The 144,179-nt window shown below is 45.0% G+C and overlaps 1 protein-coding gene across 1 annotated transcript; it reads left to right on the plus strand.

Moving 5' to 3' along the window:
• Positions 1-52,391: 52,391 nt before the first annotated feature.
• LOC120916588 (GTPase HRas-like) lies at positions 52,392-118,681 on the plus strand. The gene is made up of 5 exons (XM_040327641.1): positions 52,392-52,563; positions 64,724-64,854; positions 75,070-75,248; positions 87,155-87,314; positions 118,045-118,681. The coding sequence occupies exons 2-5, from the start codon at positions 64,744-64,746 to the stop codon at positions 118,153-118,155; spliced, it is 561 nt and encodes a 186-aa protein (XP_040183575.1). The 5' UTR covers positions 52,392-52,563; positions 64,724-64,743; the 3' UTR covers positions 118,156-118,681.
• The last annotated feature ends 25,498 nt before the right edge of the window (positions 118,682-144,179 follow it).

Genomic DNA, 144,179 nt, shown 5'->3' on the forward strand with positions numbered 1-144,179 from the left:
CTGTACCATAAAATTGTCTTGTAATAGGTTTATACATTTTTGCAAAGAGCTGAGGGCCAGATTCACAAAAGGGATACGCAGGCGTATCTGCTGATACGCCGTTGTATCCCTGTTTCTATCTATGCAGCTGATTCATAGAATCAGTTACGCATAGATATCCCTAAGATCCGACAGGTGTAATTGTTTTACACTGTCGGATCTTAGGATGCAATACCGCGGCCGCCGCTGGGGGGAGTTCTCGTCGTAAACCAGCGTCGGGTATGAAAATTAGCACTTATGGCGATCCACAAAACTTTTTCCCGTCGGAAAGTCGCCGCAAGTGTTAGTTTGCCGTCGCAAAGATAGGGCTGCTTTTACAAAGTGTAAAATTAGTACACCATGTAAAAGTATACCCGTCTTTCCCGCGTCGCTTTCAAATTTTTTAAAAACATATTTTTTTCCCGGCGCAACTCTTTTTTACCCGTCGCGATTCACAAAACCTTGGCGCATCGTAACTTCGCGCAAAGCACGTCTGGAAATTTGCGTCGGGAGCATGTGCAGTACGTCCGGCGCAGGAGCACGCCTAATTTAAATGGGACTCGCCCCATTTGAATTGGCCCGCCTTGCGCCGGACGGATTTAGGATACACCACCGCAAATTTCCAGGTAAGTGCTTTGTGGATCGGGCACTAACTTGGAAAATTTGCGGCAGTGTAACTTAAATCGTTTAAGTTACGTTACACCCGGGCTACGTGAATCTGGCCCTGAGTCTCCACCTCCTCATAAACACTGGGCGGCCTATAGAAAACTACAATGCCTATTTACTGCCTGTTATATGCTCTCTGCAGAGCATTTTGAATGCTGATCACTCTTTGGAGACCAAAGTGTGAGCAAACGCCCAATTTTTTATTTTTTAAATATTTTTTATAAAAAAAAAATATTTTTTACATTTTTAACAGCTCTGTTGGGGGCTTTGGTGAAAAATCAGGGGTTTAAACAGATCACTGATGTCTCACTTTTGAGACAGAGAATGGGACTGAGACGGTTGCACTGGACAGTGAATGAACGGGAAGCACTCTTTGCTGAGTGGCTTCCTGTTCATTCACATACTGAAACATAGTAAACACAGTTTACTGCGTTACTGTGAAGTATGCTTCAGTTATGAATAAACACAGGGGTGATCTGTAGTATTTTCTCTCACTGTATTCACTCAGGGAATAAAGGGGCTGGTAAATATAACACATGTACAATTCCCCATCCTGTGACCTGCAGTAGCTGAAGTTAGAGGTAGGGAGATAAAGAGCCAGCAGTGCTCTGGGGAAGGGAACTTTAGGGGGATTAGAGCAGGGCACATGGGGGGGTTAGAGTGGTGGAGGGGTAGACGCTGGGTGCCGACACTGTATATTTCCCTGCAGTGCAGCCAGCAGAAGGAAGAGGAGGCTGCATGCAGAGGAAACAGAGCTAACCTGGAGCAAGGGAATTAGTGGATACCAGCACTGGGCCGCAGGATTTAGTCTGCATCTGTGGGATGCCAGGGTTTCAATGAAATCTTGAGATGGTTCTTCCTATCCTGGGTGGGATAGTTGAGAGTTATGTACACTTTGGGCAGAATGTTATATATCTGCAAAAAGCCTAAGGCCCCTTCCACACAGGGACGGATCCGCTTTCAGCGGTCCGCCAGCTCAGCGGGAGATCTCTCCGCTGAGCTGGCGGATGATAGGTCCCTCTCTGCTCACTGAGCGGGGAGGGGCTTGTCTAGCACCGCTGTCTCCTATGGAGAGATCGGACAAAAACGGGCAGCATGTCCGTTTTCATCAGATCTCACCCGATCCGCCATGGACGGATGGCCACGTATTGCCATCCGTCTGATTTTAGCGGATGGGATCTGGTCGGATGTTAGCAGACATGTCTCCAACGCTCCATAGAGATGTATGGAGCGGCCGTTCAGGTCCGCCGACAAAACTGACAGGTGGACCTGAACAGTCCGACCGTGTGAAAGGGGCCTAAAAAGTAGGACAAAGCCAAACAACATATAATGATCCTTGTATTTAGCAAATACATTACTATGTCTGCTGTTAACAAATCCTCTAAAATGTAACATCAAGAAAGGGCACAGAAGTGTGACCAATAATGGCACAGATTAGCCTGCTGATTTCTCATCTCCAACCATCATTTTTCTGTTTTCCTAATGTTCTTCTGTTGAAGGAATCCACTTGACAGTATGATAGTAATGCATAGAATTAATTAATTGGAAGATGTTTCTCAATTAGGAACTTTTATCCTAATGATGTTGCTTCAGCAAGAGGCCACTCTGTTGAATTAAAAGCCTTCTTGAATTCTAAGAAAAGCAGCAAACACAGGTTAAGGACATAATTAGCATTCTCATTTATATACTGCCATTAATAAATATGTGGAAAGTAGAGAAGTGGATTCACAATCAGACAAGGCCAACCAACACATCTTAGATTAACCCTTTTATCTTTTATCTCAGTTGAATCGTATCCTATTGCATGACCAGTGGTCTTACTAATATATAGAGTTTATTCTGCAGTAGATAAATATGAAAAAAAAGAATGACTGAGTGCATAGATCTTGCAGCACCCTGGAAAATTCCTGTAAAATATTCTGTGTCGATTGTACACTACTCAGTTACTGCTAGTCATTTGGTGGTAATTATCACAACCATGCTTTGCCCCAAGCCACTGTAATTATGTGGCTCCATGACCACAAACCTACACTGATCAGCCATAAAATTATAATGACCCACCTAATATTGAGTAGTCCCCCTTTTGTCACCAAAACAGTCCTGACTAGAGTTGCCAACTCATCCCTTTAAAACAGAACACATATTAATTACACAGGTTCTAAGGCTAATTTAATGCAAATAAGGCACCAAGTGAGTTTAATTACCTCCTTAATCAGCCACAGAACCTGTGTAATTAATATGTGTTCTGTTTTAAAGGGATGAGTTGGCAACCCTAGTCCTGACCCATCATGGCATGAACGCCCCTAGACCTCTGAAGGTGTGCTATCTGACACCAAATCATCAGTAGCAGATCCTTTAGGTCCTGTAAGTTGCAAGGTAGGGCCCCCATGAATTGGACTTGTTTTTCCCACACAGATGCTAAATTAATTAAAAATATTGCCCAAAGCATCACATTGCCTCTGCCTGGTTGCCTTTTTCCCATACTGCATCCTGGTGCCATCTTTTCCCCAGGTAAGCGACGCCGATGCACCTGATCATCTGCATGACGTTAAAAAAAAACTATTTTTTTTTTATCAGATTAAGCCACCTTCTTTAATCGCTCCATCATCCAGTTTTGATGCTCATGTGCCCACTGCAGGTGCTTTGGGCATAAACCTGGGGCTGTGAAGCCCCATACAAAATAAACTACAATGTCCATTTTTACTGCTTTTAACACATAAACTAACTTCATGGACAACATGTTTACTTGCTGTCTAATATATCTATATATATCTATATATAATAGACACTGATATGGTGCACTGATGGACATTGATTGGCACTGATAATCAGGTCACTATTGACCAGCACCCTAATTATCAGTGTAAATGTCTCTTGTCACAGGAAATCCGGTTATCGGCTTGCCTTTCCTCAGACAGTGACAGCGCCGATTGGACCCAGCTGATCACATGGTAAAGAGCCAACGTCATTGGCGCTTTACCCTAATCGGTAAAGCACTGTGTCCGAGGGACACAGCTCACCACCAATTGCCATGTTATGCACCCCCGGAGGTACACATGTGCGGCAAGACTACCAGAACACATACAATCTAATCACAGGAAAGAAGAATTCCCCCAGGGTGGGGCTTTAATGGTAACAATTAATTTAGGAAGCGTGTGATTTCAGTAAAATTTATTATATAATTTAATACAAAAGATATGAAAAAACTATTTGTTTAAGAACAAAGTGCATATATGCGTGATGGACTCATCCACAGGGATAAATTCAGGCCCTACGCGTTTCGGAATAAAGTCCCTTTTTCAGGGACCAAAATCCGTGTGGGGTTGTACTGTATACAATAGAAAATACAATAAAGCATATTACAAAAAAGTGTTCATGGTACATAACAGGAAGAACCTGAAATAAAATCTACACAATACATATAACGTACCCATCACCACGTGTATGAACCATGAAAGACCGGAGGACACCAAAGCGGTGGCGTCAAATTCCTGAGATGGAAAAACAGGAGCACCAAAGGGCACAGATGGGGTCTCACTCTCCTTATTTTTTTGATTTTGTATATTCTTTATATATATATATATATATATACTTACTGACTTCCTTATATACACTGGGGTAGATTCAGGTAGATGGGCGCATCCTTATTCCGGCGTAGCGTATCTCATATGCGCTACGCCGGCGTAATTTTGTGAGGTTAGTATAGTATTCACCAAGCACTTGCGCGTAACGTTGCGCTGGCGTACCGTAAATTTGAAGGCGCAAGCCGGTGTAAGTGTAAGTGGGTGTTCCCTTATGCAAATGATGGGCTGAACGTTGAGCAGTGGATTACGCCCGGCGTATCATAGACGGAGCAAGCGCAGTCACATGGACGTATGATCGCTTCCCTGTGCGCATGCTCAAAACTACGCCGGTCCTACTTCCTGGGATACGCCGGCCCACCGGCTTACGCCGAGCGCATAAATACGCCCAGACATGCGCCAGGGTGGCGCAAAATTACATCCTGCTTAGTTCCCCCCCTGAGCAAGGTAATTTTGTTTGATCTTGAGATGACACCTCCTCAAGTGGAGAAGGAGAAAAAGAGGAAGCATAACTTCAACCCAGCGGAGATGGAGGTTACGTTGGCGGCACTGACCAAGTACGACGCCGCCCTGCATGGTGCCCAACGCAAAAATACCACCAAGGCACAGAGGAGGGAAATTTTTGAAAAGATCGCCCTGGATATTAATGCCATTGGCAACGAGACCCGGAGTTGGGATGACATTCAGAAGAAGCTGAATGACATGCGTCGTCGGGTCAGGGACAAGTTGGTCCTGATTAAAAATCATGCCAGTGGCACGGGAGGAGGACCAGCCTGTACAGTGCGATTAACACCTGAGGATGAGATCATTGCCAGGTGTCTGTCGCAGGAGCAGGTGGAGGGTGTTCCAGGATATGACTCCACTGATCGGAACTTGGGGACAGGTGAGTGTGTTTTATCTCCTATACGGTGTGTAGCATGGGAGGGGGTGGAAGGGAACATGTGACAAGTGTGTGGGTCCACCAACATGTTTTTTTTGTGTCATCCGCAGATGTGCAGGATGAAGCTGGGCCGTCGTCGGCTGTTGTGCGACCCACACCCTCCCCGGAACATCGTGTGGCCCAGTCGGCCCCCCTGGGAATCCTGGGTATGTTGGTGGATGATGTTGGTTGGTGCCCATAGGTCAGCTCTCAAGGTTGTTGTGGAGGAGTCCATTGACCTCCACCAGGAGGACTCCAGCAATCACAGATCCCAGCAGGAAAATGTCATTAATCGGGACATTAAGTGAGTTTGATGGAGAACAAACATCCTGGAGTTCCTGGGTTGAGAGACTGGAACAGTATTTCAGTGCAAATGCCATCCCAGACAACAGGCAAGTAGCAGTGTTTCTGACAGTGGTTGGGGCCAAAACATATGACACTCTTAGAGATCTGCTTTCCCCTGTAAAACCAGCAGCTAAGACATTGGCAGAGCTGCTGACACTGCTAGAGGATCACTTCCAGCCTAAACCACTAGAAATTGCAGAAAGATTTCGCTTCTATCAGAGGCAGCAGCAGACAGGGGAAGAGATTAAAGTTTATGTGCTCGCCCTTCGCAGACTAGCCTACCTGTTCTTTTGGGGACTACCTACCTACTGCACTGAGAGATAAGTTTGTTATGGGACTGAATTGTGAGTCAACACAAAAGAGACTGTTAACAGAGAAAGACCTTACCCTTACAAAGGCAATTGAGATAGCTTCAGTGATGGAAATGGCTGTGAAAGATACAGAGGAATTGAACCCCCAGAGCAGAAGGGAAGAGGTGAAGCAGGAAGTTTTCAGAACAGCAGTCAAGCCAACTGCTGCAAACTGGAAATACAGACCCCCACCAAGCCGGGAGTCAGCTTGCTACCGTTGTGGGAATACAGACCATGATTACAAAGTCTGCCGGTTTAAGGACCAGACCTGTCATAATTGCGGTAGGACCGGCCATCTGAAACGAGTTTGCCATAGCAAGAAGGTGCGAGATAAACAACTTCTGAACCCCAAGACAAAGTCATATATGGTGGGAAGATATACATCATCATCTGAGTCAGAGGATGAGGCTGTGCTCCACAGGTTAGACATACATCATATGCATTCAGCACCCTCCGCAATGACTGTAGATGTAACCGTTGAGGGAAAGAAACTCAGGATGGATGTAGACACAGGAGCAGCAGTTTCAGTTATCACCCAGAAACAATGGAGACAACTTCAGACCCGAAAAACTGTCCGCCCAACACCAATCAAACTGCAGACATACTCAAAGCAGATACTCCACCCACTGGGTTACGCAAAAGTAAAGGTTTTGTACAAGGGTCAGACAAAGAGACTGCCATTATATATCCTAGAAAATGGGGGACCCCCTCTATTTGGGAGAGACTGGATTGCTCACTTTGGTATGCCAGACATCGCCATAAGTCCCTGTAACACCGTTACCATTCCATTAGGAGATAATGAGGGATGGGTGGTGTCCCTGAAGCAGCGGTTCCCAAAGATTTTTGATGACCAGTTGGGAAAAATAAAGCATGACTGTGTGAGACTCAAGCTGAAACCCAACACTCAGCCTAAGTTCTTCAAAGCTCGGACAGTACCTTTCGCACTTCGAGCAGGTGTGGAAGCAGAACTAAGTCGGCTGGAGGAACAAGGTGTCATCTCAAAGGTAGAGCACAGTGAGTGGGCATCACCAGTTGTACCGGTATAGAAATCGAATGGGGACTTGCGCATTTGTGGCGATTTCCGCATGGCACTGAACTCTCAACTGGAAATAGACCAGTATCCCCTACCCAGAGTAGATGACATTTTTGCCTCTCTTGCAGGAGGTCAAAAGTTCACCAAGCTTGATCTCAAACAAGCATATTTACAGTTTGAGGTCCATCCTTCTTCCCGCAAGTTTCTGACCATCAACACCCACAAGGGACTGTATCAATATAATCGGATGGTGTTTGGGGTAGCCTCTGCCCCAGCCATTTGGCAACGAAAAATGGACGAGATTTTGGCGGACATTCCTTTCACTCAGTGCCTGCTAGATTACATGCTCATTACAGGACGGACCGACCAGGAACACAAGCAGAATGTGGAGCTTGTGTTGGCGAGACTCCAAGAACAGGGTCTGAAAGTGAACTTAGCAAAATGCCAATTCATGGTGCCTAAATTGGAGTTTTGTGGGCCACCTTGTGGATGCAGAAGGTATACACACCACGGAAGCCAAGGTTGATGCTTTAGTCAAAGCTCCAGCCCCAACCAACGTCCAGCAGCTGCGATCATACCTTGGTTTGCTGAACTATTACCACAAATTCCTGCCAGATCTGGCACACACCTTGTTTCCGTTGAACAAGCTTTTGGAGAAACACTCCAGATGGGACTGGTCGGCTGCATGCCAACATGCTTTTGAAGTTTCTAAGCGGAAGCTGTTGGCGTCACGCATGCTCGTGCACTATGACCTCCAGAAGCCTCTCACCTTGGCTTGTGATGCCTCACCCTATGGTCTGGGGGCGGTACTATCTCACATCTTACCAGATGGGTCAGAAAAACCAGTGGCATTTGCCTCCAGGTCTTTGACAAAAGCAGAAAGCAATTACTCACACATTGACAAAGAGGCTCTTGCGCTGATATGGGCAATTAAGAAGTTTCATCTTTACCTGTATGGTAGGGAATTCACCATACTGACGGACCATAAACCACTCCTTCAGATCTTTAGCCCTGACAAAGGCATCTCCCAGACTACTGCGGCCCGCCTCCAACGCTATGCCCTATTCTTGGGGGCATACAGCTACAAAATTCAGTATCGTGGTCATGATGCCAATGCTAATGCGGACGCTATGTCCCGACTGACAGGGAGGTCCATCGACTCTTCTCCACCGGTCAAGAGTTGTCGTTACACCAGCCTGTCCTTCTTGTCTTCTGGGGAGATAGCAGCCCATACAACCAAGGATACCTTTCTGAAAACCATACTCTCCTGGGTACGTTCCGGTTGGCCTGCAACTGTCACACAGGAGTATGAACCTTATTTCCGTAGGCGTATGGAATTAACTGTGGCTGGCAACTGTGTTTTATGGGGAGACCGAGTGATCATTCCACAGACCCTCCGGAGACACATTCTGGACTTGCTACATACTGGTCATCCCGGGAGCACACGTATGAAACAAAAGGCCAGAGGCTATGTGTGGTGGCCAAACCTAGACTCAGATATCACAACATATGTGAATGCTTGTGCTGGATGTGCACAAACGGCAAGAGACCCTCCTCGAGGGTGCGTCCAGCCCTGGACTTGGCCCACGGTTCCTTGGTTTCGCCTACACTTGGACTTTGCAGGCCCGATCAGAGGACACACCTTTTTGATCATAGTGGACGCCCATTCAAAGTGGCCTGAGGTCATTCCTGTTACTCAGCCAACGACTAAGGCAACGGTTTCCATACTGTTACATCTCGCTGCTACGTTTGGATACCCCAGAGAAATCGTCACAGACAACGGTGCACAATTCACCAGTCAGGAGTTTCAGCATTTCCTGACTGCCCACAACATCAAGCACAAGTTGACCGCACCTTACCACCCGGCTACAAATGGTCAAGCAGAGCGGTTTGTGCAGACTTTTAAACGCTATTTCAAAGCTACAGTGGCTGCAAGTAAACAACAGTCCCTGTCACCCCAGCAGCTGGACTCCTTCCTTTCTGCTTACAGAAACACACCACATGCAACCACTGGGAAAACTCCAGCAGAACTCCTTCTGGGGCGGCAGCCATGGACTGTTTTGGATATGCTCCGCCCTCAAACAGTCCAGGAACATGTACTACAGTCCCAAGACAAGATGGTCCAACACAATGAGCTCCCCCGATTCACAGCCCAACAAAAGGTATGGGCCCGATCTTATGGGGCTTCCAACACCCGTTGGCTTCCTGCTGTCATTGCAGAGACTTTGGGACCCAAGATGTACAAGGTCCACCTGGAAGATGGTTCCATTTGCAGACGTCATGCGGACCAACTGCGTCCTCGTTCTCAACTGCCCGAATCCCTGATGCCGGCTGAACCACCAGTGTCTCAAGGATCTGCTCCCAGCGAATCAGGATGCACAGAGACTGATGATTGTGGGGACTCTGAACTTTTGAACCCGTCTCCAACAGAGCCCTCCAGCTCTGGTCCGGAGGTCTGTTTACCCTCTGAGCTGGGGGATCCCTTCTTGGCCCCGCCGGTACCCATTCCGGCCAGCCCTGTATCCTCCGGTCCCGAATCGCTGGATGCCCGGCCTCAACGACACTGTCACCCTCCTGACCGGTTTCAGTTGCAAGAGCGGTTACGAGACTTTCGACGGGCTGAAGGAAGTGATCCGATGACATATTAACCCTGCAACGGTTCCTGGAAGCTTGAAGTCCCATAATTCTCCTGTGTTTGGAGGACTGTTATTGGACAGCTATCAGTTAATATTTTGTTCCTGTTATTGTTTTGTTGTGTTTTTTTTTTGTTTTTTTTTTTGTTTTTTAGGGATGGATGGAAGGTGTTATACCTGAAGGGTTTCACATGTACTGGCACTTTAAGGCTGGCTCCACCCAGCAGTGATGACAAGGGTCAAGGGGTATAGTAGCCATCTTAGAGAGACCACATGTAAGAAGCAGATAACCTGTAATGTCCTGAGATGCATTTTGCAGTGTACAGCCTGTACTGAATAAACATCCATTGTTCCAGACCAGAGTCTTGTGTCCCTCTCAACACAGAGGATATAACACCATCTACTTAGAGAAGGTTTCCAGTATCCCTGGACTCCCCACCACCTCCCCGACCATCAGGTCAACCCCATCCAGGGTATCCCCATCCAGGGGAACCCCATCCAGGGTATCCCCATCCAGGGTAACCCCATCCCCGTCTTCCCCATCGGGACGGGCCCAAGCCTCTCCTTCCCCCAGGAAGGCTTTAAGGAAAATGAGGGGTGTACCCGGAGCCCTCCGAGAAGGGCTGCAGGAGGAGCAGGGCCGGCAGACCCGCCATATCGGGGCTATGGTGGGTGACCTGCGACATGTGGCGGACAGCCTGGCCTTCTTGTCCAAGTCCCAGGCTGCATGCGCAGCCACATTGCAGCAGACCCTCAGCCTGCATGCTGATCAGGGCAGCAAAATGTCTGAGAGCCTGCAGGAAGTGAGCTGTAACAGTGTGGCGATGATCACATGTATGGTGGAGCAGCAGGCTGCAACAGCAGTCCTCACGGAGGAGGTGAGGAGGTTGGCGGGGGCTGTAGAGGCCAACACTTCTGCTGTACATGCGGAGGGGAGGCAGACCCGGCGGCACCAGCACCACAACACGACCCGCCAGCTGAGGATGCTGGCACAGACCAACTCCGTGCTCACCCGCCTTGCCATCGCTATGGAGGGCAGGCAGTTACCACCTGCCAGGAGTGACCAAGCAGGGGATGATGCTACTCCCCCCCTCCCCCCCACCCACTGCTCCCTCCCGCCAACTGTGGAGCTGGAGCCGTGGCACCCGTGGCAACAGCCTGGGCAAACGGAAGAGCAAATTAATGCTCAATTTTTGGGTAACTTCTGCTCCGATATTATTTTTTTTTATTTATTATGCTCAAAGTATGAGCTGGATTTTTTTTTTGATTATGCTCAAAGTATGAGCTGGATTTTCTTATTTGATTATGCTCAAAGTATGAGCTGGATTATTAGTTTTGATTATGCTCAAAGTATGAGTTTTATTGTTTAAGTTGTAGTTCCTACACACGGTGAGGAGTGTAAACTACAGTGTGACTGGTGTGTGAATGTGGGGGGGGGTGTCACTCCTGCCGGCAAAGGGGTGTCACCCTCTGCCGTGTGAATGGTGTATGAATGTACAGTAACATAATTGGAGCCTTGGCGTGGCGTTGCTGCTCCCAAGTCCTGTGCGGTGGACCTGGGCTAATCCAATGTGATGTGGATGTGGGGTGTGTGCTAGGGACCACAGTGGTGTGCATCCTTGTGCCATGATGAATGTGTGTGTTTAACGTGCAAAGATACGTTCTACGAGACAACTTCTGACGGCTCTTCACTCAGTAGACCGGGTAGCATTGGTTAGGGGGGGATTGTGTGGTTGGGGGGTCAGGTCATCACGTATGTCAATCTCCAGGCCCTTTCTCATGGCGTAGTTGTGTAGAATGCAACATGCACTGATGATCTGGCACACAAAGTTTGGGGAATACAACAGGGTCCGCCCAGACTTATCCAGGCATCGGAAATGGGACTTCAGGAGGCCAAATGTGCGTTCCACCACTCCACGGGTACGTATGTGTGCATCATTGTATCTTTGCTCTCCTGTGGTTTGGGGATTGCGGAATGGAGTCATGAGATGGGGTCCAAGTGCATATGCCGCGTCACCTGGAAGGGAAAAGACAGGAGGATGTTAGTCGTGCATGTGCCCCTCGTGATGTCTGCATCATGGGGGCGGACAGTCATGCCTGACACCCATGTCACTCACTAACCAGCCAGCTGTCCCCATACACGTTCTGTTCAAATTCTGTGGAGATGTGACTTTGACGGTAAATGTAGCTGTCGTGGCTGGCCCCTGGGTGTTTGGCACGGTCGTGCCATATGAGGCATTGGGCATCGGCTATCACCTGTGCGTTGATGGAATGCCAATGCTTCCGATTGCAGTATATGTGCTCTGTGTCACGGGGGGGCCGTAGTGCCACATGTGTGCAATCAATGGCCCCCACGGTGCGTGGGAATCCTGCAATTTGATAGAAATCCGCCATTGCCTTCACCCGCAGATGCTACTGGGTGGGTTTGATGATGTGGTGGGACATGCGTCTGAGGATTGCGGGGACAACCTGGTGCACACATCTGCTCATGGTGGATTGTGACATTCCAGCCACGACTCCACTTGTACGCTGAAAAGATCCACTGGCAAGGAAATGCAGTGTTGCCAGTACCTTGACCAGTGGCTGTACTGCATGTGCACGATGTGTCTTGCTGGTGATGTCATCCTGCAGGGTCCTGGCTAATTCCTGGATGGCTTCAGGCTGAATCTGGAAATGCGATACACCTCCGAATCACCCATGCCAAAGATGTTCATGCGTGTGCGAGTCGGTTCACACAGTAGTATTGCTAGGACCATGGCTGCCCCTGGCCTGTTGGCATACAGATGTGTTGTCCAGCAAGTGTGGGTGCTCAGCTTGCTCAGCTCGTCCGTAACGCTGAGCAAGCTGCTCTCCAGCTGACCTGTGGACGTCTGTTGCTAAGTTGCCCCTGCTTTTATGAGGAGCAAGTTTGCGCAGGACTACGCCTGACACGCGCATCTTTGTAAATTGGCGTATCTCCCTCATTTGCATATTTGCATAGTAAAACAATGGGAGCGCAAGATGCGCCCAGCATAAAAATGCACATAAAATACGCCGGCGGAGAAAAGTTACGTTGGTCAGAAGAAGCCTAATTTCACTGTCTTTTGCTCACGCAGGGGCTTTGTATATACATTTTGACACCCCAGATTGTTCGCCCCGGTTTGCCCTAAGGAGAGTGAGACCCCATCTGTGCCCTTTGGTGCTCCTGTTTTTCCATCTCAGGAATTTGGTTTGAAAAACTAAGGTGGAATCTGTTCTAATTTTATCCAGCCATCTTGGCAGGGTTGGTTCCAGACCAGATTTTGAGGTCCACTGGTGCCCGCCAACAGGTGATATAAATTAAGCAGGACTAAAGCAAAAGATTCCTTTTGGCCTGGGACTCAGGAAGCCAGAGTGCTGCTTATGTGAAGTTTGCTTTGTGAGAGAAAGAAAAGGCTTGCGTTATCTTTGATTTGTGGGTGACTGGAAGAAGCCCTTCACCCCTGAGCTAGGAACCTGCAATGTTTAATTAGTGCCTGGATGGCAAGGATTTATTTTCTCTTTTGTTTTTTTAAAGTGGATGTAAACCCAAATGTATTTATTTTTTGTTGTTGTCACAATGTAGAGTAAAAGATTTCATATCATCTGTGCCCAGTCTTGCCACACAGAGTTAATCCAGGTCTGAGCAATCTTCTTTTATTGTTCAGTGAGATAAAACGGACTAACAGAGGAAAACCTTGGTCCGTTCCACCCCCTTGCTGTGAGTGACAGGTTATTTACATATCTCATGCACTAGCCTGATGACAACCAGCCTGGATCCCCTTTTTTAAAACATTTTATTTATTTTTATTTGTCCTATTATATCCGAGCCTCGGATATCTTTTGTTATTTGTATTTCTACATATATATTTTTTGCTGGCACAGCCATTAAATTCTAGCCCAAGTGCTATTTCATACGTACTACACTATGGGAGTCCCTGTCCTTTTTATTTCCGGAGGTGTATAAGGAAAGCAGCCTACTCTACTGTTTGCCCCGCTGTGGAATTTAAAGAAAACGTTGGGATAATCGAGTGCCTGGAGATCTGAGCTGAGGAGCGCCTGGTGGAAAGTTTTACCCACGCTTGTTACCCCTGCAGGGGTGTTCAACTCTGGTGAGTGGGGACACATAAGGGGGAGCACCGGAGCCACAGCGACTGCACTCTAAAGTATTTGTCTGTTCACCCAGCAAGTCACCATGATGACACCCACCGAATGAACTTTATACCTGCTGCCGATTATTTTATTTCTATATATATATTTTTTATTAATTCACAGCTGCAAGTTGGAAGGACTATTTTTCTTATTCTTATTTGACTTTATGTCAGATTATGCACATTTGATTGGTTATCAATTTATCACACGCTTGCATCCAGTGTGGATGATAGAAGCATTTTCACTATGTTTAACATATCTTTACCCCACTGAATGGTTTATGTATACACTTAACACACCACTGTTTACGGCTTGTCACTAGCCAACTGGTTACACTTTGAGTGTTTTTGCACTTATATATATATTTTATTACTTTTGGTATTATTTAGGTATTTATAATACCACCATCTAGTGGACAGAGAGTACTACTACACCACTAAATAATTAGTTTGGTCATTCACTCAGTCTATTTTGCTGACCCTCGCTATCTAGCGTAGGACTGTTCACAGGTTCACACCCTGGTCACACGGGGACTATAACAGACAGCGCCACCACCCCCACCTTTTGTATTTATATCCTTTATGTTTTCCTCGGACAACATGTTTTAGGGGGGGCAGCAGTCTGCTATTCACTTTTTCCTTCCTTATACCTACTTTACATACGCGCAGGCAACACCCTTTTTTTCTTTTTTTCTTTTCTAGCCTGATGACAGGCATTCTTTTTTAATTCCCACCGCCACTCCTTTTCTGAAGTCATGTGGTTACTTTTCTGGATTTTGACTGGATGTTAGTGATCATAGCAGAATTTAGTGCAAGAAATACACAAGAGAAAATGCATGTTGACATCACGACTCCACCCACCGAGCTCCAGACAACAGATCCACCCACAGAATCTGCAGTTTTTCAGTTCTTATAACAGACAGAGGAAAGACATTAGACATGTGCACAGAATTTTTTTTCGTTTTTTTTTTGTTCTGTTTCGTATCGTTCCGTAGGTTCGTTTCCGTTCGTAAGACGCCCGTTTTCCTGTTCGTTCCCGTTCGTTTTTCGTACGACGAGATTTTTTCGTATTCCGATCGTTTCGTATTTTCGTTACCGTTTTATTTTCGTACATGCGGGATGGTTCGTTATTCTGTTTAATTCATGTTCGTTACTTGTTAGACAATAATTTTCGTGAATTTTCGTCAATGATTTGCATTCTGTGTTTTGGATTCCTTTTTCTGTTTGTGTTTTCGGTCGTGTGTTCGTGTGACATCTATGACAATTTGTTGTAGATGTCATATGAACATGCGACTGAAGATACAAACAGAAAAAGGATTTTCGTCATTTTGTACTTTCGTAAATATATTGCGGGATTCGCGGCACTTTCAACAAGCGGCTCATCCATATTAACGATTGTTAAGCCCCATACACTTGGTCAGACTTTTTTAACAACAAACATAAAAACGATCGTTTTCCGTTCGTTCTCAGAAAATTTGTTTGTTTTTAAACTCCATCAGAAAACCATTTTTGGGTTCAAAAGTCTGGCCAACTGATCTCCCTTCAGATGAAAATCCACAGAAAAGTTTATTTGGCTTTACTGTACTTCTCAGCACAAAAGAGAAGGTGCTTCACTAACTACACTCACTGCCCATTCAAAAAAAACGAAAATTACATCTGTGGCAAGGCATTCTGTGTTTTGGGTCCTTTTTCTTTTGGTGTTTTCGGTCGTGTGACATCTGTGGCAAAAGATTTGCATTCTGTTGAATCCAAAATACGAACAGAAAAAAGGAATTCAAAATACAGGGTGCGGGTCTTTTGTTGTGGATGTCGTGTGAGCATACGACTGAGGGTGCGAACAGAGAAAAGATTCAAGAGAGGGGATTCAAACAGGATACAGAATGCAAATCTTTTGTTATAGATGTCATTTTCGTTCTTTTGCCGTTTTTGTCGTATTTTCGTCAGATCGTTCGTTCGGATTTGCAGTTGTTCGTTATGCGGCTCATTCGTAATCCCGTCGTTTTCGTATTTTGGTGCTTTAATTTTTTCGTATGTACACATTATTCTGCGGGTACGAAAATGAACATTTTCGTACGAAAATATCATTCGTACGAACAGGAATGCACATATCTAAAAGACATTTGACAGGTAAGGATACATGCAGGAGGCATCTATACCCTTATAGATCAGCACTATGTCAGTAGTTTAGAAAGGATGAGAGTGGGTTTACATCCACTTTAATGTTCTTTTAACGTTGTTAAATATAACTGGCTACAATCAGATTTTTAAGATAACCTGCCGTTTGGACTACCTTTTTTCCCAGGGAAGGTGATCCATCTTGAGCTAACCCCTGACAAAATGTTATTTGGGAGTTAAGCTGTCTTATTCAGGCAACTGTAGTGCCTGCTTACTTTGAAGTACCGGTGCTATTTAAATTTAAAGGGAGATCAGAGTGTAGTTAAACTCTGATCCAAATTGTTATGTTTAAAACAGGGTCTCTGTCTCAGCTTGGCTGTGCTGTGGGCTCATTCTGTTGTACTGGGGTGTTCTTCCCACCCCTGTGCAGTAGATGACAGCAGTGGAGTCAAGGTTTGGGTGCTCTTACCCAGCAGCCAATCAGGAGGGTGTAGCCTTGCTGTGCATGCTGCTGGGGGAGGGTATTTATGGGTCAGATGTCATTAGTTCTGGGTCTTCTTCGCCCAGTGTGGCACCCACCTTTAGGGTGGCCACATCACGGCCCACCAGCGTTATGGCCTACCTGGCCGGGGCGTGCATGCCACGCGGTGTTCCTGGTTCCGGGATTATGTTGGTCCGGAACATTTGAGCAGCGACGGGACCCAGTGATCGACTGGGTTCCCACCTTTGAGGATCCCAAGCGGTATTGCTGTTCGGTGGGGAGTCCATCTGAGGAACGCCAATGAGAGGCTGGCGAGCCAAAAGGATCTCGACAAACCTCCGGGGATCAAGGTAGCCAGACACTGAAGGATTGATCACCTGTCAGTCGGTACCTGGGCGACATTAAGAAGGAGATCCAGGCGTAATTCACCTAAGGAGGATTGACTCCGTAACTACAATCAGAGATTGCCTCTGGCAGTGGTGTCTCCCTGACCTTCATCAAGGAGGGTCTGTGGAAGAGACTTTATCCTACAAAGGTTCGAGTGATACTCCGGCTGCCAGGTCAGTGAGAGAGGCCTGTGTACGCTAAGCCCACTCAGGCAGGAGTGGTGTGGAAAGTGTTACATATGGGAGCAGGACTGTTCCAAATACTACGCCTGAATCTGCTGTTATCCTTCTTCTTACAAACTCTATCCCTTTCATCACCAGTTCATTGTTTTTACCTGGCTGGGTAATAAAGAGCACAGCAAAGACACTTGTTGCGGACATTCCTTTATTATTGCTATATGCACCATTTACCCCTAGGAATTCGGAAGAGCCACAAGGTAAATGTGCCAACCAGCAGCTCCTTCCGGGGGTAGTGCTACACGTGGTGGCTCATTCGGGATAGGCTGTTACCTCGAATACCCGAATTCAGAACTTTAATCCGCCATTAATACAAGGAATTGTTGTGAGTTAAACTGTGTCAGAAAGGAAGGAGTTAACGTCGCCATTGAAGTTGGGCGCGCGTGTGGCGAAGCTACGTGTGCCTGCAACGTGCGGGAAAGAGAACTTAGATGGGAGGAGTTACCCACCCCTGCGCGAGACGTAGGACGAGTTTGGCGCCAAAGGACAGAGTGATTGCCCACCCACGAGAGAGAGACGTGCAAGCATGTCTGTGCCATCTATGCCATTTGAAAGTCTGCGACCCCCGATGTCTGTGTCGGGAGTCAATGCGATGTCTGCTATTGCTGGATACCCCCTGACAGATACCGGAATCTGAATGCAGACCCAGGGGAAGTTCGTCCTGTTTTCCAGCGGTATCGTGGAGGTCCTCGGGCTGTCCTGCCCCCGCTGTTCGGAGCTGCACTTTGCTCGGTGCCAGGACTATTTGTTCCAAGTGGAGCCACCGACTGAATCTCCCAGGGAGTACAAGGTGGATTGGATCACTAGGACATTGACCGCGGAAGAAGAGGCCCCATGGCTGGAACCCTCTTCAACTACTGCGATCGCTGATCCGGAGATAATGACTGTCTCATCAACGCTGACTTTGCCATCGGCTGCTACCCAGATCGTGTCACCGGAGGTAAGCGATGCTGAAGATAAGGAGTGTGTGCCTGTTGTAGTAGTGGATGCTGCAACGGAGACAGCACTTATCAATGTGGTCTCTGTTTGGCACGCTATTGGAAAGATGGGCCCCGCTCAGGTCTCCCACGGCTGTGGTAGAGGCCTGCCCTTTTGCAAACATGACAAGATCAGTACCTTTGCTGGAGAGCGAGTGTGTTTGCCTGCTGAGGAGTATGACACTTCTGACCTGGACTTAATATCTGATGCTGGGGATGATAAATGGTTCAAGCCGGAGTTTCCTGAGTCACAGCGGGGTAAAAACTCCCAGGCTGCCAAACAGCGCAAACACAAAAGACACTCCCGGGAAGCCACACCACATGAGTCCCACAGCTGACATGGGGAGTTGAGGTGCCAAGCATCAGTGTTATAGAGTTTAACCTCATGCCTGCCTGCTCTTTTGCCTGTGTTAAAAAGATTGCCTGACGCTTGTCCTGCAGGGACTTGGACACCCCTGTACCTTGCCGAAACTGGCCCGCCTGCAACGCATCCTAATGAGAAAGGTGGCCATGGACTACGGGTGGGAATATCTCTATGTGCCTCCATTTCTCATGCCCCAAATTGGGAAGATGAGAGAGGAATTGTACAAGGACGCCATTTGGGAATACTTGGGAGTAGAGTTGAGCGGACACCTGGATGTTCGGGTTCGGCCGAACTTCGGAAAAAAGTCCGGGTTCGGGACCCGAACTTGACTCGAACCCGAACCCTATTGAAATAAACTTAGAACTGTCCCTGCACAAAATGTCATTTCTGAAAGGAAAAAAAGTCATTTAAAACCGGCTTTGCGGCTATAATGAATTGTCGGCTTTGCGGCTATAATGAATTGTCGGCTTCGGCAATTCAGAGAGAATTCATTCATAAAAAAAAAAAAAATAGTGTGGGGGTCCCCCCAAATTTAATTACCAGGCCCTTCAGGTCTGGCATGGATATTAAGGGGAACCCCGCCGTCAATTTAAAAAAAATGACGTGGGGTTCCCCCCAAATATCCATTCCAGACCCTTCAGGTCTGGTGTGGATTTTAAGGGGAACTCCACCCAAAATTTAAAAAAAATGTGTGGAGTTCCCCCCAAAATCCACACCAGACCCTTATCTGAGCACGTTAACCTGGCCGGCCGCAGAAAAGAGGGGGGGACAGAGTGCGGCCCCCCTCTCCTGAACCATAACAGGCCACATGCCCTCAACATGGGGAGAATGTCCCCATGTTGATGGGGACAAGGGCCTCATCCCCACAACCCTTGCCCGGTGGATGTGGGGGTCTGCGGGTGGGGGGCTTATCAGAATCTGGAAGACCCCTTTAACAAAGGGGACCCCCAGATCCTGGCCCCCCCCTATGTGAATTGGTAATGGGGTACACTGTACCCCTACCATTTCACGGAGGAAGTGTAAAAACACACAGACACCGTAGAAAAAAGTCCTTTATTAATAAAAATAAATTTAAAAAATCCACTCTCGATCCGGCTCCCCGGTCCAACGTTGTCTGTATCCAGCAACGGGTGATCTTTCCGGTCCAGCGATGAGAAATCCATCCATCCAGAGCAGCATCGCCGACCTTCTCTCTCCGCTGGAAACATCCCAGCCGAATGATGCGGCCGGAGTTTTGACATTTCTTATATAGGGGAGGCGGGGTCACCCGTCACGTGACCCCGTCCCCCTCTGACACACACTCTGCTACGTCACTGGGAAAGCCCAGACATTCCCCTTGCATCAGAGGGGGCGGGGTCACGTGACGGGTAGCCCGCCTTCCCCTACAGCCCAGCCGAATGATGCGGCGCGGGGCACCCGTCACGTGACCCCGCCCCCTCTGACGCAAGGGGAATGTCTGGGCTTTCCCAGTGAGTGAGAAACTTTTTGTCATGGATCTTGAGATATTAAAGTGTTTCTACTTGACATCTGTTACACAGGAGAGGGACATTCAATGCAAGGCTTTTGAAATGCTAAGTGGAACCAGCTTGTGAAATACCTTTTATTGTGTTCTGCAGGTTAAGAGCGGGTGGCTAGAATTGGGGATTGAAGGTTAATTGAATCTATTATGTATGTTTGAAGATGTATGTGTTTACGCTAAGGGACTTTGTATTGTTCTAAAGGTCAGAAGCCTGTCAGCTGTATTGAATTAGCATTCTATTGTCTAAAAGGAATGTAACCTCTCAGAGGTAGTAATTAAGTAGACCGGGTTATTGTGTACATTGATTACCCCCTGGGGCTTCTGTCTCAATACACAAGTCTTTCTATCCAAGCTATTGGACCAATCCCTGTTGACTATTTCAAGTCCTCATTTGCATGGTCAAGGAGGACCTGAGTGAAGACTGCATACTTTACAATTGACCAATAGGAAAGCGGTTGTTGGGAGTGGGATGTTCCAAAATTCTGTATAAAAGTGTGCTGTGTACTTGAAAATAAAGAGTCCTGTTTGAACTTACATACAGCCTGCCTGGTGTTTGTTCTTAATGGGTCTGAACAGCACATAGCTGTAGTTCGAACCCCGGAACCTTGGATGACTGGACCATCAGACGTTGCAATTGGCAAGCTGACTCACTGGTAGCAGAGGAGTGTCGGGAGAGCAGGACCTGGGCGAGCCAGGGTCTCGTCACATTGGTTGGCAGCAGTGGGATTTGCTCTCCAGTTACTGGGACAACTCCAAACCACCACCATGAATGACCAGCTATGCAGCCTGCAGGAGAACCATGCTAAAAGACTTGCTTGAGAGCCGTGGAGGGACCGGTGGGAAGAACAAGGCCACCCTGATCATTGCGCTAGCCGAGATGGATCAGAGGGATGGTGATGCAGGACCCCGGTCAGTTGAAGACTTGTTCCAGCAACGAGTTCGACAACGGTTGGCATTATATGGTACTAACCCGTCAGAGACCGTCATACAGGAGGCCATTAGAGACATCCAGCAACAGGATAAGCGGCAACAGAGAGAACGAGAGCGGCAAGAGGAGCTGGAGACCGCCTACAGACAGCTGCTAGATTCTGCTCAGCAGCAGGGTGGGGCTCCCGTTGCCTGGGACTGTCTGGGAGAAATAGCAGACAGTCAAAAAGATGAGGAGCAAATGGGGCCAGGGGTGACCCTACGTTTTCCCGTCCTAACCGCACTGGAAGAAGCAGCGATGATACAGAGGGCACTGCGAGCGCTAGAATGCCGGAACGCACCGGAGGTCCCCCAGGCAGCGAGACAAGCTAATAGCATGAAGGTCTCAGAAAGGGGAGTTGAGACAGCCACTGGAAGGCTGGGAAATGATGCTCAGCAGCAAGTCCAGAGTATCTCATCGGGTGCCCCAGCAGAAGCGCTGGCTACAGGGCAGAGTGCCTCTGGCATCTGCCCAGCATCAGAAAAAGAGGTGGATCCGGAGAGTCTGAGAGAGGATCTGCGTGAGCTGTTGCCCCAACAGCAGATATCCCCACCGGGAGTAGAGGAAGCAATTCTCCCTCCCCAGCAATTGGACACTACCCCAATGTTCATCCCCCCAGCAGAAGTGCTGGCAACAGGGCAGAGTGCTAGCAATCTCTGCCCAGCACCGGAACCAACTGTGGAGTTCCAGGGAGCCAGGGCAGTTGGCCCCCCTCCCCAGCAACAAGCTGAGGTAGTAAAGCTGTTACTCCCAGCTGAATCACTGGCAGCAGGGCAGGATGCTACTGGCTGCTGCACACGACTACAGCTTGAGCGGATATCGGTGGATGGCACTGTGGTCTCCACTCACAGCAGCCCAGCGGAAGAGCTGGCAACAGAGCAGAGTGCCCCGGGCCTCTGCTCTCAACTAACAGAAGAGGGGGTTCCTGTGGTAGTGGATGGGACTCCGATCTCCACTGACACAACCCCAGAAAATTGTGCGGCACTGAGACAGGAGGATGTCGGCTTTGTTTTGCAAGCACTGGGGGATTTTCACCTAGCATCAGTGGATGGGACTTCAGTCTCCACTGGTATACCCCAGGAATGGTGGCCAGTTGGCCCAGATCCCCAACGGCATGATGAACAGAGCCCAGCCACCCTGTCTTCTCTCCAGCGGCTGAAAGGTCTCCAGGGAGAAGGGCCAGTCCAGGCTTCTCCCCAGCGGCAGGCGTGTTCTCTGAGAGAGGCAGAGATTGGCTGGGTGAGTAATGCTCTGTTTGAGACAAGTTATCTGGGGTACTGGGTGGGTTCCCGGAATTGAGGTCTCTCCCAGTGTTAGTCTCCTGCCAAAGGGGGAGATGTGTGACAGACCTAGCCGGGACAGGGGCTTTTGGAGAGGACTGAATGCGAGCCTCTTGCCGTCCGATTATGGGCCAGGACCTCAAAACAGGAAGGCAGATGGGTCATCCCAGCAGACAGTCCTGGAACCTTAAGACTACTTTTCCAACATCCTCGAGTTGACCCGTTTGGGTCCCACTGCGGCTGTTGGACTGTTTCCCAGGGGAAGTAATGTCATGGATCTTGAGATATTAAAGTGTTTCTACTTGACATCTGTTACACAGGAGAGGGACATTCAATGCAAGGACACCGGCTTTTGAAATGCTAAGCGGAACCAGCTTGTGAAATACCTTTTATTGTGTTCTGCAGGTTAAGAGCGGGTGTCGGAGACAGTCCGTCTGGCTAGAATTGGGGATTGAAGGTTAATTGAATATATTATGTATGTTTGAAGATGTATGTGTTTACGCTAAGGGACTTTGTATTGTTCTAAAGGTCAGAAGCCTGTCAGCTGTATTGAATTAGCATTCTATTGTCTAAAAGGAATGTAACCTCTCAGATGTAGTAATTAAGTAGACCGGGTTATTGTGTACATTGATTACCCCCTGGGGCTTCTGTCTCAATACACATAAGCCTTTCTATCCAAGCTATTGGGCCAATCCCTGTTGACTATTTCAAGTCCTCATTTGCATGGTCAAGGAGGACCTGAGTGAGAACTGTATATACTTTACAATTGACCAATAGGAAAGCGGTTGTTGGGAATGGGATGTTCCAAATTCTGTATAAAAGTGTGCTGTGTACTTGAAAAGTCCTGTTTGAACTTACATACAGCCTGCCTGGTGTTTGTTCTTAATGGGTCTGAACGGCACATAGCTGTAGTTCGGACCCCGGAACCTTGGATGACTGGACCATCAGATGTTGCCATCTGCAAGCTGACTCAATAGTAGCAGAGGAGTGTCGGGACAGCAGAACCAGGCGAGAAAGGATCTCGTCACACAGGGCTTAAGAGTAGCATGACTCCCCTGACTGCACCCCCCTTCCTCCAGTAAATGGCACCGCCCAGGCCTCCCGTCCCTTCTGCCCACCCCTTGTACTGGCCCTGAGGCTGAATGTACCAAGTTGATCAATCGATTAACTTGGGTACAACCAGCCCACCAGATTTGCTTGCAATTATCGCAAGCGGCTGCTATAGCCGCTAGTGATAATCACTGTCTCCCTCCCATCCCTGCTGGGAGAAGACAATTGCTGCGCAGGAGGGATTCCCCTGTCAACCCTGTCTGTGTTGAAGGGAGAATTGTGCAAATTTATTTTCTGCAACCCGCGGTTGCAGGATAGAAATTCTTACCATCTATGGTCTGCCTTGGAGGTGGTGGGGGACAGATGCAGCATTGGACTGATACTGCACCCACCTAGGTAAATATGATAGTTTTTTTAGTTGGGTTGTAGATGCAGATCTGTCATTTCATAGATGATGTGAATCTATATTGTTTTGCGTGCTGTCCGAAAAATAAATACAGTAACTAAATAAAGTTCAGAGTGCACTGATGGCCACTCGGCTTCTGCAATAATATCCATGGCACTTACAGTTCAGGGTAATTTGATTCAAGATTCTGAGTTATTTAAGGGGCTTTAGACGCAACTTCATAATTTTAAAATTACTCTAAAGAATAGCCCACATTTCCAGTAATTTCCATCAAGCTGCAGTTCTACAATTTAGCAATTCTCAAGTTTAAGAGCTCTTATGTATTAAGAGGACAGTGTTAATTCCATCTCCACTTATTCAATTAATTTTATTGAAGAACATTATATCTCTTTACCCATGAAATAAAATAATGAAAGCAATTAGCAATGTAAAGAAGGACCATATGAAAAAGATATAACCCTGTAAAGAGTACAGAGATGAGAAATGGAAGGATAATGGGTACAAGGAAACCAATTGACAACCAAAAATGTAAACCAATTTACAGCTTTAATAGGCATTAGGTTACCATTATTCTAACAATACAAACAAATGGTCACAGCCCTCACCTACAGGGCCGCTGACAGGGGAGGGCTGGAAGCCGTAGGCCTAGGGGGGCAAGTCCAGTCAAGTGGCCCATAGAGCGTGGAAAAGTGATGGATCGAGGAAAACAGTCTAAGATTTTTTATGATCACAAGAGTCCGCACAGAGGCCCCCCTTACATCAGAGTCCGCACAGAGGCCCCCCTTACATCAGAGTCCGCACAGAGGCCCCCCTTACATCAGAGTCCGCACAGAGGCCCCCCTTACATCAGAGTCCGCACAGAGGCCCCCCTTACATCAGAGTCCGCACAGAGCCTCCCCTTACATCAGAGTCCGCACAGAGCCTCCCCTTACATCAGAGTCCGCACAGAGCACATATACATCAGATCTGATGTAAGGGGTGTTCTGGGAAACTTGATTCAAGGGTGCATGCTGTGGACTATTGTGTAAAGAGGGTCTCTGTTCACCAAAGCCTGCCCCCTCCCCTTTAACAAAGTCCACAGAGCACCCCTTTTTATACACTGGGAGGCAGGAGAGACTAGAGAGGGTGAGCTTACCAGGATGGAGGCTGAGGCGCAGGCAGGCTGTCCGATGCTTTTTTGGGTTCAAACTTCCTGTCCAGTGCCCACACATGCCCGGGGAGTGTGGGCAGGGCAGACTCAGAAGGAGGAGGAGCAGATGAGCTCTATCTCTCCTCATGTCTGTGCAGAGAGAGAAGGGGATGTCAGCGCTGGTGTTCGTTGAGGCTGAGCTATGTGTGAGATGAGACATAGCTCAGCTCTGCAGCCATCTACCTCGGAGCTGACACAGGCACGGCTGCACAGTGGGAGGTGAGCAGCGGCCGTGACCTGTGTTAACAGAGCTTCAGCAGGTATATTCCTGCTCTGCAAAAACAGCATTTGGTAGTGGCGGCCGGTGGCTGTGCATAGTGTCACCAGCCCAGGGAGAGATTTGCACCCTGCCCCCCCTCCCCTGGACGCTGATAAGCCAGTACAACCAGCCCTGTTGTACCGTACCCAGCCAGCAGTGGGGAAGACCGTGCAACTTCACAGAAAGTTCAGTAGAGAAAATAAAAATATATTTCTGATTTACACCCCCATTTAAAAGGCTGCTGATAAGGGGGTAGCACTGGTCCTCCTGTAGGGGGCCCGGGCCGTATCACTGCTACACGGTCCTGGGCAGCTGACAAGCATCTCTCTCCTCTGTTCTGCCTTTCTGCTACATTTGCAGTTCAACTGTACTTCGTTCCACAGCCTCCTGTCTGGCTCAGTGCACAGAATGTTAGCTGAGCTCCTTCAGTCTGATTCGGATTGATCACATTCCTTTTCAGTTACCTTAAATTTTTACTTTGTTTCTCATCCCCTCCTCCTTCTTCCAGATTATTGCCCTACTCACTCTCATATGTCACCCTCCCCTCATTTTTTTGAAAGCAAAAAAATTCAGACCCCAAAGATTTCCACATTTCAGACGCAAAATGCGGCTAAGCGCGGTACCGGCGTTTAGCCATGTTTTTGTTTATAGACGTTTTTAAAGGTGACCAATTTTTTACATTAGAAATCTCCAAAATTATGCAAATGATAAAAAAATAAACTAATTGCTTGCATTATATTGTGGACAATCCACAACATGTGGCAGGGACATGGCAAGTGGACAATCCACAACTTGTGGCAAGTGGGCAATCCACAACTTGGCCAGGTGACGTGGCAGGTGATGTGGCCAGATGACGTGGCAAGTGGACAATCTACAACTTGTGGCAGGTGACGTGGCCAGGTGACAATCCACATCTTGTGGCAGATGACATGGCCAGGTATAGTGGCCAGGTGGACAATCCACAACTTGTGGCAGGTGATGTGGCAAGTGGACAATCCACAGCTTGTGGCAAGTGACACGCTAAATACAAGTACACTGCTGCTCTCTCAGCTGCTGCTACTCACGCTGGTTTCACAAAATGGCTGAAATGGTTAAATAATACATTTTTTTTAGCTTAGGGAGGGTCTTATGATGTTTCTTAACTAAACGCTTATAGACGCAAACGCGGCATGCAAACGCAGCAAAATGGGCATTTCTAAACGTACAGATGCCAAAGATTTCGACGTTTCAGACGCAAAACGTTTTTAAAGGTGACCAATTTTTTTACATTAGAAATTCCAAAAATGATGGCAAATGATGAAAAAACATAAAAAAAATTGAATTGCTTGCATTGCATTGTGGACAATCCACAGCTTGTGTCAGGTGACATGGCAAGTGGACAATCCACAACTTGTGGCAGGTGACGTGGCCAGGTGACATGGCAAGTGGACAATCCACAACAAAATTAAATGGCTGAAATGGTTAAATAACACCGTTTTTTGAGCTTAGAGAGGGTCTTATGATGTTTCTTAACTAAACACGTATAGACGCAAACGCGGCTAAACGCGGCATGCAAATGCGGCAAAACGGGTGTTTTTAAACGCCAGTTTCAGCTTTAAAAGAAAATCGTTCAGCAGAGTTTTTACCAGCGTCCCATGTACATGGGGCCTAGGAAACCTGATCTCGGACACAGCAAATGGATACATTTCTCTGCTGCTGGAAAACTTTACTATAAACCCTCTACTTGTTAACGAGATGTTTCAGCAAGACAATATGCAATCTGGGGATGCATAGGCAGGTTTAGTACTCCTTTCAGATGAGGAATTAAACCCTGAATCAAACCAAAGGGAAAAACACTTGACAAAACCAACCTGGAAAGTGCAAGAGAATCTTAAAGCTGACAAAGAACTACTGTTTAATATCAGTGACTTATGATCTAATACTGTTTAATGCATGTCTGCTCTCTCCCAACAATCTCATGAGCCATTAAGCAATTGAATGTTGCTTATGAGAACTATCAAAGACTGTGTGTTAAATATACTGGCCCAGATTCAGGTAGAATTTGCCCCTTTTTTACGGAGGCACAGGGCAGCGTTTTTGCCCTGCGCCCCCGCAAATTATCTGCGCTGCGCGCGATTCACGGAGCAGTAGCTCCGTAAATTGCGTGTGCGCTCTTTAAAATTGCCCTGCGTAAGGGCGCCTAATGTAAATGATCCCATAGGGGGCGGGAATCATTTAAATTAGGCGCGCTCCCGCGCCGAGCGCATGCTCCGTCGGGAAACTTTCCCGACGTGCATTGCGGCAAATGACGTCGCAAGGACGTCATTTGCTTCCAAGTGAACGTGAATGGCGTCCAGCGCCATTCACGAATCACTTACGCAAACGACATGAAATTCAAATTTCACGACGCGGGAACGGCGGGTATACTTTAGCATTGGCTGCCCTTACTATTAGAACTCCGTAACTTGCGTACGCAGGGCCCGCGCAACATTGTGAATCGGTGTTAGTATGCAATTTGCATACTATACACTGAGCACAATGGGAGCGCCCCCTAGCGGTCATCGCAAGAATGCAGCCTAAAATCTGCGTGGCATAAGAGCCTTATGCCACGCAGATTTTAGGCTGCAGTCGACGTTACGATGTTCCTGAATCAGGATCATTCGTAACGCCGGAGCAAGTCAGCAATTGCGCTGCGTAACTATGGTTACGCAGGCGCAATTGCTCTCTGAATCCGGGCCACTGATCTCTTAAAGCGGTACAATACTCAAGGGTCATTGGAAGAATTAAAGGGTTTTGAGGTGCTCAATCTTGAAAGAGACAATTTAGTGGTGCAAACAAAGACAAAGGCAGAAATGAGAATAACACAGCTTCATGAATCCAGATCTGATCACTCTGCATCTACTAGACGCTCCACAAGATATTCCAAATAGAAGAAAGAAAGTCACCGCTCCAGGTGGGTCTACTATACAGTCACACACTGTTACAAGATTCCAAGGGTGCTGGCGGTGCACTAGGCAAGCATAAAAGATAGATGAAGGATGGATGGCCGCACTCCAAAAACCATACAGGTTGTCTTTTATTAAATGAACAGCAAATACATCACCAGATCAAAACAACAGGAACAGGGGAACAGCCGACGTTTCGCACAAAATCAGTGCTTATCCAGCACCCTTGGAATCCTGTAACAGTGTGTGACCGTATAGTAGACCCACCTGGAGCGGTGACTTTCTTTATGCAGAAATGGAAGCCGAAGCTGCACACCAGAAAGCAGAGGCAGCATGCCAGAAAGCAGAGAATGACGCTAAAGCTGCACGCCAGAAAGCAGAAATGGATGTTTTGAAAAAACAATGTGAGCATGCCACAGCCATGGCAAGGTTAAGAGTTTTAGAACAAGCGGCTAGTGAAAGCGAAAAAGACAACAGTTGCAGACACTCAGTTGTATCTTATGCCTCAGATTCTTCACATACCTCTCCAGAACGCCAACTCCCTGTCACAGCAACCAAAGCACTCAATCAAAGTCTCTTATCTGCACCTACTGTACCTCAAGACTATTTGCCTTTATATCTTCCAGTACACCAGACTGCAGCGTCTCATCAAGCAGCAGACACTAGTATGCATATAACAGACTGTCCACCTTACTTTGTCACTAACCAAGTACCTCCTGGCAAGCATACTAATCCACAGCTACAAACCAACATGTCAATGAACTTTAAGCCAGTTCCAGCATTAAATGCCTTTGCATTGCCTTTACATATGTTCCCAAGTCACTTAATGTCAATGCACCAGCCATCACAACTAACTCTGTTCCACCTGCAGTCATGCATCTAAAGTCTGAGAACACGGACATGTCACAGTTTGCTAAATACATGCTCTGCAGAGAGCTCACTCAGACAGGCCTCACCAAGTTTGATGACAAGCCTGAAAATTACAGTGGCTGGAAATCCACCTATAAGGTCACAATGAGTGGCCTAGACATCAATGCCACAGAGGAATTAGATCTGCTCATCAGATGGCTAGGTTCAGGGCCACTGATAGGGGGGACCACCAGTCCTCCTGTAGGTGGCCTGGGCACACAGGGGGGCCCGGACAGCAGGAGGATTGGTCAAGCATAGAATAAAGAATGACAGCGTCTCTCACACAGCAACTCAAAGCTGGATTCTCTCCCTCCCACCGGTTTTTAGCTGCTAGGTGAGAGACACAGGGCTGGATTTAGGGGATTCTGGGGTGGGTTGTTGTGCCCACATTTCAGTTATGCCCCCCCTGGCTTGCCGGCCGCCACTAAGCACCTTCCCTTGCCCCCTTTCCCGTCCACACTTACACCCGGGACGAGGAGACGGCAGCTTGGAGGCTGGAGCAGTGAGAGGAGAAGTGCCAGTGGGAGGTGGGCTGCATTTTGTTCTCCCTTCCTGTCAGAAGAGTATTGGTCTTTACAGTACAAGGAACAGGATCGCTCTTACCGTAGATTGCATTGCACTGTAATTTTTGCACGGGGGGGGGGGGGGGCCTTGAGGTAGGCTGTACGGGGCCCTGTGATTTCTAACAGTGGTCCTGGCTAGGTCCCCAGTCAACTGAACGCATCAAGAGGCTCAAAGCAGTTCATATCGACAACCCCACTGCAGGCCTTAATGTTGCTTGGGACAGACTTGAACGTAGCTTTGGCAGCCCAGAGGCCATTGAAGATGCCTTATTCAAAAGGTTGCAAAGCTTCCCAAAGATTTCTTCTAGAGACAATCTAAAGTTTCAAGAACTCAGCAATGTTCTATTAGAGCTTCAACTTGCTAAAGCGGACATCAACTTACCTGGTCTCAGTAACCTTGACACCGCTCGTGGCATCAACCCTATTGTTCTCAAGCTAGCATTCAAGAAAAACGGGCAGGGCTTGGATCAAAGTATAAGGAAACTCAACAAGTTGCCTTTCCTCCTTTTTCCTACTTCTGCGAGTTCATCAAAAGAATTGCAGACACTAAGAATGACCCAAATTTCTCCTATGGTGACTGTAACCCTCTCAGTTCACCCTCTCCAAGACCTATACCCAGACTTGTAGTCAGAGTACTCATACACATTCAGGGTTGTCCAACCAATCTCTTTTCAATCCCCTGGACAACCCAGCCCCTTCTATCAACTTATTTCGCAATCTAGTGCTGAATGACCTTGATAAACTACCCAATAAAAAGATCCATCAGGATCCAGCTATTGAGACGGGACTCAAATCCCTCTGTCTAAAGAAAAATCTCATTATCCGTCCTGCAGACAAAAGGGGTGGGATAGTTGTGCTGGATAAAGATACCTATGTCCAAGAAATAAATAGACTTCTAGAAGACAGGACCACGTATAGCCCTTTACCAGGAGACCCCACTATTAAATACAAGAAGGCTTTGATCGAAATTGTCAATGAAGGCTTTGCCTTAAACATCTTGAATAAAAAGGAGCAGGAGTTTATGATCCCACTAGCACCTCATATTCCCATTATCTACCATCTGCCTAGGGTGCACAAGGACCCAGTCAATCCCCCTGGACGTCAGATCGTCAGTTGGATTGACTCGGTGACCTCGAGAATTTGGGAAATACATTGACCATTATCTCCAGCCTTTGGTTAAGCTCATTTCGTCTTATTTAAAAGACACCGGAGATACGATTAGACTGTGTGACAGGAAATCAGGTAAATCTGTGGGTGTTGTCACAGACGGGACATACAATTCTGCCTTGTTTAGACAATACACCAATTGTTATTAGGCGTTGGCTGCAAAAGTTGCCAGAAAAGGTCTAAGGGCGTTGGAAAACTTCAGCTGTTCAGAATGAGGCAATTAAGGCCTCTATAAGTAATCCAGAGGATTACCACTGAATTGCTGCATCCTGAGGCTTTGTGAGAAGGAGAGCAGTGTACTGAAAGTCTTGTGAGGAGGTGATTGATTTTTCTGTGTGATAAAAATCAAAAGACTATTGTTTTTCTGCTGTATGACCAGCAGTGTCTGAACAGCACTAGGCTGTGCCAGACTCCATAGATAGGTTCCTGTGTGGTGAAGATAGACGTCCCAAGTGGCCAGGGTTTATTTTATGTTTGATTTTGTTTATGCTGTTTGGATGCTTGCACTTGTTTCCAGCAAGATGAAGAATAAACCAAAATCTTTGTTTTCAACCGTCTTCGACTGCCTGTCTGTATAAATTCAGTGTGTAGTGAACCCATCCAAGGAGTCACACACCCCGCTACTGCGCTAACCCCTTACACATGGTGGAGTGCCGCGGGCAGTTAAAGTAAACCCAGAATGGAGGAGATACTGAAACAGCTGGCTATAGCAAATACAAATCAACAGCAGACGAATGCAGGTTTGCAGCGGAGCATTGCAGCTCAACAACAGGCTCACGCAGCTCAACAACAGGTTCACCAAGAGAGCATTGCAGCTCGACAACAGGTTCACCAAGGAGCAACTAGAGGAATTATCGGGACTACTGCTAATGTTTGGCGAGAGTGGCCTGGAAGACCCATCCCACAGGAGAGGACCAGAAGGTTGTTTTTGTTACCGTTGCCGGGTAGAGGGACATGTAGCAGCGGTTTGCCCAGCGGGTGATGAACCCATGCAGTGTGACTTTCTGACAGAGAGACGACAGTCCCTTTTTGCAACCACATGCACTGCAGTAAAGGGAAATGAGAAACCTTTATATAGAATGTGCTTAGATGGTAAAAATGTTGTGGTATTGTTGGACTCAGGTAGCCTGGTCACCTTAGTGAAAAGTGATCTAGTGGTGGAAAAAAACGTACATCCTAGGAAAATGGCTGTAGTTTGTGTACATGGGGATACTCGAGAATATCCGGTGACTACGGTTTCCTTTGAAACCTCCCTCGGTAACTTGTGTCACCAGGTGGGTTTAGTTTCCAAACTGCCACATGACGCCATTGTGGGAAGGGATTTCCCAAAATTCTGGGAACTCTGGGACTGCCCAGATTCCCCAGTAGGTGGTTCTTCTGAGTCTGAACCATCTACTCCAGAAACCTATAACTATGAGGATTCTCCGGAGTTTCCATTCTCAGTATTAGCAGGGGAAACACCAGTCCCTAGGGAGGAGCCTGCTACCTCAGAAGAGGAACAGCGGGCCGATAGGGTTTGATGACCTTGAGGTGCAGAGAAAATGTTATCACTGAGCAATTGAGGGACCCCACATTGCTAAGAGCCCAGGAGAATGTAGTGAAGATAGATGGGGAGTTAGTTAACCCTGACGAGAGGGTTGCCCTCCCTTACTTCATTATTGAAAGGGACCTGTTATATTGAGTGTCACAGAGGATAGAGGACACCATTGAGCAACTGGTAGTGCCTAAACCGTACCGGAAGATGGTTTTGGAACTGGCCCATGGGCACATTCTTGGGGGACATTTGGGAGCAGAAAAAATCCGGGAGAGGATCACCCAGAGGTTTTATTGGCCTGGGATCACTAAAGAAGTGGAATTGTACTGCTCTTCCTGTCCAGTGTGTCAGATTACTGCACCCATGCCACATTTCCGCAGTCCGTTGGTATCCCTGCCCATTATCGAGGTCCCTTTTGAGAGGATCGCCATGGACTTGGTTGGCCCCTTACTGAAGTCCACCAGCACATCTTGGTAATAATGGACTATGCCACCCGGTACCCAGAAGCGATTCCTCTCCAAAACACCTCTGCTAAAACAATTGCCAAAGAGTTGTTTCAGGTTTTTAGCCGTGTGGGTCTTCCTAAGGAAGTCCTAACTGACCAGGGCACCCCGTTTATGTCTAGGGTGACCAAAGAACTTTGTAAACTCCTGAAAGTGACCCAATTACGTACATCAGTATATCACTCTCAAACAGACGGGTTAGTGGAAAGGTTTAATAAAACCTTGAAACAAATGTTGAGGAAGGTGGTGGATAAAGACAGAAAGAATTGGGATTATCTGCTCCCTTATCTGATGTTTGCCATAAGAGAGGTTCCCCAATCGTCCACAGGGTTCTCTCCGTTTGAGCTACTGTATGGGAGGCACCCCCGGGGCCTACTGGACATTGCCAGGGAAACATGGGAGAGTGAGAGTTCCCCTCATCGAAGTGTGATTGAACATGTAGCCCAAATGCAAGATAGAATTGCCCAAGTGATGCCGATTGTGAAGGAACATTTAGCCCAATTGGCTCAACAAAGGATTTACAATCGTGGGGCCCAGGTCCGTTCCTTTGCACCTGGTGATAGGGTGTTGGTGCTGGTCCCCACGGTCGAAAGTAAATTCCTAGCCAAATGGCAGGGTCCATATGAAGTGTTGGAAAAAATGGGAGTGGTGAATTATAAAATTAGCCAACCGGGAAGACGAAAACCTGAGCAGCTCTATCACGTGAACTTGCTAAAACCATGGAAGGATAGAGTCCTTGGTCGCTAAGACTACCCGATTTTCTGCTCCATTTAACCTGGCTGTCCCTGAAGTTGGGATAGCAGAGACTCTATCCAAAACTCAGCAACAGGAGGTTAAAGAATTTGTGCTCCGTAATAAGGAGAAGTTTTCAGACCTGACCAAGGGTTATTGGCAAATTCCTCTCTCGGAGTCGGCCAGCAAAAAAACAGCATTTGTAACTCCAGACGGATCTTTCCAATATCGGAGGATGTCTTTTGGGTTACAGAATGCTCCCGCCACATTTCAACGCACCATGGATAAGACCCTACGGCCTCATCGAGCCTATGCTGCTGCATACCTCGATGACGTTGTCATCCACAGTGAGGATTGGGAATCACACTTGCCAAAAGTTCAGGCTGTGTTGGATTCCATCTGGAAAGCTGGGTTTACAGCCAATCCAAAAAAATGTACCCTTGTTCTAGAAGAGGCGAAGTATCTGGGGTATACCATTGGAAGAGGTCTAATCAAGCCCCAAATAAACAAAGTTGAGGCTATTCAGGATTGGCCCCGTCCCACCAACAAGAAACAGGTTCGTGCATTTTTGGGGATCGCAGGCTATTATCGCCGCTTTATCCCCCATTTTGCCTCACAGGCTGCTCCCCTGACCAATTTGACCAAAGGGAAGGAGTCTGTAATGACCAAATGGACTCCCGAAGCAGAAACAGCTTTTCAGGCTTTAAAACAGGCCTTATGTAGTCAGCCAGTTTTAAATTCGCCTAATTTTTCACGGGACTTTGTGGTTCAGACAGATGCGTCAAATGTGGGCTTGGGAGCTGTACTGTCTCAGATTATCAAGGGGGAGGAACACCCTGTTATGTACCAAAAGTTGAAGGACCATGAGGAGAATTATGCCACCATTGAGAAAGAATGTTTGGCGGTGAAATGGGCTTTGGATTCTCTCCGGTACTACCTTGTGGGTAGACGGTTTGAACTGGTGACGGATCATGCCCCATTGAAGTGGATGGCTCAGAACAAAGAGACCAATAGGAGAATAGATAGGTGGTTCCTGGCCCTCCAGGAATTTAGTTTTGTGGTATCACATCGCCCCGGTGCTAAAATGGGGAATGCAGATGGGTTGTCCCGAGTGCATGCCTGCCTGGCAACCTGTGTCCCAACCCTAGGGTTGAAACAAGAGGGGGGTATGTGACAGGAAGTCAGGTAAATCTGTGGGTGTTGTCACAGACGGGACATACATTTCTGCCTTGTTTAGACAATACACCAATTGTTATTAGGTGTCGGCTGCAAAAGTAGCCAGAAAAGGTCTAAGGGCGTTGGAAAACTTCAGCTGTTCAGAATGAGGCAATTAAGGCCTCTAAAAGTAATCCAGAGGATTACCACTGAATTGCTGCATCCTGAGGCTTTGTGAGAAGGAGAGCAGTGTACTGAAAGTCTTGTGAGGAGGTGATTGATTTTTCTGTGTGATAAAAATCAAAAGACTATTGTTTTTCTGCTGTATGACCATCAGTGTCTGCCCAGCACTAGGCTGTGCCAGACTCCATAGATAGGTTCTTGTGTGGTGAAGATAGACGCCCCAAGTGGCCAGGGTTTATTTTATGTTTGATTTTGTTAATGCTTGTTGGATGCTTGCACTTGTTTCCAGCAAGATGGAAGAATAAACCAAAATCTTTGTTTTCAACCGTCTTCGACTGCCTGTCTGTATAAATTCAGTGTGTAGTGAACCCATCCAAGGGGTCACACACCCCGCTACCACGCTAACCCCTTACAACTGCTAGAGACTGTACAATATTATGATGACACCATTTTGGTCACAGCAGACATATCCGCCTTATACACATGTATCCCACACCAATTGGGCCTAGCAGCGGTTGAGCTATTCCTGGGAAGGAACTCAGCCCTCTCTATTGTACAAAGGAATTTTATAATGGAGTTTTTTCAATTTTGCTACAAAGCATAGTTACTTCTGGTTCCAGGGCACTTTTTTCCCCCAGATCAAGGGTGTGGCTGTGGGGGCTAAATACGCCCCCCATCCACGCCCCTCTGTTCATGGCCCAGTGAGAGGAGGATGTCGTCTATGCCCTTAACAGGCCTGAATTTGTCCTGTGGGCCAGGTATATAGACAACATCCTCCTCCTCTGGAGAGGCAGTAGAGAGTCACTAGACTCCTTCATGACCATCCTAAACAGTAATGACCGTGGTATCATCTTGAATTATGAAGCCAGTCCAACTTCCATTCACTTCCTTGATCTGGAAATCGCAGCTGTCAACAGTCATCTGGAGTTTAAAACACACTTTAAGTCCAGAGATGGGAATGGTTACATTCCAGTTGACAGCTGTCACCATCGTCAGTGCCTAAAATCTGTTGCCCCGGGGCCAGTTTCTCTGTCTTAGGAGAAACTGTACTAACGACGGTGATTTCCTTTCTCAGTCTAATACTCTGAGACAGAGATTTATAGACAAAGGTTACAGGCCTTCAGAATTAGATGCTGATATCGGTGTGGTTTCTAGAGTCGATAGAGCTTCCCTTCTCATAGATGAACCGATAACCACTAGGGATGAAAAATTCAAATGGTCCTTCTTTACCTCGTATTCTATCCAGCACAACAAAATGTAAAAAAATATTAGCGTATTTATCGGCGTATAACGCGCACTTTTTTCCCCTTAAAATCAGAGGAAAATCATAGGTGCGCGTTATACGCCGATCCGCTGTCTCTGAGCGCCGCCGCCGACATATACCGAGCGCAGTACACTCGGCTATGCTCGCGGTCATGCCCTGTGCCGCCTCCTAGCCTTTATGCGAGAGGAGCCGAGCGTTGCTGAGCATAGCCGAGTGTACTGCGCTCGGTATATGTCAGCGGCGTCGCTCAGAGACAGCGCGGGAGAGCTCAGAAACAGCGCAGGAGAAGCGGGGAGGACACCACCGAGGCCGCAGACGGACGCCGGACCGGACAAGGCCCCCGGGCAAAACACAGACAAACTGTAAGTAATTCATTTTTTTTCCAGGAATTTCCCTTCTACAGTCTGGGTGCGCGCTATAGGCAGATAAATACGGTAAATAAACACTGGAAGGTACTTTGCAGTGACAAAATCTTGGGGTATTCCCTTCCAGAGCAGGTCGGAGTTATTTTCAGGAGTGCACGCTCCATTCAGGGTGACATTGCCCCCAATACTATAGATCCACTTAAAAAGCTTCCTTTTTTCCTGATGGCAAGGGTTGTCACCCATGCAGGAAGTGCAATGTTTGCCTGCATAACACCTTTGGTAGACGAAAAACAGAAACGTTCATGTCTACCATCACCAGGCGTATTTATTCTATGAAACACTTTACTACCTGTGTTACTAGATTCATAGTATAGTATAGATTCACGCTCCCGGTCCGAGGGAGCGCTGTCTCGTATGACGCCGCCCAGCTCGATGTTAAACTCCTCCAGTCAGCGGCTATTACCATGCCTACAATGACACAGGCTGTTCACGATATCCAGATGTCCGTGGTGACGCTGAGCTCCCTGTTTGAGGAGCGTTGGTTCATATAACGCCGTCCCCTGATCACGTGTTTGTTCAGCTAATGATAGTAAATATGGGAGTACGGGATACATGTTACTCTATGGCCATTGGTCGGTAGTGACATTGATGGAGGTGTTTTTGTTCTAACGTGTTTTCCCGAAAATAAGACCTACCCCGATAATAAGACCTAGCAGGATTTTCAGGGAGGGCTGCAATATAAGCCCTACCCCGAAAATAAGCCCTAGTTTAAAGTAGTTGTAAACTGCTAGAATCCTCACTAATGCAGTGTTCTATAGTGTGGAAGGTGTGTGTTTGCTGTGGTCTGCTTTAATCGGGTACCTTCTTTTAGTGCCGCTATAATATCTCCAGCTGCTCTCCCCTTCTCTTCTGGGGGATCTCGACCCCTCCTCCATTTGAATTGCCAGAGCGGGTCACAGAAGCGCTGCTCAGCTAATCTTCACTGCTCTCCCCTTATCTTCTCCTGACTGCCAGCGGGGGATCTCCACCCCCCCTTTCCTCTGCATTACTCAGTGCGGCAATGAAAGCGCCCTTCTGATCTCTGCTGCTCTCTTCTTCTGACTGTCAGTGGGGGATCTTGACCCCCCTCCCTCTGCATTGCTCAGAGCAGGTCATGGAAATTGCTGTTTATCTTCACTGCTCTTTTTCTTCTCCTCCTATCAGCGGTAGATCTCGGCATCCCCTTCTGCAGTGCTCAGTGCAAGGAAGACAGCTAAGGCAAGTCATGGAGGAGTCGAGCAATGCTTTAGGAAAGTGAGACATACACATTTTGTATTGTATATTAATGTAGTGGCAAGGATTTTGTCAGTTTACAAGCACTTTTGCTATTATTAACACTTGGCACATTGCATGGCAAGACCTACCCCGAAAATAAGCCCTACTGTGTTTTTGGTGGCCAGAATTAATATAAGACCCGGGCTTATTTTCGGGGAAACACGGTATGTCATGTGACTTCCCCGCAGTTGATTGGCTACAACTCTTGTAGAATCATGTGTTACAACTGCGAGGATTTTGGTTGGTCAACATGAAGGAACAGGAAATACTTTGATAGAGAGGCTTGGAGTGCAAAAGGCCTTGTCCTTTTTACTATGTTAGTGATGTGGAAATGTCATTTTTTATGCAACCATATTTTATGTTCTGTGGATACTCTTTTTTGCACATGGGACTATCCAGTTCTTTTTAAATACATCCTGAGCCATAATGAGGCTTGAGAGGCATGTTGGTTGTTACACTTCTGGCCCCGCCCCTCACCATGGGCAGTCCTGGGTTATTTGAAGTTATAAATTCAGTAGCAATGTGGGGGTACAGAAATATGCCCCAGTTGATGACCGTTTGAGTCGAAAAACACGTCAGTTGAGCATTACTGCACCCCACATTGCTTTTTACATGTTTTATTGTGATCACTTTTACCTGTCATTTTGTACGGCATTTTTTATATAATAAACCACACCTGGTTTTACCTGCACCATTGGGAGCATCTCTCTTTGTTCCTTTTCCTACATTTTTGGAGCAAGCACGAATCCACCTTGATATCCATCGGTTAGAGAGAGCGGACTTCATATTCCAGTCTACCAGACCACCTCTTCCAGGATTGATCCAGGTGTCTTGGGACCACCAGGATCTTTCTAACATTGATCCAGGCCATCTGGGATCACAAGCCTGCATGACCCACTGTTGTATAACAGATGAATCCATCCGATTTGGTAAGAGTACCTAATTTGTTCACTTTGTGAAGAGTTTGAGAATTACAGCAGACAACCTGTTTTTCCTGTACTCTGCCATCCCATTGGAAGAATTTCCTTTATTGAGTTTATTCACATGGACTTTCTTTTATATCACTATTTGAAGCCTTCAGGCTTCTTTGAACTTTTTTCATCATAAGTTTTTATCTCACCTTGTATGTTTACCATTCCCAATTTATCTTGAGGCATTTTTAGAATGCACATCATACATTGTTGATTTTGTTTTAGCACTGAACTATTTATTTCCGATTTTCAAAGATATGAGAGGAGAATTGCTGTTTTATAAAAGATTTATCGAATGCCTCTTTTTTATTTGGGCAGGATCCACAGAGTCATTGGGCCAGATTCACAGAGCAGATACGACGGCGTATCTCCTGATATGCCGTCGTATCTGTTGTTCTATCTATGCGACTGATTCATAGAATCAGTTACGCATAGATAGCCATAAGATCCGACAAGTGTAATTTTTTTCACTGTCGGATCTTAAGATGCAATACCGCGGCCGCTGCTGGGGGGAGTTTGCGTCGTAAACCAGCGTTGGGTATGCAAATTAGGAGTTACGGCGATCCACAACGGTTTTTTGCGTTCGCTACGTCGCCGCTAGTCTAGTTTCCCGTCGCAAAGTTAGTCGTTTTTTTTGGTGCCTTAACTTTACACAGCAATCGTATTGCTGTATAAAGTATGGCCCTCGTTCCCGCGTTGAAATTTAAAAAATAACGTTGTTTGCGTAAGCCGTCCGGGAATACGGAATTACGCTACGCGCGTAGCCGTTCGAAAAAATGACGTCACTTCACGCAAAGCACGGCGGGAGTTCGAAAACGGAGCATGCGCGGTAGGTCCGGCGCGGGAGCGCGCCTAATTTAAATGGCACACGCCCATTTGAATTGGCCCGCCTTGCGCCGGTGTAGGTTTTCATCGCAAGTGCTTGGTGAATCAGGCACTTGCGATGAAAAATTGCGGCGGTGTAACGTATCTACGATACGTTACGCCGCCGCTCTTCTACGTGAATCTGGCCCATTATGTCTGTTTTTAAAAGAGTTGAATAATAATTGTAACAACATAAAATTGACATCTCAATGGCACCATGAAGAAATCTATTTCTTGGATGTAAATGTATATCGACGGAATAATAAATTGGAAACAAAGGTACACTTCAAACAAACAGATAGAAATAGCTACTTACCAGTGACCAGTGGTCATCACCCTCTGTGGCTCAAAAATATCCCCAAGGGACAAATCATGAGAGTGAAACGGAATTGCTCTGAGGCGGAGAATTTCATGTTACAGTCAAAAACTCTCACTGATAGATTTGAGGCCAGAGGTTATGATCCTCAGGTATTAGAGAAACTAGTCACAGAGGTAGGAGCTATATCAAGAGATATATGTTTACAAGAAAGGGACCCTCAAATTCCTCTAGTAAAGAACACTAAGAGAGAATGGGGGTTCATTTTGGGATTTCAGGTACAATATAAAGAGGTTGAATCAATTTTTAAACATTGGCATATTTTACAAGAAATTAGGAGCAGCTCTCCCAACAGCACCTCAATTTCTATACAGAAAAGCAATAAGCTATGGTGATCGTGTTGTATAAAAGGTGTTGGATCCTCCAACTCGACCCCCGACGTTTTGGAATCGCAATGTTTTTTTTTGCTTGTAGGAGGTGCAAGGATTGCAGGGAAGTGTCAAGACCAGTGAGAGGTTAAGAGAGTTTTACATCTACCTCCAATAATCAGAATTTTGACATCAAACAATTCATTACCTGCAATAGTACCTACGTGGTTTATGCCTTGAAATGTCTGTGTGGTTTACTCTATATAGGACGCAATAAGAGGATGCTAAGGGTAAGGATAGCTGAGCACATTCATAACATTAAGATTGGATTTAAAGATCATAATGTGTCCTTACACTTTAAATTAAAGCACAATCAAAATGCATCCAGTTTGGAATTTTGGGGGGTAGAACATCTTGAGCTGCACTGGAGAGGCTCCCACTTGGTTTGCGAATTGTCCAAATGCGAAACCCAATGGATTTTTTTAAAGGATGTTTTATCACCGAGAGGATTAAACATATAATTAGATATTAAGGCCCGGATTCACAGACATCGGCGCACATTTATGCCGCCGTAGCGTATCTTCTTTACGCTACGCCGACGCAGGGCAGAGAGGCAAGCATGGAATTCACAAAGCACTTCCTCCCAAAACTGCGCTGGGTTTCCTAGGCGTAAGCCGGCGTAGGTGGAAGTGGGCGTGATCCATGCAAATGAGGCGTGACCCCATGCAAATGATGGGCCGAGCGCCAGACAGATACATATAACGAACGGCGCATGCGCCGTCCCGTGGACGCATCCCAGTGCGCATGCTCACAATCACGTCAGAACAACTGCCTAAGATACGCCGGATCACTGCCTACGGCGTGAACGTAACCTATGCCTAGTCATGTTCACGTTCAATGTAAACTACGTAAAATACGCGGGCTTGAGTTCCCTGATGCAGACCTTTCCATGTCTGCTGCTGAGTTACACCGCTTTATGGGGCTTAACTTTACGCCGGACGTACAACTTACGCGCACCAGTCGTAGCCTGCATCCAGCGTTCGGATGAAGCCTGTTTTTAGGCGTATCTTAGTTTGTGGGTACGGCGCACAGATACGACGGCGCATATTTGCACTTACGTGGCGTATCTGGAGATACGTCGGCACAAGTGCTTTGTGAATCCGGGCCTAACTGTTTTATTAGTGATACTTGATGTGAACTTTACTTTTTTATATATATATTTTTTTATATATATTTCTATATACAGACCATTTATGTGGATGTTTTTATGTATGTATTTTGTATATCTTGATTTAATATACATAATATATATATATATTTTGTTACATATAGATTTATTAATATATTTATACATCTAGGTACCGATTCACGTAGAGCGGCGCATCTTTGTGCCGGCATAGCGCATCTCATATGTGCTACACCGACGTAACTCTGAGAGGCAAGAGCAGTATTCACAAAGCACTCACTCCCTACGTTGCGCAAGCGTAACGTAAATTGGCCGGCGTAAGCCCGCCTAATTCAAAGTAGGAAGGTAGTGGGCGTGATACATTTAAATTAACCGTGACCCCATGCAAATGAAGGGCCGAACGAACGGCGCATGCGTGCGCATGCTCAGAATCACGTTGAATTTACTCCCTAAGATCCGACGGCTCAATGCCTACGATGTGATTGTAACCTACGCCCAGCCCCATTCACGTACGACTTACGTAAACGACGTAAAATATGACGGCTGTTCCGACGTCCATGCCCTAACATGACTTACCCCTGCTTTATGAGGCTTAACGTTACGCCGGACGTACACCTTATGTAAACGGCGTAGATTACAGTGACGGGCATAAGTACGTTCGTGAATCGGCGTATCTCGCTCATTTACATATTCAACGTGTAAATCAATGGAAGCGCCCCTTGCGGCCAGCGTAAATATGCGCACAAGATACGACGGCGTAGGAAACTTACGTCGGTCGTATGAAGCCAAAATTCAGGCGTATCTTGCTTGCAGAATCTGGCGCATAGATACGACGGCGCATCCGTGCACTTACGCTGCGTATCAGTAGATACGTCGGCGTAAGTGCTTTCTGAATCCGGGCCCTAGTATACACGGAATTGATGTGTATGTATATCCACCTTTTGATAGATATTAGTTATCATTTATTTTCTTTCTTTTAACATTAGATGCTCAGACATTGGTTTACTCAATAGTATTGTGCACATCTTAACAATTAAGGAGTTTTTATCATTATTTTTATTACTGTTTATCATTGTTCATTAACACCATGTTCAGAACTGCTTTAAGGCTGATATAGATATGCGTTCATTGCATGGCATAATGAGGCTCGGTATATTTCATAAGAGTCTTAATGCTGAATTGGTATAGGTAGTTCACCATTTATATGGCAATATTTATGTAGAAACATCATGTGAATAATTTTAGCTGATATGATGCTGAGGTGCCTTGTAATAGTGACATGACGCATGTTCAATTGCCTAGTGTTGTTGGCGTCTGGCCTGCTCCGCTGTATATGACTTCACTATTCAAACTCGGTTGTCTGCATTGGTTTTAGATACGGAGTATAAGTCATAGGTGGAGGGGCGGCGAATATCCTCAGATATTCCGCTGTGCAGAACGCTCGACTGTGAATAAAGAGCCGGTGTTTACATCCAGAGACCACACCCTCAGACGAAGTCCGGAAGTGACGAAACGCGTCAGGGTCGTGGTCTCGATGTTGTGCCGTAAGTGACGTTTGCGCTCCACAGGATGCTAAGGTACCCGGAAGTGTAAATCGGAGACGGTCTGTTGGATGCAGAGGGCTTAATTTGGTATCTTCGCTGAACCTGGGATCTAAGCAAGCACTCGCACTTTATTTTTCTCCATGTTTATTAAAACAGAGTATGTATATATTGTAAGGGGGGCTGCATTTGGGCATTAAAATTTGTTGAAACAATATCACACTATGTGGGTTATTTTAATCTCATTTGCATGAGCTCATTGGATTCCTATTATACGTGCTCTGATTGGTGGTGAAAGGTGAATAAAAAAGAGGAAGATTTGACTTGGATGAAAGGTTTATTACACTTATCCTTGTGGTAAGTGCATCCCTGAAAGGGGTTCCCTGTTGTCACAAGGTGCTGCATGGGTTAATGGTGGACTCTGAGAAGTACATGTTATGAACTGCACTTTTGAGCACCTTCCTTGTTTTCCTTTATGAACCACATGATCAGCATGAATCACATAAAGAAGCTTGTTTCCATTTGAACAAGAGTGCCGCTACAATATTTATGTGGACATTTAGTTCTTCTTAACCGCTTAAGCCCCGGACCATTTTGCAGCTAAATGCCCAGGCCAGGTTTTGCGATTCGGGACTGCGTCGCTTTAACAGACAATTGCGCGGTCGTGCGACGTGGCTCCCAAACAAAATTGGCGTCCTTTTTTCCCCACAAATAGAGCTTTCTTTTGGTGGTATTTGATCACCTCTGCGGTTTTTATTTTTTGCGCTATAAACAAAAATAGAGCGACAATTTTGAAAAAAATTCAATATTTTTTACTTTTTGCTATAATAAAAATCCCCCAAAAACATATATAAATTTTTTTTTTTTTATCAGTTTAGGCCGATACGTATTGTTCTACCTATTTTTGGTAAAAAAAATCGCAATAAGCGTTTATCGATTGATTTGCGCAAGATTTATAGTGTTTACAAAATAGGGGATAGTTTTATTGCATTTTTATTAATTATTATTTTTTTACTACTATTGGCGGCGATCAGCGATTTTTTTCGTGACTGCGACATTATGGCGGACACTTCGGACAATTTTGACACATTTTTGGGACCATTGTCATTTTCACAGCAAAAAATGCATTTAAATTGCATTGTTTGTTGTGAAAATGACAGTTGCAGTTTGGGAGTTAACCACAGGGGGCGCTGTAGGAGTTAAGGATCACTGTGTGTGTGTTTACAACTGTAGGGGGGTGTGGCTGTAGGATGGACGTCATCGATCGAGTCTCCCTATATAAGGGATCACTCGATCGATGCGCCGCCACAGTGAAGCACGGGGAAGCCGTGTTTACATACGGCTCTCCCCGTTCTTCAGCTCCGAGGAGCGATCGCGACGGAGCGGCTTTAAACGAATAGCCGCGGCGTCGTCCCGGATCGCTCCCCGAGGGGACCCGACCGCCGCACGCAGCGGAGGGGGTCCCGATCGGACCCCCCACCCGCTAGAAGGCAAGGGCGTATATATACGCCCTTCTGCCTGTCCGTGCCATTGTGCGGACGTATATAGGCGTGCGGCGGTCGTTAAGTGGTTAATATTGTTTTTTAATAGCAATTTTATTTTAAGTGGCTGCTATATTTGTGATTTTATAGTGAATATTATATATCACACTTTGACACATTATAGTACATATAAGACCTTGATTGAAAATTCCTAAGCGCCTAGTGGTGCTGCTATAGGAGGGCCGGCTTAAGCACTTTTTTTGCATAGTGCCGACACAGCAGATGGTCTACCTGGGCGCAATGTTCGACACACAACAGGGGACAGTGTCAGTACCACCTCCAAAAGCGAAGATCATCATTCATAGGAGGATCAGTGTCACCCAGAGCTTGCATCTGATGACTTCACAATGCCTGAGCCTCATTGGCACAATGTCCTCATGCATACCCCTAATTCCTTGGGCTCATTGGCACTTGAGGTATTTTCAGACAGGTTTCTTGGCGCAGGAGACAACGACTCTCTCAGGCGATCCTACTGATGGGAGTGATCTACACAGGTAGACAGTTTCAGAGAATCTCTCCAAACCACGCCACCTGGGCTTCCTCTCTTGGACCATAATTACATCTGACGCAAGCAGACAAGGCTGGGGAGCCCATTGCGGAGAAACCACAATACAGGGGAGATGGTCTTGTCACACCAAGGGAGTGGTATCCCATAACCTGGCAAGAGAGCAGCATTCCTAGTGCTGACTTCATTGGCAGCTCAGATCAGAGGGCAGAGAATACTGCTATGCCTGGACAACAGGGCAGCAGTCGCATATCTGCAAAAACAAGGAGGCACTCACAGCAAAATGCACTTTAGGGAGGTAGAGACGGTTATGCTCTGGGCAGAGAAGAACCTCCTGGACCTCAGGGCGGTGTATCTTTCAGGCAGACTGAACACGGAAGCAGACACGCTATCAAGAAGATCCTTGAAAAACGAGTGGGTCCTTTATCCCCATATTTTCCATTAGATTTTCAGCCTTTGGGATCCCCTTCAGGTGGATCTGTTCGCCACTCCCAAGAATGCCAAACTAACAAAGTTCTTCTCTCGCCACCCGCATCCACAAGCAGAGACAGTGGATGCCCTGTCATTCCCCTGGAGGTTCACCACGGCATATGTCTTCCCTCCTCGACCACTAATATTTAAGTTCCTCCTGGGGCTCCTCAGAGTCAGTCCAAGTGGTGGCAGTTCTACCGTATTGGCTGAAGAGACCCTGGTTCCTTCTAGCCATGCACCTCAGTTTGAGCTCCCCAATCAGGATCCCTCCTTTTCCTCAGCTTCTATCTCAGGTCAGACTAACTCATCCAAACCCCTCAGAGGTTTGAATATGGAAGTTGAGAGGTGAAGGTTCGAGGCCCTAGGTTGTTTCCCCAGGAGTCATATCCACCCTTCTAAGAGCCAGAAAACTTGCAACAAATGCAGTATATACAAGGAACTGGGACAAGTTTTTGTCATTTGCTGCCGGGAATGATTTTAATCCAATCTTCCCTTCTACGTCCAATATTCTGGGATTTCTTCAGACAGGTCTTGATCTAGGACTGGGCCTGAGCTCCCTCAGGGTGCAGATAGCAGCAATCTCTGCCACAACTAATAGAAGATGGGAAGATGATTCTTTTGGTAGTCATCTTCCTGAGAGGAGTGTTAAAGATTCGCCCACCCATCAGACGCTCATTTCCTAAGTGGGATCTGTCCATAGTCCTTGAAGTTTTGTCTGGCCATCCATTCACTCCAGTGGAGAAGGTATCAATATAGAATCTAACGCTGCAGACTGCTTTCCTTTTGGCCATTACAACCAACAGAAGAATCTCGGAGCTTTAAGGATAGGTGACGACCATATCTCCTTTTTCTCAGACAGGGTGGAACTTTGACCTCTTCGAGGGTTCACACCTACTGTTGCTACTCCAAGATACCTGCTGGAACCCTGGGCGTTACCAGTATTTACAGACGCAGATTCAGAGTCCTGTCCTGAGCTTGACATCTCCAGAGTTCTTGGGGCCTACTTAGAAGCCACTAAATCCTTCAGAAACTCTGAGAGGGCAAAGAATATGGAGCCTCCATCTCAAGTAAATGCTCATTCTAAGAGGGCAGTCTCAACTTCCTGGACAGCAAGGGCTAATGTTTCCTTGGAGATGGTTTGGAGGGCTACCACCTGGTCTTCTCGCCATACGTTCCTCAGACACTACTATATTGAGCCAGAGGCTCTCATGACTGTAGAGTTCGGAAGGAGGACAGTTCAGGCTGCAATGTCCTTTTCTAATTAAAATACTTTTTATTGGCATTATCCCACCCATGTCAGCTAGTTTTTTATCATTTGTATGCTGCCATGGAGGCACCAGGAAAATGGAAAATTGTATCATACTTACCGTAATTTTTTCTTTTCTGGTGCCAATCCATGGCAGCATACGCTCCCACCCTCGGTATTCTATATTACGGAGAATGTTGGGAGAGGGACTATGGGGCAGATTCACGTACAGCCGCGCAATTTTGTGCGGGCGTAGTTGTGTGGGTTTTTAGCGCTACCTATCCCCCCTTTTTTTCTAGATTCTGTTTACATGAGTATCACGTGTTTTTTAGGTGTGCAGCTTTCTGTTTAAAATTCTATTTTTATTTATCAAGTTTTTTCTTAGCGCAGTATATTTTCTTTGTTTATTGAATCATAAGCTTACAAACCCTGGCAGAATTTATGATTTCTTGGGCATTTTTCAGAGAACATGAATGATAACACAAAAACGTTTCTTTCGCTCATGGTTAGTGTTTGGCTGAAGCCATTAATTATCAATCAACTGTGTTTACTCTTTTCAAACTATCCAAATGACCCTGAACAAAAGTTTACATACTCCAGTTCTTAATATCGTGTATTGCCCTCTTTTAACTTCAATAACAGCTTACAGTCTTTTGTGGTGTTTGTGGATGAGGCTCTTTATCTTCTCAGATGGTAAAGCTGTCCATTCCTCTTGGCAAAAAGCCTCCAGTTCCTATCAATTCTTGGGCTGTCTTGCATGAACTGCATGTTTGATATCTTCCCAGAGTGGCTCAATGATATTGAGGTCAGGAGACTGGGATGGCCACTCCAGAACCTTCACTTTATTCTGCTGTAGCCAATAAAAGATCGACTTGGTCTTGTGTTTTGGATCATTGTCATGTTGAAATGTCCAAGTGCGTCCCATGCGCAGCTTCCTGGCTGATGAATGCAAACTTTTCTCCAGTATTTTTTGATAACATACTGCATTCAGCTTGCCATCAATTTTGACCAAATTTCCTGTGCCTTTGTAGCTCACACATCCCCAAAACATCAGCGATCCACCTCCGTGTTTCCTAGTAGAAATGGTGTACCTTTCATCAGAGGTTGACTCCTCTACAAATGTAGTGTTTATGTCTGTGGCCAAAAAGCTAAATTTCGGTCTCATCACTCCAAATGACTTTGTGCCAGAAGGTTTGAGGCTTGTCTGTTCTGTTTGGCATATTGTAAGTGGGATTCTTTGTAGCATTTGCGTAGTAATGGATTTCTTCTGGCGACTTGACCATGCAGCCCAGCCTTCTTCAAGTGCCTCCTTATTGTGCATATTGAAACAGCCACACTACATGTTTTCAGAGAGTCCTGTATTTCACCTGAAGTTACTTGTGGGTTTTTCTTTGTATCCCGAACAATTTTCCTGGCAGCTGTGGCTGAAATTTTAGTTATTCTACCTGCCCGTAGTTTGGTTTCAACAGAACCCCTAATTGTCCACTTCTTAAATAGAGTTTGAACCAGGGGCGGATCCAGGGGGGGGGGGGCAATTGCCTCCTCCAAAAAATTAGTGATGGGCAAGCCAGTCAGCGGATGAGTGAGCGAGCATACGAGTGTGCGGGTTAACAAGCGGGCGGGCCAGTCAGTAGGGGTCGGCAGGTGAGTGACCTGAGTGGGCAGGTCGGTGGATGAGTGAGGGAGGGTCGGCACTCGGCAGGTGAGTGTGCGGGTGGGCAGGGCAGTCATCGAGTGAGTGGGTAGGCCGGTCGGCGGGTGAGCAGAGGTGCTGGTCAGTCAGCGAGCCAGCAGGCGGGGAGCAGAGAGATGACATCAGCGAGCCAGTCAGCAAGCTGGCAGGCGGGGAGCAGAGAGATGACATCAGCGAGCGAGTCAGCGAGCTGGCAGGCGGGGAGCAGAGAGATGACATCAGCGAGCGAGTCAGCGAGCTGGCAGGCGGGGATCAGAGAGATGACATCATCTCTCACCGCTCGTCCTGCATCACTGCAGTTCCACTGTGCAGCAGAGAGATTATATCATCTCTCTGCTGCCCCTGCCTTCACTCTGGCAAGTAACAATCTGCAACTTAGCAGGCCAATGATGAGCAGCAACGTGTGGCAGGTGACCTGGCAAGTGACAATCGGCAACATGTGGCAGGTGACATGGCAAGTGACAACCGGCAACATGTGGCACATGACAATCCGCAACGTGTGGCAAGTGACAATCCGCAACGTGTGGCAGGTGATGAGGTAAGTGACAATCCACAACGTGTGGCAAGTGACATGGCAAATGACAATAAGCAACATGTGGCAAGTGACATGGCAAGTGACAATCAGCAATATGTGACAAGTGACAATCTGCAACGTGTGGCAAGTGACAATCGGCAATGTGTGGCAGGTGACGTAGCAAGTGACAATCCGCAACATGTGGCAGGTGATGTGCCAAGTGACAATCCGCAACATGTGGCAGGTGACGTGGCAAGTGACAATCAGCATCTGGTGGCAGGCAAATGACCATCTGCAACTTGTGGCAGGGATGTGGCAAGTGACAATCCGCATCTGAAGGCAGGTTAACGTGGAAAGTGACACACTCGGGGCTCCCACTGATTCTGCATTATTGTGAGTTGAACTATTTCATTTTATATTACAATTTAATCCTGATACCATAACAACCATGGTGCCGTGATGATGAAAGCGCTAACACCAGCCATTGCCCAGATAAATTGGCCACAAAAAAACATATTTTCTGACAGTGCCGCTGCCGAGACTAGACTCTGGATCCACTCCTGGTTTGAACACTACTAATTGGCATTCTCAATTCATTTTATATCTTTTTAAATCGATTTCCTGTTTTATAAAGTTCAACTACCCTTTCTCACAGATCCTTTAACAATTCTTTTGCTTTCCCCATGACTCAGAATCCAGAAACCTCAGTGCAGCACTGGATGAAAGATCACAGGTAAGGATGGTTACCTTTTAATAGCCATTCAAACCCCTTTGTGTCAACTTGTGTGCATGTTATCAGGCCAAAATCACCAGGGTGTGTAAACTTTTGATCAGGGTCATTTGGGTAGTTTCTGTAGTGATTATGATTTAAAAAGAGTAAACACAGTTGATTGATAATAAATGGCTTCAGCCAAACACTAACCATGAGTGAAAGAAAGTTGTGTGTTATCATTCATATTCTCTGAAAAATGGCCAAGAAATCATAAATTCTGCCAGGGTATGTAAATTTATGAGCACAACTGTATCTATGGAGACCCAGCATTTGTGCTCATCCGCTGACTTCCCTACATAACCGTTTTAGTGAGAGTTCTGAGTCTGCTGGGGCTGCTGACATCACATACAACATGGCGGCACACAGAAGCCATTTAAGGGCTTTTAGTTGTCTATACAGCGTTTGTCAAATTTTTTATTCAGTCAAAGCCACCCAGTGCAAAATCACAAGGTGACCCTAAAATGTGCAAAATGTGAATGTTACCAATTATCAATAGGAAACCCAAGCTTGGGATGATGCACAGAAATATGAAAAGCAGCAGCATAGTCCAACACTGCTGACATACTTGGTCTGTGTCCCCCTTACATTGGTGGTCAGCGTCTGTGCCCCCCTTACATTGGAGGTCATCGTCTGTGCCCCCCTTACATTGGAGGTCAGCATCTGTGCCCCCCTTACATTGGAGTTCAGCGTCTGTGCCCCCTTACATTGGTGGTCAGCGTCTGTGCCCCCTTACATTGGAGGTCAGCGTCTGTGCCCCCCTTACATTGGAGGTCAGCGTCTGTGCCCCCCTTACATTGGAGGTCAGTGTCTGTGCCCCCCTTACATTGGAGGTCAGCGTCTGTGCCCCCCCTTACATTGGAGGTCAGCGTCTGTGCCCCCCTTACATTGGAGGTCAGCGTCTGTGTCCCACTTACATTGGTGGTCAGCGTCTGTGTCCCCCTTACATTGGTGGTCAGCGTCTGTGCCCCCCTTACATTGGTGGTCAGCTTCTGTGCCCCCTTACATTGGTGGTCAGCGTCTGTGCCCCCCTTACATTGGTGGTCAGCGTCTGTGCCCCCTTACATTGGTGGTCAGCGTCTGTGCCCCCCTTACATTGGTGGTCAGCGTCTGTGCCCCCTTACATTGGTGGTCAGCGTCTGTGCCCCCCTTACATTGGTGGTCAGTGACTGTGCCTCTGAGCCCCTTTACATTGGTGGTCAGTGCTGTCCCCTCTTACATTGGTGGTGGTCAGTGGCTGTGCCTCTTACATTGATGGTTAGTTGCTGTGCACCCCTTACATTGATGGTCAGTGGCTGTGTCCCTTGCATTGGCAGTCAGTGGCTGTGCCCCCTTACATAGATGGTCAGCAGCTTTGCCCCTTACATTGATGGTTAGTGTCTGTGTCCCTTACATTGATGGTCAGTGTCTGTGTCCCTTACATTGATGGTCAGTGTCTGTGTCCCTTACATTGATGGTCAGTGGCTGTGCCCCTTACATTGGCAGTCAGTGTCTGTGCCCGCCTTACATTGGCGGTCAGTGGCTGTGCCCCTTACATTGGCGGTCAGTCAGTGTCTATGCCCTCCTTACATTGATGGTCAGTGGCTGTGCCCCTTACATTGATGGTCAGTGGCTGCGCCCCCCTTACATTGGTGGTCAGTGGCTGTGCCCCCCTTACATTAGTGGTAAGTGCCCCTTATATTGATGATCAGTGGCTGTGCCCCCCTTACATTGGTGGTCCTTGGCTGTGTCCCCCTTGCATTGATGGTCAGTGGCTATGCCCCTTGCACTGGCGGTGGCTATGCCCCCTTACATTAATGATCAGTGGCTGTGCCCCTTACATTGGCGGTCAGTGGCTGTGCCCCTTACATTGGTGGTCCTTGGCTGTGTCCCCCTTGCATTGATGGTAAGTGCCCCTTATATTGATGATCAGTGGCTGTGCCCCCCTTACATTGGTGGTCCTTGGCTGTGTCCCCCCTTGCATTGATGGTAAGTGCCTCTTATATTGATGATCAGTGGCTGTGCCCCCCTTACATTGGTGGTCCTTGGCTGTGTCCCCCTTGCATTGATGGTAAGTGCCTCTTATATTGATGATCAGTGGCTGTGCCCCCCTTACATTGGTGGTCCTTGGCTGTGTCCCCCTTGCATTGATGGTAAGTGCCTCTTATATTGATGATCAGTGGCTGTGCCCCCCTTACATTGGTGGTCCTTGGCTGTGTCCCCCTTGCATTGATGGTCAGTGGCTATGCCCTTTGCACTGGCGGTCAGTGGCTATGCCCCCTTACATTAATGATCAGTGGCTGTGCCCCTTACATTGGCAGTCAGTGGCTGTGTCCCCTTACATTGGGGGCCCTTGCCGCTCAGTGGTAATCAGTGTCCCCCCTTTTTGTTGTGGTCAATGAGTGCAGTTCTACTTGGCGGAGGAAAAAGAACAGTAAGTTGCTGGGAAAGCATGAAGGGAAGGGCTCTCAAATGTAAACACAAGCTATGTTTGTGAACGCTGTGATTGGCCATCACACAGTACCTTCTGATTGGCTCTGTACACCTTTGCTTTCATTCAGCTGCCTAACGAGTAACGACCAGCACCCCGGTTATGAAAGGCTGGTCTGCGCAAGGAAGGCAGAAAGTAACCCTAAATCTCCTGCACAGCCCCATCTCAGTGACCTATTGCACCGGTTTAAAATTCATCCAGAAATGTTTGTTTCCGACACTGACATCATCCTCGGATCATCACATCACTCCACACCACACTGCTACCTCTTCCCCGCATTGTCACCGCTCTTCTTAGTCCTGACCTAGCCAGAAGGGCGGGAGTGCATCTTGTCAATCAAACAAACCAGCAAACTGATTGGTCCACTCAGCGGACCGGAAGTAGCCCAGAAACGTCAGCGTGTGATTGGGCGCGCCTGTGCATTCGGGGCTGTGGGCACTTCCGGATCCCTGGTGTCAGCTCTGCGGGAGGACGGATACAATGCCGGAGAATGGGAGCCGCTGAGAAGTTGTGACCCCGGGGGAGACAGGCGCTACAGGCGGACACAGAGGTCCCGGGAAGTCGGCAGTTCGGTAAGAGGCGTCTGTACCAGAACAGTATCCTCCCCTTCCTACTGCCATTAGCTGTACAGGGACTGGGCACTGTCTGCTGCCCTCATAGCCCACCCTCCATCACAGGGGACAGTCCCTCAGTCCCACCACAGCTCGGCCTTTTCATACACCTAGAGTCAGGAATGTCAGAGTTTATAGGACAGATCCTGGGCCAGCCCCTCCCACCTGGGTCACGTGATGGGTGCTCCTTGTACTGGTGTAGGGATAGTAACATATTGCAGTTTGTCCATCGTTCATATTGGAGCGACCTGTCAAATCGCATGACAAGTTTCAACCTATTGTCTGCAAGGGCCATGTTCCAATCAATGCAATGCAGACTTTGCGCATCGACTTGAAGAAGTAGTGCATGCGCTTTGGCGATTTTGGGTGCGACTTGAATAGACATCTATGCGTAAAGCTACACAGATGTCTTCAAAGTCGCACTGACATGCAGCTTTGAAATCGTGTGACTTCAGATGAAGTCTCATTCAATGTGAATGAGGGCTGAAGTAATACTAAAGCCAGCACTTTTTCCATTGGGGCAGCGTTGGGTGGCTAGTCCAGCGCAGTCACATTGTGTGGACACAGCAAAGTTATTATACAGGATTTATATAGTGCCTACAGTTTGCTCAATGCTTTACGAAATGAAGGCAGATCGTACAGTTACAATACAATTTGGTACTAGAGGAATCAGAGGGCCCTTCTTGTTAGAGCTTACAATTTAAGAGGGCGCGTCATGTGATACAAAACGTAATAACTGGGGGATGATCTGATGGAGGAAATAAAAACAAAGTGTATTAGAAACAACATAGACTTCTATGAAGAGATGGTTTTTCAGGGATCTTCTAAAGATGGATAGATTAGGAGATAGCCAGGCAGATTGGGGGTAGGGAGGGAGTTCCAAAGCATGGGAGAGGCTCAGGAGAAGTCCTGGAAGTGGGTATGGCCAAAATACTTTGTCTCCTCCATTGCGGTGGTGTGCGGGCACAATGCTCTAAAAAAAAAAGTATGTGTGCAGTACCCTTTTTCAATCCACTGCCCCGCGCCAAGCAGCCAGCAATTGAACTTTGAATGTCAAATGTGAAAATATGTAGCAGAATACATATTGGTCTAAATTGATGAAGAAATTATATAAACCTGTATTTATCGGCGTATAACACGCACAGGCGTATAACACACACCCTAACTTTAACCACTTCCAGACCTGCGCACGACGATGTACGTCCGGTTTTTAAAGATTGATATCTCGGTAACGGCAGCAGCTGCTGCCACAACCGAGGTATCGATCTTTAGTGTGCGCGGTCTGGTACACGATAACGGTGGTCTCCGCGGCGGATTCGCAGCGAGATCGCCGTTATCGGTGGCGGGAGAGGGCCCTCCCGCCGCTCTCCCGCGTCCTCCGCCGCTTACCGGAGCCGTCGGTAGCGGCGTAGGCGATCTGGACCGTTCGGCAGCTGAGCGGGGACGAGACTGAAGGAAAAATCTTCGCCTGTCCCCATAGCTCTGCTGGGCGGAAGTGACGTCAAAACGTCAGTCCCGCCCAGCCTCTTAAAGAGACAATTTTTCTTTTTGTCATTTGAAAAAATGACAGTTTCAATTTTTTTTTTTTTTTTTGCATTTTAGTCTAAATATGAGATCTGAGGTCTTTTTGACCCCAGATCTCATATTTAAGAGGACCTGTCATGCTTTTTTCTATTACAAGGGATGTTTACATTCCTTATAATAGCAATAAAAGTGATACATTTTTTTATTTTTTTTTCAGTGTAAAAAGTAATAAAATAAATAAAAATAAATAAGAAAATACATTTTTTTTTTTTTAAAGCGCCCCGTCCTGACGAGCTCGCGCGCAGAAGCGAACGCATACGCGAGTAGTGCCCGCATATGAAAATGGTGTTCAAATAACACAAGTGAAGTATCGCCGCGATCGTTAGAGCGAGAGCAATAATTCTAGCCCTTGGCCTACTCTGTAGCTCAAAAAATGCAATCTCTGGTATTTTTTAAACATCGCCTATCGAGATTTTTAAGGGTAAAAGTTTGACGCCATGCCACGAGCGGGCGCAATTTTTAAGCGTGACATGTTGGGTATCATTTTACTCGGCGTAACATTATCTTTCACAATATATAAAAAAATTGGGCCAAATTTATTGTTTTATTTTTTAATTCAAAAAAGTGAATTTTTTCCAAAAAAAAGTGCGCTTGTAAGACCGCTGCGCAAATACGGTGTGACAAAAAGTATTGGAATGACCAATATTTTATTCTCTAGGGTGTTAGAAAAAAAAAATATATACTGTTTGGGGGTTTTAAGTAATTTTCTAGCAGAAAAAAATGTTTTAGTCTTAAACACCAAATCTGAAAAACACCTAAGGTCTGGAAGTGGTTAAGAGGGAAGTTTCAGGAAAAAAACATTCCACAGCCCCCTGCGAATAACACGCAGGCACAGTTTACCCTTAATTTTCAGGGTAAAAAAATGAGTGTTATACGCTAATAAATACAGTATATATATCTTTTTACTGTATGTGTTTTATAGCAGAAAGTAAAAAATTAGGATTGTCCCGATACCACTTTTTTAAGAATTCGCAGATACCGAATACCAATACTTTTTTGTCATGTGACAGTGGCACATGTGTCAGTATATTTTATTTTTTGCAATGCTTTCTTTTTTTAAGGGGGGGGGGGGTGGATGGTGTCAGTTTTACATTTTTATTATTTTTTACAATTCACAGGAGACAGAGGCTCCTCTCCATTCATAAACTGAAGCATCGTGAACACAGGTTACGATGTTTTAGTTATATGAATGGGACAGTCAGTGATCACTCACTCTGTTCATTCTGAAAAGGAAGGAGCCAGGTTTACCTCCGCTCTCCACCCTGACAGATCAAGGACAGAGTGGGTGGAGGGGAACGCAGAACAGAGGGGGAGAGCAGCAGAACAGCGGGGGATAGGGAGTGGAGAGGGAGTGCAGCGGGGTACAGGGAGCGCAGAGGGGGAGAGCAGCAGAACAGAGGGGGAGAGCAGCAGAACAGAGGGGGAGAGCGAGCGCAGAGGGAGGGAGCGCAGAGGGGGAGAGCAGCAGAACAGAGGGCGAGAGGGAGCGCAGAGGGCGAGAGGGAGCGCAGAGGGGGAGAGCAGCAGAACAGAGGGGGAGAGCAGCAGAACAGAGGGGGAGAGCAGCAGAACAGAGGGGGAGAGCAGCAGAACAGAGGGGGAGAGCAGCAGAACAGAGGGGGAGAGCAGCAGAACAGAGGGGGAGAGCAGCAGAACAGAGGGGGAGAGCAGCAGAACAGAGGGGGAGAGCAGCAGAACAGAGGGGGAGAGCAGCAGAACAGAGGGCGAGAGGGAGCGCAGAGGGGGAGAGCAGCAGAACAGAGGGGGAGAGCAGCAGAACAGAGGGGGAGAGCAGCAGAACAGAGGGGGAGAGGGAGCGCAGAGGGGGAGAGCAGCAGAACAGAGGGCGAGAGGGAGCGCAGAGGGGGAGAGCAGCAGAACAGAGGGGGAGAGGGAGCGCAGAGGACAGCAGTAGCAGAACAGAGGGGGATAGGGAGCGCAGAGGGGGAGAGCAGCAGAACAGAGGGGGAGAGCAGCAGAACAGAGGGGGAGAGCAGCAGAACAGAGGGGGAGAGCGAGCGCAGAGGGGGAGAGCAGCAGAACAGAGGGGGAGAGCAGCAGAACAGAGGGCGAGAGGGAGCGCAGAGGGGGAGAGCAGCAGAACAGAGGGCGAGAGGGAGCGCAGAGGGGGAGAGCAGCAGAACAGAGGGGGAGAGGGAGCGCAGAGGGGGAGAGCAGCAGAACAGAGGGGGAGAGGGAGCGCAGAGGGGGAGAGCAGCAGAACAGAGGGCGAGAGGGAGCGCAGAGGGGGAGAGCAGCAGAACAGAGGGGGAGAGGGAGCGCAGAGGACAGCAGTAGCAGAACAGAGGGGGATAGGGAGCGCAGAGGGGGAGAGCAGCAGAACAGAGGGGGACAGGGAGTGCAGAGGACAGCAGTAGCACGGAGGGGGGACTGGAGGAGGATACAGGGACAGTCAGCGGGCATTGGTGCGGCTTTGGGGGGAGTTACAAGCACCGATCACTGATGTGTAGATTTCACTAAAGAAGCTGGGTGGGGGTGGGGTCCGGGGAGAAGCTGTCAGTTTTTTTTTTAATCTATACAGGGAGACAAGTACTCTGGGAAATGCTTGGTATCAAGATTGTCTGTCGGTTTTTTTGTTTTATAGTGAAAAAAACGCAGAGGTAATCTAATGCCACCAAAAGAAAGCTCTATTTGGGGGAGGGGAAAGGGATTTTTTTTTTGGGGGGGGGGGTACAAGGTTGCACGACTGCGCAATTGTCAGTTAAAAAAACACATTGCTGTATCGCAAACAATGGCCTGAGCAGGAAGGGGGTAAAACCTTCCGGAACTAAAGTGGTTAAAGTAAAACAACTTTTCTTACACAGCTTAGTCGGAATAGGTTTTAGGAAGGGAGAATCTTTAAGAGTAGTTGGGTTTTGACCAGAATTCTACTTTAACTGCTTCAGCCCCCAGGCTGGTTCTAAAACTTCTTACATTTATGTTTTGTTTTTTTTTGCAAAAATTACTTGGAATCATAGGATGCATTAAGGTGAAAAAATGCAAAGCTTTGCAACCCCTTTAACACTTTCTAAGCAGTTATAACAACATTTTTCTTTTTCTTTTTACATTAAATGAATAAAAGCCGATCATTGTAGGCACTAAAGTGCCGCTATTATACCCTGTGAGCAGGCAGGCATGTTATCGCAATAGAGAAATGCAATGTCTCTTCTGCAATAAAACATACCTACCTTCCTGCTCATAGTGATCTCTGGATTATAAACTGAGCTGTGCAAGTGCAGCCTTTCTCAACCTTTTCAACACAGAGGAACCCTTGAAATAACTTTCCTGTCTCAAGGAACCCCTGCTAAAAATGACTATAACTTCGACCCATAATACATTAGTGATGGTCAGTGGGAAGAATTCTCCTTACACTTGTGGACGTTGAGCATTACCTCTTACAGATGGCTAAAAAGATCATTTGGTATTGGTGGGTATCAGAGGACGAAATTGCTCAAGGAACCCCTAGCAACCTGAAAGAACTCTGATTCCATGGTACCCTGTTTAAGAAACCCTCGTCTAAAGCCTGCCATACACATTAGTCTGATTGCTCAATCTCCTGTAGATGTCATGGAAAGGCCTGCCTGATACAAACTGATTTGATAGTTTTGTTTGTTCTAATCTTGGTTGTATGGTCAGATTGCAATGTGCATATGATTCCTTAAAGCAGAGCCTAACTGTGAGGTTGAGCACTTTGTAGGTTGCCGCTCTTGGCTTGTAGTTTCAATGAACTACCATCAAAGGGGTTCTACTCAATGTACCTTATCTGAAACAATGGGTTCCACCTAAAAATGGAACTTCCACTTTAAGTGATGGTGACCCCCTGACATGCACTTTTGGCATGTCATTTTTTTGGAGGGTGAGTGGGGGTTAGAGGCATCCAGCTCCCACTCCCCCCCCCCCCTCCCTACAATCTTTCAGGGACACGTCACTAGGGCCGAAACAACTAATCGATTACAATTTTCAAAATCAATTAATCGGCCAGTAACATAATGGGGTTAAAGAAACTAAAATTAGCCCTTTATAGTACAAAAAAGCAAATCACTACTGTAAATATTATTTTCTTTATCGTACATCACGGGACACAGAGCGGCATTCATTACTATATGGGTTATATGGAGTACCTTCAGGTGTAGACACTGGCAATCTCAAACAGGAAATGCCCCTCCCTATATAACCCCCTCCCATAGGAGGAGTACCTCAGTTTTTACGCCAGTGTCTTAGGTGTTAGTCATGGTTTAGCTTGCCTCCGCATCCTTGGGATTAGGTGAGCTACCGGTTCTGTCCAAAAAAGCCTCAGCGCTAAAGTGGTCAGTAACCGGACCCCAAACCCTTGGGGTATAGCCCATAATGCTTTTCTTTTTAGAGAGCTGGACCCTGGGCCCAGAACTTAGAAACCTTTGGGTACCTAAAGTTTTCTGTTGCCAGGGTGCTATATGGGCCCAGGACAGTGGATCCTTCATAGGAACCCAGGGCCTGAAGGTCTAGACATCCCCACGGAGATGGGGGAAGATTGGGCCTCTTGCTTGGCAAAGTCCTGCGGCATGGAGCAGGTAAGTGAGGGGAAAACTTGCGGAACTTGGTTCTTAGCAGGTTTTTTTCTGGGGGGTCACAGGGGACATGCCTAAAGTTATGCACTGCATCTGGCAAACTAGTCACATATCATAAAGATAGGATGGCTCTCTATGTATTATTCCCCATAAGATGTGACCTCCCTTGTAGTGTTGGAAAAGCATTGAGTGGGGCCTGTGTTATATAAAAATATATGTGTGTGTCAGAGAGCTTTGCTTACCTGCAGGCCTCCAGGCGATGCTCCATTCAGTCTTCCTCCTCAGAGCCTGCAAGCAGGCAAAACGCTGACCTCCTCATGGTTCCAGGCTGCAGTTTGCTGGAACAGAGAGGTCCCTTCCTCCCAAAATCCCCCCCCCTCCCCCTGTCGAGAGGGGCATTTCCTGTTTGAGGTTGCTGGGGGGGAAGGGCGGGTCAGTGGCTTAAAGGAAGGGGCGGCCCTTCCTTGTTTGTTCCATCAATACTTTGGAACTGAGGAGAAAGACCAGAGCGGCAGCACGGGGCGCCGAGGACACACAGTGGCCAGAAAGGATATTGCAGTCTTCAGAGGACTGTTTTGTCAAGCCTAGAAATAGGCTGTTTCTTTTCCATCTCATAGTTTTTCTTTGCAATACTACTCAGGGGGACAGAATGTTTTTTCTTTCCTGGATTTGAAACAAAAACGAAAAAAAAAAAAAAAAAAAAAGTCATCTAGGGGAGAGGAAGCATTTTTTTATCCCCCAAACAGGTGTTTGGACAATTAACTTTTATAGTTCCAAATACCAATAGGTAGCAGGTGTACCTCGGTATTGTACCATGGTATGCCGCTGTTTTCCCTACAGGTAGCCTTGGGGCCATCGGGATCTGTGGCTGGAGCTGACGCGGGTCAGTCCAACCCTAAGATGGTCACGGAGGAGGTATTACTCACCTCTTTAAAAGAGATGCAGAAAAGCATGGGAAAAATGATATCCGCAGCTATGCGGGGCAGTAAGCGGAATAGATCTCCGTCGCCCGAGCGCGGACCCTCAGAAGAGGAGGTCCTTTCCTCAGGGGAATTGGACGACCTCTTGGACACGGACCAAGTAGGTTCAGGGATCGAAGACCCGGATACAGAGGAGTCTGGGGCAGTCTCCCTGAGGGAGAGCTGGTGGATTCAAGGATTGTCGGACTTGGTCCATAGGACATTCAACTTGCCAGTACCAGATCTCCAGGTATCGACGGTTTCAGCTTTGGGCTCACTGAGGGCGCCTCAAAGCAATGCTGTGTTTCCGATCCATCCTCTATTAGAGGGAATTTTGTTCCAAGATTGGAACAAGCCAGATAAGATCTTCTTACCACCTAAAAGGTTCTCTGTCCTATATCCTATGGAAGAAAATTTTTCCAAAAGATGGGCTACTCCTGCAGTGGACGCAGCCATCTCATGTGTTAACAGATCGTTAACATGCCCTGTAGAAAACATACAGGTGTTCAAGGATCCAGTTGATAAGCGCTTGGAAGCACTACTTAAGAACTCCTTCACTACTGCAGGGGCAGTAGTACAGCCAGCTGTGGCTGCGATTGGGGTCGCTCAAGCATTATCGGATCAATTTAAGCAGATGCTTAAACTTATTCCGGCCCAGCAGGCAGAAAAATTTTCGGATGTCCCTAAGGCCATATGTTTTACGGTAGACGCAATCAAGGATTCTATCCAGCAAGCGTCACGTTTATCGTTATCCCTTATCCATATGAGAAGACTCTTATGGTTAAAAAGCTGGGAGGCTGAGCCCCCATGCAAGAAGCTCCTGGTAGGGTTCCCCTTCCATGGAGGACGACTCTTCGGAGAAGACCTAGATAAATACATTCAGACCATTTCAAACGGCAAGAGTACTCTCTTGCCAACTAAGAAGAAGGTTCAGGGACCTGCGTTTAAACGACAGTATTCCCCTGGGCAGGGGCCCTCTAATGCCAAGCAGTATCGACGGCCTCCTGCAAAAGCAAACTTCGGCTTCAACAGCAGATCACAAGGACAGGCTGTTAGAGGCAAAAGGCAGTGGTTTCGCAAACCAGCAAAACCAGCCCCCAAGCCAACCTTATGAAGGGGCGCCCCCACCCACGAAGGTGGGGGGAAGGCTGCGACTCTTTTCAGAGATTTGGGAAGCCAGCATTCCCGACGAGTGGGTACGGTCTTCCGTGGCCACAGGCTACAAATTAGATTTCCTAAGGTTTCCTCCTCCTCATTTCCAGAAGTCGAGGATTCCAAACGATCCGGAAAAGGGAGCCGCATTAAGATCGGCATTAGATCATCTACTTTCCCAGGAAGTAATAGTAGAAGTACCAGTCCTGGAACAGGGGCTGGGTTTCTACTCCAACCTATTCATCATCCCAAAATCCAATGGAGATGTCAGGCCAATTTTGGACCTAAAGATGGTAAATGCATATCTAAAGATCCGCTCATTTCGGATGGAATCCGTGCGGTCAGCAGCTGCCACACTCCAGAAGGACGACTTCATGGCGTCCATAGACATAAAGGATGCCTACCTTCATGTTCCAATTTATCAGCCACATCAAAGATATCTACGCTTCATGGTGGCTTCGCGTCACTTCCAATTCGTGGCGCTTCCCTTCGGGTTGGCTACGGCCCCCCGGGTGTTCACGAAGGTCCTAGCTCCAATCCTAGCCAAACTAAGGATCCAAGGGGTCACGATCCTAGCATACCTGGACGACCTCCTAGTCATAGATCACTCGTCTCCCGGCTTGGAGCGAGCAGTGGCCCTCACGGTCCAATACCTCGAGAGGTTCGGCTGGGTCCTAAATCGAGAAAAGTCAGCTTTCCAGCCCACAAAGCAGTTGGAATATCTCGGCATGAGATTAGACACAGAACAACAAGGAGTGTTCCTACCTCTGAGGAAGGTAAAAGCCATCAAGGAATTAATCCTACTGGTTCTAAGCAAGAAAGAACCGACTATTCGCCTATGTATGAGGTTACTAGGCAAGATGGTGGCCACATTCGAGGCGGTACCATACGCCCAGAGCCACACTCGCATCCTACAGGCAGCCATCCTGTCAGCATGGAGCAGAAGGCCACAGGCCTTGGATATCCCGTTGCCGCTCTCATCAAGAGTCCGACAAAGTCTGTGTTGGTGGTTAGACCCTCAGAATCTACTGAAGGGGAGGTCTTTCAGCCCAGTGGCTTGGAAGATAGTGACCACAGACGCCAGCCTGACGGGCTGGGGACCAATTTTGGATGGTTGCACTCGCCAAGGTACTTGGGCAAAGCCAGAGAAGCAGTTGCCCATCAACATCTTGGAGCTCAGAGCTGCTCGACTAGCCCTCAGGGCTTGGACGTCAAAATTGCAGGGGTTCCCGGTGAGAATTCAATCAGACAATGCCACGGCCGTGGCACACATAAATCACCAAGGGGGAACCAGGAGTCAAGCCGCTCAGAGAGAGGTGAGCTTGATTCTTCTATGGGCAGAGGCTCATGTGCCCTGCATATCGGCAATATTCATTCCAGGAGTGGACAACTTTCAGGCGGACTTCTTAAGCCGCCAGACTCTATGGCCGGGGGAATGGTCTCTGCATCCACTAGTCTTTCAAGCACTCTGCCAAAGATGGGGAGTGCCGGACGTGGATATCATGGCATCGAGACTCAACAAGAAACTAGACAGGTTCATGTCCCGCTCAAGGGATCCGATGGCCTGCGGAACCGATGCGTTGGTTTGCCCTTGGCATCAGTTCAAACTTCTTTATGCGTTTCCCCCGCTCCAGTTACTACCCCGCCTGCTGCGCAGGATCCGGGTGGAGCACATACCAGTCATCCTGGTAGCTCCAGCATGGCCCAGAAGGGCATGGTACTCACTAATCTTAAGGATGGTAGTGGGAGACCCTTGGACTCTTCCTATACGGCCAGACCTGCTATCGCAAGGTCCGATCCTCCACCCTGCCTTACGGCATCTAAATTTGACGGCCTGGAAGCTGAATCCCTGATTCTCAGGGGTAGAGGTCTGTCTCAGAAAGTAATCTCTACCCTAATCAGAGCCAGGAAACCGGTCTCTAGGGTGATTTATTACAGGGTCTGGAAGGCCTATGTAGGCTGGTGTGAGTCCAAGCGATGGCTTTCTCGCAAATTTACCATCGATAGAGTATTAAGTTTTCTCCAGCTAGGAGTGGATAAAGGATTGGCATTAAGCACAATCAAAGGACAGATTTCTGCCCTGTCAGTGTGGTTTCAGCGGCCGCTGGCCACCCACTCGCTGGTTAAGACCTTCCTTCAAGGGGTCTTACGTATTAGACCTCCAGTTAAATCCCCGCTTTGTCCGTGGGATTTAAATCTTGTTCTGTCAAGTTTACAGAAACAACCGTTTGAGCCGTTGGCTGATATTCCTTTGGTTCTACTGACAAGGAAGTTAGTATTTTTGGTTGCCATAGTTTCCGCAAGAAGAGTTTCGGAGCTGGCAGCCTTATCCTGTAAGGAACCATATCTTGTTTTTCATAAGGACAGGGTCGTTCTCCGCCCTCATCCTTCCTTCCTTCCGAAGGTCATATCCAGTTTTCATTTGAACCAGGATTTGGTATTGCCATCCTTCTTCCCTAAACCTACTTCCAGAAAGGAAGGGTTGCTGCATACCTTGGATATTGTCAGGGCCATGAAGGCCTATCTTAAAGCTACAAAGAAGATCCGGAAGACAGATGTGCTGTTCATTCTACCGGATGGGCCCAAGAAGGGGCAGGCAGCTGCAAAGTCCACCATTTCTAGGTGGATTAAGCAATTAATCACTCAGGCCTACGGCTTGAAAGGGTTGCCTCCTCCAGTATCATTAAAGGCTCATTCTACTAGAGCCATGGGCGCCTCCTGGGCAGCACACCACCAGATCTCTATGGCTCAAGTTTGCAAGGCGGCAACCTGGTCTTCTGTCCACACGTTTACAAAATTCTACAAGTTGGACGTAAGAAGGAATACTGATACTGCCTTCGGGCAGGCAGTGCTGCAGGCTGCAGTTTGAGACCCTCGGATTCCGGGGGCTCCTCTTGTTCGAGTTAAATTTAAAAATTTTATTTTTCTCAACTAAGTTGGATTTATTATGATTTGAGTATATCTCTAAATTAAATCCTTTTGTCTTGGAGATGTTCTCCCTCCCCTCATTGTAAGCATTGCTTTGGGACATCCCATATAGTAATGAATGCCGCTCTGTGTCCCGTGATGTACGATAAAGAAAAAGAGATTTTTAATACAGCTTACCTGTAAAATCTTTTTCTTGGAGTACATCACGGGACACAGAGCTCCCACCCCTCTTTTTTGAGGACCATTTTGGGAGGCATACTGCTTGCTACAAAACTGAGGTACTCCTCCTATGGGAGGGGGTTATATAGGGAGGGGCATTTCCTGTTTGAGATTGCCAGTGTCTACACCTGAAGGTACTCCATATAACCCATATAGTAATGAATGCCGCTCTGTGTCCCGTGATGTACTCCAAGAAAAAGATTTTACAGGTAAGCTGTATTAAAAATCTCTTTTTTTACTTGGGACAGTAGCGATTATTTGCTATTTTTGTACTTATTTTTGTTTTTTTAACCCCATTATGTTACTAAACATCTCAGGCCGGGTCACAGCAGCGCCACTTGGGACGACTTGAAGTCGGATCCGAAGTCGTCCCTGTGTGAATGGGCTCTTATTGTTCACATGACTGTAACTACACTTACCCCTATGATTCAAATCTACTGTCCAGATGTCGGGTGTGTTTCACTTTTCAGACTTGCTGCCATCTTCTACATATGTCAGAGTGTTCAATAATTCCACGCAGATCTCTTTGTGACTATTATATGCAGGTAGCTTACTAAAACTTGCTATGGGTCTTGACAGTAAATCACACCAGGACTGTCTTTAGTTTTGATATTAGAACCTCAAGAGTATTTTTTATCTTTTTCTATTCTTGTTCTACGGCATGACGTTTTTTTTAATAAAGTGATCTGCTAACAAATTTAAATACTTCTATTTTATCATCTTTTGCCTTAGACAGGATCTGTGCAAGTGAAATGACTGAATACAAGCTTGTCGTGGTTGGTGCTGGAGGCGTGGGCAAGAGTGCTCTGACCATCCAGCTCATACAGAACCACTTTGTTGATGAGTATGATCCTACTATTGAGGTGAGCAGAACACTGTTATTTGTTATGATGACTTTTCAAGATTAGACTAATTTATAAAAGTGCCTAATAAACGCCTGTAGTGCTTCACTGCATATTTAAAAAAAAATGTATTTCATGACCAGCAATAACATTGTAAGCTTAAAATGAGATGGTTTGATTTGAGCTTAGGTGCCCAAATAAACCCACGTGATTCTAAGCTTACAATGTTAAAGGGGTTGTAAACCCGAACTTCCGGGTGATCATGTGGGAGCGGGTACCTGTCAAATGTGGCATGGAATGGGGGAGGCAGATAAGCAGAGCTTTCCCTTTGGGCTGGAGCTCGGCTTTAACATCTGTCTTTGGATAAAAAAATGTATGTGTGTAACGTTGGGAGATCGGGTAACACAGCAATTGTACTCTGATCCCTATAAAAAAAAATATATATATATATATATATATATATATATATATATAATATTTTTTATTTTTTTCCCAAGATTGTCAGTTTTTATAGTACAAAAAACGCAGAGGTAATCTAATGAGTGAGAGTCTACTTTAACAATTATTTGATCCACTGTGCCTGCAGCTATAAGGGTGGCTTTTTGAGGCTTGTTTACAACTTGTTAGTAATATGCAAATCAGTATAATGAATTGTACTCCAAGATATCCAACAACTTGGATATTTTTTTTTTTTATCCAACGAAATAAATCACCTGATTCGAACTCCACTAGACCACTCTATTTGCCTATTACCAACATATATCCAAAAAAAAAATGCTTCTAGCTGAGCTTTGGGCAAAATCTTTTTTTTATTTTTCCCATATGCAGTGCGACTACCTGCACTGCATTGGTTAACTGCTTGTTTTATTCTAAGGGGAGAGGATGGCAGAGATATACTTACCTGACCCTTCACAAGACTGGTCTGGCACCCCTGTGCTCCAGCGGTCTTGAAAATGGACTGTTAATGACGTCCGCATGCTCCATAGACAGGAACCGTCCCCCATTGACAGACAGGAACAGTCCACCATTGGACCGTGGGGGAGTGCAGTTTTCCAGAGCATTGGCGGATCAGGCGAGTATAAACTTTTTACTCGCCCTTAGAAAAAAAACAAGCATTTAACTGCACTGCATGGGAGAAAACTATTTTGCCCAGGGTTGGACTTTATGGCATTATCTCAATACAATTTATTGTGCATTATATATAGTTTTTTTTAATATAAAAACTTGGCCAAGGTATTTAAAAGTTTTTTTTTTTTTTTTTTTTTTTTTTTTCCCTAACCTTGCTTTTGTATTCATATTTGTCACATTGGGCAATTTATAGTATATAGTACAAAACGGTGCCCCAGTGGACTTCTCTATGCCTTATGTTTCACCACTTGAATACATGTATATGTCTAAATATATTTGAACCGTGTATCCCAAAGGGATGGTTTGAGCTAAAGCTGCACAATCAATTGTGATTCAGGCTCCCTCACGATCTTAATCCAGCATTTTCACGATTCATTCATGTAACCAGTGCAGAGCCATTCTCTGATTGCTCACAGCTGTCAAAAAAAACTACTATCCAGCAAATGTTTATCAACATTGCTCAGCTCTGAGATAAAAGGAACCCCCCCCCCCCCCACTACAGCTTCTTCCAGAAAATTGCTAGCCCTGCCTCCTTCATTCAGAGATCCTGCTGACTGTAATTTGTGTCCACTGTGCTGGTTTTTCTGATTGATTTCTTCACTTGGGCTTTAGCTTTCTTCAGTGATTTATTTTTTTATTTTTTAACTTTCATGGTGTTGATTTATATGACAACACTGACTACGGCCGGGTTTACACTAGTATGACAAACGCTCCGACTTGATTCCCTATGAGAGCCGTCCTAACTGCTCCGACACGGAGTCGGCTGACTTTGAAAGGTTCTGCCACTACTTTGGTCTGACTTGAATATCATTGAAGTCGGATCCCTGTCCTAACCATCTGACTTGTGGCATCCGACAGGGTGATTAAAGCAGCAGTAAAAGGAATTTCTCTTATCGCCTTTCAGGACAACCTTGGAGAGAGCGCAGCTCCGCCCATTTTTCAGGAAACACACATGATCCTTTAAGATCCCTCCTCTTCCACCATGGCCTCAGTTATTGTGTTTCCTCCGCCATGGTGGAAGCACCATAGGGAACCAGGGAGCTGCGCTCTCTCCAAGGCGGAGGGGTTCTGGCTTACCTTTGCTTGTTTTTGTGCAGTGACCATCCTGGCCCCCCTTCACGGGGAGGGGGCGTTCAGGAGTCCCCAGGCGCTCCGGCTCAGTGGAGCATTCGGCTTCCCAGGAGGGGGTGTCCTTGTGCCCAGGAACTGCGGTAGGGCCTGGTGGCCGAGCGGTAACCGCCGCAGGTCGGCGGTGTTCCGCCTCTCAGTTCCGGGTCCCGGCCGGCGAGTGCGTCGCGCACGGTGACGCCGTTTCCTGGGGGGGCGTGGCGCAGTGGTTCCCGACGTCTGGAACGCAGCGTCTGCCTGGTGACCGGTGCTACTTCCGGCCCCCGATGATGACGCGGGAGGCCAGGAAAATTTAAAAAAACGGAGTTCTCCGGCTACTATCGTGACTGCGCTCTACAATGGAGGAGAGACAGACAGCACCAGCGGAAACAGGCGCTGCAAGCACCGGTCAGGCCCAGGTAAGAGGGGTACAGCGGTGCCTTTATTCTTACACTAATGGGTCTAAGTCTGTTTATTGTTGTTCCTCCCTGAGGGAGCCTGTGGTTACCAGTCCAGGTTAACGCTCTTGGTCTGTTTAACCGTAGGGGGTGGTGGCACTTAGTTCCAGGCCCTTTTTTTGGTGGTGGCAGCACTGGGTGTTTTAAAAAAAAAAAAGAAAAAAGGGGGGATGGTAATTCTTTTCTCATCCCTTTGCAGGAAAAATCTGCAGGCAAAACTAGGCACTTAGAGACATCCAGGAAATGCCCATCTTGCAAAAATCCTTTAAGGGATTCTTGGCAAAAGCCAATGTGCAGATCCTGCATTAAAAATTTGGTGGAAGAAGAAACTTCGCAACAGTATAAGAACCTTTTTTCCTCAGTTCAAGAACTAGCGAGCTCTTTAGGTTCAGTTAAGGATCTGATTGCACAGGGCTCCGCAAGTCAGGGGGAGCCTCAGCAGCCACCACCTAGCCCAAAAATCCCGTTATCTGGACAAACAGATGGGGACTCGGCAGATGAAGGAACCAGTACTCTCGCCTCCCTCAGGGATTCAGATGAGGAGGAGCAAGAGGAAGAAGATAGTAGCAAAATCTCTAAATTTAAATTGTCCTTGGAAGACGTGGATGAGTTACTTAAGGCAATTTACACTACCCTGGACATCCAGGAAGAAAAGATTCAGTTATCCATACATGATAAAATGTATCAAGGATTGGATGAATCCAAACACCGGGTGTTCCCGGTCCACAAAGTCCTTTCGGACACAATAAAAAAGGAGTGGAAAGACCCTGAACGGGCTCCTTTCTTTTCCAAGACCCTTAAGAGAAGGTTTCCATTTGAAGACAGTGACACAGAGGTGTGGAACAAGAAACCTAAAGTAGACGCCGCTTTCTCGCAAGTGTCTCGTCATACAGACCTGGCTTTCGAGGATATGGGGGTCCTAAAAGACCCGATGGATAAAAGAGCTGATTCCCTCCTCAAAAAGGCCTGGGATTCAGTTTCAACCAGTCTGAAACCAGCCATGGCCGCCACAGTTGTCGCCCGCAATCTGGAGTGCTGGGTTGAAAAATTACAAAGTCACGTAGAGGCAGGCACCCCTAGAAAGGATCTGTTGGAGTCCTTTCCCTTAATTTTGAAAGCCATCAAATATATGGCAGATGCTTCTGCTGAGTCCATTAAAATGGCTGCAAGGTCAGCAGCTTTGGTAAACTCGGTCAGGCGAGCGGTATGGTTAAAGACCTGGTCAGGTGATATACCCTCTAAAGTTAAACTTTGTGGTTTACCTTTCTCAGGGGACCTTTTGTTCGGTCAGGACCTGGAAAAGGTACTTGACAGAACGGCCGATAAGAAAAAGGCCTTTCCCCCTAAAAAGGGTCAAAACCCCAAAAAGAATTTTCGTCCTTTTCAGCAAAAGAGGTTGGGGGTCCCAAAGAGGTAGAGGTAGAGGAGGTATCCTTTTCAAAAACCCCTCAGATCAGGCTACCAAAAGTAAGTGACGATCTGCTTCCGGTAGGAGGAAGGTTGTCTGCCTTTCTCCTACAGTGGAAGCAGATGCCCATAAGCCCCTTTGTGGAAAGAATCATCACGGAAGGGTACAGTCTGGAATTTTCAGAGTGTCCCCCGAGAAGGTTCTATATCACAGCCCTTCCCCGGGACAAAGAAAAAGCTTCTGCAATGACGATCCTACTTCAGGATCTGATGGTTCAGGGAGTTGTAGTTCAAGTCCCAAAACATCAGGAGGGCCAGGGCTTCTATTCCCACATTTTTTTGGTAAAGAAGCCCTCGGGCAAGTTTCGACTGATCCTAAACTTGAAGGTTTTGAACAAGTCGATCAGATACAAACACTTCCGTATGGATACCATTTAGTCCATTACGAAATTACTGACCCCCGGTTGCTTCATGACATCTCTGGACCTCAGGGATGCCTACTTACACGTCCCGATTGCCCAAGCTTCCCAGCAATATCTCAGGCTGGCGGTGAACCTGGGGTCCAGGGTATGGCATCTTCAGTTCAGGGCCCTTCCCTTCGGGCTTTCCTCCTCCCCCAGGGTCTTCACGAAGATCATGGCGGAGGCCTTGGAACCACTGAAGCTGAGAGGGATTTCGGTCGTCCCATACTTGGACGACCTACTGTTCTTCGCGGACTCTCGGGATCAAGTTGCGACGAACCTTCTGGTGTCGCAGGTTCATCTCGGAGGTCTAGGTTGGTTACTAAACCGCGAGAAATCAAACCTGGTACCCTCCCAAGAGACAAGGTTTCTGGGATATACTATAAATTCAATCCTTCAGAAAGTCTTTTTACCCCAGGAGAAGATAGAGAAGGTTTTGGGTGCGGTAGCTCAGGTCCAGACAAACCTAGGGGTGTCAGTCAGGACAGCAATGGCAGTCCTGGGGCTACTCACAGCCTCAATACCGGCAGTTCCATGGGCGAGGTTACATTCTCGTCCTCTCCAGAGGAGCATTCTTCAATCCTGGTCACACCAGGAGTCACTAGAGAAGCGTATCAGATTGGCATCAAACGTAAAAAGAGCACTCTGGTGGTGGAGAAATCCCGTCAATTTAACCAAGGGTCTTCCCTGGGTCTTTCCGGTAGAAAAGCGCCTAACAACAGACGCGAGTTCCTGGGGTTGGGGAGCCCATCTAGAGGGACAGACTGCTCAAGGCACCTGGTCCAAACCAGAAGCCAGAAGGTCTTCAAACTGGAGAGAATTAAGGGCTATATTCCTGGGGCTTCAGGCCTTTCATCAGATAGTGAAAGGTCACCACGTGCAGGTCCTGTCGGACAACACCACAGCCGTGGCGTATGTCCTCAAACAGGGGGGAACCAGAAGCAGAGGTCTTATGCAGCTGGCCAATCATCTGCTGTCTTGGGCAGAACTAAATTTAGCATCCCTGTCAGCGATACACCTAAAAGGGTCTCAAAACCTGTTAGCGGACCTGCTAAGCAGGAGACGCATAGTGGAGGCAGAATGGAGCTTAAACATGGAAGTTTTCACGGCAATCACTCAGGAATGGGGTCAACCACAGATAGACCTGTTCGCCAACCAACAAAATGCGAAAGTACGGAAATTCTTCTCCCTTCACAGAGAAGACCAGGCAGTGGCCATAGACGCTCTGGCCCAGCGGTGGCACTACCAGCTGTGCTACGCCTTCCCCCCGTTCACACTAATACCACTGGTCCTAAGAAAGTTCAGGGAAGAAAAAGCCAGTCTGATCTTAATCACTCCCTACTGGCCAAAAAGACCGTGGTTTGCATCACTTCAGAATTTAGCCACAAAACCACCGTGGAAACTACCACTCAGGAAAGACCTACTGTCTCAGGGTCCTGTGAACCATCCGGAAGTGGAACGTTTACAGTTGACAGCCTGGTTTCTGAAGAAGACCTGTTAAGATCAAAGGGACTCTCTGATAAAGTGATAAAAACTCTACTAGACAGTAGGAAAAGTGTAACCAGAGCAATTTACCTCAAGGTTTGGAGAAAGTTCAATTTCTGGTGTGCGTCCAAGAATTTCCAGGTTAATAGCGTCATTTCAGTTGTGGAATTTCTTCATGCAGGAATGGAGAAGGGGTTAGCAATTAGCACCCTAAGGACGCAAGTGGCAGCTCTTTCAGTTTATTTAGAAAAAACTTTATCTAAGGAACATTTAATTTCAAGATTTTTTAAGGCACTGGGTCGAAGTAGACCGGTAGCCTTTAAAGCCTTTCCCAGTTGGGATTTATCAACTGTGTTGCAGGGTCTCACGATGGCTCCGTTTGAACCCATAGGGGATATTTCTTTGAAAAATTTAGTGCTAAAAACTATTTTTTTGGTGGCCATCACGACCGCAAGAAGGGTCAGTGAAATCCAGGCTTTGGCAGTTACAGAGCCTTATTTAAGAATTTTTCCGGACAGGATAATTCTTCGCACAGACCCAGCCTTTCTTCCTAAGGTCTCATCAACCTTTCACAGGTCTCAGGAAATAATCCTTCCCACCTTTTGTTCAGCTCACTCTAATGCAGGGGAAGAAACCTTTCATACTCTCGACGTAAGAAGATGTGTACTTCAATACCTCTCGGTCACCAAAGAATTCAGGAAGTCGAACGCCTTGTTTATAATATTCTCAGGCACAAGGAAAGGAGAAAAGGCTTCCAAAAGCACTTTGGGTAGATGGCTCAAACAAGCCATCATAGAGAGTTACCAAGCCAAAGGAGAGGTACCTCCTACGGGAATCACGGCCCATTCAACAAGATCTACGGCAGTTTCCTGGGCCGAAAGAGCCGGTGCTACACCTGACCAGATCTGCAAGGCAGCTATATGGTCCAGCTATTCGACCTTTCTACGGCACTACAGGCTAGACTTACTGTCCGCTGCGGAGCAAGCCTTCGGTAGGAAGGTACTGCAAGCAGTGGTCCCACCCTAGGGTAAGTTACTCGGTTATCCTCTCCAAGGTTGTCCTGAAAGGCGATAAGAGAAAGGCCTAGTTAGACTTACCGGTGACGGTATTTCTAAGAGCCTTTCAGGACAACCGCTATTTTCCCTCCCTAGATATTTGAATAAGAGTATGTTTTAAATGTCTGTCATGGTTTGTTGTGGTTCTTCTGTGCTTTGTTTTCCAGTTGTCGGAGACCACAATAACTGAGGCCATGGTGGAAGAGGAGGGATCTTAAAGGATCATGTGTGTTTCCTGAAAAATGGGCGGAGCTGCGCTCTCTCCAAGGTTGTCCTGAAAGGCTCTTAGAAATACCGTCACCGGTAAGTCTAACTAGGCCTTTATGGCACGCTGGGATTGTTTTGATTGGTCAAAGGACAAGTCAGACTATCTCAAAGTCTGAGCAAAATCGTATCTTGTTCATTCAAGTCAGATGGACAAAGGACCGATGTTGCAGGGAAATGTAGGATGACAGTCATATAACAGTTGTAGTACCAGTTCTGGCCTAATTTGAACTTGAAAAAATATTCACTGAAGTGTATTTTTTTCCCCAAAAAAATTGCATTTGAAAGACCACTGGGCAAATACAGTGTGACATAAAATATCGCAGCAATTGCCATTTTATTCCCTAGGGTCTCTGCTAATTTTTTTTTTTATTCTCTCTCTATCTATCTATCTATCTATCTAAAAAGGCCCCTTACACATGGTCGGGCTGTTCAGGCCCACCTGTCATATTTGTCGGCGGACCTTAACGGCCGCTCCATACATCTCTATGGAGCGTCGGACGTCAGCGGAGACTTGTCTGCTGACATCCGATCCACTAAAATCAGACGGATGGCTATACGTCGCCATCCGTCCATGGCGGATCAGCTAAGATCTGACAAACGGACATGCTGTCTGTTTTTCATCAGATCTCTCCATAGGAGACAGTGGCGCTGCACAAGCCCCTCCCCGCTCAGTGAGCAGGGAGGGACTTGTCATCCGCCGGCTCAGCCGAGAGATCTCTCGCTGAGATGGTGTGAAAGGGGCATTATATACACACACAGAGAAGTTGATCCCTTTTGATCTAAGAACAAAGCATTAGTTGCAATGTTTCCTGTTAAATACTTGGCAGACTGCCCGGATAGTTTCTTTTGACAGCTAAGTCTCTCCACTTTTTGTATGAAAAAATCGGCAAACTCTGCATTGGAGATAATATAACAGTTAATTGTGCAGCTCTAATACTTGTGCAATCAGCACTAACATTATGACCATAACCCGCTCCACTTTTGGTAGGTTTTGAGCACTGCAGACTGGGTACAATCCCACGAGATGCAGTTTTGGAAATGTTTTAACCCAGTCTAGCCATTACCATATTGGCTCTTGACAAAGTCACTCAAATCCTTAGGCTTGACCATTTTTTTTTCTGCGTTCAAAACATCAACTTTAGGGACCATATGTTCACTTTGATCCAGGGTAAATCCGATTGCCTCTCGGGGGATCAGGAAGGAATTTTTTCCCCTGCTGTAGCAAATTGGATCATGCTCTGCTGGGGTTTTTTGCCTTCCTCTGGATCAACTGTGGGTATGGAGTTGGGTGTATAGGATTTTACTGTGTTTTTTATTTTGTTTTTTTATTTTTTGTGATTTGAACTGGATGGACTTGTGTCTTTTTTCAACCTGACTAACTATGTCACTATGTCACTTGCTGCCTTATATATCCCACCCACTTCAGATGCCATTGTTACTTATGTTACCTGTCAGTGGCCATAATATGGCTGATCAGTGTATATTTCTTTGTAATGTTGTTCATTTTGTGGTTGTAAACTTCAGTCTTTGACTTGTATCTGTAGGTAAGCCTATAATGAGGATTACCTATAGGTACTGTAAATATCTCCTAAACGTGCACCGTTGAGACATTTGCTATAAATGCAGCCGATGAGGTTATCGGCGCTTAGAGCAAGATAACCAAGTTTATTATTTTTCCTGTCTACCGCATTATAGAGCTGCACGATTAATCGTCAATCGTTATCGCAATTTTATTTTTCTTCGTTTCGATTTTGAGAAAGAATTTCCCGATCTTTCTATGCAGAGAATTCTCTATGCTCTCTCAAGTTTAAAATAATTGTTTTTGCTAGAAAATGACTTGGAACCCCCCCCCCCCCCCAAAAAAAGTAAAATATATATATATAAAAATTGTAGAGACCCTAGAGAATAAAATGTGGGTTGTTGCAATATTTTATGCACTGTATTTGCGCAGTGGCCCTTTAAATGCAATTTTATTTTAATTTTTTTAATTTTTGGGGGAATATTACGCTGCGAGAATCATGATCTTTATTCTAAGCAAAAAAATTGTGATTCTCATTTTGCCCAGAATCGTGCAGCTCTACCGCATTATTTACTTTCTAAGGCCTGATCCACACCTATGCAGATTACAGTTGATGCGTTTTCAATATGTGCTTTGAGTGTTCACACAAAGCGTGTTTGACTTGACTTTTTTTTTTTATTATTTTTTTATGCATTTTGCAATTTTCGGGAGGAGAAACCAGCAGAAACGCAATAAAAATGCATGCAATGTGTTTCTGATGCGTTTCTACAACCCGGTGGAAATCGCACAGATGTGAACGTGACCCATAGGAAACCATGTTAAATGGACTGTAGGTGTGAACCAGGCCTAAAAAGTTGCAGGAGCTGAGGGGAGATTGACTATAACCATCAGCCTGCTGCCTGTCTAAAGTCCTATTTAAAATTCCCCAACCTCTCTCCATTTGGTTTCTGTTGGCTGCTGACCATGTATTCTCTTGCCAGTGCCGCTTTTATGAGCTACTCAAATACTAATATGACAAATATAGCCATCTGAAGAATAACGGGGTTCATGCATTTCCCTATTTACCTTTTAAAACCAAGCCTTTTTCCTGTTTGTTGAGAGATTTCCCTTCACTTCCTATCTTGGAGACAACCCTTTTACCAGATAGGAAATAAAGGAACCTCCCCAATGGAGCCTTTAACATAGTAAAACCTGACCTGTTTTGGTGTTGGATAACTCTCTTAAATAATGAGGGGTGTACTAGGGTTGTGCAAAGAATGACTGCATTGGAACAAGTCATTGATGTTAATCATAGATGGGTAATCATAGATTTTAGTTTGTATTTTTTGTCTTCCTTTTTACAAATGCAGGATTCATACCGAAAGCAGGTTGTGATAGATGGTGAAACATGTCTGCTGGATATTCTCGACACTGCAGGTCAAGAGGAGTATAGTGCCATGAGGGATCAGTACATGCGAACTGGAGAAGGCTTTCTGTGTGTCTTTGCTATTAATAACACAAAGTCCTTTGAGGACGTCCATCATTACAGGTTAGAGGCACATATGTTTGCCTTTTTAGCTTCTTGATTTTTACTTTCAAAACTTTTTTTGATATAGGTATGAAGGTGTATGACTGCTTACGTTAAACATAGTTGATGGTAATTTTATTAAATTCTGGTAATTACAAACAGCAGTAGAGGAACCCAAATCATATACAGTGCCTTGCAAAAGTATTCACCCCATCATGGCATTTTTCCTCACAACGTGGAATTAACATGGATTGTTTGAGGATTTGCATCATTTAATTTACAGAACATGCCCACAACTTTGTGTGTGTGTGTTTTCCCCTAATCGTCTTTCAGGACAGCCACCTGAGAGACCTTGGCTCCTCCCCTCTGCTGGAAACACCGCGCCAGCCCATAAATTTCCTCCTCCCCTGCTGGTCCTCAGTTATTTGTGTTTCCTCCAGAGGGGAGACACTATAGGAACAAGCCAGGAGAGCCAAGGGAGGCTCAGGCAAGACGGTCCTGAAAGGGAGCAGGGGCTCTCTGGACTTAAAGACAGGTACTAACCTGAAGCAGATGGCCACCCTCACATCCCTGAGCGCAGGTGTAAGTCGGGGGGGCTCCGTTTTTGTATGCACCGAGTGCGGTGCGAGGAGGTGCAGCCAGCGTCCCATACTCAGCGCGTGTGGCTGCCGGAGGAATGGGGATTCCAGACGCGCAAGCCACGCTGTGTATTAGGACCGCTCGGAGCCGATGGCGGGTGACGTCATTCCGGCACGGGGGCGTGTACTTCCGGGTTCGCGGCTTCCGGTTCCGGGCGCGAAACTCAAAAACGGAGCCAGGCAATGGCTGGAGGGGGCTGCATAGACGCTGTAGAGACGGCACACGCGGCGCTGGTGACAGACATGTCAGAAGCAGAAGGGAAAGATGTTGCTCCAGCAGAGACCAGCTCCAGCCACAGCAAGGTAAGGGGAACCTAGGGTGGATTTCCCCTCTCCTAGAAAATAGCTCACCATCCCTCTACACCCCCCAGGGTAATAGGGAGGGGGAGGTGGGTTAACCCCTCAGTGTCAGAGGGTGATTCATAGGGCCCCTAGTGTGGTAAGCCCATATGAACACACTGCGCACCTGCTCAGCAGGGGGAAGGCTACGGTACTAATCATGGGGTATATATTTTCACTTGTGTCTTTCAGAAAACTGACAAAGACAAGAATACCCACAGTTCAAAGAAAAGATGTCCATCCTGTAAAGTCACACTTAGAGAGTCATGGAAAAAGGCTATTTGTAGCGACTGTATTGATAAGTTAGTACAGGAGCACACTGCGGAACAAAGTGATTTGGCATCATCAGTTAAAGAACTTTCTAACACCTTTGGGTCATTCAAAACATTTTTTGAAAATTTCCAAATCCCGCAGCTTCAGTCAGCTCCTCCTGTACAGGCAACAACGTTAGTCCCGGGAGTAAGACCTTCCACTAGTGCAGGCCCTTCAAGAGTTCCTAGTGAGGAGCTAGAAGAGGAACCTGACAGCGCAGTGTCCGGTTCACAGGAATCAGAGGAGGAGGCTCGGGAAGGTGATTCCAGGAAGCCCTCCCGCTACAAACTCTCTTTGGAGGATGTAGATCATTTATTGGGAGCTATTTATGCCACTCTGGGTATTCAAACAGAGAAAAAAACATTATCATTGCATGACCAGATGTATGAAGGTTTAGGCGACCAGGAAAGTAAAAATTTTCCAGTCCATGATGTCTTGATCGAAGCAATTAAAAAAGAATGGCAGGAACCAGAAAGAAAACCATTCTTTTCCAAAGCTTTGAAAAGACGATTCCCATTTTCGGATGACCCATCCTCAATCTGGAATAAGACACCAAAACTGGATGCTGCCTTTTCTCAAGTTTCAAGGCACACAGACCTAGCTTTTGAGGACATGGGCATTCTATCCGAACCTATGGATAAGAAAATGGATTCATTACTAAAAAAGTCCTGGGACTCCACGCTGGGTAGTTTGAAACCAGCAATGGCAGTCACGGTGGTAGCCAGGAACATGGAATTTTGGCTGAACCAGATTCAGGAGCATATTGAGGAGGAGACGGCAAAAGACCAAATCCTAGCCTCATTTCCCACATTGTTGAGAGGCATAGCTTATATTGCAGACGCCTCAGCTGAACTGGTACGGATGGCAGCTAGGTCGTCTGCATTAGCTAACTCAACTAGGAGGGCCTTATGGTTAAAGACGTGGCAGGGGGACTGCGCGTCTAAAACCAAATTATGCGGCATCCCATTTACAGGGGACCTGCTCTTTGGGCCTGGATTAGAGAAAGTGCTGGACCGTACAGCGGATAAGAAAAAAGCGTTTCCGCTGAAACGCAAAGCACCCTGGAGTCAGCCACAGCAGACCAAAAAGAGACAGAACAAATTTAATTGGGTACCAAAAGGTCCCCTCTTCACACCCAAGGTAGACAATCAAAAAAGACCCTGGGCCCAGAAAGGAAAAGGCAAAGCAGGAGCTATTTTTCGTGCTCCTGAACAAGCCTATGATAAAAAATGACAGATTGCTCACAGTGGGAGGAAGACTGGGGGACTTCCTCCCTCAGTGGGAAAAGGTGACTTCCAATCGATTCATATTGAGGATCATAAAGGAAGGTTATCATCTGGAATTCTCCAGAACACCCCCAAGAAAGTTTTATTTAACAAAACTTCCGAAGGACAGAAGAAAGGCCGAAGGGTTATTGAGAGCCCTGGAGGATCTAAAGAAACAGGAGGTAGTAGTGGAGGTCCCCAAAAAAGAAAGGGGACTCGGGTTCTACTCCCACATTTTTGGAGTACAAAAACCCACGGGGAAGGTCAGACCAATCTTAAACCTCAAACCCCTGAACTTGTCCATAACCTACAAGAGGTTCAGAATGGACTCAATTTACTCAGTGAAAGCCCTACTACCTCCAAACTGTTTCCTGGTCTCCTTAGATCTAAAGGACGCCTACTTACACGTCCCAATACACAAGGACCACCAACGGTTCCTGAGATTGGCGATAGAGACGGGAAACAGAACCTTACATTTACAGTTCCAGGCCTTACCCTTCGGCCTCTCTTCCTCACCCAGAATCTTCACCAAGATTCTGGCGGAAGCCCTGGCACCCTTGCAAGTCCAAGGCATTTCCATCATTGCATATCTGGACGATCTGCTGCTGTTCGCAGAAACCCCAGAGAGGTTGCAAAAGAACCTCGAGATCACACAGATCTTTTTGAAAGACCTAGGGTGGTTAATAAATGTGGAAAAGTCAAATCTAAAACCCACACAACAGATTACATACTTGGGGTACGTGATAGACTCTGTGCAGCAAAGGATTTTTCTACCCAAAGAGAAGATAGAAAAAATCCAAAAAGAAACAAAGGCAATTCAGGTGAATTCACTGTGTACCATCAGACAGATCATGTCAACACTGGGTTTGCTAACATCAGCAATCCCAGCTGTTCAATGGGCAGCCTTACATTTCCGACCACTGCAAATGTTCCTTCTAAAGGTTTGGGACCACAGGCAGGAGTCCTTAGACACCCAGGTTCAAATACCGACACAGGTAAAAAGAACCCTTTGGTGGTGGAGGACGGCGGAAAACATGACCATGGGTCGGCTGTGGACACTTCCCATTTCCCAAATCCTTACCACAGACGCAAGTGGGATAGGATGGGGAGCACATCTGGGCTCCCAAATAACCCAAGGGATTTGGAAAGGGGAAGAGAGGAGGAGATCCTCCAATTGGAAAGAGTTGAAGGCAGTAGGGCTTGCACTTCAATTCTTCCAGGGACAACTGAAGGGACATGTTCAAATAAGATCCGACAACGCTTCAGTTATTGCCTATGTAAACAAGCAGGGTGGAACAAGGAGCGGAACCCTGTGGGCATTAGCGAAAGAAATCCTGACATGGGGAGAAAGGAACATTCTCTCGCTATCAGCAATCCACCTAAAAGGGGATTTAAACACAGTAGCGGATTTCCTCAGCAGAATTCAGCTGAAGGAAAGCGACTGGGAACTAAATCAGGAGGTGTTCAGGCAGATCACACTAAAATGGGGAACACCTCAAGTGGATTTATTCGCATCCAAGAAAAACAAAAAGGTCAAGACCTTCTTCTCTCTAAACAGAGAGGACGGAGCACTAGGAGTGGATGCTTTAGCACAAGGGTGGACTTTCAGGACATGTTATGCCTTTCCTCCACCAGTATTAATTCCACAAGTGTTACGGAAACTGCGTGCAGAGAACACCAACCTGATTCTCATAGCACCTCACTGGCCCAGGAGACCGTGGTTCTCTATACTGAAAGAGCTAGCTATAGAACCCCCCTGGTTGTTGCCAGTCCAGGAGGACCTACTCTCCCAAGGCCCAGTATACTGCCCCCAAGTGGAAAAGTGGAACTTGGCCGCGTGGTTTCTGAGGAGCAGCTGCTGAAAGCAAAAGGTTTCTCAAACCACTTAATTGCGACTCTACTGAAAAGTAGAAAGATAGAGACACGCAAAATTTATGAAAAGGTATGGAAGTGCTTTGGCAAATGGTGCACAGAAAACTCCTTCAATACACAGAGTTCAGTGGCCGTCCTAGAGTTTTTACAGAAGGGAGTAGAAAAAGGACTAAGCCTTAGTACGCTAAAAGGTCAAGTATCCGCACTGTCAGTGTTCCTAGAGGAAAGGCTAGCATCTGACCCATGGATAGTCAGATTCTTCAGATCCTTGAGCCGGCAGAGACCTATTCAGACTTCAGTCTTCCCGAAGTGGGACCTGTCATTGGTACTACAAACTTTGACATCCAAACCTTTTGAGCCTTTGGAGGATTGCAATCTAAAGACGCTGACACTAAAAGCAGTCTTTTTGGTGGCAATCACCACAGCAAGACGGGTCTGTGAGTTGGAGGCCCTATTGATCAGACCCCCCTTTTTTCAGATCTTCGCAGATCGTATAATTTTTAAGTTGGATCCGGGATTCCTGCCTAAAGTAATCTCAAGGTTCCATAGAGAACAAGAAATTATATTACCTTCATTTTGTCCGAACCCTTCCAGAGAACAGGAAGTGAAATTCCATAGCTTAGACGTCAGGAGATGCGTCTTGCATTATTTAGAAGTGACTAAAACTTTAAGGAAAACGGACTCTTTATTTATTTTGCATTCTGGAGCTAGAAAAGGACATAGAGCTACCAGGCGCACTATAGCTAGATGGTTAAAAGAAGCCATTAAACAAGCTTACAGTTTAGGAGGCATACCGATCCCAGAGGGTATCAAAGCGCACTCCACAAGGTCTATGGCAGCCTCACAGGCAGAGAGAGCTGGAGCAACGCCGGAGCAGATCTGTAAAGCGGCGACATGGTCCAGTTTTGCCACCTTCGTAAGACACTATAGGGTGGATCTTTGGTCAGCTAAGGATCAGACCTTTGGACGTAAGGTCTTACAAGCTGTGGTCCCGCCCTAGGGTAAGTGCTCGGTTATCCTCTCAGGTGGCTGTCCTGAAAGACGATTAAGGGAAAAACGAAGTTACTTACTGGTAACGTTCTTTCCCGTAGTCTTTCAGGACAGCCTGGTAACCCACCCAAAGGTATGTATAAGATTTCCTTACAGGAATTGTGATATGGTTAACGATGTGTATCATGTTTTCTTGTGTCTCCCCAGCAACTGGAGGTGCTCTAAAAGAACTGAGGACCAGCAGGGGAGGAGGAAATTTATGGGCTGGCGCTGTGTTTCCAACAGAGGGGAGGAGCCAAGGTCTCTCAGGTGGCTGTCCTGAAAGACTACGGGAAAGAACGTTACCAGTAAGTAACTTCGTTTTTTTTTTATTTTTTTTTTTTATTATTATTGTGAAGAAAACAATAGGGCAAAATAACAGAAAAGGTCAATGTGCATAACTGTTCACCCCCCCCCTAAAATTAATACTTTGTAGAGCCACCTTTTGCTGCTATCACAGCTCCAAGTCGCTTTGGATAAGTCTCTTTGAACTTCTCACATCTTACCACTGGAATTTTTGCCCATTCCTCCTTGCAAAACTGCTTCAGCTCCTTCAAGTTGAATGGTTTGCGCTTGTGAACAGCAATCTTTAAGTCTTGCCACAGATTTTCTATTGGATTGAGGTCTGGGCTTTGACTAGGCCATTCCAACACATTTACATGTTTCCCCTTAAACCACTCAAGTGTTGCTTTAGCAGTGTGTTTGGGGTCATTGTCATGCTGGAAGGTGAACATCTGTCCTAGCCTCAAATCACACACAGAATGGTTCAGAATATCCCTGTATTTAGCACCATCCATCTTTCCCTCAACTCTGACCAGTTTCCCAGTCCTGACTGCTGAAAACATTACCACAGCATGATTCTGCCACCACCATGTTTCACTGTGGGGATGGTGTTCTTTGTGATGTGTTGGGGTTTGCGCCAGACATGGCATTTTCTTTGGCCAAAAAGTTAAATTTTAGTCTCGTCAGACCAAGAGCACCTTACTCCATACATTTTGGGAGACTTTTTATTTTTTAAGAACGGTGAATAAATCGCTCCTAAAGCGCCCCTTCCAATTGAAATCAATGGGACGCGCCTGCAAAATTCCTTGGCAGCGCCACTTTGTGGCCGCTTTTTAAAGGATCACTAAAGGATTTTTTTTTTTTTTTTTTAGCTAAATGGCTTCCTTTACCTTACTGCAGTACTGGTTTCATGTCCTTATTGTTCGTTTTTGCTTTGAAGTGGCTGTAATTCTGCTGTGATCTCCACACTTCCTGGTTGTCTTTTTCCTTATAACCATCGTACTGGGAGCTTTTCACTGTAGGTCTAAGCTGTCATTACTGTGTGTCTAAAACTTAACAGAACCAATCAGATTAATTTTAAAAACAAAACACTGCCCTGCATTTGTTTGTTTTTGTTTTGTGTGTCTCTTTAGCTCACTGGAACATGAAAACGGTTTAAAAGTGAAACTAAACTGCAGGCACATTATATGATTGATTTTTGTTATCTATTTGTAATTTTAAAAGGAATCAGTTAACTTTTATGTCTCTATACCCTGTAAACAGTCATTTCAGCAAAAAAAAAAAAAATTCCTTTAGTGACCCCGCTAGCGCTTGAAAAACGCTGATAAAGCGCTGCTAGTTTTAGTGGCGCTTTACCAGCGGTTTTCAGGGTGTTGGTAGTGAGAAAGGGCTCAATACAGGCTTTCACATTGGGATTGCAGATGAGGCTTCTTTCATGTGCTTTTTTTTTTTTTTTTAACGCTAAAGCACCTGAAAAACGCCCCAGTGTGAAAGGTGTCTTGGTGTGGAGGCAAGTGCAGGAGAGGCAGCTGACAACAGAAGCCCCATAGTAAGTATTTGGGTGACATCCCTTCTCAGCCATTTCACAGCCGTTGTTGGTCCTATCCTGCACGCCGCTTCTGTTGCTGGAAACTGGACCGGATCGGCTGCAGAACAGCAGTTTTTATTTTTGCTCTAGTGTTGGGTAACGTTTAGAATGTGGCAGAGAGTTAGTCTTTGCCTGGACTTACACTTTAAGGGTATTTTATCAGGTGTGTTGCAGAACTTTTTTAACAAATCCTAAGTGACACTTGGCATCTGTATTCCAAAGCTACATGATGGAAATATTATGTTTAAATATATATTGCACGCGCACACACGTGCGTACAGCCCTCAAATTTTTGAAAATATTTTATTATCTTTTCATGTAACACTAAAGAAATTACACTTTGCTACAATGTAATGTAGTGAGTGTAAAGCTTGTATAACCGTATAACTTTGCTGTCCCCTCAAAATAACTCAACACACAGCCATTAATGTTTAAACCGCTGGCAACAAAAATGAGTACACCCCTAAAGTGAAAATGTCCAAATTTGGGCCCAAACTCAATATTTTGTGTGACCAACATTATTTTCCAGCACTGACTTAACCCTATTGGGCATGGAATTAACCAGAGCTTCACAGGTTGCCACTGGAGTCCTCTTCCACTCCATAATGACATCACAGAGCTGGTAGATGTTGGAGACCTTGTGCTGCTCTGCCATCCATTTGAGGATGCCCCACAGACGCTCAATTGGGTTTAGGATGGATACATGCCTGGCCAGTCCATCTATGGATTTAGGACCAGTAGTTCCATTTCTTGGAGAAGTCCTACATACTATCACACAATTGTGTCCGTTTATGAAGCAGTGAAGAGCGGTGATCCCAAGGATCACCACTGATCACAGCCCATAAACAGTTTATGAAACCGAGATAATCGGGGGAGAAGTGTTTGAATTTGTTCTCCCGACGATTTTCTCCACGCACAGAGAAGTCTCATAGACTGACACAGTAACGGCCAGTTTATAAAGCTGTGATCTGAGAGCTTCACTGGCGATCTGTGTCAGAATTCACACTCCCCGATTCACCATCTCATAGCTGGTGAAATGGGCAGTGAAGAGGGAATTCCGGGGGTTCTGAGGAGGAAGGAGGAAGATTTTTAACTTCTACCTCGTTCAGACCCCCCAACACTGTAACCATGTCCCCCTGTAATATTTATGTGTGTGTGTGTGTGTGTGTGTGTGTGTGTGTGTGTGTATGTATATATATATATATATATATATATATATATATATATATATATTTTGAAGGGGGGTTATTTTAATTATATTACCCACGCCGTCTGTCAGTGTACTGAGCGGTGATAATTTATCACCGCTCAATAAACTGACATCTCGGTTTTTCTGTGAATTTCTGGTACTGTAATCTCGTAAACTCTCACGAGATTCCAGTATCGGGGGCAGTTCTCCACTGTTTGAACAGTTGGTAGATCACTTCACTCCTCCAAGGGTGAAGCGATCTTCTCTGCTTCATAAACAGGCACACAGAGGAGAAAAATCTTCACTGTGAATGCCGGAGAACGAAGCAGTGAATAGATTTCACTGCTTCATAAAAGGACACCAATGTGTGATGGATTTTCTCAGTTTCATTGTCTCCATCCTGGATTCCACCTGGGACCACTGTAAATTTTGTGATCTCCAGTTGAGAGCTATCATCCACTGTATGGCGCTGTCTAATGAATGGATCAGTCTGTTGCAGGAGATGGGGACATCCGGGACTCTGGCATATAATAGGCACAATTTAGGTGTGAGGGAGATAATCTTTTTAATAGAACTATAAAGTTTATGTGCCATGGCTCGCCATATTGGTTCCAGATGACCGCAGCTCCAAAATATGTGAAAGTTATTACCTTCTTCAGGGCAACCTCTAAAGCAACTGGAGGGAGCTGTGGGGTAAAAGGAATGGATTTTAGCTGGAGTAATTTTCCACTTGGTAAGTACTTTTAGTGGGGTTTCTCAAAAAGCAGCTGCTTGATAGCGAGAAATGCGTTGCAAATAATTGTATGCATTAATTGGTATTGTGGGAGTTCGGAAGAAGGGAGATTGAATTTGGATTAAAGGGTGGAGAAAGTGGGGAAGTTTGTTTTATAATTAATGAGTTCAGATTGGTAAGTCCTTTTTCAATCCAAATGTGAAAAATATTCCTATTATTGAATGCTTGGGGGAATCTGGGGTCTCCTAGATAGGAGTCTAAAGGGGGGATTTCAGATATAAGTTTGCAGTTCTACCCTTAGCTTCTTTAACAAGGCAGTGGTTGTCTTGGAGGTGTTGGGGTCGTTATGTTGGAATACTGCCCTGCAGCCCAGTCTCTGAAGGTAGGGGGATCATGCTTTGCTTCAGTATGTCGCAGTACATGTCATTCATGGTTCCCTCAATGAACTGTAGCTCCCCAGGGCTGGCAGTGCTCATGCAGCTCCAGACCATGACGCTCCCAGAGTAATGTGATGATTTAGCTGGTGAGAGGTCATGTACAGGAGGCAAATTGTTGATGACTGGAGGGAGGCGAAACTCGGCGTACCAGTCTGGGAGGTCAAGTGGAGCTTTATTCAGGTTTTCACCTGAAAGATTCAGGTTTTCACAGAATCTTTGTAAGTCATCTGGGATTCTTAGTAAATGCTGTTTGCCGTTGTTGTTGGCTTGAAGAGCAAAGGGGAACTTCCACCTGTAACTTATTCCCTTCTCCTTTAGGACCTCAAGTAGTGGTCTTGGTGCTCTTCTTCTGTTTTTTAGAGCGATAGATGATAAATCTTGGAACAGCTGAATTTCTGCCTCATTAAATATAACCTGATCATTTGTTCTGGCCTTTTGCAGAATTTCTTCCTTTAAGCTGAAGTTGGGAAGACAGCATATGATGTCTCTGGGAGGGTTTTTGTCAGGGGCCCTGGGTCTATCAAACGTGATCGGTGAGGCCTCAGGTCTGTCGAGTAGGCCATTAAAGATGGAGGAGAGTGCCGGTCTAATTTGTTCTGGTGTGATAGATTCAGGGACACCTCTCACTCTAATGTTGTCTCCTTCCCCGGTTATCGAGGTCTTCGATCTGCCTGTTTGTGTCAATCAAATGTTGAGACTGAGTGATTGCTATGTCGTCCAATCTAATCAGTGCTCTGATTTTTTTTTTTTTCCTGCCCTCTCGTTTACCGCCATTAGTGCTGACATCCTTCGCAATAAAATTTTTATGTCGGTGATGGCCACAGAGAATGAGTTCTTTATGTCAGCAGCTATTTCCATCATGCTTGCGTAAGTCAGGGGGAAGTCGTTGGGTACATTACCTCTTGAGGAATCTTCTGAGATAGGTAGGGATATTTCATCGTCCTCCATAACTTATTTTTCATCCTTTCTGCTGGTCGACGCCATCTTTAACTTTTTGCTCTCGCTGCTATAACGGAATTTAGGTTCGCTGATGAGAATTTGTTCTTGGGTGTGCCCATCGAGCGTAGGAGTCTACTGGGGGTTCCCTTCCTGGTCTGTGTGGGCATTATTGTCCTTTTATCTTCCAATCCCCTCTGGTGACTGGAGTTCTTCTAGTTCGTGGTCATCCACCCTGCGCACCAAGCCACTTCCCAAGCTACATCATTAGATCTCGATGGTCAGCCCCATTTTTGTGAACATTGGAGCAGGGTGGGGCAAGATGGCCACTGCACATGACTCTGGAACCGGGATCAGAGTTGTGACTTCAATATGTTTTTTAAAGCAGGGGTCGACAATATCCGGGAGCCAGGTCGCTTTTTGTTTGGCGAGCTCTGGGTGCTGTGTAGGATGCCGGATGGGTCCCTTGAAGGATGGATGCTGTGGATTTTTATCCGGATGGCCGGAGCTCATCAGCAGCACGTCCCAGACCATGACGCTCCCACCACCATGCTTGACTGTAGGCAGACACACTTGTACTACTCACCTGGTTGCTGCCACACACACACTTGACCCCAGCTGAACCAAATAAGTTTATCTTGGTCTCATCAGACCACAGGACACAGTTGCAGTAATCCATGCATACGGTCTGAGAACCGACTGGCTGGACCCCCCCCCCCCCCCTTCAACCTCCTCAGCATTGCTGGCAGCACTCGTGTCTATTTCCCCAAAACAACCTCTGGAAATGATGCAGAGCATGTGCACTCAACTTCTTTGACCTGTCCTGTTAAACCGCTGTATGGTCTTGGCCACCATGCTGCAGCTCAGTTTCAGGGTCTTGCCAACCTTCTTATAGCCTAGGCCATCTTTATGTAGAGCAACCATAATTTTGTTTCAGATCCTCAGTTCTTTGCTATGTTGAACTTCCAGTGACCAGTATGAGAGAGAGGCCGATAAAACCAAATTTAACTCGCCTGCTCCCCGTTCACACCTGGAACCTTATAACGCTAACGAGTTACATGACACTGGGGGAGGGAAAATGCCAACTTTGGCATTTTTACATAGGGGTATACTCACTTTTGTTGCCAGCGGTTTAGACAGTAATGGCACTGTGTGTTTGAGGGGGACAGCAGATTTACTGTTATACAAGCTGTACACCATCTACACCCCCCCCCCTTTCTCCAAAAAAAGAGTGGCAATATTTAGATAGACTGAGACATTATTCATTTGGAAATATCAGCTATGATCTTTTTTTTTTTTATCTATAGAGAACAAATCAACCGAGTAAAAGATTCTGATGATGTGCCTATGGTATTAGTTGGTAACAAATGTGACCTCCCATCACGGACAGTGGACACAAAACAAGCACAAGAGCTAGCAAAGAGTTATGGTATTCCATTCATAGAAACCTCTGCTAAAACAAGACAGGTGAGTTCCCTTGAGCTTTTTTCAACATCTTCAACTCACTGAATGGTTTCTTCTGTTTCTTCAGCTTCTCACAGCTTTCTGAAATCTGTTTAGTATTATTCTTGGCCTGTTCACAACCAGAATAAGTTTGTCTTTTTATATGCCTCTACTGCTGCAGCTGTACAGTACTGTGCAGAGGTTTTAGGCAGGTGTAAAGAAATGCTGTAAAAGAATGATGGTTTATTTTTATGAATTTACTAAAAACAAAACGAACTGGAACTCTAAAATCAAATGAATATTTGGTGTGACTATCCTTTTATCCTTTGGCTTCAAACCACCATTAATTATTACACTTGCATACTTTGTACACTTTCATTAACTGAAAAAGCTGTGTAGGAGGCTTTAACCACTTGGGATCCGCCTGCCGTCAATTGACGGCTGCAGTGCGGATCCCAATTTCCAAACTGCCGTCAATTGACGGCCGCCCCTTTGGGCGTTCCCCGCGCGCGCTCCAGAGCGCGCTGCGGGGAAAATCTGTGTTGGCCGTGTCCCTCGGACACAGCCAATTACAGATCGCCGCGAACGGCCAATCAGAGTGGCCGTTCGCGAGGCGATCTGTGCGGCCAATGAGAGAGGATCTCATATGTAAACATATGAGATCATCTCTCATTGCCGTTTTACACAGAGACAGCGGTGCTGTCTCTGGAGAGGAGACCGATCTGTGTCTCTTGTACATAGGGACACAGATCGGTCACCCCCCCAGTCACCCCCCCCTCCACCTACAGTTAGAACACTAAGCAGGGATACATTTAACCCCTTCCTCACCCCCTAATGTTAACCCCTTCAATGCCAGTCACATTTATACTGTAATTAGTGCATATTTATAGCACTGATCGCAGTATAAATGTGAATGGCGCCAAAAATGTGTCCGATGTGTCCGCCATAACGTCGCAGTCCCATTAAAAATCGCAGATCGCCGCCATTTCTAGTAAAAAAAAATAATTTAAAAAAAATAATTCTGTCCCCTATTTTGTAAGCGCTATAACTTTTGCGCAAACCAGTCGCTTATTGCGATTTTTTTTTTTTTTTTACCAAAAATATGTAGAAGAATACGTATCGGCCTAAACTGAGAAAAAAAAATGTTTTTTTTTTTTTAAATTGGGATATTTATTATAGCAAGAAGTAAAAAATATTGTATTTTTTTCAAAATTGTCTCGCTTCTTTGTTTATAGCGCAAAAAATAAAAACCGCACAGGCGATCAAATACCACCAAAAGAAAGCTCTACTTGTGGGGAAAAAAGGACGTCAATTTTGTTTGGGAGCCACGTCGCACGACCGCGCAATTGTTAGTTAAAGCGATGCAGTGCCGAAAGCTGAAATTTCACCTGGGCAGGAGGGGGGTATATGTGCCCAGTAAGCAAGTGGTTAAACTGTGTAAGGAACAGCCAAACTCTCCTAAGGTGAGGTTGTGGAGGGCGTCTTTGTCACAGGCAAACACCATGGCAACAGTGAGCACAGCAACATGACACAAGGTGGTTATACTGCATCAGCAATGTCTCTTCCAGGCAAAGATTGCAAAGCAGACTGGGGTTTCAAGATGTTCTGTTCAAGCTTTTTAGAAGAAGCATAAAGAAATGGGAAATGTTGAGGAGCGATGCAGTGGTTGACAATGAAAACTTAATGCAGAATTAAAGACTCATGGCTGTGCATGTGATTGCCATCATCCCTTGAAATAGAATATAAGAATAAACCTCAAATTGTGTGAATTTAAGGGAAATTGAAAAAAAAAAAAGTGGGTACATTGTTTAAAAAAAAATATATAATTTTATTACAATATATATAAGTATTGGACACTTTCCAGAAACACGGGTATCTCCCCAATCCCTAGTAATTATTAAAAAGAAGGAAATAAGGGAGACTATGCTCTCTCAAGGTTGATGGGAATTTAATTGGAGATATGTCTGTTGTTAAGGTGAGCACACACAACAATTTCATAAAAAAGGTATCAATTTATTAAATGGTATCATTTAAAAGCAAGTCATATTACATATTTGGACCACAAATTGATGCATGAGATGCTTGGTAATGCAGGGAGCCAACATGTTTTGAAATGTGCTTCTTCAGGGCACTGTATGCATCTATAATTGCATCTAGTTTATACGGCAGACCTCAAATTTTCTACTCGCATTTTGCGAGTGGAAAACGAGGTCTGGCGAGGAGCTGGGCTGCCTGGCAGAAGGGGGGCCAGCACCGCCAGCGACCGTTGTCTATCGGGAGCTGTTCTCCCAGTGATCGCCTATGGCAGAGTGCATGGAGGTGGAGGAGGACCGCGGTATAGCATTTAGCTTTGCTCTGCTCATTCTCACACACAGCCCCGCCTCCTCCTAACCCCGCGCCTTTAATAGACAGAATGCATCCCAGCATTGGACCAGCATTCAGGCGCAGGGTTAGGAGGAGGCGGGGCTGTGTGTGAGAACGAGCAATACACATGCTGACCCTGGGGAGGCGTCTGTAGCTGTGCCCCCGCCCTGTATCCTCACGTCTAGGTGCAGCAACAACGAGCGCCCGATCTGCCCGCAGAATGTAAGCACAACAGACGCTCATTAGCGCGTATCCATGGTGACACCCCGCAACGCAGGCCTTAGCCGACAGCCAGCCTATCTTTGCTCAAGCATGTGTTAGGTTTGGGCAGACCCCGCCCCTTTGCTGGCAGGCTGTGGGCGGAGCATGGAGGAAGCAGTTGGGATGAGTGGATTGGAGAGTGTGATTGATCAGGTGAGAAGAGAGAAGACTGGGGCCACACATATTGGATGAAAATGGCTGCTGTATATTTAGGAGGCTGTCCTGTATGAAGAGATGACTTCTGGTAGAATTTCCATCTATTCCTACATGACAGTGTCACCTGTATGTGCTACAGCTTAGTGTGTTGCTATAAAGAACAGCCGTGCTGAACCCATGACGCCAGGGTGTGAGCTCACAGAATATTAGGTTTGAGCTCACACTTGTGCGGTTGTGTTCTGCGGGTAGGACAGTCCATGTATTTTAATGGGGTCCCCCAAAAAAGATGGACCCTTTTTTAAAAATAATGCTGCAGGGAATCGCGTGCATGCGCACAAATGCAGGCTTTTTGCTGATGCGTGGGGGCCCTGTTTAAAATTGATGGCGCCCCCATGCATCTGTTAAGAAGCGACACGTTTCTCTTGCTTGTTGCACATGGCACACGATTGTCCCAGCGTCCCCGAACATGCAATAGTGTGAACTTGGCCTCATGGAAAGGTCACAAATGGTGACAAGACCGGTCTCGCGATTTGACCATTTATGGGCAGGCGGAATGTACCAAGTTGATCAATCCCCCGCCAAGAGAAGACAATTGCTGATTCCCCAGTTCGCACTGACTGATGATGGGGGAATAGTGCAAATTTCACAGTGTCCTGTCCTTGGATTGTAAGCTCTTTACAGCAGCCCTCAAAAATTTCACTTGCCTGCTCGCATTTTGGATTTTGAGGGCTGGCAAGGAAGGGCTGCCTGGGAAGCTGGGGGGCGAGCATCGCCAGCATGCGGGGTTGTATGGGAGTCCTTCTCCCAGTGCTCATGGTGGAGTGGAAGAGAGGAGAGCACTCGGCCGGATCATCGGAGCGCAGGGAACATCACTCGCGGCTTTCATTTCAATTGCCGTGTGATCCAATCAAGAGTGACGTGTATCAAAGTTCCCTCAGGCCAGGGGGCGGGCTGTATGTGACGGCGAGTGGCGGGAACACACGGCATTTGAAATGAAAGCTGTGGTGTTCCTCGGTGCGCTCATCGTCCACCCGGTAATCAACTTCCTCTTCTCTGTTCCCTGCATGAAGGACACATATAGACAGCATGATGGGCACAGGTAGGCAGCATGATGGGCACAGGCTGCATCGGTGGACACGGCAGGCTGCATCGGTGGATACGGGCTGGCTGCATTGGTGGGCACAGATAAAGTTGTTTAATATTTTATTTTTAGAACTTAATTCTGCATAAAACATTTAAGTGTAATTTTATGAGATTTATGAGGGCGTGTTTTTAGGGTGGGGCATGGTACGGCTTGTAAGGGGCAACTGTTGGCGAGTAACCCTTGAGGCTTGGCTAGTAGCTCAGGACTTGAAATTTTGAGCCCTGTTATACGGGACATGAAAGCATGTCATTAGTATAATATGGAACAAGCAGTTATAACAAAGATACTTTTTTTGTCTTATTTAACCCTATAAATTGGCAGCAGAGGCTGCCCATGCTCACCTGGTCTATAGAGTCGGACGACTCAAGCACATCATCACACTGATTTCACCCCCACCAGGAAGCCCCCCCCTCCCCCCTGTAGCTATTAACCTAGTGGAGGCCAGATCCAAACAGGATGGCAAGTGGGGGATATTGGATCGTTGTAGCAGCCGGAATGGTGCATTCAAAAAGATCTATGGGGTAATTATGATAAAATAATCATAGTGACTAGATTAGGTACAATTAGGTGTGCTTTGATAAAGGCTACTAGTGTGTTACAAAAGGTTATTGAAGCTAGTACTAAAACTACGAAATACCCAGTATGTATTATATTCAAAATAAATATTCTAGATCCATTGTTATATAAATATCCCTAATTGCACAGGGTGGTAAAAATTAGAGAAACATTTTAATATCCTCATAGTGGTGCTTATTTGTGCCAATACAGAGTGTATTATAAATCAGAATAGGATTTAATTAGGAAGGGTGGGAGGGGGGATTAATCTAATGAGAAGGATAGAGCTAGATCAGTACTGCATGGGACACAGAGGGTATGTGTGCAAGGAGGTGTTTTACTATATAATAGGGAAAGCGCTAAGCATAGCGCACAGCATATGGGGCCTCATTGGTAAGTATACTGATATACCTGGCCCAAAGGATAGTATTATGGCCATTCAGAAGTGCTGTATGTATGATGGCCAGTCCTAAATGTATCTGCCCAGTATACTCATAAGGAGATATCCCCGACATGAGACATTCTAGTTTGGTTAAAACAACCTACATAACCCCATATAATGTGCTTGAGGAGTCCGACCCTCTATAGACCAGGTGAGCACGGGCCGCCTCTGCTGCCAATTTATAGGGTTAAATATGACAAACTTTTATCCTACTTATAACTGGTTGTTCCATATTATACTATGACATGCTTTATGTCCGGTATAAACTAGATGCAATTATAGATGTATGCAGTGCTCTGAAGAAGCACATTGTGAAACATGTTGGCTCCCTGCATTACCAAGCATCTCATCTCGTGCATCAAGCATCAATTCATGGTCTAAATATGTAATATGACTGTTACTTTTAAATTGTACTATTTAATAAATGTATACTTTTTTTAAATTGGTGTGTGTGTGTGTGTGTGTGTGTGTGTTTTCGCTCGCCTTAATAACAGACATCTCCAATTAAATTCCTATCAACCTTGAGAGAGCCTAGTCTCCCTTATTTCCTTCTTTTTAATAATTTTATTACAAATTGAATTGGATAAAAACTTTTCCAAAGTGGAAGTACAAAGACATAACAAAATTACATAAACGTGAATAACAGATTAACCACTTAAGGACCGGGCCAATATGCTGCTACATGACCAAAGGGGTTTTTACAATTTGGCACTGCGTCGCTTTAACAGACAATTGCGCGGTCGTGCGACGTGGCTCTCAAACAAAATTGGCGTCCTTTTTTCCCCACAAATAGAGCTTTCTTTTGGTGGTATTTGATCACCTGTGCGGTTTTTATTTTTTGCGCTATAAACAAAAATAGAGCGACAATTTTGAAAAAAATGCAATATTTTTTACTTTTTGCTATAATAAAAATCCCCCAAAATATATTTACATTTTTTTTCCTCAGTTTATGTCGATACGTATTCTACCTATTTTTGGTGAAAAAAATCGCAATAAGCGTTTATCGATTGGTTTGCGCAAAATTTATAGCGTTTACAAAATAGGGGATAGTTTTATTGCATTTTTATAAAAAAAAAAATTTTTTACTACTAATGGCGGCGATCAGCGTTTTTTTTTTTTTTTTTACACATTTTTGGGACCATTGTAATTTTCACAGCAAAAAATGCATTTAAATTGCATTGTTTATTGTGAAAATGACAGTTGCAGTTTGGGAGTTAACCACAGGGGGCGCTGAACGTGTTAGGCTTCACCTAGTGTGTGTTTACAACTGTAGGGGGGTGTGGCTGTAGGAATGACGTCATCGATCGAGTCTCCCTATATAAGGGATCACTCGATCGATGCAGCGCCATAGTGAAGCACGGGGAAGCCGTGTTTACATATGGCTCCCCCCGTTCTTCAGCTCCGGGGAGCGATCGCGACTATAAACGAATAGCCGCGCCGTCGTCCCCGAAGGAATCTGACCGCCGCATGTAGCGGGGGGTCCCGATCGGACCCCCGACCCGCGGAAAGGCAGGGACGTACAGGTACGCCAATGTGCCTGTACGTGCCATTCTGCCAATGTATATCTACATGCAGCGGTCGGGAAGCGGTTAAAAAAAGATCCTAAAGTAGTACTCCCCAGCTACTTGCTGTTCCTTTTTATCGGTAGAATTCCGATGAGATGGAGTAGATGGGGATAGCCCACATGTTTTAAATTTGTGCAAGTATAGGCAAAATCTTCAGGGAATAATGCCACTTCTGAAAGAATAACGATTTATTTTGACAAACACAAATATAAATATGATTATATACATGCACATACACGATTTCTAATCCTCATATGTGCGCGGTGTCTACATATACACTTACAGTATTTAAATATTCTTAATAAAGGCACTTGAAATGCAGAGAGAACCATGGGTAATTGTATCATGTGCTGTTCATGAACTACAGAAGCCGACAAAAAACCCAACCTTGTAATACCAAGAGGGGAACTTTAAGGCAACAGATGAAAGACATGTCGTGCTTCCTTTTGATTTCAGAAGATGTCCATCAGCACAGAACTGGCAGAAACCAGTAGGATCCAGGTACACTTATCTACTGTCCGGAGAAGTCTGGCCAGAAGTGGTTTTCATAGAAGAATATGGCCTAAAAGCCATATCGCTGACATAGAAACAAGGCTAAATGACTCAACTATGCAGGAAAACATGGGAACTGGGGCACAGAAAAATGGCAGCAGGTGCTCTGGAAGAAGTCAAAATTCAGAAATATTTGGCTGTAGCAGGAGGCAGTTTGTTTGCTAAAGGGCTGGAGAGTAGTACACGGAGTGTCTGAGGGCAACAGAGAGGCATGGTGGAGGTTCCTTGCAAGTTTGGGACTGCATTTCTGCAAATTTAGTTGGAGATTTGGTCAGGATCGGTGATATTCCCTGTGCTGAGAAATACAGGCAGATAATTATCCAGCATGCCTTACCACCAGGGAGGAGTATGATTGGCCCCAAATGTATTCTGCAGCAGGCAGTGACCCCAAACATATAGCCAATGTCCTTACCTATTTTCAGTGTAAAGAGGAGCAAGGCGTCCTGGAGGTTGGTTGATGGCTTGGCCCCGGCAGAGCCCTGATCTCAATATGATGGAGCCTGTCTGGGGTTACATGAAGAGACAGAAGGCTTTGAGGCAGCCTACATCCATAGAAGATCTGTGGTTAGTTCTCCAAGATGTTTGGCAGAACCTACCTTCCAAGTTCCTTCAAAAACTGCAACTGTATCTAAAATAATTGATGCTCTTTTGAAGGCAAAGGGTGGTCACAACAAATATTGATTTGATTTGGCTTTCTCATATGTTCATTTACTTTCCATTTTGTTGATTGATAAAAAAAAATGTTAACACTTTTATTTCTGAAAGCATTCTTATTTCCAGCATTTTTCGCACCTGCCTAAAACTTTTGCATAGTAGTGTCGATTTGTGGCTTTGCCCTATATGATAATAATAAAAAAAATAGATTTCTTATTCACCTTTACATCTTCAGTGATCACATGCCTTCTCCCTCTGCTTTGTATTGCATTCCCCCTCCCTAGCTCTTCCTTGCAGAGGAGCATCTACTGTTTAGTTGGCTGTAGCGGAGGGTTCCTACACTGCTGTACATCCTCAAGGCCACATACCACTGAATTCACTGCTCTCTTCCTTGGTAGAAATATCTTCTTTCTTTTCTTTTCCAATGTTATACTTTTGTCTGGCTGCTAATATTGCCCTTCATGGTCATGATGTACCCTAGATAGAGAACATATTCTGGCCTATTTGCACAGATACTACCCATTAGAGCTGCACAATTGATCGTAAAAAAATTGCATTCTTGATTCCCCCACCCAATCTCTATTGAAAAGTTTCCGTATTCTTTCATGTAACAAGTGTAGAGAGTTCTCTGTTCACTTTGGCAGTCTGACAAGTTTTTAACAACATTGTCTGTGCTAGTAGATAAGTAGAAACATTGTAACTCTTTGTACTGTACTTGGATCAAAGGGATAAAACTTCTGTGTGTAAATGCAGGAAGTTTAACCACTTAAAGTCTAAACCTTTTTCTGACACTTGTTTCCTACAAAGTTAAAATCAGTATTTTTTGCTAGAAAATTACTTGGAACCCCCAGACATATATATATTTTTTTAGCAGAGACCCTAGGGAATAAAATAGCGATTGTTGCAATAGTTTGTCACACTGTATTTGCACAGTGGTCTTTCAAAAGCAATTTTTTGGGAAAAAATATACGTCGATGAATAAAAAAAAACGAAATGGTAAAGTTGGCCCAATTTTTTTGTTTAATGGGATGATTTTACGCCGCGAGAATCGTGATCTATCTTTAAGCAAAAAAAAAAAATTGTGATTCTCATTTTAGCCAGAATCGTGCAGCTCTACTACTAATCCTGACAGAGTATACACACAACTTATGTAACCCACAAACCGTGCAGCTGCAGACAGAAAATTTTAGCAAACGAAACGGACACAGAATGTGTAGTTGGAGCACACATTCAGACATGTGTGTTCGTCAGTTTTTTGTTTCATCACATAGTACCCCTGACAGCCTCTAATGTGAAAGTGAAACATATTGGGTCTTTTTGGGTTCATTATTTGGCACGTTTCTTAACCACTTAACCACCAGCCGCCGTCCAAAAACGGCGGCAAGGTGGTTGCTTAACTGGGGGTCGCCGTTCTGAAACGGCGCCCAGCAGAAGCAGTAATGCGCGCCGCCTCGGGCGCGCACACAGAAAATTCTGTACACAGATCACGGTAACTGACCGACAATGTGATCTGTCCAATGACGGCGCGATCACAGGTAAACAAACCGGCGTCATTTGATGACGCCGGTTCCTCCCTCCTCTCGCTGTACCGATCGGTACAGTGTGAGAGGAGAGCGCGGATGGCGGCAGCAGCAGTGTGGGATGGATCTGTGACTATTGCAGTCACAGATCCATCCATCCCTGCTCAGCCATCCCTGCATTAACCCCTGCAATGCTCTGCCTTCCCTGCGCAATTACTCTGCAATACCCCCTGCGCAATACTCTGCAATACCCCCGCGCAATACTCTGCAAAACCCCAGCGCAATACTCTGCAAAACCCCTGCGCAATACTCTGCAATACCCCCCACACAATACACTGCAATACCCCCCACACAATACACTGCAATACCCCCGCACCAATACTCTGCAATACCCCCGCGCAATACTCTGCAGTACCCCTTGCGCGATACTCTGCAATACCCCCGCACAATACTCTGCAATACCCCCGCGCAATACTCTGCAATACCCCCGCGCAATACTCTGCAATACCCCCGCGCAATACTCTGCAATACCCCCGCGCAATACTCTGCAATACCCCCGCGCAATACTCTGCAATACCCCTGCGCAATGCTCTGCAGTACCCCCTGCCAGTACTCTGCAGTACCCCTTGCGCAATACTCTGCAGTACCCCCGCACAATACTCTGCAGTACCCCCGCGCAATACTCTGCAATACCCCCGCGCAATACTCTGCAATACCCCTGCGCAATGCTCTGCAGTACCCCCTGCCAGTACTCTGCAGTACCCCTTGCGCAATACTCTGCAGTACCCCCGCACAATACTCTGCAGTACCCCCGCACAATACTCTGCAATACCCCCCGCACAATACTCTGCAATACCCCCCGCACAATACTCTGCAATACCCCCCAGCACAATACTCTGCAATACCCCCCACACAATACTCTGCAATACCCCCGCACCAATACTCTGCAATACCCCCGCACCAATACTCTGCAATACCCCCCACACAATACTCTGCAATACCCCGCACCAATACTCTGCAATACCCCCGCACCAATACTCTGCAATACCCCCGCACCAATACTCTGCAATACCCCCGCACCAATACACTGCAATACCCCCGCACCAATACTCTGCAATACCCCCGCACCAATACTCTGCAATACCCCCGCACCAATACTCTGCAATACCCCCGCACCAATACTCTGCAATACCCCCGCACCAATACTCTGCAATACCCCCGCACCAATACTCTGCAATACCCCCGCACCAATACTCTGCAATACCCCCGCACCAATACTCTGCAATACCCCCGCACCAATACTTTGCAATACCCCGGCCAATACTTTGCAATACCCCGGCCAATACTCTGGGGAAAAAATGTGTTTTAACCACTTCCCGCCCACATCATATGAGGTCCTTGACTTTGTGCAGGGATATCTAAATGATGCCTGCAGCTACAGGCATCATTCAGATATCATTTTTTTCAGCCGGCGATTCCCTACACCATAAGAACGATCATGGCGGCTGTTCCGCCTCTTGATCGTTATTACGGGAGGCAAAAAGGGACGTCCCCACTCCCTTCGCCTTCCGGTGCTTCTTCTGACTCACCGCTGCGATCTAAGCCAGGATCGTTTTTTTTCTTGTTTTTTTTTTTCAGGCTTCCCAGCCTAGAGGTGAGATGTGGGGTCTTATTGACCCCATATCTCACTGTAAAGAGGACCTGTCATGCTATATTCCTATTACAAGGGATGTTTCCATTCCTTGTAATTGGAATAAAAGTGATCAAAACATTTATTTTTGGGGAAAAACGTGTCAAACTAAAATAAAGTAAAATGAACAATAAAAATAAAAAATAAATATTTAAAGCGCCCCTGTTCCCGTGTGCTCGTATACAGAAGCGAATGTGTACGTAAGTCCCGCCCACATATGAAAACGGTGTTCAAACCACACATGTGGGGTATCGCTGCGAACGTTAGAGAGAGCAATCATTTTGGCCCCAGACCTCCTCTGTAACTAAAAACATGTAACCAGTAAAAACATTTAAAACGTCACCTATGGGGATTTTTAAGTAGCGAAGTTTGGCGCCATTCCACAAGCGTGTGCAATATTGAAGGGTGACATGTTGGGTATCTATTTACTCGGCGTAACTTCGTCTTTCATATTATGCAAAAACATTGGGCTAGAAAAAATGGGAAAGCAACCGCGCTAATAAATTAGGTGATAAAAAGTGACTACTACTGAGTGGCAATCAAATGTGATACAAGTGAAGCTGCGTCTTACTGGATATATACAAACAGTGAAACATATGGAAAAAAACAAGATGCGCTACACATAATACAATGTAAACAAGTATCCAAATTCTAATGAAATAAATCATCCGTGAATAATTGTGGAATGTGAATGGACAGCAAATATTCAAAAACAGTCCTTAGTGAAAACAAAAAGAGTCCTTTCACCAGTGATTATGAAAAGAAAAATCCGTATTGATAAGTGACAATCCAAAAGAAGAAAAGACCTCCACCAAACGAGTATTGAATCTGCTTACCAGATTCCCGGTGGTCTCTTAGTTAAAAGAAGACCCCAGGTAGCATGAAGATTTTAAACTCTGCAGAGTCAACGCTTGAAGGGCAATCAGGCAAACGATCTCGGTTGCACTCCAGTGTTAGGGGATACGGTGACCATACAACATAGAAGATATAGGAGGCCACAATAGTGTAAATCCGTAAAGAATTATTTTATTTAAAAGTTAGTAACAAAAACGCACTTACAATTTAGTAGTGTTTAACAGGCTTATCAAGTAAAGCTCCGGCCGGAAGCAGACAAAACAGCCCATCAAATGGTGTGGAAAGTATGCAGACAACGGGGGGTGATACCGATGTGAAAGCACGTTCCGCCCGACCTGGTTTCGCGACAAATCGCTTCCTCTGGGGCACAGGCAACACACCGAATCACCCCCCTTAAAATAGCAAACAAACGCCGGAATGGGAGGAGCCAACGCCACCTACCACGCCTGCGCATGACTGGACGGTCCAAGCCTCATTCTGGGACCAACCAGTGCTAATGCGCATGCGCCGGCGGGACGCATGTCAGCAAACGCTTATGGTGGCGTTAGCAAGCTCCCATGGTGCATAGTTGCGACATAAACATAAAAAGGAGAAGGATCCCGTAGCATAGCAACAAGCCGCTGCGGGAAACAATAAGCTAAAAAATCTTTACTGGGGCGCGGGGATTACTTCCGCGTCACGTGGTCACACGCGACCACGTGACACGTCAGCGGCGTGATGACGTGACTGGGCGGAAGAGCCCCGCGTCCCAAATGGAAATTAAAAAACAGAGATTCTGTATAGGGAATGTCAGCCAAGCCTCGTTTTGGTAAAAACCAAGGGAGCCGATCAGCTGGTCATATCCCAACCAATCGAGCAACTCCGTTGACAGAGGCCGGACAGACAGTCCAAAAACCGGAAACAGCAAGAGAACCGGTGGTTACAGCAAAAATAATCACTGATCTCATCTGCTGTGGCCGGCTTAAGTATATTTGTTAAAAAATATGGTATAAAATAAAATAAAACAGCAAAGTCGACATGACTACACAGTATAAAATTTAAAAATTAACAATAACCCCTAAATATAATAAAAACCTAGAAAAAGGGGGTTATGTAAAAAATTGTGTCCCAATGTGGACGCTTAAGCTGGGAAACGAATCTTAATCAAAAGATAAAGGTGACTAGCATAATAAACTTTCACTCAGTAAGGGCCCTAATAATGAGCACATGCAGGTGTACAGAACCATATACTGAAAGGAGCAGACAAATCCAGGGTACAGACTATAATCACCTTATTCAGGACATGATTGAAACACTAATCAGAGAGACCATATACACTTGCATAATACATGGTATGATAGTAACATCAGATTAAAAAAGGCACATGATGACATAATGTGACCTGGGTGAATAAATCTAAGAGTTGTTTATAAAAGCGTTAATATCTGTGTCGATATTCAGCCCAAATGGCGTGTAGGTTTTAACTCTATGGATCCATGCCATTTCTTGCTTAGATATTTCACGAACAAGGTTACTGCCTCTCCAATGTGGGCGGTATTTGTCAATCCCGACAAACAACGTCTTGGAGGGGTCTCTATTATGTTTCAAATCAAAATGTCTGGAAACGGAGTGTTTATCAAATCCTGCCCTAATTTTAGCAATATGCTCATTTAGCCTAACTGACAAGGCTCTCTTGGTGCGGCCAATGTACTGCAAGCCGCAAGGGCACTGAATAAGGTATATCACCCCCTTAGTTGAACAGGTTATAAACGGTTCGACCTCAAAAGTTTTATTAGTTGCCGTGGATTGAAAAGAACAAATCTTTCTACTTTGGCAGCTATTTAGAGAGCAAACTTGGCATCGTTTGCACCTAAAATACCCCGTGAGGTTCTCAAATGTCCTAGTGGCCCTAGGGGGATCATGTACACTCGGAGCAATACGGCTCCCAATAGTAGACGCACCCCTAAACACCACATTAGGTCTAGCTGGAAGCAATGGCGCTAAGATCTGGTCAGTTGTCAAAATGTGCCAATGCTTCTGAATAAGTTTTTTAACGCTGAAGTGTTGAGCGGAAAATGTGGTGATGAAGGTGAAGGGCAGAGAAAAACCCTCGGTTGGAGGCCCTTTGACCTTTTCTGCCAATAATGTAGGCCTTTCGGTGTTTCTAGCTTTCTCCATTGCCTGTGAGAGAGTGGACCTATCATACCCCTTCTCCTCAAACCTCTTAGAAAGGACTAAGGCCTGTTCTTCAAACATCAGAGTGTTAGAACAATTGCGTTTGAGGCGCATAAACTGGCCCAAAGGGACAGATTTAAGCCACGCTGGCAAATGGCAGCTGTCCAAAGGTATGTATGAGTTGCGGTCAGTTGGTTTAAAGAAGGTAGATGTCACAAATCTCCCATTGTCGATGGTGATCTGGAGATCCAAAAAATGGATAGACTGTTGGCTGGATTCGTAATTAAATTTAATGCCCCTGGTGTTCTGTGATTCATTTGAATCAGAACACCAGGGGCATTAAATTTAATTACGAATCCAGCCAACAGTCTATCCATTTTTTGGATCTCCAGATCACCATCGACAATGGGAGATTTGTAACATCTACCTTCTTTAAACCAACTGACCGCAACTCATACATACCTTTGGACAGCTGCCATTTGCCAGCGTGGCTTAAATCTGTCCCTTTGGGCCAGTTTATGCGCCTCAAACTCAATTGTTCTAACACTCTGATGTTTGAAGAACAGGCCTTAGTCCTTTCTAAGAGGTTTGAGGAGAAGGGGTATGATAGGTCCACTCTCTCACAGGCAATGGAGAAAGCTAGAAACACCGAAAGGCCTACATTATTGGCAGAAAAGGTCAAAGGGCCTCCAACCGAGGGTTTTTCTCTGCCCTTCACCTTCATCACCACATTTTCCGCTCAACACTTCAGCGTTAAAAAACTTATTCAGAAGCATTGGCACATTTTGACAACTGACCAGATCTTAGCGCCATTGCTTCCAGCTAGACCTAATGTGGTGTTTAGGGGTGCGTCTACTATTGGGAGCCGTATTGCTCCGAGTGTACATGATCCCCCTAGGGCCACTAGGACATTTCTTGAGAACCTCACGGGGTATTTTAGGTGCAAACGATGCCAAGTTTGCTCTCTAAATAGCTGCCAAAGTAGAAAGATTTGTTCTTTTCAATCCACGGCAACTAATAAAACTTTTGAGGTCGAACCGTTTATAACCTGTTCAACTAAGGGGGTGATATACCTTATTCAGTGCCCTTGCGGCTTGCAGTACATTGGCCGCACCAAGAGAGCCTTGTCAGTTAGGCTAAATGAGCATATTGCTAAAATTAGGGCAGGATTTGATAAACACTCCGTTTCCAGACATTTTGATTTGAAACATAATAGAGACCCCTCCAAGACGTTGTTTGTCGGGATTGACAAATACCGCCCACATTGGAGAGGCAGTAACCTTGTTCGTGAAATATCTAGGCAAGAAATGGCATGGATCCATAGAGTTAAAACCTACACGCCATTTGGGCTGAATATCGACACAGATATTAACGCTTTTATAAACAACTCTTAGATTTATTCACCCAGGTCACATTATGTCATCATGTGCCTTTTTTAATCTGATGTTACTATCATACCATGTATTATGCAAGTGTATATGGTCTCTCTGATTAGTGTTTCAATCATGTCCTGAATAAGGTGATTATAGTCTGTACCCTGGATTTGTCTGCTCCTTTCAGTATATGGTTCTGTACACCTGCATGTGCTCATTATTAGGGCCCTTACTGAGTGAAAGTTTATTATGCTAGTCACCTTTATCTTTTGATTAAGATTCGTTTCCCAGCTTAAGCGTCCACATTGGGACACAATTTTTTACATAACCCCCTTTTTCTAGGTTTTTATTATATTTAGGGGTTATTGTTAATTTTTAAATTTTATACTGTGTAGTCATGTCGACTTTGCTGTTTTATTTTATTTTATACCATATTTTTTAACAAATATACTTAAGCCGGCCACAGCAGATGAGATCAGTGATTATTTTTGCTGTAACCACCGGTTCTCTTGCTGTTTCCGGTTTTTGGACTGTCTGTCCGGCCTCTGTCAACGGAGTTGCTCGATTGGTTGGGATATGACCAGCTGATCGGCTCCCTTGGTTTTTACCAAAACGAGGCTTGGCTGACATTCCCTATACAGAATCTCTGTTTTTTAATTTCCATTTGGGACGCGGGGCTCTTCCGCCCAGTCACGTCATCACGCCGCTGACGTGTCACGTGGTCGCGTGTGACCACGTGACGCGGAAGTAATCCCCGCGCCCCAGTAAAGATTTTTTAGCTTATTGTTTCCCGCAGCGGCTTGTTGCTATGCTACGGGATCCTTCTCCTTTTTATGTTTATGTCGCAACTATGCACCATGGGAGCTTGCTAACGCCACCATAAGCGTTTGCTGACATGCGTCCCGCCGGCGCATGCGCATTAGCACTGGTTGGTCCCAGAATGAGGCTTGGACCGTCCAGTCATGCGCAGGCGTGGTAGGTGGCGTTGGCTCCTCCCATTCCGGCGTTTGTTTGCTATTTTAAGGGGGGTGATTCGGTGTGTTGCCTGTGCCCCAGAGGAAGCGATTTGTCGCGAAACCAGGTCGGGCGGAACGTGCTTTCACATCGGTATCACCCCCCGTTGTCTGCATACTTTCCACACCATTTGATGGGCTGTTTTGTCTGCTTCCGGCCGGAGCTTTACTTGATAAGCCTGTTAAACACTACTAAATTGTAAGTGCGTTTTTGTTACTAACTTTTAAATAAAATAATTCTTTACGGATTTACACTATTGTGGCCTCCTATATCTTCTATGTTGTATGGTCACCGTATCCCCTAACACTGGAGTGCAACCGAGATCGTTTGCCTGATTGCCCTTCAAGCGTTGACTCTGCAGAGTTTAAAATCTTCATGCTACCTGGGGTCTTCTTTTAACTAAGAGTCCACCGGGAATCTGGTAAGCAGATTCAATACTCGTTTGGTGGAGGTCTTCTCTTCTTTTGGATTGTCACTTATCAATACGGATTTTTCTTTTCATAATCACTGGTGAAAGGACTCTTTTTGTTTTCACTAAGGACTGTTTTTGAATATTTGCTGTCCATTCACATTCCACAATTATTCACGGATGATTTATTTCATTAGAATTTGGATACTTGTTTACATTGTATTATGTGTAGCGCATCTTGTTTTTTTCCAAAAACATTGGGCTAACTTTAATGTTTTTTTTTTTAAAAAGCACAAAACTGTTTTATTTCCCAAAAAAATACGTTCGAAAAATTGCAAATACCATGCGCGATAAAAAGTTGCAACGACCGCCATTGTATTCTCTAGGGTCTTTGCTAAAAAAGCATATATAATGTTTTGGGCTTCTATATAATTTGCTAGCAAATAACTGATGATTTTTACATGTAGGAGAGAAATGTCAGAACTGGTCTGGGTGCTCCAGAACGCCTGATGGTGCTCCCTGCATGTTGGGCCTCTGTATGTGGCCACGCTGTGTAAAAGTCTCACACATGTGGTATCGCCATACTCAGGAGGAATATCATAATGTGTTTTGGAGTGTAATTTGTGGTATGCATATGCTGTGTGTGAGAAATAACCTGCTAATATGAAACTTTTGTGGAAAAAAATAAAAATAAAAAAAACCTTGATTTTGCAAAGAATTGTGGGAAAAAATTACAACTTCAAAAAACTCACCATGCCTCTTTCTAAATACCTTGGAATGTCTTCTTTCCAAAAAGGGGTCATTTAGGGGGTATTTGTACTTTTCTGGCATGTTAGGGTCTCAAGAAATGAGAGAGGCCATCAGTACTTCAGGTGTGATCAAATTGATCAATGTTCAGTAATTGGTACCATAGCTTGTAGACCTTATAACTTTCACCCAGACTAAATAATATCCAAATTTTTTTTTTTTTTTAACCAAAGATATGTAGCAGTATACATTTTAGGCCAAATTTATGAAGAAAATTTCATTTTTTGCAAAATGTTATAATAGAAATGAAGAAAAATTCATTTTTTACAAAATTTTCGTTCTTTTTTCATTTATAGCGAAAAAAATAAAAACCGCAGAGGTGATCAAATACCACCAAAAGAAAGCTCTATTTGTGGGAAAAAAAGGACAAAAATTTCATTTGGTTACAGTGTTGTATGACTGAGTTATTGTCATTCAAAATGTGAGAGCACCGAAAGCTGAAAATTGGTCTGGTTATTAAGGGTGTTTAAGTGCCCAGTTGTCAAGTGGTTAAGGATTACATGGTTGCTTCTCAGCGTAAACCCTCCCCTATTTTGTAGACGCTGTAACTTTTGTGCAAACTAATCAATATACGCTTATTGCAATTTATTTATTACCAAAAATTTGTAGAAGAATCGGCCTAAACTAAGGAGAAAATTGTATTGCTTTTTCTTTTCTTCAAAATTGTTGCTCTTTTGTTTATAGCGCAAAAAATAAAAACCACAGAGGTGATCAAATACCACCAAAAGAAAGCTCTATTTGTGGGGGGAAAAAAAGGACGTCAATTTTGTTACGGTGCAAAGTTCCTTGTACGATCAATTGTCAGTTAAAGCAACGCAGTGCTGAATTGTAAAATATGGCCCGGTCATTGGGCAGCAAATTCTTCCGGAGCTGAAGTGGTTAGTCTATTGGACACAAACGTGAAAATTGATCATTTTAGAGGCTTATATGCAAGTATATGCCCCAGGGGACATGTATCCATGCAAAAAAAGTTTAAAAACTGCAGTTTTTCCAGAAGCAGTGATTTTAAGAATGCTTAAAGTGAAACAATAAAAATGAAGGGTTCTGCCTGTAAAGCAGCGCATGTTTCCTGTGTTTATAACGGTACCACAGCAAAATGCTTGCGGCTGTAATGTATTATCGGCTCCCGGCAATATAGATAAAAATCAATGGCGTGGTTTAACCCCCCCCCCGGTCCATTACCAGACCCTTTGGATCAGGTATGAATATTAAGGGGAACCCGTGCCAAAAATAAAATGGTGTGGAATCCCCCCAACTAAGAAAAACTTGTTTTTTCTTTTGATTTTATATAGTAAAAAATGTAAAACCCAGTGGTGATTAAATACCACCAAAAGCCAAGCCCCTATCTGTCTTTAAAGAAAAAAAGATAAAAATGTATGCATTTTGGCTGCAGTTTTGCATGGCTGAGTAATTGCCATTCAAAATATGATGGCACTGGAAGGTGGTGACCGTGTCCAGACGTGATCTACCCTGGGTGTCGGATACTCTAGGGTCACAGGTGTCAAGCTCCATTTCTTAATAGGTCACATCAGCAGTAGGGTTGCATTCAAGGGGCCAGTTGTATCTGGTGTACTCGGCTTGGATCTAGCACCTCCTTGTGCAGGCAGCTCTGCCTCACCTTGCAGGGAGATTGTTCTCTCTCAGCTTTTGAAGATCTGTCCCTGCCATGAGCGTGTGCAGGGATCTGCTAGATCCGGGAGCTGCTGAGAGCAAAGCTGTCCCTTGTCAACACAGAATCCTTCTGTGTTTACATGTGGAGGTAAGAGCTAGGGGGTGGTGAAATTGGGTTTCATGTTGGCTACAAAACTGGGTGTGAGGGCCACATGACTAGGCCTGGCAGGCTGAGTGCGACCCTTGGGCTTTGTGTTTTGACATATGTGCTCTAGTTACACCATGTTCCTGGTTATTTAAAACATTGTACAACTTATTGATAATTCTCATGTACTGTGAGCTGTAAGTTCAAATTATATTTCAAAGAGTTTGTATGGTTGGTTTCCAACACTGACAGTACTCCACCAGTCCTTAGTGGTTAAAATATAAAGCGAAAAACGCACTGAGTAGGTAATGAAACCATGTCAGTAGTGTAGGACTTTTTGTGGTGTTTCGTGTCAAAGAGTAGGTGAGCTAATAATGTAACATAGAAACATATATAGAAAAGTATCAAAATTTAATATAAATACATGAAAACAAAAATAAATAAGAAATACAATGACAGAAATCATTGATTGCCCTGTTGTAGATAAGATATGACAATAGTTAGATGAGTAGAGGGCTGGTCGCCGACATGTTTCGCACTACGCGTCTTCTGGGCGCCGCACACATCTATGACATACTCTTATCTGATAATATGTAAACAAGAATAAATTAGTTACATATAATTTAAACAGGGTATATAGTGTACATTTCATGTGATTCATTAATCATAAAAATGAAAAACTTATATAAACAAATAGATGCTCACCAGTAACTGTGGGATGTCAAATAACGCCAGTGGATATATACGCGAAGCAGGACTAAGGGAAGTTGGAAAAATACACCGGGCACAAGCGTGTCTGGACAACAACTTCACCCCCTGTGGGAGTCAGATCCACAGGGTTCTGAGTAAGGCCGTACCCTTGATAGGTTGCAGTGTGACACAATTTGATAACAAGATCTACAAGGATAATAATAGTAATAGCTAGTATGGGTCATATATAATAGAACATATATATATATATATATATATATATATGCACGTATACAAGCGTCATAAGGGAACTAATACCACAGTCATAAAGATATATAAAACTGTGGTATTACTGATGAAATATAATTTATCCATCAGTACATTTAAATAAAAAAAAAAGGTTCCAAAAGAAAAAAGGGATAATTAATATATAATAATAAATATAGTTTAATTATGAAGTAGCATACCTATTATTGTGGTTAAGCAACGTTTAGGTTCCTATATGACCATAGTGATGGATGCAGAGAGGTTAAACCAAAGCAGAGGCTCCTGTAGTGCCTGGTGTGGCATGCAAATGAAAGTCACACACCTAAATTGATAATAGCACATATTACTGCACAGTTAATGCAGAGTAACAGAGATGTATTGTTATTCCCTATTTCCTGGTATAGGGTCTGGCGAGATCGGAGCGTTATGGCAGGACCACTAAATCTCTCAACCAATAAATAATGAATAGTTACAAATAGGTATCTTTAATAATGAGGCTAGTATCCTAATACAAGAGGAAGGCCAAGTCATATCAGTGACTCAAAAAGAAGAATAATCATATGGTGGAGGAGATCCTGGTCTGCAAACTGGCACCACATATAATAAGCCATATATATGCCACATAACAGGAACCAGGGAATAGGGAGCAAGAAAAGGTATCAGAAGGAAGGGAGGTACTTGATTCAATCATACCTATTGTAATATGCAGGTTGAGCGTCCTCTCTAATGGCAAACTTCCATCACCAGGTTCCTGGCGTGTGTGAGGGAAACACACACGCCGGTGCTTAAATCCATGGGGTGACCCGGACGTGAAGGGTCCAATGACCCCTGACATCACATCCGTTTGATCTGACTTACCGCGCATGCGCAGATCGGCCCGGAAACGGCCGTACTGCGCATGCGCCGCAATCTATATGGATGAACTGACATCCATATCAGTCAGATCAACGGCCTCACTTACTCCAAGGCTGCCATTCAGACAGCGCCACCCGGTGGTTCCCAAAGAGTACTGCCGCGTAAAGATTAATCCTCTGGCAGCACATTGACATCCACAGTTGGTATAGTACGTAAGCATAGGTAAGTTTGATGGTGTAATGCATAACACCATGCATGAGAAGGTTTAATCTTGTGCAGCAAGAAATTTTGCTATAGTATGTTAAACTTGCAGTAAAATCCCCATAAAAGGGGAAAAGGGCAATAACAAAAGAACAGTCTTGATCTTGATAATGGAACATTTCACCCAAAGGCAGCAGGAAACTCAATTGTGTCCACTAGATGGCAGACGGATACCAAATACTATTATAATTACTGTGTATCGAAAAACATAGACCTTGCAGGGCAAGATAGACAAAAAATAATAGACAATAATAAATAATTAATAAATAATAATCAAATATAAATCTAATCACCTACAGAAATGGCTTAAATGATAAAGCCGTATTCAGACCCGGTGTGTAGGTCGCCCTCTGATTAAAGATCCAGCGGGTTTCCTGCTGCAGGATTTTTTTATCAAAATTGCCCCCTCTTTCTGGGGGTGGGACCACCTCCAACACAAAGAATGAAATAAAATTGGGGTCATAACTATGATGAAGTCCTATGTGTTTACATATAGGTGTATAAAGTAACCCCGCCTCTAAATAATAGAGGTGGTCCTGAATGCGTTTGGCAAAGGGTCTCTTTGTTTTCCCTATGTAGAATGCACCACAGGTACAGGTCGCTAAATAGATAACCCCAACCGTGGTGCAATCTGCATAGGTTTTGGATTTGTGATACCCTCCCCTAGGCAGATGGCATCCTGATCCCTCCTTCACCCAGGGGCATCGTTCACACTGGCCACATCTAAAAGTCCCTTTTTGTTCTACCAAATTGGTGGTTGTTGAATCATGATTTAAATGGCTATGTACCAAGTTATCTCGAATTGATCTAGGTCGCCTAAACACAATTTCCGGCTGTGCTGCCACATACTTGGAGACTATCGGGTCCTCCGCCAAAAAATGCCAATTATTGGCTATAATCCGGCGGAAGACGTCTTGATTATCGCTAAAGGTCGTAATGTATTTCGTTGTACAGTTGGCAACTCTTTTTTTGGGCTCAAAGATTAGAGTTTCTCTTGTTTTTAATTTTGCCCTTTGGTACGCCTGTCTCAAGACTTTTTTGCTGTATCCTCTTAGTAGCAATCTCTCATATAAGGCCTTTGATTCAATTTCAAAGTCTGTCTCCTTAGTGCAGTTTCTCCTAATCCTAAGGTATTGTCCAAAGGGAATACTTCTCACCAGTGGGCGAGGGTGGGCACTTGAGTAGTGTAAGATTGTGTTACCAGCCGTCTCTTTGCGATAGAGATTGCTGTGTATTAGCCCATTAGGGTCAATAATCAGTGTAAGGTCCAAAAAGGGAATACTGAAAGTACTTGACTGGCTTGTAAATTTAAGATTATATCTATTATGGGAGATATATTGCATAAACTCCGTTAGTAGCTCAGCTGGTCCAGTCCAGATGACAAGGACATCGTCGATGTACCTCCGCCACAATAAAATGTGGCAGAGGTATATCACGGCGCCGTCATCAGCAAAAAGCTCCCTCTCCCACCCCCCCAGGTACAGGTTGGCATACGATGGGGCACACGAAGTCCCCATCGCAACCCCCTGTACCTGGAGGTAGGTGGAACCATTAAAGAGAAAGGCATTGGTAGTAAGGATATGTTCAAGTAGTGCGGAAATAAATCTACACAGTTTCCAATTGTGTCTATCCTGTTCCTGTAAAAAATTGGTGATAACTTGTACCCCCTTGGAGTGGGGAATACTGGAATATAAGGCTTCGATGTCAATTGCCACTAGACTAGACCCAGCCGGGACATTCATGCCCTCAATGATTTTCAAAAGGTCTAGTGTGTCTTTTAGGTAAGACGGTAGACCCATGACATGTGGTCTGAGTTGGCAGTCTATATATTTACTTGCCATTTCGGTGTGGCATCCAATACCGGAAATGATCGGCCGACCCGGGGGATTTTTAATATTCTTGTGTACCTTAGGCATGGAGTAAAATGTAGGGGTAATTGGCCATTTTACATTTAAATATTCAAATAAATCCTTGTCTATTAAATTATTCTCAAAGGCATCTATAAGTATGGACTGAAACTGGTCTCTAAATTCTACAATACTCTCGTTTGGAATTTTTTTGTACCATTCCTTGTTGTCAAGGATTTTATTGCACATGGACACGTAGTTGCATTTGTCCATGACAACTACGTTGCCACCCTTGTCTGATGGTTTTACTACTATAGTGTCATTTTTGGCAAGTTTTTGAAGGGCTTCCTGTTGTTGTATTGAAAGGTTAGATTTTTTCTGTTTTGATTTCAAAAATGGGAAATTTTCAATCTGCTTTTTGGTCTGTTTAAGGAATGCCCATATTGCGGGACTAGTCTGAAGATTGGGAAATTTTTCAGATTTAGCTTTGAATTTATTGGGTTCAGGAATTGACTCTTCCTCTTCCTCTTCTAACGCTAGCTCGTCGGGATCTACTGCTCTTTCGTTCTCATCTAGCAACTGTATGAGGATTTTAAGTGCCCTGAAGTCCTGAACTTTGAACCCTTTATATAGATCCTCATCTCGTCCAATTATTTTACCTCTATCATTATCGAATATAAATTTATATGTCAGATTGCGGGCAAATAGATGAAGATCTTTCGCTAGTGTAAATTTGTCAATTGATTGGTCAGGACAGAAGCTCAGTCCTAGACGTAGGACCTCTGTTTCAGATGTCGATAGAGGATAAGATGATAAGTTAATAACATCAAGACCTATTGTTTTCTGAGATGATTGAGCATCTATGGTTTGATCATGAATGCGTCTATCTTGCCCAGCTTCATCTGTGAGATTGAAGTGAGGGCCGTGTGAATGGTTCCTAAAGGGAGAGGACCAGGGTTCATTTTGGTATGAGTGGTTTTGGGAGTGGCTCCTAATTCCTTGTGGGGGTGTCCCTCCCCTGTTGCCCCAGAGTCTGTAAACATAGTTAAGGATGAAGTTCCCATCACCGGGTCACCTTGAGTGTCCTTAATTTCATCAGAAGCATTGTTCCCCACCTGATGTGTCTGGGGGGAAACAATACGCTTCTTGAGTGTGCCTCCCTGAATGTGTGCACCACCACCATTACCCCGTTTCTGTGCGCGTCCTCTCCGTGACGAGAGGAATTAGGAGAGGAATTAGGAATTAGGAGCCACTCCCAAAACCACTCATACCAAAATGAACCCTGGTCCTCTCCCTTTAGGAACCATTCACACGGCCCTCACTTCAATCTCACAGATGAAGCTGGGCAAGATAGACGCATTCATGATCAAACCATAGATGCTCAATCATCTCAGAAAACAATAGGTCTTGATGTTATTAACTTATCATCTTATCCTCTATCGACATCTGAAACAGAGGTCCTACGTCTAGGACTGAGCTTCTGTCCTGACCAATCAATTGACAAATTTACACTAGCGAAAGATCTTCATCTATTTGCCCGCAATCTGACATATAAATTTATATTCGATAATGATAGAGGTAAAATAATTGGACGAGATGAGGATCTATATAAAGGGTTCAAAGTTCAGGACTTCAGGGCACTTAAAATCCTCATACAGTTGCTAGATGAGAACGAAAGAGCAGTAGATCCCGACGAGCTAGCGTTAGAAGAGGAAGAGGAAGAGTCAATTCCTGAACCCAATAAATTCAAAGCTAAATCTGAAAAATTTCCCAATCTTCAGACTAGTCCCGCAATATGGGCATTCCTTAAACAGACCAAAAAGCAGATTGAAAATTTCCCATTTTTGAAATCAAAACAGAAAAAATCTAACCTTTCAATACAACAACAGGAAGCCCTTCAAAAACTTGCCAAAAATGACACTATAGTAGTAAAACCATCAGACAAGGGTGGCAACGTAGTTGTCATGGACAAATGCAACTACGTGTCCATGTGCAATAAAATCCTTGACAACAAGGAATGGTACAAAAAAATTCCAAACGAGAGTATTGTAGAATTTAGAGACCAGTTTCAGTCCATACTTATAGATGCCTTTGAGAATAATTTAATAGACAAGGATTTATTTGAATATTTAAATGTAAAATGGCCAATTACCCCTACATTTTACTCCATGCCTAAGGTACACAAGAATATTAAAAATCCCCCGGGTCGGCCGATCATTTCCGGTATTGGATGCCACACCGAAATGGCAAGTAAATATATAGACTGCCAACTCAGACCACATGTCATGGGTCTACCGTCTTACCTAAAAGACACACTAGACCTTTTGAAAATCATTGAGGGCATGAATGTCCCGGCTGGGTCTAGTCTAGTGGCAATTGACATCGAAGCCTTATATTCCAGTATTCCCCACTCCAAGGGGGTACAAGTTATCACCAATTTTTTACAGGAACAGGATAGACACAATTGGAAACTGTGTAGATTTATTTCCGCACTACTTGAACATATCCTTACTACCAATGCCTTTCTCTTTAATGGTTCCACCTACCTCCAGGTACAGGGGGTTGCGATGGGGACTTCGTGTGCCCCATCGTATGCCAACCTGTACCTGGGGGGGTGGGAGAGGGAGCTTTTTGCTGATGACGGCGCCGTGATATACCTCTGCCACATTTTATTGTGGCGGAGGTACATCGACGATGTCCTTGTCATCTGGACTGGACCAGCTGAGCTACTAACGGAGTTTATGCAATATATCTCCCATAATAGATATAATCTTAAATTTACAAGCCAGTCAAGTACTTTCAGTATTCCCTTTTTGGACCTTACACTGATTATTGACCCTAATGGGCTAATACACAGCAATCTCTATCGCAAAGAGACGGCTGGTAACACAATCTTACACTACTCAAGTGCCCACCCTCGCCCACTGGTGAGAAGTATTCCCTTTGGACAATACCTTAGGATTAGGAGAAACTGCACTAAGGAGACAGACTTTGAAATTGAATCAAAGGCCTTATATGAGAGATTGCTACTAAGAGGATACAGCAAAAAAGTCTTGAGACAGGCGTACCAAAGGGCAAAATTAAAAACAAGAGAAACTCTAATCTTTGAGCCCAAAAAAAGAGTTGCCAACTGTACAACGAAATACATTACGACCTTTAGCGATAATCAAGACGTCTTCCGCCGGATTATAGCCAATAATTGGCATTTTTTGGCGGAGGACCCGATAGTCTCCAAGTATGTGGCAGCACAGCCGGAAATTGTGTTTAGGCGACCTAGATCAATTCGAGATAACTTGGTACATAGCCATTTAAATCATGATTCAACAACCACCAATTTGGTAGAACAAAAAGGGACTTTTAGATGTGGCCAGTGTGAACGATGCCCCTGGGTGAAGGAGGGATCAGGATGCCATCTGCCTAGGGGAGGGTATCACAAATCCAAAACCTATGCAGATTGCACCACGGTTGGGGTTATCTATTTAGCGACCTGTACCTGTGGTGCATTCTACATAGGGAAAACAAAGAGACCCTTTGCCAAACGCATTCAGGACCACCTCTATTATTTAGAGGCGGGGTTACTTTATACACCTATATGTAAACACATAGGACTTCATCATAGTTATGACCCCAATTTTATTTCATTCTTTGTGTTGGAGGTGGTCCCACCCCCAGAAAGAGGGGGCAATTTTGATAAAAAAATCCTGCAGCAGGAAACCCGCTGGATCTTTAATCAGAGGGCGACCTACACACCGGGTCTGAATACGGCTTTATCATTTAAGCCATTTCTGTAGGTGATTAGATTTATATTTGATTATTATTTATTAATTATTTATTATTGTCTATTATTTTTTGTCTATCTTGCCCTGCAAGGTCTATGTTTTTCGATACACAGTAATTATAATAGTATTTGGTATCCGTCTGCCATCTAGTGGACACAATTGAGTTTCCTGCTGCCTTTGGGTGAAATGTTCCATTATCAAGATCAAGACTGTTCTTTTGTTATTGCCCTTTTCCCCTTTTATGGGGATTTTACTGCAAGTTTAACATACTATAGCAAAATTTCTTGCTGCACAAGATTAAACCTTCTCATGCATGGTGTTATGCATTACACCATCAAACTTACCTATGCTTACGTACTATACCAACTGTGGATGTCAATGTGCTGCCAGAGGATTAATCTTTACGCGGCAGTACTCTTTGGGAACCACCGGGTGGCGCTGTCTGAATGGCAGCCTTGGAGTAAGTGAGGCCGTTGATCTGACTGATATGGATGTCAGTTCATCCATATAGATTGCGGCGCATGCGCAGTACGGCCGTTTCCGGGCCGATCTGCGCATGCGCGGTAAGTCAGATCAAACGGATGTGATGTCAGGGGTCATTGGACCCTTCACGTCCGGGTCACCCCATGGATTTAAGCACCGGCGTGTGTGTTTCCCTCACACACGCCAGGAACCTGGTGATGGAAGTTTGCCATTAGAGAGGACGCTCAACCTGCATATTACAATAGGTATGATTGAATCAAGTACCTCCCTTCCTTCTGATACCTTTTCTTGCTCCCTATTCCCTGGTTCCTGTTATGTGGCATATATATGGCTTATTATATGTGGTGCCAGTTTGCAGACCAGGATCTCCTCCACCATATGATTATTCTTCTTTTTGAGTCACTGATATGACTTGGCCTTCCTCTTGTATTAGGATACTAGCCTCATTATTAAAGATACCTATTTGTAACTATTCATTATTTATTGGTTGAGAGATTTAGTGGTCCTGCCATAACGCTCCGATCTCGCCAGACCCTATACCAGGAAATAGGGAATAACAATACATCTCTGTTACTCTGCATTAACTGTGCAGTAATATGTGCTATTATCAATTTAGGTGTGTGACTTTCATTTGCATGCCACACCAGGCACTACAGGAGCCTCTGCTTTGGTTTAACCTCTCTGCATCCATCACTATGGTCATATAGGAACCTAAACGTTGCTTAACCACAATAATAGGTATGCTACTTCATAATTAAACTATATTTATTATTATATATTAATTATCCCTTTTTTCTTTTGGAACCTTTTTTTTTATTTAAATGTACTGATGGATAAATTATATTTCATCAGTAATACCACAGTTTTATATATCTTTATGACTGTGGTATTCCCTTATGACGCTTGTATACGTGCATATATATATATATATATATATATATATATATATATATATATATGTTCTATTATATATGACCCATACTAGCTATTACTATTATTATCCTTGTAGATCTTGTTATCAAATTGTGTCACACTGCAACCTATCAAGGGTACGGCCTTACTCAGAACCCTGTGGATCTGACTCCCACAGGGGGTGAAGTTGTTGTCCAGACACGCTTGTGCCCGGTGTATTTTTCCAACTTCCCTTAGTCCTGCTTCGCGTATATATCCACTGGCGTTATTTGACATCCCACAGTTACTGGTGAGCATCTATTTGTTTATATAAGTTTTTCATTTTTATGATTAATGAATCACATGAAATGTACACTATATACCCTGTTTAAATTATATGTAACTAATTTATTCTTGTTTACATATTATCAGATAAGAGTATGTCATAGATGTGTGCGGCGCCCAGAAGACGCGTAGTGCGAAACATGTCGGCGACCAGCCCTCTACTCATCTAACTATTGTCATATCTTATCTACAACAGGGCAATCAATGATTTCTGTCATTGTATTTCTTATTTATTTTTGTTTTCATGTATTTATATTAAATTTTGATACTTTTCTATATATGTTTCTATGTTACATTATTAGCTCACCTACTCTTTGACACGAAACACCACAAAAAGTCCTACACTACTGACATGGTTTCATTACCTACTCAGTGCGTTTTTCGCTTTATACTGTAAGTTCAAATTGTTTTCAGCCAGGGTCCCAATGACCTGAAGATTATTTCTAGGGCTCCTCGGTAGTGAAAGGTTGAGAGGCTGCTTTTGTTTACCGCTGTAAGAACTTTAAACTTTTTTAAATGCACATCACAAAATGGTGATATTCAACCTGAGCATTAGAAGCAGTTGCCTTTGGTTAAAAACTTTCAACCTTTCATGGACCAGAGCAGGTTTTACATTTGCTGTTGATTTCTGTATTGCTTCTGCAGTAATTTTGCCTTTTTTATATACGATATCAAAGTAAAATTGAAGTAAAAAGAAATGCATTGAAAAAAATATATACTGTATATATTTAGAAAAATATTGTCTTGCAAGAAATTTTGTATCTGATCTAAAGACAAAAGCAACAAAATGAGGGAACTTAGGGAAGTATTGTTCTAGTTTGGACGTTAATCGTTTTAAAACTGATGACGATAAAAGTGCACATTTTATAGGGATTTATCACTATGACCAGATAATTAGAATTCTGGAGTCTCTTCAAAGTGTGTGTGATGAGATGCAACAAAAACAAATTGCACAGAAGGAATGAAAAGAGGAAAAAATGACATATGAATGGAAAAGCACTCTTGCAGTAAAGATCCGGAGCCAACTGGTTCTGGTGATTTTGCCAGATACAGCAGTGGAGACCAAGGGGGTACGCCATCACTGAATAAAGTGGTTAAAAACACTCAGCCAATCCAGAGATATAGGGAGCAGAAGTAATAACTTATCATTACTGTTTTAGAACCGTGTTTTTAGTGATATTAAACTCTGGGTATGGGACATAAATAAATGTTCCTACTGCCCTCCCGCAATGCAGCAAGCAGTGTCTAAATGGCCAAACACAAGGCCCCGGGCCCTGTTCCTCAGGGAATGAGGCACGTGACTAGTAGTATGCGAGCGCTTAGGATTGTGTTTGGGGAGAAGTACCTCTTCCTTCTGCTAATAATAAAATGGCAGATAAGGCAAACTAAATTTCAGGTTATTAGTGGATGGGAGACTGATGATCGCACTTGAGTATATGTGAGGCTGCTTACTATTGGTGGGATTGAGGGAGAGAGTTGGAAACTGTTTTCAGAAGTACATAAATAAGCAGAGCTTTTTTTCTCAAAAAATAGGTGCAGGAACTCAACCACGACCTGTTCAGATTTCACAAACAGTAGAAGGGTCTTAAAGGGGCATTAAATACCAGGATTGCATTACACACAGAGTACAGAGTTCAGGGGGGTTACACACAGAGTGCAGAGCTGTCACTTGTAAACACAGAAACCAGACTTCTGTGTTTACAAGTGATTTTAGTGAGCAGGCACCAAAGGGTCTGAGCCAAAGGTGGTGGAACTGAGTTCCCCCAAGTTCCCCCTGAAAAAAAGCCCTGTAAATAAGTGAAAATCCTTTTAAACTTTGTGACACAGCAGATCACAAAATGTCAAAGGTGGGCAAAAATGATTAATCCCATTTTTCAATGGCAGTAAATTAAACTGTTTATATAAAGGGGTAAGGGATCATGTAAGCAAAATGGCTTTCTCATCCTGTTTTAGCAGCAAAAGACATTATCTGTGGGGAAATTCCAGCTCATTTTACAACTAACTGGCTTTTTACTTTTGTCCCCCCCCCCCCCCCCCTTGTGTATCTTATGGAATCTTGACAAAGGGAGTTGAAGATGCATTTTACACTCTTGTCCGTGAAATCCGCAAACACAAAGAGAAGATCAACAATGGAAAGAAGAAGAAATCCTCCAAAAGGAAGTGTGTCATTCTTTAAAACAAGTGCCATCCTTCAGAGGAATGCCAGTCAAACCACAGCCTGTGTGCCAACTAAAAGCAAACTGAATGTATGGACTTGAGTAATGCAGTGAAATGAGACTAATTGCCATTTATTCAAGATTCACTTCATTAATTGTTTTTATTAGAGGGATTTCATAACCCATATATATATATAAATATATATTTTTATTTTATTTTTTTTGGCATATGAAGGCTGGGCTTTTCTAAACTTGAAGTCCATACTCTTGCATAGAAGCAAAAAAAAGGCAGTAAAAAATGTACAAACTCTAATTAAACAGACTGTTTGTTTCAATTTAAGAGCCCTCCAATTTTTATTTTTTTTTCCTCTGGAGAGAAACTGATGCGTGAAACCCACCCGAATAAATAAACGCAGAACTGGTGAACAGTATTCCAATGCTCAGCTAGAAATCCTAGGAATTTTATAAAAGTGGTGAAATTATAGTTGTGAATTGTGTCTGAGAATGGAAAACATGCTAGTAAGAAATAAACATTTTGAAAATTTATTTTGTGGGGTTTTTTTTTATTTTTTTTATTTAGTTTTTAAAAGTGGGCCTTCCATGAAAAAAGTCCCTACCCGCCCCCAACACACATTGCTTTAAAAAAAAAAAAAAAGCATGTGAAGAATAAAGTTAAACCACCTGCCAACCGCTTACAGCAAATATACTGCAGGCACAATGGTGTACATGTACATCAGCATGCGTGTGCACCCCACACCCAAACCGACGGCACAAGTTTGGCAGCAGATTTCAGCCAATGATTCTGGCTCAGACCGGCTGTGTCCAATCGTACAGCGTTCTGTGTTTACAAACATATAAGGCTGTGCATAGGAACAGCGATCTAGCTGTTTCTTCTCCATGAAAAGCAGAGAGGAGAAAACAGCCAGATAGTGAACGCAGCACACATCACACATTGTTGGGCAACGCCATTTACCCTTTGTTTGCCCCTAGATGTTAACCATTTCCTAGCTGGTGTCATTTGTACAGTGTAAGTGTACAGTATTGGTGTCACTAGCGACATCAGTGTCAGTTAATAACCCTCCCATATAGTGTCAGGGTGGCAGTAAATCTGGCACTAACAATCACAGTCCCACTATAAGTTGTTGATCACTGCCATTACAGTATAGCTGCCTAAATCCCAATATATACTGTATACCATAGTTTGTAAACTAACTTTCGCACAAACCAAATATATTTTTGGGGATTTTTTTTTTTAACCCAAGAAGTAGCGGAATACATTTTAGCCTAAATTTATGAAGACATTCGCGTTTTTTGATTTTATTTTTATTGGATATGTTTTATAACAAAGTTAAAAAAATAGATATTTTTTTTTTGTGGTGATCAAATACCATGAAAAGTCTATTTGTGTGAAAAAAATTATATGAATTTCATTTGTGTACTGTGTTGCATGGCCAGTTAAAGTAGCACAGGCCTGAATAGCAAAAACTGGTCATGAAGGAGGTAAAACCACCCAGAGCGCAAGTGGTTAAAATAAATACATTTAAAATACCTTGACCCTGCCTTCTGGTGCCTAAAGGAGGCCTGGGACCATCGCCATCACTGTGCCTCCCAAGTGTGGAAGCATATTCTCGCAGAACTTGGGGTGCCCAGTTTTCCTTTGAGGTATGTATGTATATATGTATGTATGTATATATGTGTATATATGTGTATATATGTATATATATATATATATATATATATATATATATATATATATGTGTATGTATATATATATATATGTGTATGTATATATATATATATGTGTATGTATATATATATATATGTGTATGTATATATATATATATATGTATGTATATATATATATATATATATGTATGTATATATATATATATATGTATGTATATATATATATATATATATATGTATATATATATATATATATATATATATATATATAATGAAGAGCATCAAAGCACAGTTTTGACATGGGTACCTTTTTTATAGGGGGTACATATGTTCAGATGTTCTTCAAAACCTTAAACGGTAAATGATAAAATGAACATTGAAGACTTTATGAAATAAAATGGCCTGGAACAAGTATTCACATAAGGAAAAATGGTGTGAAGTAAGGCATTCGTCACTCTAAATATTGAAGAAGTGTTGCATAACCATCAGGCAATCCATTACAAAATAAGAATGACAATGGCAGCTTCCATGTCTCTTAATAAGCAATGGGTTTTCTGCTGTGAATTATGGTCGCTGTCAGCTGAATTTTCAAACCATCAAATGGCTGGTATTGTAACTGATCACACGTGCAGCACCATGGCAACTGGAAGTCAAACAGAGGCTAATATGGCAGCTTCTTTGGCTGTAAAGATAGAAGGGTATAGTTCTGCTTTAGTATTCCAGGCACTAGCAAATGCTACCTTTTTTTGAATCTTGAATTCAAACCTTTCACACGGGTGCATGGATCAGTTCTTCCTGTCAGTTTTTTCAGGGGATCTGATCGGACTCTACTGTCTCCTCTTATGGAGGGGCATTTGATCCTATCCGCTAACAGCAGATGCATGGGGATCTGTTATCCATCTATTGGATCAGATGGCAGGTTGTTGTGAACGGACAGGTGGTCTGTTTACATCTGACCACCCATAGAGGAGAGCAGACACGGACAAGCCATTTGCCTGCTCAGCAGGGATAGGCAGACTCCCAACGCAGCCCGCCCTGTGTGGAAGAGGCCTAAAACTTAAATATATTTGTGCTTGTTTTTTCCTTCAAATACATTTGTTGCCCATTGAGAACACCAGCAATGCAGGTACAGGATTTTTATTTTATTCTGTGAAATTAAAGTTCCCTTTTTTCACAAACGACAAAACACCTCTGAACAGCAGTAACGGTTGTCTTGTGTAATTATGGTAAGTACTAACGATACACAGTTCTGTAAGTGTATAAAACCATGGTGCATTTTAGACCAAAAGCAAAAAAAAATGTTTCCGCCTGCTTTCATTGCGGCTTGCAACTTTATTCAACAGAAATCTATGCAAGTTGGAAAAAGTAGTGCTGGAACCTTTCAAGGTTGATGCAACATGAGTCGCAGCGACTTCAACGGTTCCATTGTGGGCAATGGGGGTGTGACTTATCATGTGATATGGAACTGTCATGACAAATCACACCAGTGTGAGCGAGGGCTAAAGACACCTCTCAAACTGATCTTGCCTGAAAGGATGCTGCATTTCCTTTCTACACAAGCCCATAAAGTCCAACTTGAGGCGTAAAAAAAAAAAAAAAAAAAATCTTTTTATGGGCCAACTTCCTCCCACCCCACCTGTTTGGACAGCCAACAATATCCGATGCTTGGGTGTTTGCAGAAATGGACTTGAAACCTACCCGATTCCCTAAACGGCAGTCTCTGGGCAGAGCCTTTGCGTGATCACATACAATGCAGGGCTATTAACCCTGTATTATACATTGTGGAAACAAAAGCATGGCCAGGACCAAGGAGAAGGCTGCATTAGACCAATCAGAAGGATGAAGGGAGCCAAATATCAGGTTAGTAAGACCGCTTCTTCTGCAACCCCCCTAGACCAGGGCTTGATTTAGCCTTTCTGAGCAGTAAAACAAAAAAAAAAATGTCAGCAAGGCAGAAAATAAGGTCATTGCTGGCAGGGCACTGGGCGGAAGCTCTTTCTCCCATCCCTGAGCATAGGCACTAAGATCTTTTCCTCCCCACACAGCACAGACTGTAGATGAAATCTGATTCCCTTACACATAGCCACCATCTGCAGAGTGTGTAGCTGGTTACTCTGTTGCCATTCTGACCTGTGATATTCTCTGGTTGGAACAGCAGCTCAGCTGCAGTAGCCAGCTATACACCTTGCAGATTATAGCTGTGTGTAAGTGAATCAGATTTTTAGCTAGATGGGTGCTGTGCGGGGAGGGAGGAGATCTTAGTGCCTGTGCTCAGGATGTTTGCAGGGACAGGAGACTGCCAGCACAGTACCGGGGGTGGTGGTGCTGCCCACCCCAGCACCCCCTAGATCTGACCATGCCCTAGGCATAACAATCATTTAACCCTTGCAGTGTGGGAGGACCCACTGCAGTGTCTTTTTTTTTTTTTTTGTGCCCAGAGGCTTTCAAATTATAGTTGTGTATAAATATGATGGCCAATATTGAAAGGGTTCTACATAAGCTTTCTATCACCTTAAAATAGATATTTACAAGATGAATGCTGACTTTAAATAAGCTGTGCGCTACGCTACAACAAAGCAGCTTGAAACTTGCTGAAAACTTTGGGAATGCTGTGTACATTTTGCTCTTTCACACACTGAAGCCTGTATGTACAAAGCCTGAAGAGCTGTTCGGCTTTGCTTTTCAAACCTGTACTCTAAAACGGAGGCATGTTCAAATGCTGCACCCTAAGGTGAGGCCACAAGAGTCCAGCTGCAACTGTCCAGATCTGCTCCCTTGAGCCGATTGGTAAAAGCAGGAAGCCGCAAAGAAAAAACAATGGCAATATCCCTGGAATGGTAAGGAAAGATCCACGACGTTCCCTCAGCCACAGCAAAAATCGGTATTCCACTGTAAGTAACCTAAATGCAATAGAAATATTTAAAACTAGCTTTATACTGTATGTACAAGTCAACAACAAAACTGTGGGTGGAATTTGGGGTTTTCTTTACACTTATTTGTGTTACATTTAGCATTCTGCTAGCAGCACAATCTACCCAAGTGAGAGTAGCCAGGAGTGAAGAGAAACTTCCTGACCTTGCTTGTAAATAACTTACACTTACAAACAGACTGAGTTGACAGCATAACAATGGATAAAACAAGATTGTGTGTAAGGCCTCATTCACACTTGGCGTACTCCGTCGCTACGGAGTCCGCAGATCTCCACTGAGCCGACGGATGACAAACTCCTCTCTGCTCACTGAGCGGGAAGGGGCTTGTTGGGCACCGCTGTGTCCTATGGAGCGATCTGATGAAAACGCACAGCATGTCAGTTTTCATCAGATCTTACCCGATCCGATCCGCATGGACGGATGGGGACGTGGCCCCCATACGTCTGTTTTTAGCGGATCGGGTCGGATGTCAGCCGACATGTCTCCGCTGACATCCGACGCTCCATAGGAATGCATGGAGCGGCCGTTCAGGTCCGTGACAGACGGACCCGAACGGCCCGTAGTGTGAATGAGGCCTAAAAGAACCCATAATTCCAACCCACAGACATGACATTAGCTCTAGCCTCAGCTAAGATAAACCCCCACAGTAGTGATCTACATTAATCAGACAATGCTTTGGTTGTTATTTTCACGCCACTATATTAGTTTATAATGCATGTTTCCTAAAAAACATTTGTTAACCAAAGTAAATAACACCTAGGAGTGGAATTATTTTTAAAATTAATTGGGCCTTTCAAAGCAGATCTGGAGCCAAAAATAACAATTATAGCCCCTTAATCCTTTGCGACCACCAACATAAGGCTTACAGCCAGGAGTGTGTGTATCTTTCACAAGTTGCCTGTTGGGCAGCTGTACAGCTTTCTCTAACCCCCTACACCTCAGGAATGTCCATTTGCTTATATTCCCTAGTTCAGGGGTAGGCAACCTTTCAGAGGTAAAGAGCGAACATCAAAGACAGCAAAGATTACCAGGGTTCTGCAGCCTTTTTTTTTATTATTTAGTTAACTAGCAAGCCACCGGAGGTCAGTAGCTGGTAGGATAGTATACATAGGTCAGTAGTGGGTAGGGCAGTTTACAGAGGTCAGTACCATGAAGAGTAGTGTACAAAGGTTAGTAGGGTAGATGAGAGGAATTAGCTGAACAGGGGCTAGTAGGAAATAGACAGGGGTCAAAAAAGCAGTGTAGGGGGCTGGGGTCAGGAAGGCACAGAACAAGGAGTCGGGAGGGCCTGGTATAAGGGGGGGGGGGGTCTGGAGGACATGGTACAGTGGAGTTCTGGAGGGTATGGAACTGTGAGGTCAGGAGGGCTGAGGAGTTTGATGGTCACAGTGTTGGGAGCTAAGAAGGTACAGTCTTGGGGGGGTCAGGAGGGCATGGTACAGGGAGGTCTAGATGGTGAGAAACTGGGGGTTCAGGATGGCACACAGAGGAGTTAGGTGGGTTGCTGTGATACAGCTACCTGTTCTGATGCACTGATCTCGCTGGTCCTCCCCTCTCAGGAGGCATTCCCCTTACCGGACTGAGAGCTCAGGCGTTCTCTGCACTGTTTGTTGGGGAGGAGCACTTGTGGGTTAACATGACAGGGACTTAATTGCGACCCACCTGTCACCTCCCCGCGGTTGATTGCGATTGACAGGTTGCCAACCCCCGCCTGAGTTGCAAAGAAACTGAAATAAACATCACCTCTAGTTTCAGGTTTCACTTTTCCTTGGCCAGGGAAGAAGCTAATGAAATCTTGTGCTTGAGAAATCATTGTTCAAATATTTTTTAACATAAAAAACTTGAACTACTACCATTTCATTCTCTAAGATGTCTGCTTTCAGAAAATACAGTATGTTTTGGAAGTTTTAACTAATTTTTAGGCCTAAAATTATTTCCTGGTGCACCATGGCAGCATACAATGGGTTGTGGCTCCGCCCCCACAACCTGATAGGACTGGTTAAATATAAAAATAAAGAAAGACCTGGCTCGTAGCATTCTTATTTTTGTCCTCACCTGATCAGGACCGGAGTTGCAAAGTATTCTTTACCAATTGTCACCCCAGCCAGGTTCTACCTCTTTTGGTGGTCTGGGGCATGGTTCAGCCTCTCCTGTGTGAAAGTCGTTTTTTTACAGCCTCTAAGGCCCCTTTCACATTGAGGAGTTTTTCAGGCGGTAAAGCGCTAAAAATAGCGCTGCTATCCCGCCTGAAAAACTCCTGCACTGCAGACTCAATGTGAAAGCCCGAGGGCTTTCACACTGAGGCGATGCGCTGGCGGGAGACAAAAAAATCTCCTGTCAGCAGCATCTTTGGAGCGGTGAGAGGAGCGGCATGTATACCGCTCCTTCACCGCTCCTTCCCATTGAAAACAATGGGAACCGCGGCAATACCGCCCGCAATGCGCCTCTATAGAGGCGCATTGCGGGCGGTATTAACTCTTTATCGGCCGCTAGCGGGGGTTAATACCGCACCGCTAGCGGATGATACCCGCGGCAATTCCGGCGGTATAGCGCCGCTATTTTTAGCGGCGTTATACTGCCACCGCAGCTCCCGCCCCAGTCTGAAAGGAGCCTAACTGAGCTATATTGTTGGAGTCTCATTCTGGTGGTGCAGGCCTGTTAAAGAAAGCTTTACATAAGCTTTGGTGTAAGTGGCAGCATTTTCCCTTTGCTTTCCATATGCTTTTACCTTTTTCCTCTGTCAGTGCTTTCCTGCACCTGTCTGTGTTGGGGACATTTGCCATTTCCAAAATGGCTGCAGATGGGCAAGTACACTCTGAGCATGGATTGCAGGCATTGATGTGGCTAGTTTCCTGGACTGTTCTATTCCAAGATAGCGCTGAGAGCCCAAAGAATGCAATCTAAGCATGCTCAGGCACTGATAACATCACCAATGGCCAAGGGTACTAGCTTTAAATGGTTTTAATGCATTTTTCAGCAACACATGGTGGTATTTTCCCTTTTTATGGTATTCACCTGGTCTTTTCCCATCTCCTTCTCAAAGCTTGCTCTGGGATCACTGTGCCATGCTTTTTTTCATTTCAGTCTGCTGCTTTGCTCTGTTTTTATGGGGAACGCTGTCCCAGTCATACCACCCTTTGCTTGTAAGTTAAAGGGAATAGGTACGTAGTAAGAATATTGAGAAAAAGAGTGCGCCAATATGTACAGCCCTGTAAGGACCAAGATTGAGGGAGCCCTCTAAAGGGCAAGACAGGTCATTGCCATCTAAAAACAGACATCCAGGCAATGTGGATCAAGGTCAACATCTCACCTCTCATTATCATTGCTTGACAAGTTAGTATGTCAAGTCTGCTTGGAGCAAGCAACATAAGATTGTGGGGGCCCTCAAAAGGCCCGAACAGTCGACATTTAGACCCAGGCATCCAGGCAATGTTGATCAAGCTCATCATCTTGCCTCTTATTGATATTACACCCCATCTACAAACACCACAAGTTTACAGGTTACCAGCCCTTATGGTTGCTGTGTTTGTGGTGTAAAGTCAGTAGGCATGTGCAATTTTTTAAGTTACGAATACGTTTTCCGTCATTTTTCGTTATTTTAGTTGATTCGTTAACATACGAATGAACGAATGGTTTAGCGCAATTAATAACGAATAACGATATTTTCAAAATAACGAATATGGAAAACAACGAAGATACGAAAGAAGAAAGAAACGAAAACATAGAAACAACGAAAATACCGAACCCAAAAAAAAAAAAAATTACGAAAAACAAAATGAACGAAAATGCAAACTTACTAATATTCGAAGACCGAAAAGAAAACGAAATGCCGAACAAAGACTAAAAAACGAAAATCAAAACTAACGAAAAATAAATTACGGATCTTCGGAAAACTGAAATGAAAACAACGAAAATACAAAATATTGTAAATTAGCTTTCGTTAGTACTGAAATATTTCTGGACATTGACCAATAGCCACTGAGCGCTGTCCCTTTCCTCTGAAGAGGTTTGTTCCTTCCCCCAATGAGCTTCTTTCTCATTACCTCCTGGCTCATTGTGTCTTTTTCTGTGTTAGACTGCAGTGCATCTAATTTCTAGATTTGTATTTGTAATATCTGACATATTTTAGTTTTCTTCTACGTCAGACTTCATTCTAGACAGGGTGTGTGTGCTAACTAAGACAGTCAAGTCAATCACAGTAAAGTACGAATTACAAAATTACGACGAGTAGTGTGTCGAATAAACGTAAAATGTATTCTAACAGAATTACGAATGCAATAAAATCTACAAAAGTACGTTTTTACAATCAAAGGAAATTAGACATGAAAATACGAATGATCATAAAGCAACGAAAATATATTTCTTTACGAAAATACGAATGCGGCATGATGGAAAATATAATGTAAATACGAATAACAAAACAACGAAAATTAAACTAACGTAAAAACAAAGGAACGAATAAAATCATTTTAAAAATACGAACGCGGCAGAATACAAAATATAACGAAAATACGAATCTCGATTCAACGAAAAATAAACTAACAGAAAAAAACGGAAACGGAAAAAAGAGTGTTACGAAAATACTAAAGAGTACGAATACGATAACTAACGTCTTACGAAATTACGACTCGTTACGAATCACGATAAACGAACAGAAACGAAACAGAAATAAACGAAAATTTTTGCTGTGCACATGTCTAAAAGTCAGACTCATTGCCTGACAAGCTAGTAAGTGTGCTTGGAGGAAGCGGCAACTGACAAAGAAGCGGATGTCAGGGAAGAAGAAGCATTTATTAATGAATCGGCCAAGGAGTCAATACCTCTACTCCTCTGCGGCTGAATTGCCTAGCACTTCCAACCAGAGCCAGCAGGTTGTGTCTGAATTGGAGAGTTTGTGAGAGGATGAAGACATTAAAAGAGGGCCACAGGCTTATAACTTTTGCAAGGGCAGTTAAGGAGGCAATTGCCTGGGGTGAAGTGGAGGAAACTCTCCACAAGGTTAGAAAGTACTAATGTCCCTTCACTGAAGGACTGTAGGAGTAAATCCAGGAAGAATGGCAGGGGCTAGAGAAAAAAGCCAGTATAAACAACATGTTGTGAAAACTATATCCTCTGAAAGAGTCAAAAGTCAATCGACTGCTGTCACCTCCGATGGTGGATGCATCATTAATGCAACTGGCAAGACACGTCACCTTGCGGTTACATTCAAGAATGCTCTAGTTTAAAATTTGTATCTAGATCTTAAGTGCTCTTATGTACTACAGCATCTTCAGGTGCCTGCAGACGAGCAGTAACATATGCAGCTGTAGGCAGAGCAATATTGAGTTGGATGGTTAATATTAAAGAAGCCCTCCTGGAGGAAGTGGAGAGGGCCAAGCTGGTAACAGCTTTTTAGGAATTGAATTTGTCAGGAGACTCTGTGACAGGCATTAGTAGGCATCATTTGATGGTCTTTAAGAGCAATGTTAATAAGGAGGGCATTATAACTGAAGCCATGGTCGGCGAATCCCGCCTTAAAATAAAACTGGTGGAAGATACCAGACGATGGCTCCAATCTTTTTGGGAGTAGACTGAATACAGCCATCTCAAGGGTGACCACTGGCAGGTCAGGGTAAATATCATCGTTTGGATAGCAAAATCCTACGGACCAGAAAAAGATTACTAAAGGAACTGGAGAAGTACCCAATCTCCAATGTTGAAGCCTTAAAGGTAAAGGTTTGTTTTTTATTTTCTAAATAGGTTCCTTTAAGCTAGTGCAGTGTTGGTTCACTTACCTTTTCCTTCGATTCCCCTTCTAAATGTTTTTTCTCTTTGTCTGAATTTCTCACTTCCTGTTTCTCCTCAGTAAGCTTGCCCCATCATCCAAGCTATTCTGGTTGGGGGTTAGTCAGCCAGAACAGCTTACTGAGGAGAAACAGAAAGTGAGAAATTCAGACAAAGAAAAAAAAAACATTTAGAAGGGAAATCAAAGGAAAAGGTAAGTGAACCAACAATGCACTAGCTCAAAGGAACCTATTTAGAAAATGAAAAACAAACCTTTACAACCCCTTCAAGTCTTATGCCCCCGTATACACGATCTTAATTTTTTGTCGGAAAAACCTTGGATGATTTTTCCAACAGAATTCCGCTCAAGCTTGGCTTGCATACACACGGTCACACAAAAGTTTGCTAAACTTTTGACCGTCAAGAACACAGTGACGTACAAAACTACGACGAGAACATGAAGTTCAATGCTTTCGAGCATGCGTCGAATTGTTTCCGAGCACGCGTCAGAATTTTGCGCATCGGAATTGCTACAGACGATTAGATTTTCCGATAGGAATTTCTTCTGTCTGAAAAATTGAGATCCAGCTCTCAATCTTTTGCTGGAGGAAATTCTGACAGCAAAAGTCCGATGGAGCATACACACGGTCGGAATTTCCGTTCAAAAGCTCACATCGGTCTTGGGAGAACAGCAGAAGTACTTTTAAGGGTGCACTCATACAGTTTTTGCTGTACATTGACTGTATAAAACTGGTTGCTAAGGAGGGTGTCATCAGCTGTCAGTGGGCTTCCCCGCTGAATGGCAAAAAAAAAGAATTGCCGACAAAAAAACAGAAAAAAAAAACAGCGTGAGGCCCATCTAGTATGGATTCGGAGGGGACCCCCACGCCAAAATTCTGATTCCGATAAGCCCCCCGCCCGCAGACCCATCCACATGCATCCACCCCCCCATGTTGAGGGCATGCGGCTTGGTATGGTTCAGGAGAGGGGGCGCTCGCATGCCTGGATAAGGGTCTATTATGGATTTTGGGGGGCACCCACACTATTTTTTTGATTTTGATTCAGGTGGGGGGTCCCCTCTGAATCCATACTAGACCCAAGGGCCTAGTATGGACCTAGGGGGACCCCATGCTGTTTTTTTTCAAAAAAAATTTTTTTTAGTCAGCAATTCTTTTTTGTACATTCAGAGGGGAAGCCTGCTGACAGCTGATGACTCATTGGTTGTCAAGGATGCGGCAAGCACTGCAAAAAGCACAGCAGAAACTATAAAAAGCAACATGCATAGATGTGAATCGAGCCTAAGGCAGGGTCAGTCAGCATCAACAAGTACAGTCGCCTCCTAGACTGTTAGGGCCCTTTCACACGTACGAACCGTATGTCCGCATTTTCATCCGTCCGCTGCGGATGAAAACGGGACATACATGGGTCCCTATGTGATTACAGGTGTCAGCGGATGACCATCCGCTGACACCCGTAATTGTCCACCTCCGCAAAGATCCGCATTTGCGGACGGAAGAAAATCCTATTTTTCTTCCGTCTGCCGGATCGGATGAACACGGACATACGGTCCAAATTCATCCTATCCCCCATAGGGGAGAGCGGAGGAAAGACAAGGCGGTCCCTGCACAGTGTGCAGGGACCGCCCTGTCTGCTGCCAGCTCAGCGGGGATTTTACGGAGGATCCCTGCTGAGCTTTAGCGGACACACGAAGCGGATCATTACTGATCCCCCCGTGTGAAAGGGCCCTTAAGGCTGGGTTCACACTTGTACGACATTGGGAGCTCATGTCGCATGACAAGTGAAAATGAATGTTTCCCTATGAGAGCCGACTTAACTGGTCTGACACAAGTCGGTCTGACTTTGAAAATGCTCCCTGCACTACTTTGGTCCGACTTTGTTCCTACTTCAGCTTATTGAATATCATTGAAGTCGGATCAAAGTAGCATCCTTGTTCTAACCATCTGACTTGTGAGTGACATCCGACATAGTGATTGCAGCAGCAGTAAGGCCGTCTTCACATTGGTACGACAAATTCTCCGACATTGGGAGCTCATGTCGCATAACGTGTGAAAATCAATGTTTCCCGATGGGAGCCATCTTAACTGGTCCGGCACAAGTCGGTCCGACTTTGAAAATGCTCCCTGTACTACTTTGGTCCAAATTTGATCCTACTTCAGCCCATATCACTGAAGTCGGATCAAAGTCGGATCGCCGTCTTGACTGATCCGACTTTAGCATGCGACTTGTGCTCTAATGATCTTTAAGGGAAACTCTACGCTACACTTAAAAAAAAACAAGCGCATACCAGGCCGAGGGGGTCCCCCCCAAAGTCCATACCAGACCCTTATCTGAGCACATAGCCCAGCAGGTGGGGAAAGGGGGTGGGGATGAGCGAGCGCCCCCCCCCTTCTGAACTGTACCAGGTTGCATGCCCTCAAAATGGTGGGTGCTTTGGGGCAGGGGGGCCCCCCACCCACCCCAAAGCACCTTGTCCCCATGTACCTGGGAGGTGGTGAATACGAAGGCTTGCCTCAAGGAATGGGGACCAGTCTTGGAAGAAACCACTGCCATGGGGAAGTGGTCAAGCTCCAAGAGAGCCTGGTCCATCAACATTTCAGAGCTTCGGATGGCATGTCTGGCTTAATGGCTTGGGTGCTTAGGTTGCAGTTTTTTTCTGTCAAGGTACAATCCGACAATGCCACACCAGTGGTTTACTTAATTTACCAAGGAGGCGCTGGAGGTCACGCGGCCAGAAGGAAGTGAGCCATGTTCTGGGTTGGGCAAAGGAGCTTGGGCCTTGCCTATCAACAATCTTCATTTCGTGAAATGGAGAATTGGCAGGTGGTTCTCTGGAGCTGTCAACAATGGTTCCTGGGAGAATAGCCTCTACGCCCCGACTTTTTTCTCTGACCAGATGCCAGAGAAAGGGTACCCCGGACATAAAATTTATTGGCGTCCAGGTTCAACAAGAAGTTGGACAGCTTTGTGTCAAGGACAAAGGATCCACTTGCATACAGGACAGATGCGTTAGTGACCCCGGGGGACCAGTTGTCACTGGTTTATACCTTCTCTCCCCCCAGTGCCGCGACTACCGTGGCTTCTATGCAACATCATAGGGGAACGGAAGCCAGCCTAATCTTACTGTGCAGGGATCGTAAGGGTGGTAGTAGAGGAACCAGGGTCCTTTACATCTCATCCAGACCTACTTCGCAGGGGCCGGTATTCCATCCTGTCTTGCAAACATAGAAATTAATGGTTTGGCTATTTGAGCCCGCATTCTTGAGGATCGGGGCTTCAGGATCAGTGGCAATTACCCTGATTCGTACAGGAGAGCTGGCCTCCAGGACCATGTATCATAGGATCTGGGAGGCCCATGTTCCTGGTGTAATACCAAGGGATGGTATCCTCAGAAGTATGTCATAGATAGAATTCTTACCTTCTTACCTTCTTATATTAGGAAAGGAGATGGAGCTAGCCTTAACTCCTTCCATACAGGGCATTTTCACCCCCTTCCTGCCCAGAGCAATTTTTAGTTTTCAGCGCTGTTGCACTTTGAATGACAATTGCGTGGTCATGCAACACTGTACCCAAACTAAATCTTTATGTTCCCCCCCCCCCTTTCGTTTGGTGGTATTTGATTATCTCTGCGTTTTTTTTTTGCGCTATAAACAAAAGAAGAGCGACAATTTAAAAAAAAAACACAATCTTTTTTACTTTTTTATTTAATAAATATCACATTTTTTTTCCTCAGTTTAGGCCGATACGTATTCTTCTACATATTTTTGGAAAAAAAAAATCGCAATAATCGTATATTGATTGGTTTGCGCAAAAGTTATATCGTCTACAAAATAGGTGATAGATTTATGGCATTTTTATTTTATAATTTTTTTTAATAGTAATGGCGGCCATCTGCGATTTCTTATTGTGACCGTGACATTGCCGGACACTTTTCCCTAAAGTGTGTTCTAACTGTAGGGGGGAGGGGACTCACAAGGGGAGGAGACTGATGTGTGTTCCTCTGTACTGGGAACACAGCATTGGTCTCCTCACCTCTGACAGTTTACACCAGGGATCCTCAAACTATGGCCCTCCAGCTGTTGCAGAACTACAATTCCCATCATGCCTAGTCATGGCTGTGAATGTCAGAGTTTTACAATGCCTCATGGGATGTGTAGTTCCGCAACAACTGGAGGGCCGTAGTTTGAGGATCCCTGGTTTACACACACAGATCCACACTCCTGCCGTGATCACCGGCAATCGCGGGTGCCCGGCGGCAATTGCGGCCGCCGGGCACGCGCGCCAGGTCATGAGCTGTGATGCTGGCGGGAACGCCGCCGGCGGCGCGCGCACCCTAGATCGCCGGGAACAAAGGACGTCATATGACGTCCACCCTGATCGAGGGAGGGTTCCTGCTGGCATCATTTTACAATGCGCCGGTAAGGAAGGGGTTAAGTTCCATCAAGGGTTGAATCTCGGCCTAGTCAGTGTTTTCAAAAGCCACTTGCTTCGCACTCTTTGATCCGGACCTTTACACAAGGGGTAACGTGTATAAGTCTGCCAGTTAAGTCGCCCTTGTGCCCGGGGGGTTGGGTCTAGTTTTGTCGGCTTACAAGGACAGCACCTTGGGCCGATGCACCATATTTCCCTTCATCCTTCTCACAGGGGAATTGGTTTTCTGGGTTGCGGTAGCCTCTGCAAGAGAGTTTGTGTTGGCAGATTTCCTTTGTATAGAGCCATACTTAATTATTCTTAAGGATAGGGTGATGTTGAATCCTCACCCAGCCTTTTTTTCCCTAAAAGGATCTAGTTTTTATTTAATCAAGATGTTTCTTGCCTTCCTTTTTTCCAGAACCTTGTTCTACGGAAGGAAATGTATTCTCTCAAAATTGATAAGATCAGTTATAAGGTTTCAGATACAGGAAACTGATTTTTTGTTGTGCTGCCAGAAGACCCTAGAAATGGGCAGGCAACGTTCAAATTTGCTATTAAAATGGTTACACGCTCTCGTAATAAGAGCAGTCAAGGCCTTTCTGAAAAGGCTGCTCAGATATGGGAAAAGTTTGTTGCGCTACCAGGCGGCCACAGGAAAGGGCAGGCAGTGTCTAAATCAACTGTTTTCAATGTTGATTCATCAGGTTATTAGTCAGGCTTGTGGTTTAAAGAGAGGGTTTTCCCCTGTTTCTTTTAGAGTGCACTCTACCAGGTCAGTAAGCGCTTATGCGCGGTGCATTACCAAGCCTTTGACTCAGGTTGGAAAGGCCGCAACTTGGTCACCGGGCATATGTTCAATAATTTCTTTCAAGTGAATGTAAGATGGCAAGAGAATGCAGATTTTTGGTGCAGTGTGCTGCAGGCAGCAGTATAGGTCCTCACGTCCGATGGCGGTCTGCTTTTTGATCTGTGTCTCCCTCCCCTCAGGTTAAGCATTACATTGGGACATCCCATTAAGTAATTAACAAGGCTCTGTGTCCCGTGATGTACGAAAAAGAAAATAGGATTTTTATAACAGCTTACTTGTAAAATCCTTTTCTTGGAGTACATCATGGGACACAGAGCTCCTGCTCCTCTTATTTGAGGAGTTTTGGAACACTTATTGTTTTGCTACAAAAACAATTGACAGGTTGAAAACAATTGAAATTAACAAGGCTCTTTGTCCCATGATGTACTCCAAGAAAGGGATTTTACAGGTAAGCTGTTATAAAAATCAAATTTTAAGGCCCAAAATAAAAATTTTGGTCTCATCTGACCTTCTTCCACATGTTTGCCGTGTCCCCCACATGGCTTCTCACAAACTGCAAACCAGACTTTTTATGACTTTCTTTCATCAATGACTTTCTTCTTGCCACTCTTCCATAAAGGCCAGATTTGTGGCGTGCACGACTAATAGTTGTCCTGTGGACATATTCTCCCACCTGAGCTGTGGATATCTGCATATCCTCCACAGTTAACATGGGCCTCTTGGCTGTTGCTCTGATTAATGCTCTCCTTGCCTGGCCTGTCAGCTTGGGTGGACGAACATCTCTTGGTAGGTTTGCAGTTGTGCCATACTCTTTCGATTTTTGGATGATTGATTTAACAATGCTCCGTTAGATGTTCAAAGCTTGGGATTTTTTATAACCTAACCCTGCTTAAAACTTCTCCACAACTTGATCCCTGACCTGTCTGGTGTGTGATGCTATTTGTTCACTAAGCTTCTCTAACAAACCTCTGAGGGCTTCACAGAACAGCTGTATTTATACTGAGATTAAATTGAATGCAGTTGGTTCCACTAGATTTTAGTCAGGGGTATTAGAGTAAAGGTGACTGAATACAAAAGCATGCCACACTTTTCAGATATTTATTTGTACAAAAAAATGTAAAACCATTTATCTTTTTCCTTCCACTTGACAATCGTGTACCACTTTGTGTTAGTCTATCACATAAAAAACGAAATAAAATAAATTTTCATTTTTGGTTGTAACATGTAAAAAATTGGAAAATGTCAAGGGGCGTGAATACTTTTTCAATGCACTGTACATGTTCTATCAAAAATATTTTGAAAATATCAGAGAAATCAAACAAAAAATAATATAAAAAAAATAGACCAAGAAAAAAAGAAAAGAAATGAAAGAAAGTGGGCCAGCCAGAGTCCATAAGGTACAGATAAATATCGTATCCATGGGTTTAAATATTAACCACTTCCAGCCCAAGGACGTCATATGACGTCCTGGACTTTCAGTTGGGATATCTGAATGATGCCTGCAGCCACAGGCATCATTCAGATATCCATCTCTTCAGCCGGCGAATCCCTGCACCATAAGAGTGATCATAGCGGCGGTTCTGCCGCTTGATTGTTCTTATAGGCGGCGGGAGGGGACGCCCCCCCTCCCGCCGCCATCCGGTGCTTCTCCGGGCTCTCCCGTGCCATCGGAGACCCGGAGAAACGATCCGCCGGCGTCCGATGGAAACCATAGAGTAGACTGGTGACCAGATGGTCACCAGTCATCTCTATGATCGTCGGAGGCCCGGGCGCGATGTTATGACGTCACGCCCGGGTCCCAGAATGTAAACACAGCCGCAATCGCGGCTGAAAGCATTAGATCAGTGAATTTTTTTTCACGATCTAATGCTTTCCAGCCTGGAGGAGAGATGTGGGGTCTTATTGACCCTGCATCTCTCCATAAAGAGTACCTGTCACAGTGATTCATATTACAAGGGATGTTTACATTCCTTGTAATAGGAATAAAAGTGATAAAAAAAAAAATGTCCAAAAAAGTGTAAAAATAAAAGAAGTTGAGTAAAATAAAAAAAAAAATTTTAAACGCCCCTATCCCCGGTAGCTCGCGCTCAGAAGCGAACACACACGTAAGTCCCGCCCACATATGTAAACACCACACATGTGAGGTATCGCCGCGTGCGTTAGAGCGCCAGCAACAATTCTAGCACTAGACATACTCTGTAACTCTAAATTTGTAACTTGTAAAAAAAAAACAAGCGCAAGCGACGCCTATGGAGATTTTTAAGTACTGACGTTTGGCGCCATTCCATGAGTGTGCGCAATTTTAAAGCATGACATGTTAGGTATCTTTTTACTCGGCGTAACTTCATCTTTCACATTATACAAACAAATTGGGCTAACTTTACTGTTTTGTTGTTTTTTAATTCACAAAACCGTTTTTTTTCCCCCCAAAAAAAAGGCGTTTGAAAAATGATTGCGCAAATACTGTGCGAGATAAAAAGTTGCAATGGCCGACATTTTATTCCCTAGGGTGTCTGCTAAAAAAACATATATAGTGTTTGGGGGTTCTGAGTAATTTTCTAACAAATAAATTATGATTTATGCATGTAGGAGAGAAGTGCCAAAATAGGCCCGGTATGGAAGTGGTTAAAATCCAAAATCTAGCAACTATGGGACACTGTCACCAAACACGATACATAGTATTTATCTGGCACAAGCATCAAAAGCAAGTGGAGGATGCAGATGCATCTTCGCAACCCTGGTCGGGACTAAATACTTGTGTAGCGGGGTGCCACTTTGATATGAATGGAAGACTGCTATCATTGCAGATAAAGAAGGATCTCAGTTCCCTCCGGTGGCCAATTTGTGTTAAAGCCACCTCCTGTTTGATATTACCCTGGTACAGCAATGCAGTTTGGGAATTTAAGTATAAGGAGATAAAGACTCCACTGCCCTGGTCAATTGACAGACTACAATGTCCAGAGTGCAGCCTCTGCAAGAGAGTTTGTGTTGGCAGATTTCCTTTGTATAGCAGCCACAGGCATCATTCAGATATCCATCTCTTCAGCCGGCGAATCCCTGCACCATAAGAGTGATCATAGCGGCGGTTCTGCCGCTTGATTGTTCTTATAGGCGGCGGGAGGGGACGCCCCCCCTCCCGCCGCCATCCGGTGCTTCTCCGGGCTCTCCCGTGCCATCGGAGACCCGGAGAAACGATCCGCCGGCGTCCGATGGAAACCATAGAGTAGACTGGTGACCAGATGGTCACCAGTCATCTCTATGATCGTCGGAGGCCCGGGCGCGATGTTATGACGTCACGCCCGGGTCCCAGAATGTAAACACAGCCGCAATCGCGGCTGAAAGCATTAGATCAGTGAATTTTTTTTCACGATCTAATGCTTTCCAGCCTGGAGGAGAGATGTGGGGTCTTATTGACCCTGCATCTCTCCATAAAGAGTACCTGTCACAGTGATTCATATTACAAGGGATGTTTACATTCCTTGTAATAGGAATAAAAGTGATAAAAAAAAAAATGTCCAAAAAAGTGTAAAAATAAAAGAAGTTGAGTAAAATAAAAAAAAAAATTTTAAACGCCCCTATCCCCGGTAGCTCGCGCTCAGAAGCGAACACACACGTAAGTCCCGCCCACATATGTAAACACCACACATGTGAGGTATCGCCGCGTGCGTTAGAGCGCCAGCAACAATTCTAGCACTAGACATACTCTGTAACTCTAAATTTGTAACTTGTAAAAAAAAAACAAGCGCAAGCGACGCCTATGGAGATTTTTAAGTACTGACGTTTGGCGCCATTCCATGAGTGTGCGCAATTTTAAAGCATGACATGTTAGGTATCTTTTTACTCGGCGTAACTTCATCTTTCACATTATACAAACAAATTGGGCTAACTTTACTGTTTTGTTGTTTTTTAATTCACAAAACCGTTTTTTTCCCCCCAAAAAAAAGGCGTTTGAAAAATGATTGCGCAAATACTGTGCGAGATAAAAAGTTGCAATGGCCGACATTTTATTCCATAGGGTGTCTGCTAAAAAAACATATATAGTGTTTGGGGGTTCTGAGTAATTTTCTAACAAATAAATTATGATTTATGCATGTAGGAGAGAAGTGCCAAAATAGGCCCGGTATGGAAGTGGTTAAAATCCAAAATCTAGCAACTATGGGACACTGTCACCAAACACGATACATAGTATTTATCTGGCACAAGCATCAAAAGCAAGTGGAGGATGCAGATGCATCTTCGCAACCCTGGTCGGGACTAAATACTTGTGTAGCGGGGTGCCACTTTGATATGAATGGAAGACTGCTATCATTGCAGATAAAGAAGGATCTCAGTTCCCTCCGGTGGCCAATTTGTGTTAAAGCCACCTCCTGTTTGATATTACCCTGGTACAGCAATGCAGTTTGGGAATTTAAGTATAAGGAGATAAAGACTCCACTGCCCTGGTCAATTGACAGACTACAATGTCCAGAGTGCAACTGTGTCATCCCAAAATGCTTTGAGCCCCGCACAGCCTGCTGGGGGAAGGAATTTAAGGAGGAGGACGTCCTTGGCTCTCTCTCTGGACCGCCTCTCCAAGAAAGTAGGAGGCCTGTGTGAGGCTTGTCTCCTGGAGTATAGGCCTGAGAAGCCTGGGGCCTATACTCGCCTATGCGGATCGCCCCATCCTGTGAGGGGGATTCCTGATGGAGTGACCGGACCGTGTCCACGAGCATCTGGTGACCTGTTTGATTAGCAGTGTGTGGCGGCCACGTGGAAGACCGGGAACTGTCGGTGACGGAGAGGACTGAGTATCGGAGTTTTCGCTGACCGGAACAATCCAGAGAGGCCAGGCCTGGTCCGGTGAGAAGGGCAACTGACCAATAATATTAAGATTACAAATTACTTAATATGCACCACCGCATGCTGGCTAAAATACGCACAAACTGTTGAGAACGATCGTATTGAGGTTTGGTCTGATCAACCAAACCTTCCTAGCTAGTGAGGCACATGTTTTAAAGACTGCTTGTTTAGGAAGAGCCAGTTGTTGACATATATATATATATATATATATATATATATATATACTCTTCCATCTAAAGTATTTGATTATACAGAGTTCCACAATGTTGCTGTTAGTGAGGCCTGGTAAAGTGGTGCTTCAGTATTAGACATATCTTGCTGAAGGAATCCCTTTGCTGTGTGCTTTCACAGGTCTATTTTAAGTGCTATAATAAAACCTGTATTTATTTATTATAACTATTGACTCTTACAGGGCCCTGTAAGCAGTCCACTAACTGTTTTACTTTGTTATTTACTTTAATTGCTTGCCAAGTAGAGTTTTCTTGGTTAAGTTTAAACCAGTGTGCTGTCTATCTATTATCCTGTGGGACCAGTACAACACAAGGTAACAGTTTATTTACAAATTTTACTGTGGTGTGATAGAATTGTTTTTCCCCAACAATCCTTACCAATACCAGTTGTGCCAAGGGAGGGTTTGAGCCAGTTTAAGGGGTTGATAGCCAGAGTACAGATACCAAAACTCCTTAGAGGGTAGTGCTACACTAACTTAAGAGCGTTTTGTAGTTCGCTTCATTGATTCATGTAAGGAAGCTTAGTGGTTGGGTCAGTAAGGGTAGAGAACACTGTAGACACCCATCCCCGCAGGAGGCCCTTCATTTGGCAAGATAATTCAAAAGTTGTGAGCGTAAGGGGTCTATCTAACAAATTAAGTTTAGATCATACTAAATAAATAAGTTGATTATACTTAAACATATCACTAGATGGCATCTGCAATGTGTTCTTAAAGCGGTGGTTCCCCCTTAAAAACAACTTTTTTTTATTCCACTGCCCCCCCACATTCCATCACGATTAAGGCACATATTTTTTTTTTCCTGCTGTACATACCTTACTACAGCATATTCACCCGTGCATCCGGGTTGCGAGTCCCGCGGGAGTGGGCGTTCCTCACATGCTGTTGATTGACGTTTTTACCAAAAACGAGCTCTCCCCCGTCGCGTAAGCCGCGTCACGATTGGCGAAAGGAGCCGAATGGCGATGCGCATGCGCAGTATAGCGCCGACTCGCCGTTCGGCTCCTTTCGCCAACCGTGACGCGGCTTACGCGACAGGGGGAGAGCTCGTTTTTGGTAAAAACGTCAATCAACAGAATGTGAGGAACGCCCACTCCCGCGGGACTCGCAACCCGGATGCACGGGTGAATATGCTGTAGTAAGGTATGTACAGCAGGAAAAAAAAAAATATGTGCCTTAATCGGATTGTAATGTGGGGGGGGCAGTGGAATAAAAAAAAGTTGTTTTTAAGGGGGAACCACCGCTTTAACCGCTTATCGACTTCTGCACGACTATTTACGTCGGCAGAATGGCATGACTGCGCATATGGACGTACCGTACGTCCCCGTTAAGATGCGTCATTGCAGGCACCTCTGTGAGTGTGACCACGGGTCCCACAGACTCGATGTCCGCCGGGTGCCCGCAATCGTGTTACGGAGTGGCAGGACAGGGGGATGCCTGTGTAAACAAGACATTTCCCTGTTCTGCCTTGTGACAGGACACTGATCAACTGCTCCCTGTCATTGGGAGCAGCGATCAGTGTGGTGTCACATGTAGCCCAGCCCCCTCACAGTTAGAATCACTCCCTAGGACACGTCAACCATAATGTCGCAGTCATGATAAAAATTGCCACCATTACTAGTAAAAAAAATGCCATAAAACTATCCCCTATGTTGTAGACACTATAACTTTTGAGAAAACCAATCAATATACGCTTATTGCGATTTTTTTTTTTACCAAGAATATGTAGAAGAATAGATATCGGCCTAAACTGAGGAAAAAAATCTTTTTTTTTATATATTTTTTTGGGGGATATTTATTATAGCAAAAAATATTGCTTTGCTTTGTTTATAGCTCAAAAAATTAAAACCGCAGAGGTGATCAAATACCACCAAAGCTCTATTTATGGTGAAAAAAAGGACATCAATTTTGTTTGGGTGCAATGTCACACTGCGCAATTGTCAGTAAAGCGACGCAGTGCCAAATCACAAAAAATGGCCCAGTCTTTGGGCAGCCAAATCCTCTGGGGCTTAATTGGTTAAAATATTGCAAGGAGTATGGCAGATTGGCAGATCTCTCATGAGATCATCTCCTATCCTAAAAAAGCCCCTTGTTAAGCCACCATTGGAATGATGTTACATAGTTACATAGTAGGTGAAGTTGAAAAAAGACACAAGTCCAACCTATGTGTGTGATTATAGGTCAGTATTACATTGTATACCCCTGTATGTTGCGGTCGTTCAGGTGCTTATCAAATAGTTTTTTTAAACTATTAATGCCCCCCCCCGCTGAAACCACCACCTGTGGAAGGGAATTCCACATCCTTTTCGCTCTTACAGTAAAGAACCCTCTACACAGTTTAAGGTTAAACCTCTTTTCTTCAGTGGCTATGTGTCTTATTAAACTCCCTTCCACAAAAAAGTTGTATCCCTATTGTGGGGTCATCACCAGTATGGTATTTGTAAATTGAAATCATATCCCCTCTCAAGCGTCTCTTCTCCAGAGAGAATAAGTTCAGTGCAACCTTTCTTCATAACTAATATCCTCCAGACCCTTTATTAGCTTTGTTGCCCTTCTCTGGATTCTCACCAGTTCCAGTACATCCTTCCTGAGGACTGGTGCTCAGAACTGGACAGCATACTTCAGGTGAGGCCGGACCAGAGTATTGTAGAGTGGGAGAATTATTGCTTTATCCCTGGAGTTGATCCCCTTTTTAATGCATGTCAATATTCTGTTTGCTTTGTTAGAAGCAGCTTGGCATTGCATGCTATTGCTGAGCCTATTATCATCTACTAGAACCTCCTGGTCCATTTCCATCCTAGATTCCCCCAGAGGTTCACTCACTAGTGAGTAGATTGCATTCATATTTTTGCCACCCAAATGCATTATTTTACATTGTTCTACAATAAACCTCATTTGCCATGTAGTTGCCCACCCCATTTATTTGTTCAGAAGTTATTGCCCTTCTTAGGAGTGTCATCCACAAATACAGAGATTGAGCTGTTTACCCCATCCTCCAGGTAATTTATGAACAAATTTAACAGGATTGGTTCCAGCACAGAACCTGGGGAACCCCACCCCTGACCATTTTGAGTATTCCCCATTTATCACCACCCTCTACACTCACCCTTGTAGCCAGTTTTTAATCCATGTACTCATGTGGCATAATTATGCTCCTGTTGTCCACAACATATACAATGAATATTGCGGTGGGATCGAATTGCCATGACTTAAGAGTTTATTTGTTGGCGCAAATAGCAATAAGGAGACCTTGTCTTGTCCCACGTCAGATGGTAAACAATAATGATCTATAACCCCATATAGAAACCTAAGCTGGGGGATTGTTATATAGTATTTTTAGTAAAGAAATAAAAGTAGAACCAAATCCAAAGGCCTCCAAAGTGGTAAATAAGTAGTCCCAGTTTAAACTATCAAAGGCCTTTTGGAGACCCAATGAAAGTAGTAACAGTTCCCTAGATAAAGGGGCATCCCACTTGGAGCGTACTGCAGAAACCAATGCTATAGACGTTTACCCCATTATCCAGGTCGTTTATGAACAAATTTAACAGGATTGGTCTCAGCACAGAACCCTGGGGGACCCCACTTCCCACCAATGACCATTTCGAGTATTCCCCATTTATCACCACTCTCTAAACTCACCCTTGTAGCCAAATGTGATGGGGGGGGGGGCAAAGTTACAGGGAGTGAGGACACTAGGTATGCTGACTCCCTGAGGACATTAAAGTGAAGTTATTGAGGGCTGTCATGTGGTGGGCTGAGGACATCAGGGTAGGGGGGCTGGGCTGAGCTATCTGCGATGTATGGGGGAGATGTGAATATTACAGTGGGGGAGACTGTATTGAATTATAGTTGCTACCATCCAATATCATCATATCTACTAGTTCATTGGGAATTTACTACAAAAAAAAAAAAAACACTTAAATTTGCAGTTAAAATTTTTAATCGAATTGCTTTCGCTGTTTATTTGGAAAGTTTACCTTGCTGCCAATGTAAAACAAATATACATCTACCCTTTCTATGGGATGTCATGGTGGGAATTTGGGAAGAACACCCAGTTCATAGCCTGGCAAAATGTGTTTGTGGCAGTGGAGCTGCTCTGTAATAAAGATGTGGATATTACAGGGGGGAAATGTGAACATTACAGGGGGGGGGGGGGATGTGGACATTACAGGGGGGGGATGTCGATATATAGCAGTGAGGGAGATGTGGCTATATTACAGGGGGGGGGGGGGGAGATATGGACATTACAGGGGGGGGGGAGATGTGGACATTACAGGGGGGGGAGATGTGGACATTACAGGGGGGGGAGATGTGGACATTACAGGGGGGGGGGATGTGGACATTACAGGGGGGGGAGATGTGGACATTACAGGGGGGGGGGGAGATGTGGACATTACAGGGGGGGGAAGTGGACATTACAGGGGGGGGGGGAGGGGACATTACAGGGGGGGGCTGAGGACATTGAATTAGGGGAGGCTGAGGACTGTGATGTGGGGGAGCTGAGAAATGTAATGTCAGGGCAATGAGGACAATAATCTGAAGGGGGCTGAGGATAGTAATGTGGGGGGATAATGTAAATGGGGGCAAAGGACAGTACTGGCGGGGGGTTTAGCGTCAAGGAAGTGTGAGAACATTACTGTGGAGGGGGGTGATACATAGTTACATAGTTAGTCAAGTTGAAAAAAGACACAAGTCCATCCAGTTCAACCACAAAAAAATAAACAAACAAAATAAAAAACACAATGCAATCCCATACACCCAACTCCATACCCACAGTTGATCCAGAGGAAGGCAAAAAAACCCTGTATAAAGGAGGACCTTAGGACACTTATCAAGAGGGAGAGGACTCTGATGTGCACTGGAGACTGAGGATGCTGATGTAAGAATGGGTTCAGATCTGTACATGTGCATTAGGTGCACATGTCACGGGTAGGTCAGTCCATTTTAATGGGCTGCACTACCCACAAGAAACACAAAGTACAACGTTAAACTAGTGCGGCGGCAACATGCGGTTTGGCACATGCAAAAAGGTGCCACGGGTAACGACATGATGTTCGGACCTCTGCTGGAAGAAAATTTTGCTGACCGGACCTCAGTGAATTTTAATTCATTACCCCTGCTATATACCGACTAATCCGATGCAGGTTTGGTGTTTGTTTATGGAGCCTGTCTGATCCTTATGGATATATTATGGCAGGAACGTACCAAGACGTAAAACTAGAAGTTTTGTCAAGATGTTGATATCACAGTTAATCAATGAAATAGGGCGGTAGTTAAGAATGTAAGTGGAATCCTTATTTGGTTTGATAACACTAATGTAGGCCCTATTCTCATCCAATAGAACTTCTCCACCATCCC

This window comes from Rana temporaria, chromosome 10 (genome assembly GCF_905171775.1).
Source record: "Rana temporaria chromosome 10, aRanTem1.1, whole genome shotgun sequence".
Taxonomy (NCBI): Eukaryota; Metazoa; Chordata; class Amphibia; order Anura; family Ranidae; genus Rana; species Rana temporaria.

What these genes read in the sequence shown, in the direction of transcription:
- LOC120916588 (XM_040327641.1), top strand. Translation starts at nt 64,744, where the DNA reads ATGACTGAATACAAGCTTGTCGTGGTTGGTGCTGGAGGCGTGGGCAAG. An exon ending in AGTATGATCCTACTATTGAG is followed by an intron (nt 64,855 to 75,069) that starts GTGAGCAGAACA and finishes TTACAAATGCAG; the next exon opens with GATTCATACCGAAAGCAGGT. An exon ending in CCTCTGCTAAAACAAGACAG is followed by an intron (nt 87,315 to 118,044) that starts GTGAGTTCCCTT and finishes ATCTTGACAAAG; the next exon opens with GGAGTTGAAGATGCATTTTA.